The sequence below is a fragment of the Lutjanus erythropterus genome, chromosome 10 (assembly GCF_056507025.1).
Source record: "Lutjanus erythropterus isolate fLutEry1 chromosome 10, fLutEry1.hap2, whole genome shotgun sequence".
Taxonomy (NCBI): domain Eukaryota; kingdom Metazoa; phylum Chordata; class Actinopteri; order Lutjaniformes; family Lutjanidae; genus Lutjanus; species Lutjanus erythropterus.
In genome coordinates this window covers 8,124,182-8,246,077 of record NC_139326.1, presented here as the reverse complement: position 1 = coordinate 8,246,077, position 121,896 = coordinate 8,124,182, and the positions used below count along the sequence as shown (strand labels likewise).

General features: G+C 39.3%; 8 protein-coding genes across 12 annotated transcripts in view; 5 read left to right on the top strand and 3 right to left on the bottom strand.

Annotated features, from left to right (window-relative positions):
- Window positions 1–1,771: 1,771 nt before the first annotated feature.
- On the bottom strand, window positions 1,772–39,468 carry cemip2 (cell migration inducing hyaluronidase 2). Of its 2 annotated transcripts, none has more exons than XM_084728119.1 (24): window positions 39,070–39,468; window positions 33,041–33,392; window positions 32,768–32,908; window positions 31,336–31,903; window positions 26,080–26,249; window positions 25,070–25,261; window positions 23,178–23,347; window positions 21,380–21,592; window positions 20,207–20,412; window positions 19,077–19,146; window positions 18,337–18,465; window positions 16,214–16,302; window positions 13,419–13,550; window positions 12,988–13,023; window positions 11,799–11,954; window positions 9,052–9,229; window positions 7,511–7,726; window positions 7,216–7,427; window positions 6,308–6,490; window positions 5,626–5,845; window positions 5,438–5,539; window positions 5,182–5,327; window positions 4,198–4,304; window positions 1,772–4,087 (listed from the first exon to the last, which is right to left on the bottom strand). In XM_084728119.1, the coding sequence occupies exons 2-24, from the start codon at window positions 33,372–33,374 to the stop codon at window positions 3,888–3,890; spliced, it is 4,170 nt and encodes a 1,389-aa protein (XP_084584245.1). In that variant the 5' UTR covers window positions 33,375–33,392; window positions 39,070–39,468; the 3' UTR covers window positions 1,772–3,887. The 2 variants fall into 2 exon arrangements, with proteins under 2 accessions (XP_084584245.1, XP_084584244.1); XM_084728118.1 differs by having other exon boundaries at window positions 39,212–39,468.
- A 3,369-nt stretch (window positions 39,469–42,837) lies between these two features.
- On the bottom strand, window positions 42,838–65,046 carry abhd17b (abhydrolase domain containing 17B, depalmitoylase). Its single transcript, XM_084728117.1, has 4 exons — window positions 64,525–65,046; window positions 62,002–62,478; window positions 46,661–46,840; window positions 42,838–45,038 (listed from the first exon to the last, which is right to left on the bottom strand). The coding sequence occupies exons 2-4, from the start codon at window positions 62,466–62,468 to the stop codon at window positions 44,819–44,821; spliced, it is 867 nt and encodes a 288-aa protein (XP_084584243.1). The 5' UTR covers window positions 62,469–62,478; window positions 64,525–65,046; the 3' UTR covers window positions 42,838–44,818.
- A 614-nt stretch (window positions 65,047–65,660) lies between these two features.
- On the top strand, window positions 65,661–69,543 carry c10h9orf85 (chromosome 10 C9orf85 homolog). The gene is made up of 4 exons (XM_084728115.1): window positions 65,661–65,871; window positions 66,233–66,339; window positions 67,580–67,693; window positions 69,217–69,543. Exons 1-4 carry the CDS (start codon window positions 65,770–65,772, stop codon window positions 69,461–69,463), a joined length of 570 nt encoding a protein of 189 aa, XP_084584241.1. The 5' UTR covers window positions 65,661–65,769; the 3' UTR covers window positions 69,464–69,543.
- Window positions 69,544–75,172: 5,629 nt separating this feature from the next.
- gda (guanine deaminase) lies at window positions 75,173–85,527 on the top strand. Its single transcript, XM_084728114.1, has 14 exons — window positions 75,173–75,441; window positions 76,044–76,132; window positions 76,700–76,871; window positions 77,109–77,196; window positions 81,026–81,131; window positions 82,114–82,141; window positions 82,736–82,843; window positions 83,092–83,199; window positions 83,317–83,414; window positions 83,755–83,822; window positions 84,200–84,346; window positions 84,602–84,720; window positions 84,830–84,857; window positions 84,955–85,527. The coding sequence occupies exons 1-14, from the start codon at window positions 75,313–75,315 to the stop codon at window positions 85,026–85,028; spliced, it is 1,362 nt and encodes a 453-aa protein (XP_084584240.1). The 5' UTR covers window positions 75,173–75,312; the 3' UTR covers window positions 85,029–85,527.
- Window positions 85,528–88,871: 3,344 nt separating this feature from the next.
- LOC146319993 (uncharacterized) lies at window positions 88,872–94,433 on the top strand. Its single transcript, XM_084728113.1, has 5 exons — window positions 88,872–89,145; window positions 89,950–90,271; window positions 90,596–90,762; window positions 91,398–92,551; window positions 93,777–94,433. Exons 2-5 carry the CDS (start codon window positions 90,025–90,027, stop codon window positions 94,168–94,170), a joined length of 1,962 nt encoding a protein of 653 aa, XP_084584239.1. The 5' UTR covers window positions 88,872–89,145; window positions 89,950–90,024; the 3' UTR covers window positions 94,171–94,433.
- A 1,284-nt stretch (window positions 94,434–95,717) lies between these two features.
- On the bottom strand, window positions 95,718–105,450 carry ift70 (intraflagellar transport 70). Of its 3 annotated transcripts, none has more exons than XM_084728109.1 (20): window positions 105,330–105,450; window positions 103,656–103,721; window positions 102,772–102,981; window positions 102,511–102,567; window positions 102,242–102,377; window positions 101,975–102,079; window positions 101,599–101,727; window positions 101,415–101,464; window positions 100,824–100,976; window positions 100,397–100,462; window positions 100,252–100,305; window positions 99,888–99,953; window positions 99,188–99,264; window positions 98,498–98,705; window positions 98,271–98,318; window positions 97,013–97,084; window positions 96,506–96,609; window positions 96,356–96,434; window positions 96,053–96,182; window positions 95,718–95,887 (listed from the first exon to the last, which is right to left on the bottom strand). In XM_084728109.1, exons 1-20 carry the CDS (start codon window positions 105,339–105,341, stop codon window positions 95,751–95,753), a joined length of 1,959 nt encoding a protein of 652 aa, XP_084584235.1. In that variant the 5' UTR covers window positions 105,342–105,450; the 3' UTR covers window positions 95,718–95,750. The 3 variants fall into 3 exon arrangements, with proteins under 3 accessions (XP_084584235.1, XP_084584234.1, XP_084584236.1); XM_084728108.1 differs by lacking the exon at window positions 105,330–105,450 and adding an exon at window positions 104,127–104,315; XM_084728110.1 differs by lacking the exons at window positions 98,271–98,318; window positions 105,330–105,450 and adding an exon at window positions 104,127–104,313.
- On the top strand, window positions 105,372–113,701 carry entpd4 (ectonucleoside triphosphate diphosphohydrolase 4). 2 transcript variants are annotated; one of them, XM_084728112.1, is made up of 12 exons: window positions 105,372–105,499; window positions 105,960–106,157; window positions 106,241–106,446; window positions 106,549–106,699; window positions 106,803–106,906; window positions 107,735–107,794; window positions 107,945–108,075; window positions 108,755–108,921; window positions 109,257–109,581; window positions 111,305–111,390; window positions 111,493–111,654; window positions 113,144–113,701. In XM_084728112.1, exons 1-12 carry the CDS (start codon window positions 105,492–105,494, stop codon window positions 113,376–113,378), a joined length of 1,833 nt encoding a protein of 610 aa, XP_084584238.1. In that variant the 5' UTR covers window positions 105,372–105,491; the 3' UTR covers window positions 113,379–113,701. The 2 variants fall into 2 exon arrangements, with proteins under 2 accessions (XP_084584238.1, XP_084584237.1); XM_084728111.1 differs by having other exon boundaries at window positions 107,945–108,099.
- Window positions 113,702–120,743: 7,042 nt separating this feature from the next.
- The window catches only part of slc25a37 (solute carrier family 25 member 37), a 10,878-nt gene continuing 9,725 nt past the window's right edge, over window positions 120,744–121,896 (top strand). Inside the window, exon 1 of the mRNA XM_084728107.1 lies at window positions 120,744–121,737. Coding sequence (XP_084584233.1) covers window positions 121,372–121,737 — 366 coding nt within the window. The 5' untranslated portion in view covers window positions 120,744–121,371. The remainder of the gene's footprint in view (window positions 121,738–121,896) is intronic.

The following is a 121,896-nucleotide window of genomic DNA, read 5'->3' as shown; positions in this document are numbered from 1 at the left end:
CTTAGTCAGCACTCATGTGGCAGCAGCTCCCCTCACACTATGTGCCTTAGATGTCCATGGTTATGGAGACACTCTGTCTCTGTCGCCATGAATGAATAAATGAATAAAATCCTTTAGAAACATGATTTTTCGTATTATTTGTTGTTTTTATGCTTTTTTTGAAAAGAGTTTTGGTAAAAGGTGTTCTCATGTTATTCGTACTGATGCCATGTGGCTACAGTTCATGTATTTGCTAACAGCATGCTAAAAACTCAGTCAGTTACCAATCAGCACAACCTTACATTTATAAATCTTGTAAAAAATAAATAATATAACCTGAGATGGACCATTATAGATTTTGAATAGTTAAACGTGTGTGTTATTAGATACAGAGCAGAAATAAATAAAGAATAAAGTTTATTAGTAATGTTTTAGAGTTACATTTTCAGAGTTTAATTTGACAAGTTAAAACATAAAAATGTCAAATTAACTTATAATATGCATAAGCAAGAACATTACCTCTGTTCTTGCTTCATTGCAGTGGTTACCTGTGGTGTTTATAAGTGATTTTAAAATTTTATCACTTGTTTTTAAACTGAGCGGTCTTGCTGCTTCTTACTTACCCGGCCTTCTCACCCCGTGCACCCCTGCCCTCACTCTCAGATCTGCTAAGCAGCTTTTTGCTCTCGGTAGTCAGGGCAGCACTTGGGACAGAGGGGTGAAAGGGCTTTTGCTTTAAGGACTTTGGAGTAACCTTCCACTGAGAATAAGACAAGCTACGTCAGTGTCCTCTTTTAAAGACTGTTTTTCATAAAATGGCTCGTGTTTGTTTTATGCTCTTATTCATTTATCTATTCCTATATTTTATCCATTGTCTTTTTCATTTCATTGATAAATGCAATATGTTGTTTTTCTGTTTCTTTGTCTCTGAAACACTTTTCTAAACCTGTTTTTTTAAGTGCTTTATAAATAAAGTTTATTATTATTATTGCATATGTTGCTGTTTGTTTTTAGCTTTAACTGCTGCCTTTAGTCACCTCTTGTGAATGCATCATTTTCTTACTGTAACTTGTCCCTCATCCATAATTTATAGTAATAACTGCACTCCATCTCGCCGTATAGCTTCGCTGTACATGTAATAGCTTTACATTTGATAGAAGCTGTTAACTTTGGTCTCCAGGGGCTCATTAAAACTCCCTCTGGCCACTCCCCCCTGTGTTGGTGTGGTGAAACAAACATGGTGGTTGTTTGTTTTCAGGCTACAGTTTAATGGTATATTTGTTAGTGTAGGGCACAAAGGAGAATGATCTGCACACCGTTAGGCTCCATGTAAACACTTGTCTTTTAGGACATATTTTGTCCTACAAGTCCCCTTCTGAGCCCTGCAGTGATGTTTCATCTCACAACTGGCAATTTTTGCATGGATGTAAGTACACATGGTCCTTTTTGTTGGTGTAATGAAAGCTACCCTTGTTTGAAAAACAGACAAATTTAATATTATACCTGACATCACAGTACAAACATTTATAGATCTTACACATTTTTCGCCTACACTATCACTTGGAAACAATCTAGTGTTGACTTCATCTCAGCATCTCAGATATGACTGTGTGGATTTGGCTAAGATGATTTTCAAAGTAAAAGGCAGGAATTCCTCAAAAATACTAGGATGCCCCCAAGTGGTGACGTTGCATAACGGTTGCAAGACACACTGAATAAAAAGACTACTTTGCACTTGTCAGACCTGTAACTCAGAAGTGACCAGCCTCTTCTGACAAATGACAAAACATGATTTTATGACAAAGCATGAATGTTTATTTAATTGGCAATTTTATAACAAATGCTGAGATCAGCTATTTTTTTTTTCAAATACAAAAACAAAAACACAGTAAATACACACACTATTGACAACCTGTTTGACATTTCCATTACATGTACAGTTTGAGTTATAACATTTAACACCATATTTACAAAGCTCACGCCTAAATTAAACATTGTTGACACTTTATGACAACCATCATTAACAAATGTGGTAAACTGATAGTTCATTAAACCTCAGTTACTACTTATTTCTCCATTAACAAACAATGGAAACTTAAGTGTTTACTAATTATTAGTTTTTGATATGTGTGTAACAATAAAATTGTTTACTAATGTAATTGTTATGATCTCCTATCAGCTATGATACAAAATATCATTTTTATATTAAATTACACAAACTAGTGATAAAATAACAAATTGTAGCATTACTGATACCTAGTAATCATTCTTATAATGTCCTTGTTTGTTTAAAATTAAATGACAATTACCAAATAACAATTTAATCAACTATCAATTTGCTGTTTGTTAATGATGGTTATTATAAAGTATTACCAAAACATTAAGAACTCTCTGGTTGTGCATCTTCAAAGCATCAATTGAACAAAAGTCAAGGGTTGGAAACATTTTTTTCTCTCGTTCTTTTGCTCTTTTTAACAGTAGAGTGGTTAAAAGGCAACAAGGTAATCGTCCTCCAGAGACTCTCTCTGTCTATATCTCACATGGTCAGTCATATACACACAGTCACACACACACACAGTCACAGATAGGTATTTATCATTGCTCAGTGGGGGAGCCCTGCTCACATCCAAACACCCTTTTTCTCAACATAAAGCCTTATATCTTACAGCTGGTAAATGATCTGTATGCATTTTGCTGCTCACTACTTGTCAGACCAGCTCTTTAAAAAAAAAGGTGGCCTGTATTGTATCTAAACACAGTTTTGGCAATAATGCACATGAAAAGATCATGAATGAGGCAGATGCAAGGTAAAACATTCAATTCTGTTTCAGAAAACAAAATAAAAGTAATATATATGTATATTTGTGCTGCACATGTGGCCAGCACTTGAAACACCATCACTGTGAAGAGATAAATAAAATATGAGATAAAAAGATCCAGTAAGTCCATGTAGGAATCCATAAGAAGGTGCTTAAAGTCTTCAATTGTACAGCTGCACGATGATGAGAGGAGGTTTTCCAGTCAAAGATTCAGTTGTTACAGACATCAACTAAAAAGCTCAAAGATGTGAGTGAAGACTGGTGGAAAGAAAGGCCTATATAGTAGTAATTTATCTATTTACTTGCATTTCTGAACGTTGCAAAGACAAGATGGCCACATTAACTTTACTGCAATCTACTAAATGACTCTATATTCATTTAAATATCATGAATATGGCTTGTACTGACTTTGTTTTGCGTCAAATAATCTTAATAGCTAACACACCTCACCCACTGGCTCTGTTTTTGGCTTAATATTGCTGTTTAATTCTAAGATGCATGGCATTTATTTTCATTATTTCCCTTTGACCTGAGCACATCTAATCCATCGTGTTTCATCGGTTCTAATCGAACACAGTCTCATTTCAGGGACAATGCAATTTATTTTCATAATTTCCTCCCGGCCTGTGTGTATCTAATGCATTATGTGTTCTATTTTCAGACTGAATCCAATTCATTCTGTTTTCATTTACAACATAATAAATAATAGGATTGGTAGGAAGATGTTAAGGTTGCTTTGGGTTTGATTTTTTTCTGTTGTCCAAGATAAATAACTGAGTTATTGCAAAGCTCTATTTGATCACTTTGGCTGATAAGGCAAGTTGTGTCTTTAAAAGGAAAGTGCATTGACTCAATGGCCCAAAGACATACACATACTGACACACACACATATGCACACACACACAAATCACAAAAATACTCACCCCGCTCATAATAAAATACCTTCCCTCCACTTGAAATTGGTAAACATCTTTGCCACTGTTAATAAATTAAAGGTTCAGCAGTTCACATTCATCAGCTGGTTTGTGTGTGTTTGTGTATCTGTGTGCAAGAGTGTTTTGGGTAGTTCGGTTGTGTAGTTCACATTGGTCATTGTAGTCCCGTGGCTTTTTTGAGGAGCTCCAGGTCTTTGCGTGTTTGAGTTGTAGGTGGCGTACAGCCATATGCCTCCAAACCAAGGGGCAAGTAGCGCTCCTGCAGCCCCAGGAACTCATCGCCCTGTCCGGCTTGTAAGGAAACCCACGGAGGAGGTGAAGAACCACCCAGGAACCCCCAAAGTGCCAGACTCTCTGTGGCAAGAGATATCAGTAAGTGTATATGAGAAAGAGAGAATTTGACCCAACACAGAGGAACTTGACATACAAAGAGTGGAAAATCATTTTGAAACAGTGTCACTAACCTTTACTGTGCAGATTAGCAGCTTTGGCCAAACCAAAGGAGACCAGATATGGAGCTACACCAACCAGGCCTTCTGGTTGACCTCGTGTTGCCATAAGCACTATCGATCTGTTGAGGAAAAATGTCTGTAAATTAAGCAAGAATGTGCAGAATTCTGCTATACTGAGCTGCTCTACATTTACTCTAATTAGTAGGAATTACAGCCACTGTCAGCCCACAAAAAGTTGATTGCCAATATATTAACGCAGGTTTGTGTGCAGCCTCCCCGTGCCATCCTCTCACCTGTCCTCCAGTTCAGTGGGTGTGTACTGTGCAGCTGAATGAGAGTGTGTCACTGAGCAGCAGCTCTGCAGACCCTTATCTTAACAAAATAAAAGGGCACAAAATGCCCCCCCGCTCCCCTCCAAAAGACCAAACCAAAACAAAACAAACTGCTAACAGACTCAGCCAGTTGTCAACAGCCGATATAAACATCCAATCACAGAACTCTGGTTCGGATCCACCAATTTAGGCCAATACCAAATATCGGTCATCAGAAGACCAATAACCAATATTTGAAAGAGATATATATTTACAGTAAATATGAAAATTTTAGTGTCAAAATTTAGAATACTCCAACACAAAACCTAATTAATTAAAAATTAAATGCTGCAAAAGAGAAATTTTCACAATTATTATTATTTTTTATTTAACTCAAGAAATCCTGGGATCTCCCTGCACTTTTTATTTTAATTTATATAAATAAAATGGCTCCCAGAGGTTTTGTTAAGTAAAAAAATAAATAAATAAAACTAGCAAAACTTAAATTTGTGTTGAAATTTGAGGCTGTCTATCAAAGTCCCTGTCCTCAATTAGCAGTCCCAATGTAGCAACACCAGACTAAAACTTCTCATTTTTGCTGCTTGTCATCATATCTGCAATCAGATTAAAAAAAACAAACAATTCTGATAACTGTGAAATTTCTGTGTCATTTTCAGTGGCTCACCTCTTTGGTATTCCAGTCTTTAGATATTGTTCCATCTTAGCGTCCATCTTGGCAAATGAGGCTTTCTTAGTGACTTTGCCAGAGCAGGCGTCCACTGAGACCAGGTAATACCCAGGCTGAGTAAAGGCCATGGTCACCTCATTCACCTTGAAGGTGACAGGAAAGAATAGGTTAAAAAAAAAAACTGATTCACATATTCAAGTCGTACAGATAAGATCATGTGTTTGGATTAGTACTTGAGGCCTGGCATGCTCACAGTGATAAAGGAGCTGTTATCTCCTCTCTGCTGCTCTTTGCTGCACAGAGATTTGATCTGTGTCTGGAGGTAGGAGGTCCACGGCTCACTGGAAAACACAAGCTGAGACAGAAACACATTGGTCAGTAGTGCTGGCTTGTGTTTTTACACAGCTGAACTGAAGTCATCTTAAATGAAGCAACACAAACCTGTTTAGCACCGCAGCCTTTGCAGGTCTGTGTGTTTAGGGTCGGCATAGGCACCACTGCTGAGGGTGTCTTGGAATATTTGGGGTAGGCTTTGGCTGAGCAATTACAGGTCTGTTTGGAGGACGTGGTGGCCATGACTTTCACTCTTTCACAACCTTTTACTGAACAGTAGCTGTGACCGTCCCGACCGTGCCGGGCCCGGAGGTAGAACCACAGCAAGCTGGGTGTGATGGGAAAGGAGCAGAAGGAAAAGCCAGAGTTTAATTAACTTTCAGAAACCAGGCAGCCTCAGAGAGACAAAAAAGGGATGAAATGCTAAAAATAGTTGGAATGAAACTTGTATGAGAAGATTGACCTTTATGAAACTCTCAAAGCAGTCTAAATGTGTGTGTGAGAGGGGTAAGTATTCAAGGATTCAAAGGATCGAAAGGGCTTTATTGTAATATGCAGAACTAAAGAACTTATTAATGCAATGAAATTCTTCATTTGCTATCACTCTCAACCTGGTGCTGTCAATTATTCTGTTTACAAATATAAAAATATAGTAGAAACTAAAGTTTAACAAAGAAAAAGAAAGCATAAGGACAAGATGCTGAGGCTGACAGAGTATGTGCTGTATAGAACAGTTTAAAAAAAACAGAACAAAATAAGGAAACTTAGAGGATGTCATTTTTTTTCTCACCCAACAGTTCGATCAAAGAAGTACTTCCTCTCCATCGGTCTCTTCTCCAGCTCTGCAAGGGACGACACAGTGCCGTAGTCTGTGATGTCATCAAAAGTGTTGCTTTGCCTGTCGTTGATGTCGGCCATGATCTGAAATGTGGTGTCTGATGGGTAACAGAGTCCCACCAGCACCCAGTCATCTCTGAGTGGGAGGAAACAAAAAAGAGAGATTTCATCTCAAAGGGGTTCCCATGAAGCCTTTCAGAACTAGAGCAAAACGTTATGACACTCTGTCTGTTTTTTCAGCTCAGAATAGTTCTAAAGTGATCAATACAATGCACAAAAAAATGGTGTTGAAGACTCTAAAAAATGGAAAAATATTCAGACCAAGTACTACTCAATGGATAAGATGGATGTCATCAAGCCTTCCAGTAAAAAGGATAAGTTACATATTGAAGGCTGAACAGCAAATGCTTGAGACTCTATGGAGGCCTTTCGTTAATTAAGGATTTGGATTTAGCAGATGATCAATTGAACGACTCATTTCTGTGGACAATGCAGTTTCTGACTTCATACAATTTTTATTTTCATTTTATTGTTATATATTATTATATATACTATATACTATTCTACATTTTGTATAAAGTACCATTTGTTAAAACTGGAGAAGCATTCTTGTTTTGAGTTTGTTTTTTCTAGATTTTTTTGTCAATGCAGTCATTTTAAGTGGCATTTTACCTATATGAATGTAAAAGGCTGTACTTCATGGTGTTACCTTTTTTAAAATTAAAATATTGTGGAAAAAGAAATTCACCATGGCTTTCTCAGAAATAAATATATCCAAATGTTCCTGTCAAATAGGAAAATGATATTGGTAGGATAAAGATATTGAAGAAATTCCATGACTTGCTGACTTTTTTTACTCACTTGTCAAAGTTGATGAGAGAGAGGACAACCTCTCTGGGTGCAGGTCCACTCCAGTGCAGAGTGTAGCTCTTGCTCATCATCAGGATGGGCTGGTACTGCTGAGACAGCGCCCCCTGGCTATTAATCCCTCTCAGTACCAGAGGAGCAGCAGGGTATTCATCTCTACTGATGGATAAACTGAGGCTGGGGGCTCCCTGGGTCTGGATGTACACCTGAGGGAGAAGAGGATGTAGTGGGGTGAAGGGGTCAGCCAAAGTGCACATTTTACATTAGAACAACAGAAGCCATGAAGTACCTGAGAGTAACGGCCGCTGCAGATCACTCCACTCCACTGGGACACATTCACACAGCCGGGATGCTGGATCAGGTAATTGTCCGCTCTGCCGACGTAGGTGTCTCTGTAGCCTGTTACTGACCCGTCCACATCGTGAAAGATGGAGTTTTTGTCACCGTCCAGGTCGTTCTCTTCAAACCACTGCCCAGGGCGACCAAAGAACGCCCGCAGATCCACCTAAGAATATCATTGGCCAAGAGAGTAATGAATGCCACCATAAACATTTTAGCACTATGTATCCATTAAGACTATTATTGCTTTGCTAAAGTGGCACCTCTGGTAAATGTCTGTTTGGGAGTGCTCTCTCCATCACAGCTGCTATTTACTCAGCTGCATTATGTTGATGAAAGCTAATTACTATTTGCTTTGATGAATTCTGTAATGATAATCTCTGTCCTCCTGGGAGACAGAAATATGAAATCCAGCCTTTTCATTTCCATTTCTCACAAAGATTTTACAAACACCGCAGAAGAACAAGGCACTCTCTGATGGCCGGATTTTTACAGAAGATCAGAAGTGAAGTCTCATCTAGCATGGGTCATTTCATCGAGCTATTTACTACCTTTTATGAGATTGCAACTGCTAATCTACCTTTTTGGAAGTGCTGGGGTACTACACTTTTTAGGGATTGAATTTATGGGACTGAAAATGTTTACTGTATGTTTAGGAGTTGAGGAGTATAGCAATGACATGTTTATAAGCACGTCATTATCAAGAGAAAGCTTTTCAAAGTAGTTAAACAGGGCAGTACAGTTACGGACTGCAAACAAACTGTTCTATCACCATGGTAAATTAATCCAATGCTTAAGTGGCAATATCTGAGATGACCACAGCCATCCGTTATGTAGCATATCAGCTCATCACTCATCAGGGATATTGTAAACTTTACAATATATCTGATGAGCAGAACATACACAAATAACCTTCATAGTAAATATGGTAATTTAGGCAAGGGCACTATACTATACAACCACAAGAGGGCACCAGTGATTTACAATGGTTTCTAAACACGCCTGACTCTGACGGAGGACTCCCTTTCCTCGCCTTTCAGTACTGTCAAGTCTGTGTCTTTGATCTGTGTTGTGATTTAAGCAACATGAGGAGATGGTTACAAATAGGAGTAAACTGCCCAAGAGGAAACAGTCAGACCCAGTGTGCCGAGACGATGGACACATAAAGAGAAGTACAGAGAAAAGGTTAGAATCTGTCAATCCGAGTGTTTGTAACTGCTGTGTTCCTAACAGCAGTGACTCCACAGATCAGAAAAAGCAACAGAGGAATAAAGGGGAAGGAAGAGAGAAAGAAAAAAAGAGCTGACAAAATACAAACTCAAAAAACGGACCATTTGAGTCACATGGGGGCATTGGACTGCTTCCAATGGACAGCTCTACACTACAACAGATTCATGTATAGCGCTGCATGTTAATATGTCAATGCAATCTTAACAGTTACAGTAGTGTGCTTACATTATGATGTCTTATCAACCTGAGACATTTACTCACAGTTGCGTGGAAGTTGAGCTGGGATAGGTTGTTTCGTGGGGTGAGCTGCCAGGTGTTCTTCAGGTTGAATCCCACTGCGCTTGTGTAACGCTCTGGCGTGGGGATGAATCCACGAAATGTACTCTGTGTAAGCCTCACTGGACCATCATAGATCTGGAACCCTCGAATTGGGAACGTCCTGCAATAGAGAGATGATCCATGATTAGGCAAGACAAGTGACAGCACTCGATTTACCCGGACCGAGGGTTTAAGGACAGAGGGTGTGGTACGCTGTACAGATGGTAAAGCCCCCTGAGGCAAACTGTGATTTTAAGCGACACGAATATAAGCTGACTTGACTTGACAGCAATAAATAAATGGGAGAGAATACAGATGAGGTAAACGGAGTAAAGGGACCATCACTCAAATGGTCGGCCACAGGTTTTAGTCATGACCTGGCTAAAACCCAAAACTTTAAAAGAGTTTCAGAGGAACATGTTATTAAAAACTCCAACATGTTTCAGCCAGGCCATGAGCTCACAGAAAGCAAGACACCAAATGCCTCAGACATGACATGCGCCATAATTCTTGGTCATATGGGCCTTTTACAATTCCAAGGGTTCCCCCCAAAATGACTACAATACTACTACTTACTACAGTAAGTTAACATGAGTAGAGAGGACATTATGGTCTGTGTAATGTAGGATGGTAGTAAATGTGACTGTGACTTAAAAATTATGAGAAACAGACCACACAGTCTTAGTAAGGAGAATCATAGTTTCCCATGCAAACAGTGTGTAACACAACTAACAATAATTGTTATGTATATATATATATATATATACACACATATATATATATATATATATATATATATATATATATATATATATTAAAAAGGTTAAGTTGGTTAACTTCACAAGACTGATTGGATAATAATTATATCTGTGCTCCCTGTTGGAAAAGAATTTAGCTTTTTTTACTGCATTTTTTTCCTGTTGGGGTTTTATTACTTGCCCTCAGACGGCGATCTAATAATATGGGTGTGGTTAAGTGACTGCAAATTAATAAATTGACTTCCCAGTCTTATGTAATTGCTATTCATGAAACCTTACCAAACTGGTGTTTTAATTAAAGGATCAAATTATCCACCCATTTTAGTAGGACTATCTTCTCTCTGACAAGAAGAAAAAAAAGTGTCAGCAGCTCTGGCAGGCAGCACGATGACGACAGACAAACTGACAGAGCCAGATGTCACAGTGCGGTCAGCAAGCCTGTAAAATGGCTATAAAACTGTACACAGCGGTGACAGTGGTCACAAACTGACATAATACCCAGTTCTTCAAACTAAAAAAGGCAGTTATTTGCTGGTCGGGTGTTTATGTTGCTCTCCTCTTGTATAACAATCTCTGTAATGAGAGAGAGAGAGAGAGACAGGAAGAAAGACAGAAAGGACTGTAAGGAGACCCTGCGGGGACATAAAGCTCAAGACTCTCCTCTCATTAGGACTGACCACTTTGTCCGACATGGCATTACAGCCTGGTGAGACTCTATAAACTTCCTCATAATTGAAGTCCTATTTAGGGCACTGTCAGAGGCACAAGTCGTGCAAGACCAACGCACTTTTGGGCTTGTCAAAAATCTGTATAGTTTAAACATCAGAGGGAGAGCTATTTGTGATATATATTCATATATCATCATCGTCATCAAACTGTCGGGAACAATAATAACAACGAGAGGAAACAATGACATTGGGCTGAAATTAATGGCAACTGTTGAAAAAAACATAAAATTTGGTGACTGGACCAAGATTTAGGACCTTTCTGATCAATTTCTATGCAGGAACAAATTTTTCTGAGACTTTTTACATTTTTTTTTACACCTATTCACCTCCATAAATGTTCCCTAACAGCTTTGGGGACACCAAGTCTCTGGTAATAATACTTTTATTTCTGGCTAAAAAGGGCACCTGGCTGTGGGTCCACACAGTCAGCATGTGAATATCACAGATATGTATCAACTCCTCTTCCTGACTTATGATCTCAATCTTTATCAGACAAATTTTGGAGACTTTGGAGACTCCAGCATCCTTTTCTATAGAAACTCTTGGTTGCATGTTTCTGGAAGGCAATGGCTTATTGCTTCATCTGTTTGTGTTATTTATTTATTTTCTGTCATATTCCTGTATGTTTTACTTATGAATATACTCTTTTAATTTAATGTTTTCATACTGCAGCATTTGTTGATTGTGGGTGGGGTCTTTCTGTTCTCTACTTTTTTTTTTTTTTTTTTTGCCTTAGCTGTTATGACTGATGTTGAAGGGTGTGTTTGCATTTGTTATCTTTAAAAATAAATTTAAAGAAGAAAAAGAGGAAGTCTGAAATCTTGTAGAGAAAAAAAATGCCACTAGCTCTTAAGCAATCAAATGCTACAATGAGTAATCCCTTCTTATAAAACCGCTAAAGTGTTGCCACCACAGGTTTTCATAAACCGCCTAAAATATCACTGGAAGGAAATCACTCAAAACAGAACTTCCTTTCACAAGTCCACCTACTGCTTAAAGCAGCTGTAGCAGCCTGATCTGTACATCTGTCCCACTGCTTCGCTGGCTCTCTCCTCCTTGTTTGTTTTTCCCAGCATATTTTTTTAACAACTCCTCCAACACCGTCCTCTGCAACACCTGAGAGAAAAACTCAGGAATTTGGATTTTCCCTCAGTTTCCTCCTTTCATCAGATTATCATCCTTCCCTCTGTTTGCTCCCACTCACCTGTTTCTGGGCAGTGTCCTCATCTTTGCATCAGCCCCTCCTACGCCCCAGTATTTATTTTGGCCTCCATTGGTTCCTCTGTTTTGGCTTTCACCCACAAACAGAGACTGTGTCACCTCCTGGCTGGAGCCTTCATCCTTGGGGTAGCTGCCATCACTGGAGAATAAGAGGATTAAGGGCATGTTAACTTTAAAAAAAAAAAAAAAAACATATCATACACATTTACACAATTATAAGTATGTAATTTTTGACGCTAACAAAGTATGTTCTTTGATAACTTCATGAAGTAGCGTGGGATCATGGGAGTTGTTGTCTTCATTGTTAAACCACCACCATCGATGATGAAAATTTATCTGACGTGACTCAGATACATAATGAAGATAACATAAATAAAACTTTAATACATTATGTTTTAGTCATGTTTTACAACTTCCTTCCTCACTCTCTGATGTATCATCTGGTTGTTACTGTGTTTTCCAGAAGTTACAGCAACTAGAGGGGGTAAAGGGGATATGAAATGAAATGCACCAGTACCTTGACAGACAAACATGAACTGTTCTTTTGGTGACGAATATCCAGAATCAGTTTTGTGCCTATTTTGGCACTAATCTCACACCAAGAATTTCTTGCCAGACCTTTGCAGGATTTTCATGGGGGATATCACAGTTCTCCAAATCTACGATTCAATTAGGCTTTTGATTTTAAGATCACGATTCAATTTGGCTTAAACATTTTTCTTAGCACTAACGCAGGTCCCGTCTTGATTTTTAAATATCACTGACAACTGTCATTTATATTCCTAAATTCTTCTTTAAAAATAAGAATTTTGTATCAAGTGTGATATGACGGTCAGTGAGCTAAGCTGTGACTTTCACCTTGAATAAAACAATGTTTGAAATATTTAGCTCACTAAAATATATTACACAGGACATACTTTTAAACAATAATTTACAATAGTTTACAATAATTTCTGCTTTTTAGGGAGAAAAGTAGAAGAAAAAAAATGCTCTTAAGCATGACGGAGATGCTTGTGACCACATAGGAGCTTTAAAGTATCTGCTGTTTGCTCAGTATTTATCAATCATGAGGGATTCTTGGCAAGTTCATCTGGCATGGAGGGAAGAAAGGCAAATATGTCTGAATAAACTCATGAGATTGTATGAGCAGGGTGATTTAGATAAGTACACACCTGGCAAAGGATAATCCCACTCCATTGTCTGCAAAGCTATTCAAAGAAAGAACAGAGATATTTATTAGTCAGTATGTCAGTTTATGAAATAACATGAAATGAGAATATTTTGCCAATGAAAAATAAAAAAGAGAACAAGTGATCAAATAGAGTGGAACCATTTGATAATACATTTAAAATTATATCTGGTATTTCATAAAAATAATTGACTGTCAATTCATTGTTACCAACTCAAAAACTATGGGAATCAAGCCAAGGCTGGACATAATGTTGGGCAAAATGGTAGAAGTGACAAAAAGTGCAATTTGTCACATACAGTGAATTACAGGGAGTTGTGGTTGGATTACATCATATTACCAGCATAAATTGTCAACATCCCAGTCATCAGTTCTCTGGAAGACATTACATTAGTCATATCACTGCCGTCTCACCCAGAGTTCTGAATGACGATGTCACCTCCACGTATCCATGCTCCCAAGTCGTTGTTCTTGAAGGAGATCAGAGTGTCAATGACTGCTGCCACCCGAGGACGGCTGGGGTCGGCATTCTGGTGTGGACGGAATCTTAAAAAAAAAAGAAAGAGAAAAAAAAAGAGAAAAGATGTTTAGTTACAAGACCAGTGTGTAGGATGTACATTGCAACCAAATGAATACTGCTTGCCTCACACTCCCCTCACTAGAGTTCAGGAGAAAGTATGGTAGCTGCGGAAAACACCACATAGGCCATATCAAGTGCCAATATTTCGTTTGTCCGTTCTGGGCTACTGTAGAAACACAAATTGCAATGATCGCCATTTTGCACCGCTAACAAAAATACAATTCACGTTTGACTATATACTAATGAAAACATACCAAGGAATTTTATATTCCATTTCTGCCATATTCTGTCAATAGATCATCCTAAATCTTACACACTGGAACATTAAACATATGCGCATGCATGTATGCTCGGCAAAGAAACACAGAAATATTCAACAATGATGGCATCTGCTTCCACTTAGAGAGTCTCCAAAAAAACAAAATAAAGAAAATAAAAATACCTTAAAAGAAACAGATGTTAACCTTGGCCAAAGTCACAACCTACCTGTGTAAAAACATATCCTTACATGGAGTTTTGCTGTTACTTTTTCAATTAAAGGTCCATTGCATAAGATTTTATGGGGATTGCTGGCTGAATATGGCAGAAATGGAATATAATATTTATAAGTATGTTTTCATTAGTGAAAATAAGAATTGTTGACTTTTCATTACCTTACAACAGACGCTGCCATGTTGTCCCACCATGTTTCTACTGTAGCCCAGAGTGGACAAACCAAAGACTGATTCTACATACAACCTTCTGCATTTGTGTGGCTTTCGCAGACACCATAGCATGCTTACATGCTTGGAAGGGTAAAGTGAAACAAGGTGTTTGTTATCTCCAACCCCCTACATGCCACTAAATCCTACACACTGGTCCTTTAAGTACACTTTCATTAACCTGTCTTTCCACTGATGTAGGGTGGGTGGCAGTGGTTTGAACTAAGATAAAGTTAGTTTTCTTGCCACCAATAAAAGGATATAGCAAGTAAGCCTTTCTCTTTTCCATAGCTCCAATGGGAATTGCTCCTGTAAGATAATACAATGGGTCTAGTGGTAAATCAGTATTCAATACAGCAAGTACTTCTGTGTGAATCTTTTCCCAGTATGACTTCAATTTTAGAAAATCTCAAAAAATGTGTGGTGATTTCCAACCTGTTTACAATCCAGCACAAATTTGTTTTACTTCCATCATATTTTGATACATTTTTATTATTACATTGTGACTTGATTACACTCATTAACTCTCAAGCTTTCAAGCAATCTCGAAGTCAAACCTAGGTTTTTCCCCTAATTTTTCTGCACATGTGGCCCTAATGTAGTTCAATGCACAAGAAAACCCACGCACACACAAAAGAACACACAATGCATTGAATCAATTTAATTTTTGGAGGGTTCTGAGTGAGTCAAGGACCTGATAATCATAACGTCATCATACTATAAATCTGCTAAGACATAATTTATAACTGAACTAAGTCTAAATCCCCACTTTTGAACTCTAGAGACTGCAGGGTTCAACGTTCATTACCTCCCACAATGCACACGATTACAGAGGAGGACATTGTGTCATTAAATACAAAACGGTTTATCCCTTTTGGGAGCATCAATGTGTCATGAACGTTTATGGCTATCTGCCCATTCGTTTATGGCTATCTGCCCATTTGATGAGGAAATATCTTGTGTACAAAACTGTAGTCTTCAACAATGGACAAGCCTCATCCTCTTTTTTTTCAGCCTTACAATGGCACTGAATTCAGATCAGAGCTCACCTTCAACATCAGTATTTATGCTCTGGATACCACATATATCCACACATTTTATGGAAATCTGGCTGTTAGTTTTTCAAAATACCTTGTCATGAATTTAAGTGTTGGTCAAGGGTAAATATTAACACAAATATGGTGCAGAAAGGTCAGAGGATCACATAAATCAGAAGGAATTATTCCCTGAAACCATTAATATCTAATGTCCACTTATTCCTAGAGTTTCTTACAATCACACAACACAACTATCCCTCTCTCTCTCTCATGCAACATTTAGCACACATTTTAACATTTAATACCCTTCCCCTCATACTTCTGCTCACACACACACAAACACACATACACAGAGCTTTGCCAGCAGTCTCAGTGGACACGCAAGATTTTTTCCATCTAGTTGAGGGCTGTATTTGGGTAGGGAGCTGCAGAGAGGAAACTCTATCTGTGAAGCCCTGTTTTCTCTGTCAACAGAAACCTGACAGACCTTCCACTAAAATGTAGTAACAGAGTATAAGGCCATCTATCTATCCCAGTCAATAGTCATATCCTAGGAGATATATCTATAAATAACTTAATTCACAAACAGTTATTGACAGTGGCATAAGAAAATACATTTGTAAACCACAAATACCTAAATATGTATACAGTGTAACTATACACCATGATGCATACAGCATAATCACAGACTGTCTAATAGTGCACAGTTATACACTTTGTGCAGGAACATATACAGTATACTAGTCAGTTTTAAGTATTTGAACCATTTATATACTCTAAACTAACAACTCAAGATGTCCAAAATAAGAAAAACAAAACTCGAGAGTAATGAATTACTCTTTATGCAGTATAAATAAATAAATTCACACACGTTTGCACACATTTACACACCTGGCATTGTTATCTAGACACAGGTATTCCCGAGGGTCTGCAGCGCTGGCATTGGTGGTCTTCACTCCTTTATCGATGAACAGCCCTGCCTAGGAAGATGAAAGCATGATTGCCACAAACCGCCAAATTTTCACTAAAATTATGGTTAGAGATTCACGATGGGCCGCAGGTCTATTTCTGTGTGACTGACATAAACAAGACTACCAGTATATTTTACAGTGTGGGTCCAGAGGCAATAATAAATGTACTAAATTTAACTCCTGGGCTAACAGCGTTATAGAGTCAATGCTGTGCAGGGTCCTACAGAGAGCAGGAAAAATGGTGAACAGAATTCCTGGGAGTGATTTATAATATATATGAATGTGGAATGTATGTTTACAAATGGATTATTTTTGTATGTTTAAAAAATGAATTGTAAAATAAATTAAAGAAAAAATGTAGTGTGTGTGTGTGTGTGTGTGTGTGTGTGTGTGTGTGTGTGTGTGTGTGTGTGTGTGTGTGTGTGCGCGCGCACGCGCGTGTGTGTGTGTGTGTGTGTGTGTGTGTGTGTGTGTGTGTGTGTGTGTGTGTGTGTGTGTGTCGTATGTATATGGAAATCTGTGCTCTGAGTTGGTCCTGTGGTATAAGCGAGGTATAGTCTTAAACCTCGGGGCTCCTTCCTCTATAAGAGAGGCTGCTGTGGTCAGACTGAACAAAGAACGTTCAGTTCACCTGCCCGGCTTCTGTCATTACATAACAGAGCACTATTGTAGAGCCTACTCCTGTGTGTGTGTGTGTGTGTGTGTGTGTGTGTGTGTGTGTGTGTGTGTGTGTGTGTGTGTGTGTGTGCGTGTGTGTTTATGTCCAGGCTTCCAAGTGAGTAAGCAGGTCTTGCACAAACTGATATCCTGCACTGTTGCACAATGTAGTGTGACAAATATTTGTTGTATGAAGCAAACTTACTGATTACTTTACAGTACTTTTTCATTCTCAAGTAGGTTTTTGTATGTGGTGTTTTTTTTTTTAAATCATTTTGATAAATCACCTCCTTTTCTTAGATAGCTGTTAGCCAATTAGCTAGCTACTCAGTGCTGCGCCAACATTAGCTTGATTTTCACAGCTTGGCTAACATTAAATCCCTCTGGCTCTTTTTTACACTTGGCGCTTGAAAGAGCTGCTAAAAATGAAGGTGACTGATGTAGCGTGAGGTCTTGTTGCTACACGTCAATGAAGGTGTATAAATAGCCGCACAGTTTGTGGAATCTAGTCTAACATTAGTGATCATTGCTCTGACTTCTGACGCTGAATTCACTTGACAGCTTGTTTTTGTTTGAAACTGTCCAGACACAAAAAAAAAAGTGAGTGTAACGTTACATTAAAGATTCAAACTGAAAGCCACCAAAACTAACTTGTCAGTGTTCATGTGTGTGTGCATGTGCATGTGTGTCTGTGGTAGTTAATGTTAATGGAACAACGTTGGTGCATGTTTAGGTTATGTTAATGTTGGTGCTACACTGAGTGACTAGCTAATGGTTCACTAAGGTGATCAAAATGATCAAAAACACTGTATACAAAGAGGAGTGATAAATACCATTAACAACATGTACAAAACTAACTGTGGCAAGTGAAGTAACTTAAGGACGAAAAAACACTGTCATACACTGTCGAAATTTACTGGAATGTGGGATACCTTCATCAAATTTATCAAAGGCGGGGTCCACTAAGTATTATGTAAAATGTGGAGTTTTGTGTGTTGTAAGGGGAGGGGTGGGTTATTGTGCCCTGTCATGCTGTGCTGTGGGACTTGCTTTCAGTTTTTGTTTTGTTTATCTGGGTTTGTGTTCTTTGTTATCTGTAGAACATTAGGCGAATGTATATTTGGTACTGTAATGGTACAGGATTTTTGTGAGGAAAACAATAAAAAAAATTAAATGACAAAAAGGATGAAGAAACACTGTAGAGTGATCTAAGGTTGGAGCTGAAAGTAATATTACTGTAAAGCTGGCAGGAAATAAACAGATGTGCAGTTTATAAAATGGATGTGTGTCACACTACATTGTGCAAGTGACAATATGGGGGAGGAAGAACTTAACCTACACCAATAATAAAAGAAAAAGTTTAAAAATAAGCAAAACTGTTGATACCTTAAAGTTGGAGTGTACGCGGTTGTTGTAAAAAATGCCCAGGGGAGTGAGCTCTGCCTTAGTCTCTGGTACCAGCCCATGAGAGTCTCCAGTGGAAGAGCTGTGGAACACAAACCATATGCCAGCATCCTGGAACAGGAAGGAAGAGCAGAGAGATGAGGAGAGTCGAATCATGTTCACGGTACAGCTGCTCAGCAGTGGGAATTTCATTATCTTGTCTCATAGGCACATCATCCATAGGTGGAGGGTTGAAGTAACATATAAAACCAATGAGCAGAACTGGGCAGGATATCATACTACCTGTGGGTCCAGCCCCACAGAAAGAATAAACCAGGTGTACAAGTTCATATGAGCTCAAAAACTCATAAAGACAGACAACCTAAATATCACACACATACCAATATGTAGTACTTTACACAGCCCTCCCCAACAGACCTCCACACTGTTTGTGCCAAAATGAAAAAGAGACGAGATGAGGGATCCTCATCTTCTACTTTATTATATTCGAGCTCTCACTATTCTATCAGACGCTAAAGCCTATTAAATCCCATTTTATTGACGGATCACTTTGTTACAAGCATGAAAATCTTTCATTTCCATTGTGTTAAGTTACAAGGAACACTAAAGCTTCACATAATATAATACAGTTCATATATCAACAAGGGGCTCTTCTTGTTAGTCATTCATTTTTATTACTCATTTGTAAAAGCTGTTTTCTTATATAAGTCTGCTGTTATTACCTGAGAACCAGCAGCTGCATTGCTGATGAGATTGTTGTTGGGGTTGGTGATCCAGAACGTTGAAACTGCCCTGGAAAAGACAGACATACACACACAGACACACATGTACGAAAAGATATTAAAAAGGCAGTACCTTGGCATGAAAGAGACGATGACTAATAAGCAGAAGACAGAGATCAAAGAATCCTGTGATCTCTCAAAATTCCCACAATAATCCACCTCTCCAACATAAACCCTGGACAGGGACAGCTCTGCCAACACACACACACACACACACGCATGCGCGCACACACACACACACACACACACACACACACACACACAAACTCACACAGAGAAAGTCCTGGAAACAGGCCTTGCTGCTTCTCTCAAAGAGGGACTTTTCTTGTTCTTGCTACGACAGAAAAACATCCCGTGGAGAGCAGAGGTTGTTATTGCATGGATAAGACCTTCCTGCTAATATCCCTCTCATGCACTGTTGCTAACCACAGTATTTCTTTCACACAGACGTTCTCTGTCTTCTCTCCGGGTATGTCTGCACTATCTCACCAGGTTTTCTAACACATTTATGTCAGTATGGGAGATTTAAAAGTGCCATAAATCATTTGTGTTGATGTGCATCCTCTGTTCAGTGTCAAAGATAAAGGTAGTTGCTCAGTGTCTAACATATTTCTCCTCCCTAAATATCAAGCTACTTTACAGACAAGATGTTGGCTTATTCACAGTTTTCAGGGCTTGGCAAGTGCCTTTGCAGTGTCCCTACTATTATCTGCCATTACAATTATCCTCAGGATTATGCTTAACAAGGCCCTAGGGTCTCTGAATTGCAGCTGTTGCTGGTGGATGGATTAGGCATTTTATATTAAAAGGACACTAAAAAGTAGCCCTTTTCTCTTTCATGCTATAAATGAAAATGGACCACCATGTGTCCATGATGGTGGTTCAGAAAGTCTGCACTGCCTTTAGCACTACAGCAACAGGATAACTTGTGCTAAATGGCATGCTGTCTTGCACATTTCTGCTGTCTTGTGCTTGCACATTTGTTTGAGGGTAACATCAAGTCTGCACACATTTTTACACATGTAAACCTTAAGTAAATTAGGTCCAAAGTCATTACTCTAATCTCTTACTTGCACTCTGTGCTTGGCGAGGGAGTGTAGCCCTTGTAGACTTTGTCCTTGATGCTGGTGCAGACGGTCTCATTGCGGTCGGTGGGCAGAAGAGTCCCAGGTCGAGTCAGCAGGCCAAGGTTGTGGTAGAAAGTGTTTCGCTGCTCAATCCCATCCTCAAGGAAGAAACAGTGACCCAAGGTGTCATAGCCTACAGTGTTCTTCACCTGGGTCAAACCGAAAAGACCACAAAACAAAGAGCCAAATGAGGAGAGGTTTTAGACTTCTTGACAGGAGAGAGAAATAAATACAGCACTATATCCTTTATGGCAATCTTCCCCTTTTCCACAGAGGGAGGTAGGTTACACCAAATGGAAATATGCAGAAAATCCTGGTAAACAAGAGGGCTAAGACGACATTTGTTAGTCCATCTTGGAATCATCAACAACCCACAGGAAAATACAGTACGTTCCAACTGCTAGATGTGTCTCTCTCCTTAAATACTTAAGATTCCTGAAAGAATTTCCTAAAGTTTTTTTATTAAACCCATCTGAATCTATGTAGGGAATGATGGTATCGAGGGAGCTGTCGGAGAGGATACACAACATGGTCACTGCGTCAGAAAGGAAACAGGAAAATCAGCAAACAATGTTATCCAAAACTGTGTAAATTCCATTTCCTTGATGCAGCAATGAAGAATGCTTTCAATCCTATGGCCTCGAGGACAAGTTAACCCATCACCGCTTGACGTCAATAGGGAGCAAAACTCTCTCACACACATACACAGTGATTTTGTTTTTCAGAGGTATACTTGTGTGAACATGTCATATAATATCACTTATCCAGCAAATATATACAAACATATACATTTGTCCCAGGCAAGGACCTAATAATGTAGGCAAAGAGACTTCTACAAAGATCATCGTATATTAGACAAAGATATGGGACTGGAGGGTTTAGAGAGAGATTAAGGAAAAGAAGAAGAGGGAGAGGAAGGAAAACAAAGGAGGAAACCTGCCATTACACTAATCCGGAGATGGAGGCTGTAATTGATGAGTATTCAACAGCAAACATCACATGGAACTTATTAGTGAGAGCATTCTCACATACCCTCCATACACACACAAATTTTCATGCACCTACAGCTGTTGTTTTCTCATACATTACTTTAGCCATCACACACACTTTACTAACCATCAAACCATTGGTGGCGTGAATGGTGAGGCAGCGGGAGAAGGAGTGATGTATGGAGAGTCCGTCCACATAAGTGGATTCCCGGTAGCCTCCTCTCTGGTCCACATCTCCGCACATGTGGAAGTGAAGGGGATAACGGCCTGTCTCACCCTGCTGGCCCATGTTCTTCAGCTCCACATGGGACAGATGCACTGATGAAAAGTTACCAAAGATCTGCCGGTGTGGGAGAAGAGAAACAACAAAGAAAGACCAGAGAGGAGAATAAGTCACAAAAAGGTGGTGATATTTTGAGGGGAAATTCATTTGCCAAAAAGACACAAAATGCATATCGCAATAATATCATTTTCAAGACTACTTTTGGACACAATCATTGTGTAAGGAAAATCTGTTATCACAACACCAATACAGCCCAAAGTTGTTCATCTTTTGTCCTGAGGAGTGAATCTGAGGTAAATCGGTCCAAATATCCTGTAGTCTGAGCCTGGCTTAAAGTAAATTACATTGGCCTTTTGGAGGGTAACCCAAGATTCATAATATGCCACAAAAGTAGGCTAACTGTCTACCCACTCTGGTCCAATTAAAGGTTTAGGTCTACAGTAAGATTTTCTGTGTTTGTCAATGATGATCCCACTGGGATATGAACTGCAGCTCTGATGGCATCATGCTCCAGTGATACAAACTGCACCCAAACCACTGATGTTGCTCTTTATGAATAAAAAATGAGCACAAATTAAAAATTAAAACACACATAGGGATGCACACACATGCAAAACACAAAAGAACTGAGAAGCAAGTACAGTTAAACATGAACGTCCACAAATAATCCAATACAAATATGCTGTATAATGCTCCCTAGGAGGTCTTTTTGTGGGTATGGCATAATCCACACAGTCTGGTTCCTGTTAAGGAGGTATTGGCCAATCCCTCCAGCTAACTGTAACTCATCCACAAACCCACACACACACACACACACACACACACACACACACACACACCACCCCCCCCCTTCAGACACAAACACACACATACATGCACATTTAAATAATAAACTAATATTCACTGCATGATACCTCAAGACATACTTGCTGTAGTTACATCAATGCAAAGACACACATGCATCAGTTTTTACATGCATATATACAATACAAACATATTCACACAACAGACAAAAGACTGCCAAAAGTGGTTCGTCTATGTCCATATGGGAGAAGCGTGAAATATGAGAAAATGTGCGGTGGTGTGTGCTATGAATGTGATGTGATGTTGTTGAGGTCTGTTAGTTTGGGTTGGGGAGGTCCATCATTTTACGGGGCAGATTGTGTAATAAAACTGAATGTGTTTTTGTTGGAGAAAGTTAAATGTGGTAAAAAAAAAAAATAAAACTATTGGAAAGTGTTTATTTTGTTTTAACATGGGGGGGTCAGTTATGTAGTTCCAAAGGAATGTTATTGTGCATGTGCCACCAAAGTGAATGGAATCGTACAATCATTAACTGAATCACAGTGAACTCATTGCCTATATAGAGACCCATGTAGGTCAAGGAGGATATGATGCTTCACAAAACAAACTGGGGACATGAATAACCCCTCGCTTTCAGGCTGACATATTAAAATAAAATGTATGTACACTTTAGCTCTGCAGTACAGAAACTATCACACAGATTACTTCAGACACAGTGATTGTCAGTAAGAATATAAAGTCATGCTGAAACATGAAGACACAAACTTCAGCAAACAGACATAAAGCACAGTGTAAACAAGGGCCTGTGGTATAAAATTACTCATACACACACACATACCTTGATGTGGCCTCCATAGGTGTCGTGGTTGTAGAACTGGCACATGTTGTTTCCATAGCACGAGTTTTCCATTTCTCCGTAGATTACAATGTTCCTGGAGAGCAGAGCCACTTCAGCACGCATGTCGACTCCATCTGTGATCTCTCCAACATGGTTATACTGAGGCTTCCCTGGGCAGAGCAGACAAGTAAAATCTTGGTCATATGCTACAACTAGGTGAATGTTTTAAAGAAAAAAGTTTTTTGGATAACACTGTTTGCTAGCACGATTGGACAAATGTCAGAGAGATGAAACAGTTACTGGTTTAATGATAAACCACAGTTATATTCCTGAGAGTTAGTATTACTGTTTAAAATTTTAATTAAAACTGCTTGATTACCGTGCTTTGGAAAAATCACAGTAAATACTGTCCAGCAATGAAAACGTACAAAGTAAACATGGCAGAAGACAATGACAGTGCTCTGGCATTGGACTATGTCTGAAGTATGGTAATATTTTATTTATATTTTATAAGAATGCTAAGAAAATTTGTTTGAAGATTTGTGACCACCACCCACTACTTTTTAGCAAATGCAAAGTAATGTTCAGTTAATTTTTGCTCAATGCATCATGTGGGGACTTTAGAGTGAGGGAGAATGTCATGGTTTGTCTAACTTGCCAATAGCTTGTCAATAATGTCAACTGAAGCTTCCAGTGTGACCCACTCTTGTAAAAACACTTCACAGCATCTCTAGTCATTACTTTGTATGATTACAAATGTTAATCACTGCATGCCATCTCATCAACAACAATTTAGCTTCATACTGAGACTCAAACTGTTCTCTAAAATAACAGCTTAACATAACATGTTGAAGCAAACAGGTAGTGGCATTTAAACTAAATTGAGCTATTTTATTTTTGAAAATGGTGCATTTACAACTGTCTTCACCACAGGAAGTATGCCTAGCAGCACACTCAAACATAAACGACTACCCACACCCCAAAAACAACCGACCAAAATAATATGACAAGTAAAAGCGATAGTTATCAAATTCATATGAAACACAAAATAATCAGTTTTTTAACCATGCAGAAAGTACCCTTGCCCACAGAGTGCAGCTGCCAAGGATCACACACAGCAGTACTCCAGCTGCTCAGCCCTTCCTCAAGGCTACAACACAAAACTAAGCATGCATGCGTGTGCGTGCGTGCACACACTCACACACACACTAGTACACCCTTCACTCCAGGAAGGGAGTTGGCGTTTGTTGACAAGGAAGAAATGAGATCAGGAAACATGTCTGATAAGGGATGGACAGAAAGCACAGATTGTTAGAGAACTACATTAGAGGAGCAAAAGAGTTTGAGGACATGAGGGGATGTATCAAAATCTGTACCACCACTGGTATGGATTTAGATACATAGATGGTATTGGTTGATGTAGCATTACTATCAAAACCTTAGAAGAAAATCTCTTTTTAGCCTCTGCCAATAATCTTACATCACCATAACAGCTGAACAGGAAATTAGATCTCTCTGGACCTCAGGCTTAGTAGTACCACATCTGCTGATCACATTTATCGACTAACTTGAACAATTTGTGAAAGATCTTCTATGTTGATAATGTTTTGCTGTTGACATGCTCATATTCATGAGTCTTCTTATAAGCTTTCTAATGTGAAATATGTACTGTACTTCCCATAACTCTTCCTTCCCTTTTCTTTATGTCCTTCAACACATTTTACAGGAACTTCACAGCTCAAAATTGAATCTGCAGTACAAACCTGGAATCACTACATGAAAGAGTGGGCCTTCAGAGGACAAAAACTAACACAGACAAAGACAGTTTCACTTTGCAGCCAAGGTAACCAGACCTATCCTCTCAAAGCACACACAGCCGTCCTCTCACTTACCTTGTATCCTGACCTGCCTGCTGGTGCAGTGAGAGCAGGGCAACAAGATAAACTCTTCAGCCTGGTGCATGGAGTAGTCTGTGCTGGCAACCACAATCTGATCCCCAGGTTGCCAGGTCTGCTGCACTTCATCCTGCAGATTCAGCACCACCTGGTCCACAGCATCTACCTGAAAGCCTGAGATAGGGAAACCTGGGGGAGGACATCAAATGCCATTCAAAAGAAAAATAAGGGAAAAGAAAATAGAAAAGATAGGAGAATTCTGATGCTTAATATGATCTTTAATGCAGATACATTATACCTTTTTAATAATAATTAAATATAGGTATGATTATCAACATAATGCACACACTATGGTTGCAACTAATGATTACCTCCATCATCAATCAATCTGACGATTATGTTCAGAATTGAGAAAAATGTTCATCACAATTTCCCAGAGTACGAAGTGACATCTTCAAATAGGTTCTTTTGTCCAACCAACCATCCAACTTTATCATTTCACATTTTATGTTCCACAGTAAAACCAAGTCACTTTCAAAATGAATTTTGCAAGATGTGGTCATTCACACCTGCAATAAAGACAGCAGGTGTTCTAGTGACTCACCCAAACCACACACACCACCCCCACCACAAACAACTGCCTCTGCCTTAAGACCTGGTATGTGTCATGATGGCATGGTCACAAAAACACTGCCAACCGAACAGTCACAAGAATGTCTTTCATTTTCAGATGACTGATCTGTTAAACAGTTGGCATGTGATAAACCTCATGTCTCACCCTGTCAGATTCCTCTAAACCCTTGACCTCTTCTAGGCAAGAGAAAACGGTCCATTTCACTTACACAGCTTCCATGATACTAAGGCCTGTCTGTGTGAGAAACTGACAAACTGTATTAAACAACCTGCACAGACTAATCACTGAAACAAATGGCAGAATACTACATAAGTTCTAAAAGGCTAATATGCCCCCCCCCCGGTTTTGCATTCCATCATAAGCTCTTTCTCACCATTCTTCCATTCGCTGTAGGCAGTGACCGAGAAGCCCACCCCGTCCACGGTGGTGAAGTTCCGTCTTGCCAGAGCTCTCCCTCCTGTGTCATGATTTTCATGTTCCCTGACGTCCTCTGTGCATGATGCATTACCGCCGCCTACCACTGAGACCAAAGCCCACGCCTGTCTGGAGGGATCATAAGGATGGAGAGACAGACAGGTGAGGGAGTCATTTTCTAGTAAAGTACATCGTTTAGTTTCACACTTGCATGTCAAAGAACAACGAATGATCAAGTTCTGGACTTGAGTATTCTATAGACTTACTTTGGATAATGAAAATGGTCTTCAAATATAGCTCATAGCTACTGCAAACACATTACTGGTCCATTATAGTGTCACATGTTTCATCTTTTACTTGGTTCACATTTACGTGTTCACATACCAAAACACACAAATGGCTACAGGGCTGGGTAGTTTGAAGATATTGTTTGAAATAACCCTGACTTAGTATTCGAATAATGTGTAATGCAGAGGCAGAGTGACAAAAAGTTGAATGAATATGATTATAGGGAACAATAAGAAAACAAGACTATGCTGATGCTTTAATGCTGTCCTTTATTTCACTAAAAACTTGAATGCTTCATTATTACTTGCTTCTCCTCTCAGTTAATGATTGATAAAAATTGTAGGGTGTGGGTTGAATTTTTTTGGCTTCTGTCAAAAAAAGAATGACTTTTAATCCAATATTTGATTGGCCAACTACTGCAGCTAGAGCTAACAGCTGGGCCATATACAATCTGTGATGGTGAAGCAGAGTGCAGAGAACCCTAACCAACATGTTAAGCCACTGGAAGACGGTGGTAGCTGCAGTAGCTAGGAGCAGCACTAGATCTGGTGGACCAGTCTCACGGTGGGGAGTTTCTCTTGAGAAAATATCAACAAGACATTAAAATTGGCCTTACGTAATATCGTACAGATGGAACAGCTACTGAGATAAAGGGTGTGACCTGAACTGCATAATAAAGTTTCTCACTGATTGAATGTCTGTGCCGGTCAGGCATCAGGGTCAAGACATGTCGATCACATACACACACACCTCTTTCACAGACACTATAGATACCATAGATCATAAAAGACAGATATGTTAAGCAGTCTATCTGAAAAGGAGATTAAACTACTCACAAGTGTAATGCCCTAAAGGCAGAGCGATGAGCCTGAAGCAGGATAGGAGGTGAAAGAGGAGCAGGCGTATCAGAGTGAATGCAATAATAACAAGACTGCATGAGAGGTAGAAATGTTAAAGAAAGTATATCAGAGAAGTCAAGGGATTATTAAAAGGAGGACAGAGGATTAGAGGAAGGGTGTTCAGATGACTCAGAGGAATAATGGGTGTACCTGGCACATGTAACACTTCACTGAAAAATCCAGCTTTTTATTTTGCTCCATGTCCTCCCTTCTCACTCTGTTGTAGACTATCTTATAAAGCAGGAATGTCAAGGAAATTATTTTTAAATGAGATTACAGTGATTAAATAAGAAGGAGAGGCTGAAATCATTTGAGCGTGAGGAGCTCGAGGGTGTGGATGGCGAAAGGGATTGGGCGTTTTAAGGGCGTATGACCTAAAACAAGACAGTATACTGGACTTGCAATCTTGGATGTTTCAAATGTCATGCTCTTTGCTTCTAAAGAATGACTTGTGGTATTGCATTAGCTGAATGAATCCAGACCCATTTAGAGCCTTTTTGCTACTCATGGTTATGATAATATTTTAAGACCATTGTTCTACACTATGGCGTGACCTTTAAACACTTTATCAGCACAAACTGACCTTGACCTATATGACCTTCTCACACAAGGCCTCTGCTGGCCATTTGGGTGCCCTATGTGTATTTTTAGCCTAAGCAAAAATAGTGTGATCATTTTGATGGCTGCCATGCTCAATTATGTCTCAAAAGCTGTTACAATAATTTTGGGTTGATACCATTTATTACACAGATTGGGTGCAAAATGTAACCATTTCTGACCGCTCCAGATTTGATCAAATTGGTCAAAAATACCTCCAAACACCACATTAACACAACAAAACCTTGAGAACATCATAGAAAAATCCATGCGGTTATCATGCTGATATAAAAAAGTACTGACATTTGGAGATTTTTGTAAGAATTGCATTTGTGGTGATTTGAGCACTTACAGTCTGGAAATTGCTAAGACACTCAATTACTGTCAAAATACCCAGAGGAGCTTACATCTTCTGAATTCTCTGGGTCTCTAGTTTGTGTTTCTGAAGTATCATGAGGCTGTGATTATCCTAACAGTCACAATGGGTCACTTTATACAGTTAAGCCAAGTTTCAAAAAATGTTTTCACTACAATGACATAGCTACTATGGGCACTAACATCATCACACATAAATGCAATTGGGCTCATTGAATTCACAAGAATCTCAGCTGTCCAGCCATACCCAACTTATGATATGCCAATACTGTTTAGGGACCCTAGTATGTAGAAGTATTACCATATGTATCACTAGATGACATCGCAGAACTGGCTAAAACAACACCTTTATGCTGCATGATAAAAACTGTATGGGACTAGCATACCAGATTTTACTTTGCCAAAGTTTAGCCCAACTTTGAACCATTATTATGCATAAGGTCTTCTAGTTTATTCAGTCTGCCTTTATAACTGGGCCTGCTACAGCCTCTGAAGGACAGTAATGCCAGCTGAGGATGAGGGCATCCTGTGGAGTTTATTAATGAAGTACACAGAGCTGTGAGACTGTTCTGGTGACCCCACGCACTTGATGACCTACACACAGCATGTGATGCGCATGTACATAGCGGCAGTGCTCTTCTCACACCATTTAACAATTCACAAGCCTATTTTTAAACCTATGGAATCATATCTGGCAGAAAGTAATCTTAGCATAAGTCTATTTTTCCACTGAGGCATTGCTTGGCCTGTTCCACAACAGTAAACAATCACCTTTACACTTACCTCTCCAGCCCAATTCCATCAGGTACAATATATAGGTACAGTAAAACCTGCTACTCACTGCATATTTGAACCACATACAAAAGCTGCACAATGCTCAATCTATTGCTTAGCGAACCACTTTTGGAATGACTAAAATATAAACCACAACCATGCCAGTGTTTACCAACGTCAAATGTCTGCCTGAATATTTGCAACAGTTTGATGTTACATGCCTCTGTGTTATTAAATGCCTCTGTTCATAATAATTGTTCCCACTAGCATAATCACAGCCTAAACACATCTTCTTGTGGATGAAAGAGCCGCTGCACCATGTCACTGTGCACCCCACTGATACACAAACAGAACCCATCTGGGGATCCACTTTGTTCTGTCGCTACAGCCCCAGTGTGCAGCTTTGTGTGAGTTTTCCTGCTAGGGAAAATCAAGGAAGGCCCCCTTTCTATCCTGAGGCTGCTGCTGTTATGTTGTGTGAGTGAGTGTGCATTTTATAAATCAAACAGAGAGGAAAGAATAAAAGAGAGTAGCTGTTTCAGTGTTTCCTTGTGCCACATCCTTGATTTGATGTTCAGTGTTTTAACAACCTCATTGTTTGACTGGAAATAGTGAATGTGTGGAGGCCAGAGGTGAATTCACTAGAGACCGGCGTGAACGCGTGTTTGCATGTGTTGAGAGACAAAGATTAAAGACAAACGGGTCAACAGGCATGAGGCAGGAGCCAACACATTTGTGGATCTGTGGCAGTAAGATTGGCTGACACCACTGACATCAACCTATAGAAATTCTAAGTATGTGCTTGTTATTGTTTCTTTTAAATCATGCTCAAGTTGAAGATCACAGGGGGTTAAAGTCAAAAGCTTCCTGAAACATTCCCTAGGGTGCCCAGGTATGCGTGGTGTTATAGCACTGAAACAAAATAACAAAAATGTTGAAGAAACAAGCACAATTGGTTTCCAAGAATGTTCCAGCTACATTTCCTGCTGTTTATTCGCAACATGTCATTGCACATCATAAAATGATCTACCATTCATCATTACACTCAATCCTAAAGGTCAGTATGCCTCTACCACCCAACGCTTTAAGCCTAAAATCACTCAGCATAACATAGTGTGACTTTAATGAGACATTAAACTGCATGTTCTCTCATAAACGTGCGCCATGCATTTCCTCCTACCACAAGCAAATCCACAGAAAGCTAAGATAAAAATTCCTAGTCCAATAAATCGTGAAAGGATAAGAAGGGGGTGCATATCCTTAACTTATGGGTACACACACACAAGCACCTCTGAAAACACGCAAGGCCCTATTGTCTGATCCAGTTAAACCACTGTGCTGTGGATGTGAGGGGGTTTGTTTGAGGACTCTATGCTGCCTTGGCACCCACCCCCAGAGGCGAAATGTGACACTGGAGAATCTGGCGTAGCACTTGGCTTTTCAGCCAACCAAGGACCAAACCAGGCTGAGCTACAAATAACTCAAAGTGAAACGCTGTACTTAAGACTTTCCATTGAAAGAAACACATGTGTGCATACATGTGTCTGAGTGACAGGCACAAAGGATCTAATGTCATATAAAGCTAAAATCCAATTCTATCCCTTCATGAGATTACAAAAAGCATTAGCCCACATGGACAAGATTGAGCACTACACCAAACTTACAGTATCTGCCCTTTTGCAGGAATAAACATAAAATCTCCTGAATCATCACGTTTTGCACAAATCCTGGAACTCTTTGACCGTAACCCCATTATCCGGTACGTGCTTCCTTTTCTGGCACAGCACGATGTAGCGGAAACACAGGGGAGACAGGAAGAGAATAACTAGGACAATTCAAAGGAACATCCCAAATGAAAAGATATACAGATAAAAGAGCACATTTTTCCAGGGAGGATGGATGTGGAACAAACACTGACATTATCAGCTCAAGTATTGAGGCTACAAAGATGAGAGGTCTCACTTTAATGGTCAAACAAAAACACATTAACCTTCTTTATCAGCCCCAGGAGACCGAGAATAAACAAAACACTCCCATAGATTTGCAAAGCCAACAAACCATGGAGAACCAGTACAAACTCTCCCAAGAGCTGGCACATTCTGCAACACAGCTGAGACACAGAACCACTCATGCATATTTTCATTCAGATAAACAACAGACACACTCACCAGGGCAACATTAAGAAACAATCTAAATGTATTTTCATATGAATTTGTTTTGAAAAACATTTAATTTACAATTCCTTATAACATATCTGATGTTCATAAATTGACAGTATTTACCTGTATTTGAGATCATAGACGAAGCTGCTGCCAAGCTTCTCTTCAATGGTCTTCTTGGTTTCATCCAGAAGACTTTTGACAGCCGAGTCTCCTATAGCCAGTGTGACAATGCGTCCCGCTGGCAGCGACCGCAGCAGCTGAGTGAGCCGACGACTGTCATTACGAGAATCATGTGTGTCATAGCGTTCAGAGAACAGCACGGCAGCTGTGTCCTGGTCCACCACGCGCAAGTTAATGCCTCTGCTGAAGTTCCGCTGAAAAGCATAGCCCCCTGTGGCGAGACCGGAGGCCGGGACACTTCGGGTCAGCAGAGACCAGGAAACTCTCTCAGTACCATGTAGCTCCAGAGTCCCACCGCCCATGACGCCTATGAACTTGCGGCCCAGGCCAGGCACTTCAGGGACTGCCTTGTCGTCAGAGCGGCCCACAAGGGCGATGGTAGCATGAGAACGGTAGCGACATTTAGGAGCACCAATGTAAAGGGCAGCACCATCTTCTATCAGGATGTGACGTGTTCTCAAGGTTATGTTTTTGGAGCCGTCAGCACTGTCTGCAAAAACTACCCGACCTGTAAAACAGCAGAAACAAACACAAGTTCTGAGATGCTGTGTGTTCCATCTACGCATCCACAAAATGAACTTCCAGTGAAACTGTCATTTCGTCTTTTTACATTAATGCACTGGAAGGTCTTTGACATTTCTTTAGGGGCTTCCACAAGATAATGACTGTAACACACAAGATAAATGAAGTACACTGCCCCTCTAAATGTACTGATAGGGTATAAGTGAACATCTCACCACAGGCTCTAGCTGACAGTAGAAATGGCGTATTCTTTGTTAGTGGAAATTTTGATATTCATTTGGGGACAATGACATGGCTGATAGCTAGCTTGCCTTGTTGTTAAACAACTGTCAAATTATATTTACTGTTTGTTAACCATATGCAATGTTATTGACTTTGAATCTTGCTAGCCTAACGTTACCTTTCTGGTTCATAGCTGAACCAAAGGGTTCTATGAGCTGAGAGGGCCAGAAATATCTCATGTTGCCAAGTAATACCTAAGGTCATATCTAATGTTAACCTTGCATAAAAACCTTATAGAATTGTATTGTTTGTTCCAGGTTATAGTCAAACCATCAGACTTCAAAAGGGAAACAGTTATGGCTTGTGAAAAAATTTGCAAAATGTATGAAAATATAAGCTAATAGTTTTTTTTTGTTTTTTTTTTAGCAAGTGACCATGGTATAAGCAGAAAGAATTAATGGAGCCAATCATCCGACATGCACTGGCCTCTACATCATCCATTAATTCCTGATAATGGACACCTTGTCAGGCATTATCCTGTACTTGTGCTGCTGAATGATGTCACTTATCATATTTAATAAATGTGAATCCATCAATGTTACCACTCAAGCCACCTTGATGTGCTTACCTCCTGACTGGATGGTTAGTGAATGAAAGGTAGCAGAAGAATCCAATCTAAACAAATGTCCCCTCCTGACAACAAAAGCCTTCTCTGGTTGGTGGCCTGGGTTCCAGCTACTAAGGGACAGGTCGTGGTCTGGACAGTTCTCTGCAAATATAACCAGTCAGTAATAAATCAGAAATTAAACATGAATACCCCAAAATACAGAGTCAGGGGATAAATAAAGAGATATATCTCAAAAAACCATTACAATTTCAACTAATAATTCATAATACTGACCATCTAATTCATCTCCACTTGATAGACTAAAGATGAGGATGAGGGTGAGGAAGAAAGCCCCAATTGACACTCCACAACAGATGAATGTGTTCTTTCTTTGCTGGAGGTTTTGAGCGCGCTCCCTACGCTGGTTCTCTTCTGACAGGTTGAAAGTGGCTCGTCGCTCCGGTGGGGGACCGTGAGGTTTTATCGGTGGAGGCGGAGGAGCTTTGGCAGGTGGTGGCGAGCGGACTGGGGCCACCCGTCCAGGGACATAACCTGGAGACCTCTGGTGGGTGGCATGGGGCGGAGCCACAAAGACTGGGAAGCGGCTGGGGCCATCGCTCGTCGGCATGGTATATGTGTCTGCTACCTGAAAGGTGAAAAATAGGAAAGATTCACTTGGTATGTGAGGATAATTATTTCAAATGGATTTACTTCTCCACTGTCTGTCACATCCAATTTTGTATTAACTTAACAAAATAAATGTTACTTTAAAGGAGTCACAGATTACTGAGGTTGGTGAAGTTGTTGGACTTGTGCTTGTCTGTTTGTCTAGTCTGTTGTCAGCACTTACTGAAATCACACACAGCTTAAGGCATTTGTATTTTGTTGTAAAGACCACTAAATTGTAAGCACAATGTTACAGGTTGGTGAAATAGTGAAAGGAAGTGTCAAAGAGATGAGAGAAAAAGGAGTGAATGAAAAAGAGGTCAGACAGAAAAGGTCAAGACGGAGGAAGAAGACACTAAAAGAGCTCATAAAATGGGAGTAAACGCTGTAGGAGGTGAAGGAGAAAAAGGGCTGACTTTGGGAAACAGGCAATAATAAAAAGCATCTTGCTCATGGACCTCCAGGTAAAAAGCCTGGTAAATAGAGTTGTTGGCCTTATCTATAAATCTAAAATTGTCAGCTTATCCCCTGGCTAGCTTGGCTCAGACAGAGTGACATTGGCTGCTCTTGTCCACAGTAATGAAGGAGGTCGTGAATAATGGATTGCAACATTCCTGAGACTATGTTAACACAGCCAAAACAGATGGCACCAATTAGCCTACAGTAGGAAAGGAGGAGTGCTCCAGCTTGAGTCTGTGCTAACTTTTTTTCACACAAATGTAGAAGGTAGCTCAAAGTGAACTTATACCATAGACACACACACAGAGACACACAGAAAGGTCATACGAACACACACCTGAACACACAAACATGCTGGGGTGAAGGAAATGACACAGCAGAAAAAGGGCTTCAATGGCACTTTTCTTTTACACAAACACTCTGTACCACTATAATAACATCACAGCTTGCTACTATAGGTTTTCATAAACATAACATCAGCAAGTTCAAGCTTTCCAGTCTTTTTAAGAGGTTCTTATAAGTGTAAAACTGTGACAATTGTCCAAGACAGGCTCATCCAAACTACACCCTGAAAATTTTGGTTTTCAGTCTTTTTAAAGTATGGTGAGCGATTCTGGAGAAAGGGGGAAAAAAAACAGATCATGGATCATGATTGTGATTAAATCGATTGTGATATTATTTTTTTGCCAGATTGCCCAGCCCTAATTTAAAGGTGGGGTGAGCCATTATGAAGAAAGATAGTTGATTATTCAGTCTCATTCCCAGCTCATCACATACAGATGCTTGGACCAAGCCACTCAACAAAACACTGACATTCAACAATCAACCAAAGCAAATGTGTCTGTATTGTATAATCTGATCTACTGAATGATCTGGGGGAACGAATCAACATTTTTCTCCAAAATCACGCACAAAAAGAATTACAATCTATTCAATCGCAATTACGATCCTTGATCTAAACTGCAGTCTTTTTTCTCAGTTTTGAAATGCACAGTAAACCACAGCCAGACTTGAAATAGCCTATTAATTTCACCAGAATTTAATATGAAGTTGTAAACAGAAGCCAAAAGATAGCAATCATAACACAATACTTTAACTACTCAACTCAATTGCTTCATTTACAATAAGTCACCCAAGGAGGAGATGCTTAAAGTAAATCGTCCAGTCAAGGGACTCCCTAAAAACTTGGTGTTTCGCACAAGGGTGGTGCCTTATATTGTGCATCACACAGTGTTGTCTGTCTTATGCTTGTTCTTGTCAGCTCCCTTTGGGTAGTCTGGTCACTTTTTGGATAAACTAGAAAAACCATAACATAAAGAGTTGATTAAGTTAATCTTTGCCTTAACCTCAGGATTAAGCATATAGGAGACCTCACACTTAACTAATACTTCAAAGAGAGATTATTTTTTTTATATTTATGTGATCATGAATTTATCATCATCAATTTATGAAGACCAACATTAGTTTTCCTTGATTTTCAAAAAACTTTTACCTTACTGCACATATATTCTTTCATTGACCATCATTATGTTATACTGTAAAATATAACTGCATCAGGGTGGTAAATAACAGGAATACAATACTTGTTTCCCTTCATTGACTTATACAGTTGAAAATAGATGAGTAAACTCTCAGCCAAAAATATACTAAGATGTGGGGTCTGTATTCTGTTGTCAATGTAGCATCATACTCAAACTGGCTCACAAGTCTTACACAGATCAAATAAACTCATCTCATATTGTACACGTGTATTATTAAGCCTAGTATGCCTAATTTTCCAAGCTTTAGAAGTAAAACTAGCCTAATACTTTGCCACTCAGCCCAACTGTTTCGTGTTTTCAGAGCACGGGCTGAGACAGTCACGGAGATCACCCATGAACTTGCCAAAGCATGCACTGTTACACCCTGCAAAGCCACTCCTATTCGGGTGAAATACCAAGTTTTTTGGGAGTCCCATCCAATAAGCATAGCCATCTAGTTGGCTACATCACCCTAACGGTTTGTTCACGTAGAGCGGATCTGATAGTCGATGGGGTTATGTGAAGTTTGGAAACAGATGAGGATTCTGAACACCACAATCTCTATGATTCACCTGATACGTAGATTAGGGACGCCTTAGATCACACTCTTTTGAAATCGTCAGATTACCCACCCCTACTTTAGTCATCGGAGTGTGTATCAGTGCTCTACACGAACTCACTCATAGAAATGTGAACACAAAAACACTCCTGTACCAACCCACAGACACACACAACTGAACATTGTCTTGCCAAGACAATTAGCCCAGAGCACAACAAACCTCTTCAACTCATAAACAAAGCAATGTACAATCAAGGACTGCTCAACAACGACTCAGTCATCAATGTAGGCTAGCCCAACAGCAGCTGTTTCACCCACTTCACTTGAATTATCTCATTACAGTGTCTCTGAATCACTCTTTGTTAGACTTTAGCTGATAAGTCTCCATGTAAATCTAAGCTGGTGTGTCATTAAAGAAGGCATGTTGATTACACTTTCTTTTGAACCTTAATATTCTCATGGTCTACCCTCTGCATTAGAGTGACTCAGCAGGAGCCCTGTGATGGGATGATCCCCCAGGCATCAGTCAGTTTATAACCCTATTTCAGGCTATGTTTTTATTCACATTCCTCACCATAAAAGGGCCAAGTTGCTCCTGCTCCCCTGCTACTAACTGACCTGTCAGAGCATAAGGAGTTGTGGACTTCTTACTCACCTTAGGGCTGTTTGACTTCTGGAAAACACACTCATCACAAGGCTGCACTGCTTCTCATGGACATTATAAATTCCCTAATAACCTCATCCCTCCCTCAGTCACTCTCATATTTTCCTGATTTCAGCGCTACTGAATATCAAACAGATGTGTGGAGGGAAACACTGGAGTCAAAGCGGGACAGGCCATCACACATTCCTCAACTGTAAAATCATCCTTTGCTTTGGAAATCGACTTTGGCAGTGTTGCAAACAGTAAGCCACGTGTTGAGTATATTAACCCAAAACTATAAGCAGAAGCAGCGATGTCACAACTCTCACTACTAGACCACCACATTCATAGTATACAAAGTATAATGAGTGAAATCCTTCATCTGCATTCAACAGAAAAATTCAAAGCAGAGTTCGGACAACACTCAATCATCAAAATTCAAAAAAGAGCATTTAAATGTTGTAATCACCTAAAAGAGAGTGACCCTGACACACTCCATAACAATATCCCTCACCTACAGAGAGATCTTAGAAAGAAGCCCCCTAAGCCAACTGGCTCTGACTGGGACTGCTCACAAACACAAGCAGATCCAGATGGATGCCCCATTAGATTAAACCAAATGATAGGACAACAAAAAGAAAACTACTTGACAGACTGGAAAGAATCAACCTAAAAACAAAGCACACTGGAGTGCCATATGGCCCTAAAAAGAGAATATTGAGTGGCAAATTTCCAGATTACCACCATGAAGACTGTCAATCACCTGTGTTTTCTTGCAGTGACCATTTGCACTGTGCTGATCTTTGGATATATACTTAATCTACATACAAACAGAACAAATAACTATAAAAATGAGCAAGAACCAGAGATGACAATCAAGTATATTGCAATATATTGTATACTGTAAGCATGGTGATATTTTGCTATTGTTTAATCCATTTTTTGGAAAACAACCACCATATGCATAAAATCTGTTTTGCCATCAAAACAGCGAGGATAGACACCAACAGTGTAATCATGTAGGGATGTTCCAATACTGGTATCGGGTATTGGAAATTGCCTAAGATACTGACTAATACGCTGGTATTAGCGGGTACAAGAGTCTATGGACCGAACCAGTACCATGTAATTTATTAGCCCTAAACTGGACCATGCCACTTTCAGCAGCGTTCTGTATACCCCTCTAGACCTAAGCCAGGCCATACAAAAACAGCACATCTATACAGGATTAGAAGTATACAGCTGATGACAAATAATAATACACATGTATTTTTAATGCACGGGTATTAGTCGATATGCAAAGTTTAGGTATCAGTATCAGGAAGGACAGAATGGTATCTTAACACCCATACTATCAAGCTGTCAGGGGTTTAAACACAACACAAAATAAACCACTTTCACAAATCTTTGCATGTATCGTTAAAACATGTTACAGTGTTTTTAAGAATAGATGCAGTATCACAAAACATAATACTGCAATACTCAAGTGTATCAATCGGTTCTTATACCCCTATTAAACACGTTTATTTTAAAATTGTTGCAGTTTTTGTATTTTTCACTTAAAGTCTACATTTTTCTATTTTATTTTTCCCTTTTTTTTACCCATCTGTATATATTTCAAGAGGTGCAGCTCATGATTATTTTCCTGTTGATTAATCTGTCAACCATTTTAGTTTGGCCTGTAAAAAGTAAGAAAATGGTGAAAAATATCATCTGCTTTGCCTAAGATGACATCCTCAAGACCTGAAGATATCCAGTTTACTCTCATAAAGGAGTAAAGAAACCAGAAAATATTTGCATTTGAAAAGCCAGAATCTGTGTATGTTGACTTTTTTCTCAGAAAAATCCTAAAATTGATTAACCGATTATCAAAATAGTTGTGGATTAATTTACTGATACTAATACTAATTTATAATCAATCAATTGTTGCAACTCTATATATTTCTGACAGTAAAGCTGCAATTCTTCTGTTTATTTACGTTTTTGTTTTTACTCTTCACTTGATTTGGCAATGTATTCGGCAATATTTGTTTCCCATACCAATAAAGCCCCTTTGAACTGAAATGAGTTAAATTAAATTGAGTGAGTTGGCCCACACTGAGCGATATAGAGGTCAAATGGGAGGATTTCATTACTTATGATGATTTATGGGCTTGTTTTGGCCAAAGTGACTTCTTCCACACTAACAGCTGAAGCTACTAGACTATATTCTAAAAGGGGCACTATCGTGGGTAGTATACTATTTAGGCATATCACACCTGAAGTAGAAGATAGAGGGGAAAATATAGATAAAATTTTACAGTAACTTAAGTTAGTTACATTGAACAAGGATTTTCGTATCGATAACAGTGGCTTGTCTCTACTTTGACAGTTAAAGGTACGGATGGGACACGTAGCAGCACACAACACAGCGTTATAACTCTTATAAACGTTAGCTTGGACACACAAACTGACACTTTTTAAGCTACTAGCTTACTTGCTAACGGTCATGAGAAGCCTGGACACAAAGTTTCAGCCGGTGAATCGTCCTGTATCACCCCCAGCGGTTGACACACACAGACACAGAGACACAATACAAGCGGTCGGTCGGTGGACGGACAGTGAGCTGGTGCTCGTACCGTTGGTGGGACTGTCCTGCTCCTCTCCCTCGCGCTCTGTCCATTCGCTCCGTGCCGAGCCGTGCGTTAAACACGCTGCCGCTGCTGCCGTCCCGGTGCTGCTGGTGAGACCAGTGAATAAAGTTCTCACCCTGGCTAGTTTAGCTCTCCGTGTCCCTTTTTAAATACTTTTCCTTCACATGGTGTTTTTTTCTGCTAATGGGCTGTCGTCCGTCCGTCGGTCAGCCCCTCTCCTGTCCCACCGAGAGGAAACCAGGCGCGGCTTGGAAGAGAGGAAGTGGTGGTGCGTTCCAGTGCTGTCGGAAAAATGAGTGGCACACTCAGATTTACACGAACACAGGATAAAGGTTAGAAGTGATGATGATAATATAGATGTAGAGGCAGTAGAAGTACTTATTATATTATTATTATATTATGAACGCTGCATATACTGCATATAGACATGTAAACATCTATATGCTATCCATATGCTATACCACCCACTTCATGTACAGTATATAAAGCAATCAGTTACATGACCTTAATTAAATATCATGGGTAACACCTGTGTTTACTCAAATATTTCATGTCAATATGGCCGGCATGAAAAAGCCAATAGTTCTCTTTATTTTTTACTTGTCATTGTTTAGCTTTGATGTCCTAGTTTTTAGCTGTATGTTATATTAATGTCCTCCTATAAACTCTTATGGGAACTGTGTGTAAGTATATTTAGAGCAGCTTAAAAATGGATCCAAGTTCATTTTGTTTGTACACATACTTGACCCTTAAAGCTGATTATTATGACTAACACTAGCACGATCACTTGTTCAGGGCCATAGCCAGGATCTAAAGAAAAAATTAAGTTATGAGTCCTCTAAATGCCTTTCTGCACCCTCAGAAAGCTTTGACCTGACAGCAAAACTTAAGTATAGATATTTTGTTATTATTCAGTTATGTGTTGTGTAAATTTTACTTTACTTTACTCTTTATCTTTTCCATGAAGGTCTGAATGCATTTTAAATGATTCTCCAAAACAGTGTTATTGTTTTATTTTAGTTTACATTTGAATTCCTTATATCACATTATCTTGTTTAATTTATGTTATTAATTATCGCTATATCTATCATTATATTGTAACTGGCCATAAAGTAGTCAAATATAAGTATGATGAGTTTAAGCATACTGAAATCAGTCCTCTGGGTCTTCGTAGCTAAAGCCTAGGCAGTAAGAGCAGCAGTAGTAGTTAGAGTTGTAATCACTGTTGCAGAATTAGTAGTTGTTTTATGATTATAATCATTATTATCATTAACTGTAGTGGTACAACTCATTGTCATTTAACATAAATCATATATGTTGATGCATGTGTTGGCAGACCTGCATGACAAAATTTCAACTATAAGATGTGGCAACTTTGATGTAAGAGTAGGTACTAGGAGAAGTACACAGTATAGAATATGGTATTTAGTATGTCCATAGTGGCAGTTGGAATGTTGTTAACACAATATACCAGTATGGAGTGAATGTTGATATTGCTGCATCTTGATTTACAAATTGACAGACTGACAGTGACTTCCTACTACCCCAGTGAGTTGATGATAATCTGTTCACAGAAAAACTGAAATTAACAGTGAAGTGTGAAAGCAATGGTTCAGAATCTACATTTTCTTCAAAGTCCCTTTCAGTTGTAATAAGATGCCAAAGCATCGAACGAACACCTTTCTTATGATGGCTTCAAGTGAAACGAAAGGGGGGTTTCCAAGGAGTCATTGAATGTGTCACCAGGAGTACTTGAGCAGCATGAACGGAGGGGAGGGGCTTAAATCTGGGCCACACTGCCGCCTGCTGTAAAAAAGAGAAAATACTCCATTACCAGCCTCCAATGTTGAAGACAGATAGATGGACAAACCAGGGAACAGAAACCTCATCTTTATGTTCCAAATGATTAATTCTTAAGTATTAAGCAAATATAATTTCATAAATAGCTTGTGTAAGACAAAATGATAACATAACTTGTACATTTCTCAGTTTCATTGTGATCACGCTGCAGGAATCCCCCCACATTGTTTCCTGTAACCTCTAATCATCTCCTCATTCATATTTTGTTTTGTCAACGAGTCTTAGCGGGAGAGTTGACCTCTTGTTTACTTTTATTCTTTTCCTTGGAAATACCATCTCTTCAATTCAACTAGGGGAAAATAATCTTTGTGCCTCACTGATTTTCTCTACTACATTACCCAAACAAAAATGATGCAGGTATTATGAATAACATGCAGTAATCCCACAATATACACCCTCAAATATGACCTGCCTCTGACCCACAAAGCTAATATTTGATGCAGGGCTGCTGTGCTGGTTTCATTAAATTGTATCTCTCACAGTTCAGAGTTAGGAAAATGTTGAAACACTGAGACAATACAACGTCATTCTGCTCACTGGCTCTATTTATTGACCAGAGAATTTAAAGATTTCTGAAAGCATGAGATCCCAAAATGCATGGTAATCCCTGCGAAAACTGGTTGTTAAAAATGTCCTGGTGGTTGTGACAATCCTGACAGAGGGAGTGCAGAGTGTGCTGTTGACAGTAAATATGAAACCGCTTTGTTGTGGTGAAACCAAATATCACATCACTTTCCAGAACAGAAGCTCGATCTTGTCCCGAGATCATCACCAAGTCCCTGTCACTTCTCGAGGAAGATTTCATTATGTTGTACAGTCTTAATTACCACCATAAAACAGAAGAAAAATGAACAGTCAACAGTCACAAATTGGGTTGCTTCTCAAATACCATTTTATTTTCTCTATCCATGTTAGAATTACTATATTAATATTGTTATTACATATAAGTTCCTTCTGTACTGAAATATGCTATACAAAATTAATCTAATCAAATCAGAGATGACTTTAGTCAAAGTGACCAGTACAAAGGTCATCTGAACAGCCAAAATGATGGCCTAGCATGGTCTAATAGTTGTCATATCAAGAGTTAGAGAAGTTAAGAGATGATGACAAAAAGCTTGTGAAAGAAAAATAAAAATGATAACATGTCCAGTACAAATATTATTTACAAAGTGAAAAATGAAAAGAAAGCATAATCTTGTTTGTAAGACAAAAAAAAAAGAAGTAGTTTTCATAACAACAAACACACCATCGCCTGACAAACAGTCACCAATCCTGATCTGGATCTTGGTCAATCTGACAAACGTCAAACTGTCTTTGCTTCCTCTCAACCTGTAAGTAATCAGACCTGAAGGTTTACAGTAGCACCCATTGGCTTATTGGTTAATTATCACATATTATTTGACCCCTTTTGTAAACACAGGCTCAAGTGTTATACGGGTATTAAAAATACCCACATGAAAATGATTCATTGACATTTCTTATGTAATTCTGTGTTTGTTATACAGGCCAAAAACATAAGAGAAACGAGCCGTTCATGGCATGCAGTAGCACTTTGACATTTGCTTTTCCAGGCTCTGATGGTGCCTTAATGGAGTCATCAACTGGCTAATGCTTTGTTGTGCCTCACTCAGCATTAAAGGTCAAATCAACAGACAACAATGGATCCAAAAATACCATGCAGATCAAAAAAAAAAAAAAAAAAAAAACAAGAAAAAAAAAAAAGAGAGAGAAAGTTAAGACAAAAACAAAACATTCTGTCCATGATGGAGGCCTTTAATGCTGAGCCACTCATGCTGACATAACCCATTACCCCTGTTACAAAGGTTGGAGTCATTTTTCAACTTAAGAAAATGCTTTTCAATAACTTAAAATGCATCATTTTCATTATTTAACCTCCAGAACTGAAAATGAGTCAACATCGGCTGTGTTAATAGCATTCACTGTTCAGTCTGGATTGGCATTAGTGGTATTAAGTCTTGATCAGAGCACTGACTGTTAGCTGCTGTCACAGTAGTTTAAATTTTTATCATATATAAAAAAAAGATATATCTAGAAAGATGTGATTCAGGTAGAGAAATCTGTAATAATAATTCTGTATATTATTTAACTTGATATCTTCAGACCCAAAAGACAGAAAAAACACTGTCAACACTGGGCTTTATAATTATGGAAGCCAAAGTCTGGCAATGTGATGGAAAAAAGTAGGCCATTATAATGAGAGACTCTATTAAATGAGTGAGAAAACTCCTCAAAGAATGAGTTAGTATCTCACAATAATGACTTAATATCTGAAAATACTGAGTTGCTATTTCAAAAATAATGAGCTATTACCATTATTATCATGCTTAGTATCTCAAAATAATGAGAAAGTTTCTAAAAGATTATGACTTAGTATCTCCTAAGTCATTATTTTTGATTAAGTTTCTCATTATTTTCAGATACTAGCTCATTATTTTTATTTATTGTCACTGTTCTCAAATACTGAGTCATGTTTCTCACTATAATGAATTACAGGGTCTTATTTTTTTAAAATCACAATGGTGGAAACGGGCTTCCATAAATAATAGTTTCTATATCGAGGCGAATACTTGTTATTTCCAAAGAGGGGTCAGATATTTTGTCCACAAAACTGTCAAACATTTCATTTTTCTGAAAACAAAGTTCATCGACTACAGCGTAGCGATACTGATCCTACAGCAGCAATACTTCGAGGTAAACGCCAAAGTAAGAGCTGTGTTTTCAAAAGACAGAGTGTGAGGAAATAACGCACACTTTATTGGTCAACGATCTGCAGCTCCAGCCTTTTACCTGGCTACATGAGCTGCTGGCTGAGCCCGATCTTGCATCATATTCTTGCAGATTTGTAACATTAAATTGTACCATTTTAAGACTAAACAGAGAAGTAGAGACTGAATACAGCTAACAGAGCTTTGGAGATGTTTCTAGGTGTTATTTGTACAAAGTACAAAGTTCTTTGTGTTTCTAAATCTCTGCAATATATTATACTAAACATTTGGCAACACTGGCACAGCTAGATAATGTCAGTTTGTCTTGTACAGTTCTTCAGTGACAGCTGATACGTGCAAATATCATGTATAATATAAAAAAATATAATAAACAGTAATCCAAAAAAAGAAATTCATGGTGACTGCAGTGTGTGGGACCAAACCTGACTGCACAGTCAGATGGAGTTCACTTGGATTAGAGAGAGTCTGGTCCACTACTGGTCCAGTCCAGTTTGTAGCAAGGCGGTTTCTCAGAACCTCAAAAGCCTCCAGAGGCGACCAGAGGTCTATCTCCATTAGGAAGCCTGGACCATGTCAAAAGGCAGCAAAAATGTGACACACACTCACACACACACACTCTCTCATACACAGGGTATGTTGTCTGTGCACATGTCTACTTCCTCTTTCATTCACACACTTTCACAATGTGCAATTTTCAACATGATAAAAAGAAAAATCTAAACGCAAAATAAAATGATGGGTACTTGTAAGTTCACAGCTGCAGCATGTGGAGCGGACGGTACTGACAGGCCCGTGCAAACTGGAGCTCCGAAAGGGGGAGAGGCGCTCGATAATGAGAGAAGACTGTCACCAAAACTTCAGCAATAAACAGACAAACACCACTTCTACCTGCATCACTTCACAAAAAAAGCACTCCTTCCTCCATCAAAAAACTTCTCCTTTCTTCTCTTCTTCCTTCTCCGCCCTTTTTTTCCCAACTCCTCTACAAGTTGACCAGCTCATGTGCGACAAACTGTTTGAGTCTCTCGAGGTATTGTCCGTAGAGCTCCACGTCATTGTGTCCGGCCCCTTCCACCCAGAGCGGCTCCACGGGGCGCTGACAGCGCTCATACAGCGCCAGGCCGTGGGAGAAGTCGATGACCTCGTCTTCTGTACCGTGGATCACCAGCACCGGTGATGTTACCTTTGAGATCTTGTCGATGCTTTGGAGTACGAAGATAAGAAAAAGGACAGTCAGAGAGGGATGTAAGATACAAACATGAAGGGAAAAAAACCACAAAGTTTTTTAAATCAACAATTTCTTCATTGTCTGCACTCAGAAATGATTACCAGTCTAATCATAACCATGGAGAAATTTCCAATGGTTAGTATACCCTCTCAAATTCTATTTATCATTAAGCGTGTTTCATTACTGCACTATAAAAAACACAGCAAAAACTACCAGCATCCAGTCAGCCACAGTCTCCCAGGCACAGGCACCCATGCACAGTATGCAACATAGGTTTGTTTGTATTTTATTGCCATCTAAGAGGGCAAAGTCTGAAGCGTGATGATGTTTTGGTTTATATAAAAGTGCTTATGGAAAGTTGATTGAGGATGGTCACCCTGTCTGCAGAAAATGCAGAAAGAAATTGCTGCAAAAGGGGGCAAACACTTCAAATCCCATGTGTTACCTTCGTGAACACCACCCACTTTATAGCAAATGCAAAGTTGGTTAACTTGAGGTTCAGTGCATGCTGCTGGGACTTCAGAAGGAGAGGAAATTTAATGGATTGTCTGTTTAACTTACTGATAGCTTGTCAGTAAACTAAACTGAATTTTCAGTGTTTTTTAATGTTGTAAAAACAACATGTTGTTCTGCTGCTGTGACATTATCTGTCTGCAGCAGACTCTAGTTACCCACTGCACACAGTAACACTCAGTTATTTGAAATCCAGTTGTGAAATTGGTGGTAAACGTGTTCCGACCAGGTGAAACATGAAGGACACACAAGACTCCTTTGAATTATTGTGGGGCTCAGTTACTGCCACTGTCCTCTTAGGACTCATTTGTCTTTAAGGAAATTGTGCATGGGGTCAATTGCATACTCAAATATAACACAGAAGATAAACTCGGTGTGTGCTGGTCAGTGGCTATGTCATTTTAATGTTTCTGCATGCAAGTAAATAGAACATGGTGCTGCCAATTGTATCTGTGGTTTTCAATATGAGTTATTTAAATGATCTCAGCATGTGTTCACGGTTTCAGCATTCAGAACTTTTCGAACATTTTCAGCACTGGTCTTTGCCCACACGGCAGAGACAAACCATGATCTTTTCTTAAACATCAACACCAAGTAGTTTTGTTGTCTAAACCTAACCGAACTGTGACTGAAAACTGAATATAAAAAAAAGAAACAAACAAAAAATTAAAACGAATAAGCCAACTGGGCCATATGACTATTGTTACCCAGATGCAAATAGACAATCTGATAAAATAATAAATAAATATAATAAATGATGAAAATTCACTAAAGAAAAATGGAGCAGATCTGGTTTGCCAGCTGACCACCAGAGTGAGCTATTGAGAAAATTTCTAAGCTATGTGACTCATGAATTGATTTGACACGTCTAAATTTATAAGTCCGTGTTTGCGAGCTTTTGTGTGTGTGTCTGTGTTTCCCTGATGCAAACTCATTCATACTATGCTGTTTTTAAATACGTGTGTACTCCACTTGTTATTTGAATATCTGTGCAGTGAGGCTGTGTGCCTTTCAGTGGATGTCTGTGATGCATTTAGGCTGGCTTTCTTTCACACATGCCATCTGTCCATACAGTGCACTCACTTTGGGAAGGCGTCAAAGCAGTAGGTCTTCTTGGTGTCAGGGAAGGCCACTCTCATGCCAGACGTGAGCGGGGAGTGGAGGATGACAGCAGCGCTCTCATAGCGAGAAGCCAGGTCCACGGAGGGCACGGTGCCAATGCTCTGGCCGTACACGATCACGTTCTCTGGCCGGATGCCATACCTGTGAGAAGAACACAGAATATTTGAATATCACGTTTTTGCTGATCATGAACAGGATTTTTACACTGCCAGCAGCCACACATATTTGGGTACATTTTGTGTACTCTACTAGACTCTGGCAGGCGTCCAGTTAGGCCTTTTGTTAATTATGAAAAGCAGCTTGGCTGGCAGAGCAGTGGATTCCAAAACACATTTGCTTTTTCCAGTTAGTGTTTAAGTTGATTAAAGTGGTTTTCATTGTAAAAGGGTAACTTTTTTCTAATCTTGATTCCCATCACATAATAAATACACTCACAGCCAATTAGTCTCCCATCGTACTCTCATTTCCCCCACATGCTGCTCCATAAGCAAACACACACCTGTGTGCTAACTGAGACTTACTCATACTCTATTATCGGCTGAAACGTCACGCCACAGTGAGTCAGTGATTATACGGCCTCCTAAAACAAGCAACACAAAGATGGGAGACAGCCAGGGTTCAGTGGCTTTCTGTAGCCTTTTAGAGCAGCTGAACAGAGAGGACCACCGCCATAGTCTCGTGATTCAGACGGGAGGAGGGCGAATGAGAGCAAAACAAGCAGAAATAGAGCAAAAGAGACACCAATACTGGATTGAGGGGGGAAAAAAACGGAAGAGAAGACATTCCACAGCTGATTATGGAGAACGTGACCCACTGTAGCAAGCAGGCAGTCAGCTGACAACCTGAAACCTAGTCTGAGAACACTGCATCACTGTCCCTACTGCTGCACTGGTGGAGAGTGCATCGCAAACAGCCACAAACCAGCCTGACGAAAGTCTCTGCTCTACTCTGTTATGGAAACTGGGAACACTAACATTACAGGCTTATCATTACAGCCTCTGTCTCTGCACTCTTTTAATGCACAGTGATGAACAATACACGAACACCAAAGTCTGACACCACTCTGCACTGCTGTGAGGGATTATTATAATTAGGAAGTCCACAGACACTAGTCTAACACAACCTTTGCAAAGGAACAATCTGCACTAATGTAGTCCTGCTGCTCTGACAGGGACTTCACTTAAGTGCAGGCACATCTACTTCAGACAGCACATGGAAATGTACAAACACAGACACAGTCTAGTTTGCAGACAGTCATTAGCAGGAATATAGGACCTGTTTATCATTGGTGTGTCAGCTGGCCTTCAGCGAGTATAAACAGGGGTGAAAATACTGGCACGGCATGGGAAAATGTAACTGCAGACTGCTGGGTGCTATGGTGTTAACAGCACCATTAACTCAAGCTTGGCTGAACATGATATACACAATTCATGCACTGAAAGGTTATCTTGATTATACAACATAATGTGGCTGTTTAAGGGAGGTGAAGGATAGCGAGGAGGAGGAGGACGAGGCCAAAGTCTTTTAACAAACTGCAGCAATAATGACACTGACCTTTCTGAAGTGTCAGATTAGGCTTCTAAAAGATATACCCAAAACAGCTTTGTTATACAATTTGCAAGTAAATGCCACGTTCATGTGATTTGTCATCACTGCTAAAGAGCATCCACTTTGGTCTAGTTCAGTTTGTGGAAAGGCAAACAAAAGCATCATCACTGAAAGCAAAATTAACTAAATGTTTTCAGGAGGCCCAACCATTTTCTACTTGCACAATGTAGTGTGACGTATAACCGTTTTATGAGCTGCACAAGGGAGAACGACATGTTGTTATAATTTTTCCATGAGAAAGAAAATTCATATCATGATATATTGTGATAGTGGAAATATTTTGACTTGCTGACAGATTGAGTTCACACAGTAAGCGTGGCTGAAACATTAATTCATGTAGCACAAATTATTTAAACGAACAAGTCTAACAAAACAATAAGGCTCTGACATAAAGCAACTGATCTTGTCAGCTTGTCTTTATTCAACAAATGGCTCAAAATATGTCAACTGGATGTAATTACTGCCATTTCCTGACTAACAAAGCAGACTAAACCAGACCCTGAGAAAACCTGTGAGCTCCAGAGTCAGTCTAATAATTGATCAATTATTAATTATCAACATTGCTAGTGCCTATTAGCCTCGTGGAAAGCAGCAGACATGTGCAGTAAGTGCGCGGACAGAGTTGTTTGGTGCCAAATGAAATGACTGCATAGGCTTACTACAGGCCTGCAACAGCCGCAGATACAGAATTTCAACAAATGTAACAAAAAATGCTACTGAAACACATGACCTTCTCTAGCTATAAGCTCAGCTGACAAAGAGCAGCATGCAAAGTAGATAATAACATAGCTTGAGGGCAAAGGATTTCCAGTAAAAAAAAAAAAAATCAAACCCAGTCTTTTCATTTCTAGAGTTCATCGTTCTTAATGCAGTAAAGTAAAAGAAGATGTCAAGAAATCTGTGAGATCACTGCCACGCTGTTGATTTAGGAATAGATGTTCAATATTAACTGCTCCCAAAAGAAATGGAAATAAATTGCTTGGTACAAGGAGCTTGTTTGGTTGTGTACTCCCTTTGCTCATAACTGTTTACAGACAGCTTTCCAATATAATAAATTATGAATAAGTGTTTAATTACACTCATTCTTCACCCCGTAACTCCACCATATTGCTGAACAGTGCACAGCCATACCTGTATTTCTGTCATGTTGTCCCAACAGTCTGTTATTTGTTTACTACGGTTTTATCTGTAGCCCTCATGTAGACCTTTATCTGTTATTACCTTTTAGTTATGCTTATCTCCTCTTATTTATGCTTATCTAGTGAGTGTTCTCTGCCGTATCAGGCCACTGAAGCTTGGCCAATCCGAAGACACATAAACACTCACCACATGGGTGTTACAGCAATGTAAAACTTTGGCAATGTCCATACACAGAGTACAAACTGAAACCATTTGACAGCTTAGCCGTCATGTGAACAGAGGTTATGCGATAGTGAATGTGGCAAGGCGTTCCCCAAACCTAACGTGAGTGCATTAATGAGTTTATTCAATGATAAAACATTTAATCTGCACTGCAGTCAATACATGCATTATAAGCATTCAGGTTTTATTATGTTTTCATCCTTGTGATTTATTTCCATTATGGACCACTGGTATAACACTTAACACAGTACAAAATGAAGCAAAACAACAACAAGACAGCAAGTGACAATACAATCAACATGTAAATGACCAGCAGTGGTGTTTCTATATGAAGATGCTCTTGATTTCTTGGTCATTAAAAGCTAAAAGTTAAAAATTGCATATGCAACACTGCACTTATTTCTTTAAGGTCTCTATGGTGAATAGAAAGTAAACTTGTTGGGCTGTCATTCCAAGACAAAGGAGTCAGCTAGTGCAAATCTTCACCTCTTATTTCCTATCCTGATCTAGTGAACCACCTTATTTCTTGTCCAAGCCCATACACAGCTAAAGAACTGATGTTACAAAGTTTTGGAAGCCTACAAGATTGTGTGTGTGTGTGAGAGAGAGAGAGAGAGGCACAGTCTCAGCTCATTAATTATGTGACAAAGGATTAATCGATGATCAAAATAGTTGGCAATTAATTTTCTTTCAACTGGATATCATTGCAGCTCTCTGTAAAGTATGGTAGCTTGTCTCTTAAAAGTGAGAAATAATTAAGTACTTTGCTACCATATTTTAACAATTTTTGAGCTTTGCTTACATCTCCACACCAACATTGTGCAAATAGGAGAGTTTTGCTCAAGGACACGCATAGAAACACCATGAATAATGCAAGGGTTGAACCTCTGACCCTCCACTTAAAACAAGGTCACTTAAACCACTGAGCCACTCTGCTGTCTTGGCACGGTTTAGACTGACTGCTGTGGCTTTTGCTCACACATCCAGGAAAAGTCCATGCAAAGAGGAAGACAATCGCAGTGCAGATCTCGCGGCTGCACTCGTATTAAAACGGCAGTACGACGGGCTTCAACCAACCCAGACCCACACAAGATGCAACCCCCACCTCCCGGACCAGCCGACGTCAGCCTACAATTTACTCCATTGCATTTCAGCTTGAATAGACCTCACCGAGCCATAGCCAGCCATGCTCCATGGTTACACCCCTCCCCCAAACCTTCATCAATTTAGTCTCCTGACACAAATCCAATCTATTATGCATCACATCCTCCCTCGTTCCCCTTATTCCGTCTCTCGCTCCCTCTTGGTTGCCCACCTCTTGCTCCCTGAAGACCGAAAATATTCTCATCCCATAGCAGCCAGTCGCTATGACTAATAGATATTTTAGGATATCCTGAACATATGTACAGGCATTTTTAACAGATTAGAGGACCATCTGCACTACAACAGGAGGATCCTTCACTGATGCTCTCTGATGATCTATTATTACGCTTAGCACCTTTTTACTAATTTCCTTCCATTGTAGACTTGCTTATTCAGATTTGTTTAGAAAATAAAGAGATTTTGAGATTTGTTTGTGGCTCACACATTTAGTAAAAGTCAGCAAGAGTAAATTAAATATGAAGATGTGAGGATATCATCAGAAAGCACCATCACTAAGGGCTCCTCCTGCTGCTCTGTGCTAAGGAAAGTCAGGTGAGCGATCGCACTCCGCCCAACTGACTTAACAGACACAGCAACCTTTGTCTACAAGTCCCATCAGGCTACCTGCCACAGACACTCCAAGAGAAGAAAAGTAAACAGTCCATAAACATGACGCGTTGCCTTGTGAGACTTTTTTCCCCCACTATTGAACGTCTGATAAGACGGATGGCATTTTGATTTGGATCAATAAAGATGACTGACCAGGAAGTGAGTTTTTTTTCTGTTTGTTTTGATTGGCCATAGTGTAGGAAGACCTCGGGCTGAAAGCTCATTGGAAATTGGTTGCTAGGCTACCGTTCAATATTGGACTAGCGAGATTGACTGCTGGCCCGCCTCCATCTCAGAGGGAAAAGAAAATGATACAGTGGCATTCTGTAGTGGAACACACATACATACACACGTACATGCGCGCACGCACGCACGCACACACACACACACACACACACACACACACACAGTAAAAGAGAGGAAGTGGGCTGATCGTAATCTTTCGTCAGCTTGATCACTCTTTACTCAGTAAACCCCACATTTGTGTCATGCTTCATTTCTTCTTACTTGGAGCAACAAATAGTGCATCTGACACATTCCTCTGTTAGTATGTGTAATCATTAGTACGACAATGGAGGCCGTGTGAGTGTGTAAACCAGCTGACTCATGCAATTACTGAATCATCCGACCCTCTTCCTGCTCAGGTGAAGGGAGTGCCTCATCCACCGTGTCTGAACAAAAGAGTGCAGGAGCAGCTGAGCAGTTTGGTGGTTAGACTGTCAGCAGAGTGGCAGGTGGCTGCCCTCTGTCATACGACTGCGGAGTGAAGTGAACGCAGCCTACACGAGTGTGTCAACACTGAAGAGAAGTCGAATTTGCTGACTGCTGAATCAGACGCAGAAAAGGACAGGATCTAAATCTGTCAAATAATCAGAATAAAAAAAAGACTGACACGGTTTGGGCTGTACGGAGTTTGTTTAAAGCAGTGTTTCTAAAACTTTTTACTGGGGATCCACTTTTTTAAAAATGACAAACCATTGAGATCCAATTCACAACAGGCCTTATCAATAAATCTTAGAAAGTTAATTTGTGCATAAATTAACATTCCTGACCATTTTTACCATTATTTTCTGCATCACCATATATAATATTGACATGTATTATTGAAATCATTTACATGTTAAATATTTTATTAAATATTGTATTTTATTGAAAAGTTCACAACATGTTTTCATCTAACAATATATTCTGCTTCAATCCTTATTTACTGGCATTTAGCCTTTCAAAAACATTTTCTCTGCAGTCAAAAAACTGTTTGCTGCACACAAAGGGAGGCACACATCTGTATTAACAGGGAGGTCTAGCAGCAATCTAACAGCACCATAAATTACATTTATATTACCATAAGAATAAAAAATCTATTTCAGCTGTAGTAAAGACAGACTAATTAATCTAATCTGATGAATCACTTTATTCAATTGAATAACTGTTATTGATATTTCAATTTTTTCTAGGATGATGATGACATCATAAAATACAACGACAACCGTTCAAAGCCTCAGTCAAAAACCTTGATGCTTCAAATGTAAAAGAAGTAAAGCTCTAAACACAGTACAAGAAGCAGAGAAAGTGTAAGGAGATTCGAGAGCCGCTCTCTTCTTCAGGCTGTGCGTCTGATCTAACATGAGAGACATGAGCGAGGGATGTATGCAGCCGTCTAATGCGAGGCCATGCAGAGAGGCCTTTTGATGTGATAAACACAATCTAGTTGATTCATGCTCGGCAGGGTCAAAAGGCTCAGTCGTACCCTCCCTCTATGTCATTTATGAAACTGACACAACCCTCAAACTGTGCGACACAGACAGCTGAGTCAAAAAGGCGGATAATACGAAACTAGGGGCCTCATTTACTTACTTTAAGCTTTGAAGATTCTACACTAAAAGGGTATGTTCATAAAAAAGAAGAAAGTATGCAAGGCCATAAATATTCATAAAATTATGCACAAGATCTCCATCATATTTTCTGTTAATAAATCCCTCTTAACTTGTAATTTGTGCCTATGAATGAGACTTGAAGTTCCAAATTTTAATTCCAGTGATTAACAGGCAATTAACCCTGAATGGTTGTGAAGAATCCTTAAAAACTGACTTAATTTCATTCTATTTGCAGCACCGAATTGATGTGAAACTGAAGAGTCTGTTGAGCTGATATAAAACCAGGGGTTGGGAGGCCTCTGGAGCAAAGCATCACCAACCAAGAAGGTTTGATGCATGACAGCATAAGTAGTGAGTGTTGACAATCCTGACAGCGGGGTGTATTAACATAATATATAGTGTAACTGGAGAGCAGCAGACCTCTCACACACAGAAAGAGTGACACTGACATGGCAATAAAGAAAGAAGAGATTGCTGCCAGTGTTCCAGGTGTCCTAACCACAGATTTTACATCTGATGCTTGTCACTTGTTTAAGACAAAAAAAATATGCAAAATGGACTTGGGGAAGTTTCATACCGTCTCATTGTTAATGGTTTTTGTTTGCACAAAGACTGAGCAAGACATCTTTATGCACAGCCCCATCGTGCCAAGTGCCTTATGCACCATAAAAGCAGCCATATGACATTATTACATAATCTTGCTGCCCTTTGTTGAACCATGCATCAGCCTGTTAGTCCAGAACCATCCGAGTGTCTTTGTTTGTCTGTTCACGAAGTGTGTGTAATGTCAACCATTATTCTTATCTTGGCATGAAATGTGGCATCTGTATTTTTTTTTTTCATATACAAATGAGAAGATCTCCATGTGGCATTATTCAGACAGACAGGTTTTGTTTTAAATGAGCAGTTCACCCAATTTGTCCCCTGGCCTGTAGTGCTATTTATCCATCTAGATTTTTTTGCAGAGTTTTGGAGATATCAGCCTTAGAGATGTCTGCCTTCTCTCCAGTATAATGGGACTAAATGGCACTAAGCTTGTGGTGCTCAAAGCAACAAAACAATATATTTGAAAAATTCAAAACCAGTGTTCCTTTCCAAAAATCATGATTCGGATACTCAAGATAATCCACACACCTTATGGTGGAGAATGAATTTTTTTGCATTGTGATATGCTTTGAGCAAGGGCTGCATTTACATTCTCTCAGTTCTAAATTACAACTCTTCATTTGCTCCTATAGGACAAATACACCAAATCGCAAAATTCCAGCGTCAAGACCACACAAATCTCAATAATGCCAAGGTTATACAGTGCATTGCCATTATATTTTTTATGTTCTGCAGCATTTAAGTTAATCACTTTGATTAAGTATTCTGAGAACACTGTGAGAGGAAAAGAGACTTGAGGGATTTTACAGATACAGTAGATTCATACAGGATTAAGATTGTAGACGCCCTTATTATAGATTTTTAGTAGCATTACAGGTAATACTGCTCCTATTCCATTATGTCTATATGGCCTTTTGACATGAATGAGAAAGCCAACTAAAAATGAAATTCAGTGCCCTGCATCCCTTCTCTGTGCCATACAGTAGCTAACATTCGCACACTTTACCTAAACATAATGAAACTGACTTTAGGAACAAGAATCACACACTGAAACTGAACTCTACCACACTGCATTGCCTCAGTATCTCATGACCTGTTCCTAAACGGTGGTCTGTGTTGTACAGACTATATTGGTGACTGTCTGAACCTGCATTATTAAAACTGACAGCTTAATTATAACTGTGTGAGCACATAACAAAGCATTGCAGAGAAAGAACAACAAGAACTCAGTCATCTAAAAGACATCTAACTGTGCCGCAGGACTGAGAACCATGGGACTACGAGGCACGCAAGCAAAGGCTTCTAGAACATCAAGTTATGTCATTCTTCCATTAAGCCCCTCATCTGATAGAGGTTTTTCCCTATAAACCCATGTGATACAGTGTGTGAGATTGATAATACACAGTCACTACCTGCTCTGTCCTCTAACAAACAGCTGATTAGCAACATTTAAAGACAAAAACTTCCTTGTTACAGCTACAACCCTGGAGCCTCCAATAACACTAGTAGGCAAATAGCCACCTGATGTTATCGAGGTGTAAAAGTTTAGTTGGCAAATGAGCTAGTGCCAATGAGGACTTGGACTATGATCCCAGTGCTGTTATTCAAAGACAAATTCAACTTATTCAGACAACCAGCTAATATTTTGCCCGCCAGAGTCACATGCGATCACATGCAGGATGCACTGAGCATCACAAAATTCATGATCAAAATTCATCAAATGTAAAAATAGATATTAATGAAGAAATGCTTTTACAGATTCAGTATGAATTATTCAGTAGGATGTGTTGTACCACAAATGAAAAATACAATAGAAATTATTTCAAGATTATGCACGTTTACAAACAGCAAACGGAGCCCGGGTCAGTCGGTGTGCAGTAATAAATTACACCATGTAAAGTTTTATCTAAACTACATGACTGATAACGACTGATAGGGACGAACGAGAACACCATTATCAGTATCTGTGCATGCAACCTTAAACTGCACCAGAGTGGTGCTTAAACCGGAAGCTGTTCATTTAAGCCTGAAACTGATAAGCTTGATCAGGTGATATATTTATTATCAAAACTGAGCTTAAAAGCAATGCTTTTTTCACGTCAAGACTAAGAGAGATATTACACAACAAACTTGAAACTCGAGTCAATTGATTCATTAAGTGAATCGATGAATACAACATATGAAGTGGTCACTACCTAATGAAGATTTCCTTCAACACAGATACGGACAGATTTTACTCTGATGAAAATTAAATTATCTGTATCAGACACTCGTTTCAGGAGACTATGAGTAGCCAACAGTTTTTGTTGATTTTGCATCCATGTCAAGAATCTGCTTCAATCAGATTAAATTAAATTTCAAATCTAATTCCTGCCCTGGTCACGACTATGTGTGGGAGTGGGAGAATCCTTGGTGTATCAACAAAAACATGTGAGTGAGATGGAAAATAAGAATTAGATGAAAAAAAAAAACAGAGCAGCAGTAAGTACTCCTTTCTGTTTCAAGTAATCTGTTGCTGTTTATAGAAAGAAAAGTGAAGGATGGGTTTCACTGGATCTTTCTAATGCTTCTGTTCTCTTTTGCTTTCGATCACAGTCAAAAGTGTGACTGAAGCGTCGGCAAAACTGTCTGTGTGGCATTTGCGGCAATGAAGCATGCTTAAATGAAACAAGTGACAGAAAGGCAGACACTCACACACGAAGAAACAAAGACTCAGAGTGTGGCCACCAGAAAAGCAGGTTCTTCTTCCCAGCAGTGGCCTATTTCCTGCATGCAGAACCTTTGTGATCAAGAGTTTCCTGTTCAACTTGCTAGCTTCCTTATTTAAAGTCCCTTATTAACAGAAAGACACTGTATTCTGTTGGATGGTGAAAAAATGTAAAATAAGTGCTGAGAGAGATTCACAGAGAAATTCAGCAGCTGAGAAACAGTAACATTTTGGTGTCAGTGGCCCTAACTGTGTTATCCATCAGCACTTTCAAATCTCTGCAGTGCCAACACCCTCATTTACCACAGAAGAGAACATACACCCACATCAGCACTGACACAGGAGGAGCACTCCACACTGGAAGCCTAGTTTCTCTCTTTTTGGTTGATTTAAACTGCTCAGGCTCTTCTCCTCCAGCCTTTTTTTAGTTTTCCCCATCTCCTGTCTTAGTCATTTGTTTGTCTTCCAGCAGGAAGTATACAGAAGCAAGCAGACCCACTGGATGAACTTGTACTTCCCCCTCATCCACATAAACACAAAGGCATAAATATGATGGACACATTACACGCAGAGACTAGAGATGCACTCATTCACTTTTTTTCAGTTTCAATCCGATTCTGGTTCCTGAATTTGGACATTTGCGAATACCAATTGCTCTTCTGTGTTCTGATATTAAAATATCTCCAAACTAAGGACATGCTGAATTAGACGACTACAACAAGCTCGCTCAGCTGCAGACGGTCTCATGTTACATTACGGCGGGTTCATTCATGGTCCAACACCAGCTCCAACTGTACGTCTCACTCATAAAATAAAAATATGGGAGGGACTACTGGATATCTTTGTAGGACAATTTAATTACCAATTAATTCATTTTCCCGACAGTGTTTTTGGCTATTGCTTATAAACTGCATTTTTGCATATTTACAATTCATAAAAACAGACCATGGAATCTGGATCGGTGATATCAGTTTAATATCTGATGAGTGAATTCCATCATCAGCTAGTGTTGTTGACCTCAAGATTGGTCTTGGTCTCAGCATCAGTCTTAAGACAACTTCTCGAAGGTCTTGTCTTGGAGTCTACACCAATTTTTCTAATCAGATTATATTTACATAGCTCAAAATCACAAATCACAATTTGCCTCTGGGGGCTTTACAATCTGTCCAGTGTGTGACACCCTCTGTCCTGTAGACCATCTAAAGAGTAAGGGAAAACTCCCCTAACAAAGCTTTTAACAGGGTCTTGTCTTTTTCCAAGATGACGAGGACTTTTATTTTAACACCACGACTGCAGGAATATCACTAAATTGCCTGTGCATTGTCTGATTTATTTGTTAACATCATTACTGTGACTGGATGAAAAACTTCCCGCTTCAAATGCAACCAAGAACTTGATTTATTTCTCATTTTAAATTTTATTACAGCTGTCACCCCTCCCCGTCCCCTTCACATGCACTCCAAGAAAGTGGATGTGTGAGACAGGAGAAGAAGCCGTGACTGTCTGGGAGGAGACGTCTGCCAAATCTTCTGTAATAAAATTTGGCTGCCTAAACCACAAAGAGCTCATCTGCAAAACAGCACCCAAAAGAAAACACACACCAGTATTGTGAATTCTGCAATACAACACTTACTTGGAAAGTAAGGAGGAAATAAGCTAAGCAAAGTGCACGTGAAGCTAGCAAAACTAGTTGGCTAAGTTATGTTTTTGCTTGTGATAAACAATGACGAGACAGGGCGGATAAAGCTATGCAGCTTCAGTCTTGATACACCCTGGTCTTGGTCAAGACTTGGTGTCGGCTCAGGTGGTCCGGCATTTCCGAAACTAATACCGACTTTGGAGCAAACCTAAAAACAACAACTGCCAATTAATTTTCTGTTGATGGATGAGTCAGTAACTCAACTTGCACCAGCTCTACATGGGTATAAACTGAATGTTCGTGGGACCCCAATACAGAGGCGACAGATGTGGCCCCTGTCCTGGCAAACAAGCCCCAAAGACATAGAGTACAATGCCTGTGGTGTTACAAAAGGACAAAAGGAGGAGATGACGAGAGGGTTAAACAGGGATGGAAGGAAGTGAGGGACATGGGGTTAAACAGGCTGACTGATCAACACTGCTCAAGCAGAACAGCCTCATCTGTGGAAAGAGACTGAAGCTGAGAGGACAGTCCTCACCTGCAGTATACAGTTATAAGAGATTCTGGACAGATACCAGTTTTGTAGAATTTAAATAAGTGAGATCATTCTGCTTATTTATAATATCTGTCTTCTTGTTGTTATTTCATTGAGTTTTGTACATGATGAAATGAGAATAAGTAATGGAGAAAACAGGAAAAAGAAAAAAGAAAAAAACTGTTCCATTATCATTACAAAGCTACTATACATATTAATGCCGACATCATCAACAAGAGGCACTGAATGAGCAAGTTTTGTCAGCTGAAAAAACCCAGATACAGATTGCAAATCAGCAGAAGTCAAGTATCGACCAATAAATATCTGCCTATTCATAGCCTGCAGAGCAAAAAGATGCTGCACAGCACCCACTCACACCTACATATGATATGGCTGGCCAGCATAATCATAGAAAACACGCTCCTTATTATCGCCTACAAGAACATCATGTCAGCTGTACTGAACCATTCCTCATCATCTTCTCCACCCATGATCTTATCATCAGGCCCAATCTAATCATCCCCCCGCCCGGCTCCTTCTGTATACTCTTCACGTCTACAACTCTGACTCTCAGCTGCTTTTTTTTTTTCATCCTGCCACGTCTCTGTGATTTTTCCTACGAATCTACATCAGCCCGCTTTCTTCAGACTTTATTTCAGTAGTCCCCGTTCACTCTGACAAACTTCCCCCACAGCTGTAGACATTCACAGCATCCGAAAGCCAAGGAAGGTTGCCATTGTTGTTATTCACAACATTATCTCTCACTACCAAAGCAAAGCTGTCGACGACGAGAGTGACGGAGAGAGCAGAAAGCTGCTATTAATATTACTGTTCTCACTGTGTACACACAGCTGACAGCTTAATTTATGACTCGCGGTGTGTAGAGGAAAAATTACATGAACTTCTCAGACTACAACTATTGTCAATCAGAGACTGTACAGGAAGACTAAAGTATTTACAGCCCTTCCCCATATCTAGATCTTAAGGGGAAATCCCATTATCAAGTGTGCTTATAGGTTTGATTTTTTTACCGATTCCCTTATTGATTCCTGATCAATGTCTGTCAAACTGGCTGTAGCCTGAGAGGTAGCTGTAGGAAAATCATCTAATGAGGGAACATTTGTACAGCATTAATCTTCATTTAGGTTTTCTTTCTAGGTAAAACAAAAATCTACTAAGCCTGCCTGTGTAGTGCTAGTGTTATAATAACATAGTAGAGTTGTCAGCATGTTAAACATTAATATAATACTAGTACTAAAAAAGGACAATAACTGTTCCAATACTACATCAAAAAGAGAACAAAATAGGTAAACTTGGTTTTCTACTTTTCTTCTTTATCAACAAACTGCACACAGTGCTGGTACAGGAAAAGTCAATGAACACTGTCTGCTTTTGAATGAATGCAGAGCCAAATTTCAGACAGAACAATATATATTGAACTTAAGTCTTAAATACGCACTTAAATATTTTTATTATAGCTTCAACACTTTCAATGCTATGAAATGTTGTTTGTAGTGTTTTTAAACACATGGTTGTGAAAAAGTATATACACTTTAAACAACCTTATAACAGTATATTTACTCATTGTAACGGACATGCTGCTCGGTTGAGAAGCAGTGGCACTCGATAGTAGAGTGTCAAATACACGGCATTCCTGGAGGTTAAGCCCATGTAGCGTAGAAAAATGTTTAAGCATATTGCTGCTGTTTCCATCCTTGCTTGAAATGATAATTTTACAGACATTATAACTGGCACTGTTGTCATCTTTCTGACATGAAGCGAGGCTTTGAACTGTTTCTTACTCTCAGCCATGACTCTTTCTTCTTACAAGTTTCCAGCAGTGTCAGATGTCATTGTTTTGTACAAGTGTCAAGAATCTCCAAATCCACGATTTGATTTGACTTTTGATTTTAAGGTCAATTTCAATTGACATATATGCAACTGTTAGACTACAGAGTCTTGATTTATAAAGATCAACAGATCACTGTTTTTTTTACCCTGACAACTGTCATTAACATTCTTAAATTTGTCTTTAAAAATGTGTGAATATAGTATGGTATATAGTGATATAAAGGCCAGTAAGCTACGCTGTGTCATCTCTGAAGTGCTGGACACCACAAGTAGAGGAGTGGAGAGAAGAGAAATACTGGGAAAAGTGCTGATTGTGTCATTTTATTTTGATTATTGAAAATGAAAGCTCATTTTGGGCAGTTTTTGATTTAATACTGAAAATGTGACACCACCATTGTTTCGCATTCTGCAACTATCAGAAAAACATGATGGTAAAGACAAAAGGAACTGATATGCTCTGTAGCATACCGGTTCTCGGTGGTTTTCATTCTCTAACCCTGTTCAGATCTGGGTTGTGACACTTGGGTGGGAATCTCTTGGCATCTCTAGATTTGATTCGATTAAACTCAGATTAAGACAGCTATAATATGTTTACGAAACGATTATCAATGCATCTTCATGCATCAAAAGTTTTGATACTTCTATACATGATTTGTTTTGTCTCACTGCATGACCGCTTTTTAAACATACGGCATATTTGTAATGATCCATTATTAGTTTAGTTTGACTCAGTTTGCTTACAGTGTGGCTCTTGCAGGTCCCTTTTCCCTTCAACTTTATGGAAGCCAAAACACTTCCATATGCTAGCTTTTAAGGCAAGTGGTGCTGGTCAGATTCATCTGCAGTCATACTCAGCCATCCTCTCAAAAACTCAAGAAGTAGCCTACTTTAGAACTTAAACATGATGCACATGCTTACATCCGTCACATTTCACTATCCAGTTGGTTCAATCATAAGAAACCATACAGCACAATCTTATTAAATTGTTGCAGCCAATCATAATTGTATCACCGACTTTTCTGCAGTGATTCTTAACCTTGCAAGAGAGAATTGTGATGCATGTAAGAATCAGTTTTTCCTCCACCCCTATGTAACATCATTTGCTGCATGCAGGTTAAAACGATGCATTGCATTTCAGGTGTTCATTCACTTGTCGGAATTTGAGTCACACCCTAAAAGTTCATGGGGCTTAACTCACCATTCAGTGTTTGTCAAGCCTCATTTAGTCTAGATACCATTCAGTTACTTGAAAGTCAATGCATTGATCTTGACTAATCGATCATTGCATCCTTTCGCATCAGGCTGTGCCAATATCTGTTCACAGGTTCTCCCATCTTCCCTCCATTTATCATCACCATATCTTCTTACCGTGACCGGAGTGCCTGCCAGGCAGCGTCTACATCAGCGTACAGGTTCTTCTCCGATGGTTTCCCAGAACTGGCCCCGTAACCCGAGTAGTCGTAGGAGAAGACGTTGCAGTTGATGCGAGACCCCAGGCCGATGTAGAAGCTGCTCATCTGACCCAAGTCCACTGCGTTTCCATGGGAGAATAATAACGTGTACCGGGCGCTGGGCGAGCAGCGGACAAACATGCAGGCAATGCGGTTTCCTCTTGTGGTGCGCGTCATGAAACACTCGATGGCGTCCTTCTCGCGAGAAGAGTACTGCCAGTCTGCGCGCTCGGAGAGGTGCAGCGTCCATCGGCTGCCACTCTCATCACACATGAGGCTGTAGGTGGGTTCTGGGGGCAGGAAGGCCAGCTTGGAGGCAATCTTGCTTGGGCACGGAGGACAGCAGAACAGGCAACATAGCTCGCTGAGGGATAAGTGGTTCATCCTCAAAACACTGTGGCAGGGAGAGTGATGATAGTTAAAATAGAAACAAATACATTTTTACAACAGATTAAATGTAAGAATTGCCTTTAAGAACTAAGAATGAGAGAGAAAACAGACAGAACGTCATCAAAGAGCATCTGGGCTCTTTCAAACAACTAATATGCCACTGCATCCCCTGCAGATTGATCACAAGGAAACACCACAAGAGCAAATCCATGCCACAGTGCTGAATGATCTTCCCTACTACAATATAAACAGTTGTCTTTGTGAAGTGGAAGAGCAGGGGGTTTCCGGGACAGGGGGCTTAAGCCAGGCTGCTGTCCTTTTGTTTTTTATACACTATCAATTCCCCTCTCCAAAATTCATGGCTCTCTACAGCCAGGATTATAAAAGAGATATGGCCCTGAACCCAACTGGCTCCACCACCACTCAGACAGTATTGACTTAAAAGGCTTTCTTGATTCACCCTGCACCTGGACCCCCACCTAAGGCTACCTTTTAGATATTCCAGGTGCTTTTGAATTGCAGTGGCCAGCACTAGAGAAGGGAGGGCTTTGCAATTTGACTCCACATAACTACACATGCCCTCTTGAATGGGCCGAAGCAGATCGCTGTCAGGTTATGACAATGTGTTGTGGATTGTATTTCCAATGGCGGTGCTCGAAGTAAGAAATTACAACCTGCTATTGCATCTTTGCAATTAGGATCCTAGACTCAATGCAATGTAATAGCAACTCTGTAACACCACAACAGGATACACTGGCATGTTTCTAATTTCTTTTATTGCAGCCTCTACAAACTTTACAGGTTCTACTACAGAAAAGCGTCCCAGCAGCAGTAAATGTTGTGCTGTTGGGATGCGACTTTCTCATGTAAAACTATGAATGATAAAGCACACAGGCAGCAAATGTTGCTAGTAGAGATGCAAAGATTTATTGGCGAAACATCAGTATTGGCCAATATTCACCTTCTTGACTGCCATTGGCCTACTGGAAAAATAAGATAACATTCACCAATGGTAGTGATCAGTGTTTATCTGTTGCATCAATCATTATTGAGCAACTGGGTGTACAGCAGGCTGAAGGGCTTTTAAAGCAGTTATTTCTCCAGAAAGATAATATATTTCAGGTTAAAGGAGGTTTTATTAAAGGTTGTTGAGTTTGTTCTCATTAAAAGATACTGTAAAGTAGGGCTGAATTACTATAAATCAGTAAAGTTATTTTTTCATAATTAGGCCTAAGATTTCTGTTCACCCAGCACAAAGTTATATTATAATTAAGTTACATTATATTGTAATTACAATATGATTTGCGATATTAGAAGAAATTACTATTTTTCAACTTCTTGGTGGTCTTTCTGGGCAGAACTCTTCTTGTGCACTTTTCGCCACTGGTTTACATCTCTCTCTTTTTTTTGCAGTTGTCCATACTTTATTCTGAGGAATATTCAGAGCCTTAGAAATTTTCTTGTGCATCATTGCCCTGATTGGTATCTTGTTGGCTTGTTTGATATGATCCTTTGTCTTTATGAGAAGTAGTTTTTTTGTTTACAAGAAAAGTGGTTAAGTGGCTTGTTAGACATGCATCAAAACTAAAATTCACTTCTTGATAATACACAGGTGGCTTCAGTTTAATGTAATTACCTGTATGCCACTTATTTAAAGAACTGGCTGCACCACAGATGACCTACGGTGCATTCTTTTTATAGCCACTTGAATGATACTTTTGCAGGATGCTGTGGCATCCAAAAGGAGCACGCAGCAGCAAAATACATAGTGGAGGCTATTTGCTTCCCATATTCCCCAAAATAGTCCATAATCTGTCCAGCCACGGAGACAGAATGGAGCCCCGCAGCGATTTACTGTAAAATGGTGGTGGAGACATCAATGTGTTCAGCCAGATTACAATGACTCTGGGCTGGTTTGTAGAGGTTTAATATCCAGTGGCTACACATACTTTAATACCAAGTGTGATGGGGCAATTACCCAGCAAGACATGACACACAAATGCGCGTATGTTCCTTGTTAACACAGAGCAGTGAATGATCACAACATTACCTGTACGGCGGCTGGACGCTTGTTTAGTTTTTCTTTCTATTTAAAGGTGTCAGTACTGGCCAACGTCGCCGTAGTCAGGTGTTATCTTCGGACCAAGCCAACTAATTTATCTTCTTCTCGACGCCAGGAGATTGACGAGGTTATCCTTGGCCAGATTATCCCGTGTTCCGCGTCCTGTGTGTAACCGATGTCACTTTGAGTGTGTATATCCGTCTTGGCAGCACAGCTGTGAGTTACTATTAGCTAGCCGCTTCGTCCTCCGGTCCAGACACCCTCCGAAACTGTCGTTTCTTCTTCCTCCGCTCGGTTTTCTCAACATATGGTCCTGAATGATAACGAGATCAGTTCATTCAAAACGTACAAGTCATTACAGCTCCGCAGCGACATGGGTAAAAGGTCTAAAATGAACTACAATCTTCTCATACGTCCGTTGTGGCTTGCCAAACAGTTCACAGCCGTATCACTTGCCTCCCAAACATCACCGCTTTCGATGTGAATATCGCTCTGCTTGTTATCTTGGCTCCTGAGGAAGGATAGCACATACTTGACAGCTTTATCCACCAATAGGAAAGGGTTTCAAGAAAACAGCCCACCAATGGTACAAAGGAGGAGGGGACTTTAGGGGTCATGTCGAGAAGGGAACTTTTGATTTGCTAAACTGTCGCGAGATTTGTACGCATTGTTTCTTCATTTTGCAACTTGCACAAAATAATTATATTTTATAATGTAATAACACTGTGATTAAAATCTTGGTAAGTTCATTGACAGAAAACACGCAATGAGGTTCAGGTAAAGAGCACAGTTTTGGTTAATATGATCAGTCACGCGAGATCTTTCGCGGGTCTGGGGTTCCTATGAGCGGCCATCGAATGGTGACATAATATTTTGATTGACGTTGAGGAGAACCAACTGGAGATTACTATTGCGAGGCACAGTCCAATCAGCACCAAGCAAGGCGTTTCTAACTTCAATCAGATGACGTCAATGAACTATAACTATTTTATTAGGCGCATTTGTTAATTTAAAATATGTTGATATTTTTTCTACTTTTATTCCAGCAAACATTTTTGTCTTGATTTATTTTAACCACTTTTGAGAAAAAAAGCGGACGGTTCATGTTCTTACTTCAACGACGTCATGACGTTATGGTACTTCTTCCGGGTTAGGGCTCTCGACTCGCTGTCTGGCGTGGTTTTTTGGTTTATGCGTTCTTAAAACATGTGTAACTAAAAATTGGACCAAAAGATGAGTTCTCAGAAAGGTAATGCATCTCGGTCGAGAGGCCAGAAGCATCAAAACACCATCGCGTTCAAAAACGACAAGTACGGAGCGACTGTACAAGTGAAGGTGTGCGAAACTTGAATTGTTATGTGTAATGTTAGCCAGTTTGCTTAAGTACTGAGCTCAGCTTTGTTTTGATCAACGTTACATTCCGTATTGTCATAGAGTTAACAATATGCTCTTATGTAGAGGCTGTTGTAGCTAACTTTTGTTACGTAGCCACCCTGAAATCATATTGTCTTAGCATTGCTTAGAGATTGTACACAAAATAAAATCTAAAATTATGATTTATTTTAGTTAAAGCAGTCTTCAGTCTTATCACACTATCATTATTATTATTATTGTTATTGTTGTTGTTGTTGTTGTTGTTGTTGTTGTTGTTTCGACATCTCTACCATGTCTCTGCTTTATGTGATCTGAATCGTAGAAGGCAAAATCAAAGACTCATAATGGGCTCTGTCAACACTGTAAGGATGTTCTTGAGTGGAAAGTGAAGTACAACAAATACAAGTCTCTAACACAGCCCAAAAAATGGTGAGTACAGTTCACACAATTTCATAACAGAAAAGTATCTGCACTGCTATACCTTCTTATGACTGTAAACTATAAACAAGGAAGTAATTGTTGCCAAAGTGATAAGTAAGTAATTGACAAAGCAAGAGAATCAACAGAGATTATAATTTTGCTTATCAGTTAGTTATTAATTAACTCATTCATTCATTCATTTATCAACCAGAATTTGAACTTGTAATTTACAGATTCACAGCTGAGATTTTCCCCTTTTCATATCATTACAAACATTGTCACAATAGGCTGATTAATCAGTCAACCAGTTATCTTGCATTTTTAGATAAGTGGCATGGGCCGAAATCTGCATTTACAAGGCAGATAAACAAAAAAATGTCTGCAGACACATCTGCAGGCAGCCTCTCAGTGTGGCTGCAGTGAAACGATGTTAGCACTCCCCTTTGTGAGTTTTGGGAAGGTCGTCAAAAAGTTAGTTTTGAGCCATGTACTCCGGTGTGTCATTTTCTAAATGTTCATATAGTTCTTCCATCCCAAATGACAGCAAATATGTGTTTAATATCTAATTTGTTATAATGTTTAGAATAATGCAGTTAAATGATCTTAGATCATTAATAAAAAAATGCATCTAAAACAACATGTTACTGTCTAAGATAGCCATGTATATTACATTATAATGTGCATGAAATGGTAGAATTACACATTTTTTTGTTGTTGTTTTGACATCAGCATTATAAATTGGCCATCGGCTGAATATTGGCATCAGTCATTGAAAAACCCATATCGGTCGATCATTAATCATAAAATTATTACACAAACAGATTTTGGGCTTCTGGTCAGGCTATGCAAGAAATGTTAAGGTATCACTTTGAGCGCCCAGAATATCTGACACAGAGAGGCAGACTTTGATTAAAAGCAGCCAGTGGAAATTTAAACCAGACTTTGTCTGCTACATGCTTGTAGCAAACCAGGTGGCAAAATGCACGACTATCCAACACCATGGGACATTTTGTTTTGGTGTTGCTGGACTCACTGTGGGTCCACAGGTCAGCTGGCACTCAGGAAAACTCCAGATGCTCTGCATATGTCCAGTTGTCTCCTGCTAGCATGACTCAGACTCCTGTAGACACTTTTAGACACTGCGTACTAGTTGTTGTTCTTGGATGTGTTGATGCTGAGGGCTGCCTGCTATATTTGGTTCCGATGGGAAAATTAATGACATTTGTCCATGTATGTTTTCTTCTTTCAGTGTCAAGTGTTCTCAAAAGACTGTGAAGGATGCGTATCACATCATTTGTAAGCCCTGTTCTCTACAGCTAGACATCTGCTGCAAGTGTGGGAAGAAAGAGGACATTGTTATTCCGTGAGTGATCCTTTATTATACGAGAGTGTGTGTTTGTTGGTTTGTGTGTGCAGATTCATAAATACACAGGATTAAGAGGAGGAAGAAGTACTTTATTGATCCTTCTCTGCACAAATAGACACGCATTAGTTGTAGAGAGATGTCAGAGTGATGTGGCTGTCACATAGTCAGCGATCCAAGCAGTTAGGACTCTACTTTTGACTTTACATAAATTATCAACCTTTCTGCTTACTATTAAGGAAATGTCGCAGTGTTAGGTTTTCCTTGCTGACATTGCCAGTAATGAGATAAAGATGTCATTCATGTCACATGTTGTCACATTGTATAAGAAGTTAATGAATGTAAGAAATGTGGTACATGTGTTCTTCATCTGGAGGCAGGATGAAATCTTTTTATGAGGTCAAATACGGTATTTGTGTTTTTTATTACTATCAAGGTCATATGGCAAAGTCTACTGCAAGCCTGCCATCTTGTGGACAACGAGATACATTACAACTGATTCTTAGGTATCACTTAAATCATAGACAGCATTTCAGCTTCTGTCCTCACATCTCCATTTAATGGCCCTCGCACAGATTGTTTTCATTCAACATTTTGGGCATCAGTTTATCCCCATGTCTCATTTCATCTATTAGTCCAGGTATTTTACCTAAAAGTGTAGGTTAACCTCACACAAATTTGTAATGTAAACACAATTAACAGATAGGACTCGTATGAAGAGGATGTTTGTAAATTACTTAAATATGATCTTACCCAAAATGCCTTTTATAGTACAGGCATTTTATGGGGAATAAAGGATGAACCTCACACAAATTACAACAGAAGATCTGACAGATGTGTATTAGTCTTAAAAGTCTCAGCTATCACATGTAACAAGTGATGGTGGTAAATTTAAAACAAAATAATTTTTAAAAATATCACTTTAAATAGCACTTTTGTGGTACTTTTGAAATATTTTTGACTGTCAGATTGGCACTAATCAAGATATGACGTTTATATGACTAAATTTCAACTTGAATATTTTTTATCAGTTGTTTCCCAGTTATTGTTAATGATCTATAATAATTGTGGAGTAGAGGGTGGGGGATGCCAGAAAAAGTTTGGAAACTACCGATCTAAGGGTTAAGAATTCACTTTTGTGTATTCACTGTATCATTTCTGACTCCATATCTCATGTAAAACAGTTTCTGGTTGATTGTGGACAGCGCTGAAACCCTTTGTGTGGACATGAGACAGGAAGACATAAATAATTTTGTAACATGGGCACAATGTGAAATTGTGGCATCACATATTTCATATTGATTTGCCCAGCTTGAATTTCTTAAGACTTTTGACGTTATAAATTATATCTTTATAAAACTAGAACATTTGAAGGAGTTTCTGTTGCTGTGTGTGGGATGTCATGTTGTATAAATCCTGGACTATATTTATTTGGGTACACGATGACATTCAAAACAAGGCCTGTGGGATTTTCCATGGTAACATTTGACACAGCCTCATTTTGTTTTTCTCTGTCTGCATAGAATAAACTCCCAAATGGACAAGAAAGAGCAAGAAGAAGAAGAAGAAGATGGTGAACAGAGAAAGAAAGGACGTGGTCGAGGGAAGAAGGACATGGATGACTTGGAGAGTGATGATGATTTTGATGATGATGACTTAAGTGACTTCGGAGACGACGACGATGATTTCGATAATGACTCAGAACCGAAGAAGACACAGAAAAAGTCTGATGTGCTCCCAGATGTGTCTCGAGTCAAAGTTAAAGACTGAGGACATTGAGAGGGTTCTTGTTGCACCAAATGGATTTTTTTATTTTACATAAATAAAACAAACACGTTTTTCTAATTGCAGTATGAGTTTGAGATGTGAAGTTTGATACACAACCTGGAGCAGTTTATAAGACAAAAGCTACCAGATGATTCAGAAAGATTTCAGATGTCTATGTATCATTTAAAGGACCTTAAGTGCTGTAAATTAAGACGAATGGGCTGTACAGTTTACTGTGCATTCACAAACCCATTCTCAATGTGCTACTGTAACAAAAATCTACACATTTGTACTTTCATTTTCAATTCATTCATATAAGCTGCCACTTCTTTTCACAGTAACTGAACTAATGGAGTCCTTGAAGCATCAGCAGCTGACAACTAAAAGCAGAAGTTGAGGCTTTTTTTAAGGTATCAGGAAGTGACAAAAATATTGACTCATATTTTACCGTTATACTCAATTGCCACTTGATTAGTTCCCCCCAGCTAAAACAAATACAGTCTGAGAGAACGGCCATGCTATAAACCCTACCTTCATAAAGGTTATAATGTTCTTTTTTTCTTTACCCGTTTTAGAGAGGTGTTTAACTTTATGGTCGTTTTAAAGGCTGTGAAGCTGTTGAGTTGTGTCTTAATGAGTTTTTCTAATATTTTTGCACTGCATTAAATTACTATATTAGGGCAGACTAAATATTAGAAACATCTCATTATAAGAAATATATATTCTATAGTTGGACAGTTTGGTTGTACTTAATTTGAAGTGGTGTGTATAAAACTGACATTACTCACCACTTGTCATTAACATGAAGGAGGAGCTTATGACTTGATTACAGCCAGTTGAATACAGCTCCCATGTCTCTCCTCTTTGAAGCGTGTAGGAGAATCTGCGGTGGCCACATTGTTCTCGGCTACTGTAGAAACATGGCGGTTCAACATGGTGACCTCCATGGAAGAGGACCCGCTCCCCCTGTAGATATAAAGGGTTCATTCTGAGGTAACAGAAACATGACAGTTCTTATTTTCAGATCATTACACACTAATGAAAACGTTTTAGTGAATATTACGTTCACTTTCTGCAACATTCTTCCCATAAATTTGCAACACCACCACTAGATGGCACTAAATCCTACGTATCAGTCCTTTAAGCATCATTTGATCAATTATAGAATTTTTAATGCAGGGTTAGGGTTGGGGTTCCCAAACATTGTAAACATGACAGAATTGACTGAATGACACTTAACATGTAGTGTCAAAAAAAAAAAAAAATCTACATGAAAAATCTCCTACTTCATTTTACCCAGCTAATGTAGACTCATAACTTTACCTGGGAAAATGTAAACATAAGCCTTTCAAATTCCCTTCTGATTTCAAGGAGAATCCGACCCGGTGACAGTCATTAAAAATAACTGCATAGAAACAAACGATCTTCTTGCTGATCGTCTGGTTTGCTTGTGTAGCTCATGTAGAGGCATCAGAGTTAAACTGACACTGTTTCATAACCAGTTAAAATTTCCTTGCAGGCGTTTAAATAAAATATGAACATCAAATGAACTTTCCTCAAAATGAGTCATGGTTTGTAAATTTGCAGTTTGCACATTTTAAGCAGTTTATCCTCAACACCTTTCCTTTTTACTCAAAGCAGAAAGTTGAAATTGAAAGTTTAGATTCTATTGAAATGCACAAACTTTGTAAGGATACAGTAATTTTCAGTAATCACACAATATATTCAGCATATTGTATACTCCACAGGGACTTTTTTGGTGGCGGTGGAACTGAAATCCAAAACTTTCAAAAACAATTACAGTTTTTTTATTCAATGTTGTTCAATTTTTTTTTTTAGAAATCTGCAACTGACAGTTCAGCCATTCATTTTCCTGGCAGAAGATTGTCTTGTGCAAGTTCCCATTTTTACTTCATTATTCTTGGGCACCTTTCGTATTTCCCGTCACTGAATAACCTGCAGTTGCATTGAGAAGCCTGCATGCCTTTCATGCACGCTGATGTCATCTAAAGTGTGTCTCGTCATTCATCATGCGGGGTCGATAAAAATAAAAGACAGAAAACCTCACTTCCTCAGGATATGAGGCATCATGACATGGGGATGGATTCATCACTGTGCTCATGGGATTCCCTTAGTATTTAGTGCTTCATGTATTTCTCACATGGCTTTGTTCTGCTTAAACACTCATGACTTCAAATTCATCTAACCTGGAGTAACCTGGAGTCTGTCACAACTAGCAGGTTTACTGAACCATCTGGTAACTTTGCTGTTAAGATTCTGTCTGGACAAACAACACTGGTGCTGGTAGTGTTACATTAGTGCTATATTAAGTAACAGTTCTAGACTTAGTTGCAAATGAACTCCAGCTAATCCAATGTAATGTAACAGTCCTGCAATAAATTCCATCTTCATGAGGGTTGTGGAGTTCAGTTTGTGTTGTGGTGCTGCTGAGTTACATTGCAGTACACTGAGAGGTGTTTGTAGTATTTTATCTGCCCTCACTGATATACTGCACTCTTTGCCATAAGCTTCTATATGTTGTCTAGGTGTCAGAGTCAGGGTTCATCTTTTTCAGACTGTTGAGTGAGTTATGTGTTAAGTACTTGGTTGTACATACATACTGTATATGTTCTTCAGAAAGCGACCAAAGACAGTTTTCAAACTGAAAAAACAGTCGTAAAAAACACCAAAATGCCACCATGCTGCTCATCTGGTGTATTCCAAGTCTCCTCGACCCCCACTTACACACATACACCATCACACTACACACACCCAGTCAGACGACGTGCACGCGCACGCAAACATGGCTCCAGGCTAAAGAATCTACAGTGAAGATTTTGGCTAAAGAAATGGTGTAAATGATGTCTTTCAAGTCAACTTGGCATGTTGGGGCTTTAGGAGACTTGGATTATACACCAAAGGGGAAGTATGAAGACATTTTATTGTTTTTTTCCGTTGTTCTTTTCTGTTTAGAACTGGTCACTATTCACTTAAACTGTTTGTGAGATTGTCCAAATCTGTTAAACCTGTGAAGCTTCAGCAATGTTTTGTGGATTTAAAAACTAAACCTGACCTTCAATCAGCATGAGGGTGGCATTTTTGGGTGAACTATCCCTTTTATTTAATTAGGATGGCTGAAAATATGACAGGAAGAGGGTCTCTTGCTGGAACCAAACCCACGGTCGCTGCTGAGGACTCACAGCAGGAAGTCCACTCCACCAACTGAGCTATCAAGGTTCCCCTCGATAATAATTTTTAAATCTTTTAGTGAAATGTTTGAAAACCAGTTCGACGTCGACCCGGTCTGTGCTCTCTTACCAAATAAAGCCAATGTGGTCGCAGCCTCCGTCACACTCAAACTCTCTTCTAAGACGTTTGATCCTTTTAAAATGGAAGCAGCACGCTCCTCTGTCCTTCACCATTGGCTCAAAGATGTCATATATTTCTTAAAACTAGAAAATATTATTTTGTATTTTATTATTTTTGTTATTAGTGTTATTACCAACAACCACTCTATAACTAGCTTGCTCTTATAAAGATGAAAAGTAAAATGTTGTCATGTCAAAACATGTTTAAAGGGACAGTTCACCCCCCAAATTAAAAACACACATTTTTTTCCTCTTAACTGCGGTGCTATTTATCCATCTAAATTGTTTTGTTGTGAGTTGAGTAACACTACAGTTAAGCTGAAAAATATGTGTTTTTGATTTTTGGCTGAACTGTCGATTTAATAGGGGGAAATGTCTCAAACACTATGACAAAAATATGAGTAAAGTGCACAGACAAAGAGGAACCACCACAAAGGTTACCCAGCAATGTATTGTACATGTATACATGCTGACTGAGGCATGACCTTCAGTCTCTGGAGGAAATGTTCATATTATTTCGTGTACCCTCCTGTATGTTTGGTCATAGACCTGCTGCTGTCACTCTCCAAAGTCAGATGGTACAGAATGTCCTCTTACAACATATCTATATATAGCCTCTGCATTATACTACCCAAAATGCAGTTTAGAGATTTCCAGAAGGCAGTGTGAACTCCCAGGTCGTCATATATCTGTTTCTTAGGGTCTTTAACACTATTGACTCATGTCTATACATTGCTGCTGAGCCGCTGAACTGTTCACATCCTGCTCAAATTACAAATTAAAGGCTGTGTGACAGTAAAAGGGGCCCTCACTGAAGAGTACAGGCTTACTAACCTATGAGGGATTTACAAAAGGTAGTTTAGTATTTAGCAACTGTTTGTGTCTTGGACTGACAGACAAATATTCAGATTTACAGCACCATCTCTATATCAGACACAATCGTTGCTGTTGTCTTCTAAGATGACAGTAACCGATATTTATGATGAGCAGTGAAGATAACAACAACAACAAAAAACAATAGTTTAGGTAAGCCAGAAGTGGCTTAACCCTCCGAGGTTGACCACAGTGTCAGAATCAGGATGTTTGAGGGATGGAGACAAAAATAAAAAGGGTACCAGTCGTATGTGGTGGAGCGCCAGTGCACTTTAAGTCTTTTAAAGGCATTTATGGTGAAACTGTTCCAATTCCTGCTTTGGATTAAAATTGGTTTCCTTAAAGTACATCAACTACTACACTTCTGTAATAAAAGCACACAGTTTACCACTGTTTAACCATCGATGCACAGAGAGGGCAACTCATTCTCTGGTATCTCAGGTTTTCTTCAGTGAAGGGCACTTCATTGCATTTTCTTCACAGGAAGGGCACCCTTTAGGGTACCTCACTATGTTTTCTCCACTGGAAGGGTACTATAGAGGGTGCTTCATCACATTTTGTCCCCAGAAAGGATGCTCTCGAGGGCATTTAACCATGTTTTTTCCACTGGAAGACCACCCTAAAGGGCACTTCGCCATGTTTTCTCCTCTGGAAGGGCAACCTAGAGGGCACTTTATCATGTTTTATCCACCCCTGGAAGGCAATTCATTGTCCTCTCTCCACTAGATGGGCACTCTGGAAAGCATTTCATTGTGTTTAATCCACTGGAAGGGCACTCTAAAGGGTACTTCACCACGGTTTCTGCACTGAAATGGCACCCTAAAGGACACTTTATCATGTTTTATCCACTGGAGGGCACTAGAGGTCACTTTGTTGCTTTATCTCCACTGATTAGGAGCTCAAGAGGGCACTTTATCATGTTTTATCTACCACAGGGGCATCCAAGAGGGCATGTTTGCAGCATTTTTCTTTTATATAATGGGGGCACCAAAGGGGGCAATCACCGAAGTCCACCAGTGGCCCACCAGCACAGAGACTGAGCTTCATTCATTTCAGTGACACCTTGACTTTAACACTCTGGCCTCATTCTTTGAAATTTAAAAATTAACTAACGTGGAATTGTTTTTCATTTTCTCTTGTACAAAAAGTTAAAAATCAGAATTTGCACAGGAGAAATGGAGATTCGATTTTTCTGAATCTGTTCTGATGTTATTAGTTAAGTTTCTGTGATGAACCAAATGCAAACAAATACTGCGATAAAATGCACTCAAAGTGATAACTACTGGCAGTGGAGTCAGCTCTAAAACAAAAGCAAAACTAGCACCTTCTTCTGTAACCAAATCACTCAACGCCATGATGAGGATATGAACCATAACAACGTGACGATCAACACAGAGAGAGAGAGAGAGGGAGAGAGAGAGAGAGAGAGAGAGAGAGAGAGGGAGAGACACACACCCTATCTTCTCATTGGCTGCAGATTTTGCTGTCAGGTGGAGTCGCGCGTCCTGGTGCGCCTTGGTGATCAGAGGTGTCCGAGGACAAAACCCCGGTGCGCTGTCACTGCTGCAGATATCGCACTGACTGCTCGACTCAGACTCGTTTACTGAAGGGATGGAAGACTGTCAAAGAACCGCCACCGAAATTACGCACATCTACAAGGGAACGTTTGTCCACTCGACCCAGGAAGCGCCGCTGCAGGTCCTGGAAGATGCGCTCCTGGGAGTGGATACAGAGGGAAAGGTTTGGCAGATTTTAAAATATAAAAGAGCTTTTGGTCTGAGTGAGAAGTCTTTAAAACGTTGCCATTTATGGTTTTGAAACAAAACGTGACTGACTGTTACCTATAATTCGATACATATCTATAGCTAACCCCTGCGTAAAAGAAGATTAAATTTGTGCCACTTTTACATAAAATAGTCCTCCAAACGGATAATACGTAAATCTGTTATATAACACTTTCACAGTTTGGCTCACAGTGAGCTCCTCAACACACAGCAACCTTAATGACTGTCTGAAGTGGCCTCTTCAAATATAATAAGTGGGATTAAAATTCATATGACATCCTTGACACACAGGAGCTCCCACAGTCTGTTGTCAGCAATAATAGATTACAGAATGTAGACACTGGGATCATGGGAGGTTGATCAGCAGAGATACGATAGGAACTGTGCACATGTAAACAAAAAGGGTGATGATGGTGAGAAATGTATAAGGTAAATATTAAATATACACCTGTCTGTTTTTTTTTTTTCTTCCTCCTAACCGCACAGTCACGAGGACAAAACACTGCCAACACTTTTTTTTATAATCATGTTTTACTCCATTAACTTTTCTGCCATCAGATTGCTTTCATTGGGAAAGGCTCAGAGATAGACAGATTGTCCCAGACCTTTGGATTCAGTCCCTCTGAAGTCACTCAGCTGGAACAACAGTAAGCAGAAATTACTTTTTACAAATGGAAATGTTAAAACGCAAAATGTAAATAAATCACTCACCATGTTGACTTTTGCAGGAATTTTACAGGACTGGATATTAAATGACTTCAGGAAGTCAGAGACACACATGGTCCTCTTATAGAGTTGTCATGATACCAGAATTTTAATACTTTGATACAATACTACTATAAATAACAATACTAGACACCATGGCAACAAGGAAAAGTGTCCTAGGCATACAAAATATGATAATTTTCTTATTATTACAACCTGCACACAGTGCAGGTACAGAAAAAGTCACTGAACACTGTGTGGTTTTGCTGCTGCAAACTGCACTGACGTCTTTAAGGAGCACTTAGATACTTTCGATACTGTGATTTAATGATATTAAACAGTTTCAAAGTTGTTGTATTGAAAAAGTATTCTCACTTCTGAGAACATTAGTCAGAAATAATATCAGATATATGAATCCACTTGAATGCAAAACACGAGTATGCATTATAGCATGATGACTTGACAGTATTTCATGTCTGAACCATTTTTCGTTGCTTGTTGCACTGCAGTGAGTTCTTCATGCCAGGAATGGTGGACACCCACATCCATGCGTCCCAGTACAGCTACGCTGGCACAGCCCTGGACATGCCCTTACTGCAGTGGCTCAATACGTACACCTTTCCTGTGGAGTCACGCTTCAAGGACTTAGAGTTTGCCCGCAGGGTCTACACTAAAGTCGTGGTGAGTTTGCTAGCATAGTATAAATGGTTTGCTGTGCTTATGATGTTGTTGATGGCACTGAAATTGGCCCGGGGACCAGTTGCAAAAGTGGAAAGTTCAGTGAGTTCACCTCTATTGTCAGGCAACCTGTAATTTGAGATGGTTGTGAAGAATTTAGTGGCTTAAACATATAGAAAGGAAGGAAAAATGTTTTGAATGTCGTCTTAATCCTATAATATGATCCCTGTGCTTTTACAGAGAAGGACCCTGAGAAACGGAACAACAACTGCATGTTACTTTGCTACCATACATACAGATGCCTCTCTCCTGCTGGGCCAGATTGCAAGTAAGATGTCCTACACACACACACACACACACACACACACACACACACACACACACACACACACACACAGTTTGACCTAAATATTTTTATTTTTAAGCATTGACCATCTTCTGTGTTTTCTTATCTGCAATATGGACTGTAGACTGGGAAGTTAAAAACAGATGCTTGCACTAAGCGAGTCTTAATATAGGTCATAATACTGTAAAATATCATGCCCACAGTTTAAAATGATCTTGTGCAGTATGTGATCTGTGGGAGGCTGTCATCATACATATGTATGTAATTGTAAAAATAGGTGAGTGAATAGGGAAATTAGTGTGAAAAAAAAGTGACTAAAAATGTAGAAAATCCCAGTAATGTAACTCTGTGAACACAACCACGTTATATGCATAGTGATGTGGTGCATGAAGAGAGAGATGTTAGGTCAACACTCTCTTATCTGACATACTTAGGCTGTTATGAGCAGGGCAGTAGCTCAAAATGTCCAACATGTCCATACGTCCGTATGTCAAGTTTGATTGTGTTGAAGGAAATAGTGAGAGACTCCAATCAGCTGATGTTTTTTTTTTTTATAAACAGAGTGGTCCTGTTTTCCTTAGTCTGGTGAGAAACACTTATTTTGTTCACCTTTCCGCCTTCACCTTATCATCTTGGTGTCATGTTATGCAACACTGGACACAGATACACAGACACACTCACATAAACGTGTAATGATTCAACCAAACTGAACTGAGCTCTGGCTACAGCAGCTTTACACAGTCATTTTGCGTTATCAGGGTTGTCGAACTCTCACCTTTGTCCTGTTCTGACAAACTGTACCATTAACTGTTGGTGTGTGTGTCCACATGCACATATATTCATCCTTCATTCCTTTCACCTTATAGTTAATTATTTTTTTGCAAGTGTTATACGAATAAACATCTAATGTGATATATTTTCTCAGGCGAGAAACTAATAAGGTCTGGAGTTCATGATCTCACAGAAAACTGCACATTTTCCGCCTGATTTGACTGGAAATGTTTGGTCACAGTAGCACAAAGCTCTCTCACAGTCCCTGAGTGACTGATCAATGATCATCTGTGACACTGCGCTTGTGGAAGCAGAACCTTACTGCTATACAGTGGTGGAGGAAGTATTCAGATCCTCTACTTACGTAAAAGTAGCAATACCACACTGTGAAAATAAATAAAATAAAATGTCCCACATCAAAACCTTACCTGATATATTACTATTGCATTAATGTGTATGTTGCATTTCACTGTTTTAGATGTTTGGGGCATTTCAGCTTTGTGACAATGCATTTTCCAGCTAATCCAGGGAGGTTTAGAATGCAATGCAAATGCTGAAGTAAAGTAGGCTTTAAGCATCTCAAAATTATACTTAAAGGTAACATAAATAGGATTTTCTGTATCTAAACACACCAGAAAGATATTTGATTGTTGAGTCTCATTACCAGCACCTTAAATATGTTTTAGGATGGTACAGCATCCCCATTACAGCAAAATAATGAGAAAATAAGATGGAACGGGCGGAGGTGGGGTCTCCGTGGATGCAAACGCCACCACACATCTGGTGGGTTGTGGGTGAAGATTGAGGGGGATCATATACTCACATATATGAGTACATTATTTTGGGGGAAAAATCCTGCACAGTTTGCATTTAACTTAACTTATCAAGCCACGAAGGAACACTTCATCTTTCAGCTAAAAAACAATTCAAATTCAAAATGACCAAGTCTGTAGATACATGTTTTTAACTGGACAGGAAGGGTGTGAAAACATACAATCTATAAGTAAAGTAATCAGTAACTAAAGCTGTCAGACACATGTAGTGGAGTAATACTTGCCTGTGAAATGTGGTGAGGTAGAAGTATAAAGTTGCATAAAATGCAAATACTGAAATAAAGTACCTTAATTTGTTCTGAAGTACTGTAATAGAGTAAAGGTACTTAGTTACATTTTACCACTGTTACTGTACTTAACCACACACCATCTGTGCTGTAAAGTTTTAAAATCTTACATGTAGTTAATATAAATATGACCAGTCAACAGTATTAATGACCTCAATGTAATGTCCTCATGTAAATCATGAGTCACTGCTGCTTTTTCCTTATTCTAGTTGATCATTTATAGCAGTGACTCCTCACACCCACTCAGGTGATTACAGTCATTTTGGTCAATAGACATTTCTTTCAGACATTTTGATTATCAGAACCAACAATGCTTTTGTAGGTTTTTCGGGGTATTTTGTTAGTCTTCTACCCTGGCATGTTACCTCCTAAGTAATCGATTACAGTCTCATACCAAGTGAGACCAGACAGGTTTTGGGCTGCTTACAAGCTGCCTTGATGTATCATGTGCAACTCCAGCTGCTGTGTAACAAAAGTCGTATAATTGCAACTAAGAAGAATGCAGGTTAGATTTTAACATGTTGTACCGGCAGCACAAGGCAGCCTGCATGATTTGCTTTTGGTTTATTTGTACGGTAAGTCACAAGTATATTTGTGGAAGGATTACATGTAAATATTCTGATGTGATGATGCATGTTTACATGCAAGACTTATGTAAAGAAAGACACACAACAAACCAGATATAATGTGCAGTTTTGGGTTTTTTTTATTGGCTGTTTTAATTGTATTGACTACATTTAGCTAAGGATAGATGGGCATACTTAAATAGGGACAGAACCAAAAAAATAGAAGAAATTACAGACTTAAGAAAATAATTATAGACTGCACAAGCTGTGGCATGTGAATGACTGCAGCTGTATGTGATGTATACATGTAGGGTATGTGTGTTTGCGTGTGCATTCGTACAAGAAGTCTGGGATTAGAGTTTGTGAGTGACAGCAGGTTTTGACTCGGACATGTGAAGGACCTGGAGTGCTGTGGTACGTTGCAATAGTGTGTGTTGGACAAAACTGACACAAACAAGTGACATTATGAAGATTGTTGATGAGGTATGTTGAAGAAAAAGATTCTTTCAGGTCCAAGATCTTGGCTGGTTCTGGATAAGCTTTATTCACTGCGCAGTGGAGACAGCCTCACAACACGATGATATGGTACTGTCTGCTGAAGTCAGGTTGTTGTCAGGTTATATACAGTTACAGGAAATCACAGGAAGTTTAGAATGCAAATTTCACTACAAGGTTCAGAAAACAAACTTACTGAAGCCAATATATAAAGTAGTTGCTAAACTAGTGGGAGTGCGTCTGGGAAACCCAAAGTGGAAGTCTGCAATAGAAATGGGTGTTCATATTAAGAGGGACACGAATAAAAACAGAAGGGGAGAGCAATTGGGGGTAGCTAAGGTGTGATGTCAGGGGACAACTGGGCTCTCCTTACAATACAACAAAGGATTCATTTACAGAAGTATGCTAATGTCTGTAAAAGGCTGACTCTTAGCAGACACATTCAAATTTGATCAGCAGAACCATACAAAATAAGAATCAAATAGAAGGAAATAAAATATCTTCTTCCACAGGTACAAGTTTAACAATTGGACAAATACGGCTAATTCAATGTGCAATGATAATGTCTGACATTTTTTCACCCTGCCAAAATGTGCCATATAAATATATAAAATCTTACACAATAGTAGCAAGCGTCCTGCACTCCTGCAGCCTTCCTGCAGCGTTCCTGCAGCCTGCCTGGGCTTCCTTGAGTCTGGGCAGGAGGGGGCAGAGGGAAACAACTTGCTAAAACCATAGATCATATGTTAAGTAGGATTTCAACCTCTTTAATATACAGTCTATGGCTCCAACTGACTCCTTTAACGGACTGCACTATGTTCACACTCTCGTGTCTCAGCCAGCCTTATTTTTCTTGCAGATGACTTTGGACAGCGTGCTTTGGTGGGCAAGGTGTGCATGGACAGGAACAACTCTGTGAGACATTACAAAGAGACTAATCAGGAGTCTCAAGAGGAAACCTGTCGGTGGGTATCAACTGTCTCATACAATTACTGACGGATGTGTCGGAAGGTGTGCTGGCTCTAGAGCAAACAGTCAATTTAGTGAAATGAGCTCAAAATCTCTTATATTTTAACAGTGTCAAACAGGTTTTTAGGCTGTTATTTGCTCCTTCAAGACTTCATGGAACATTAGTAATAATTAATAAAACAGTGCATTGCTGGGCATTTTACTTGCAAGCGAATACAAGCAGATTACTGAAGAATTTTATAGTCAAGAAAAATTCCCCTGAGGCAACAACTTTAGCTACACTGCATTTGTGTGAAAGTGTGAAAATGTGTCAGAGAGGAAGCAGTTTTCAGCTTTAGCAATTAAAGTTACAACATCCAATGCTCACTAACAAACATGAACCCAGTGTTGGTGTTATTTTGATATTGTGGTTGGGTTACTGGATCAACGCAACCTCTCTGTTGTGTGAGTTTGCATTCATTGGTGTAAAATTAACCTAATTTTGCATTGGTGCTCTGCTGAGCCCACACTAAGTAAATTTTAGCCCAGTGTTATTTTAGTGTGTAGCAACAGATATATTTCCATGTATTTATGCAACAGTGAATCTGCAGGGAGTATCACCTTAACTCTTGTCTCGTCTTACTTTTTGTCTGGTTGGTTTGGAGAAAGTGATATTTGGCTAACATTACAGCAATTTCCTGTTGTTAGAAAAGCCTGTCTGGTAGCAAAGTAAAGTGGAGAAAATGTTTTAAATATAGCGTACACTTAAACTGATATTAATATTTTGAGGTTTTGAAATATACATGAGCACATCACAGAGAATGTGCACCTGATCCTGAAGTGACAACACCTCATTTTTTTGGATCATGTTCCATTTATAGAGACATTTACAACCATAATATCCTGCAGACATCATTTGTATTGAGGTTTTAGTTGTTTGGCAAGTTTGTGAATGTGGTTGCATCAAATTAATCCCAGCCACTGTTCTGTCCCCTCAAGGTTCATTGCAGAGCTCCTGAACAAAAAGGTAAGTGTTGCACACTTGAATAAAGAGTCAGTGTGATTTTTGATTTTCTTCCTTTACTGTCATTCCAGCTTGTTTGCTGAAAATACACAGATGAAACAGTGCATCACATTTTGACACACCTCTGTCCAACTCAGCACGAAGCGCCCTTATTTACATCTGGCTTATATACAAATTAGTCTCTAACCAATGCAACACAACAATACACAAAAGTACCTTTGTGTGCCTTTATTTACATCTGGCAGAGATGCTCACTTTAGGGGATGGTCCCTCTTGTGTCGAAAAGGGCCAACAACACCTATTCTTGTATGCACTGTTTGATATGCAGGATTTGGCAAGTAGGACATTTTACCTTTGGAACATTGTGTGTTTTATATTGCTATAATGAAATTAAATTACAATTAAATGAAATTAAATGGCAATTACATTAAATAAAATATGGGGGGTGGCTTTTTACAATAACAATTGGTATTTATGAACTTCTTGTTTCATGAACTCATCTTCACATAATATTCATGCAGTACAAGAAACATAACTATTCAAAGATGTAAGGATTTTATTTTTAGATCCTATGATCCTTGTCTTTTTTTTGGGTAGTACCATCTTGTGAAGCCAGTGGTGACCCCGCGCTTCGCTCCATCCTGCACAGGAGCCTTGCTTGGACAGCTGGGGGCAATCGCTAAGAATAACAACCTGCACATTCAGGTGAGCTCACTGTGGCATCTGAACCAGTCCACAGGGGACTGCTGCCATAGAGACTGTTTAGTGTTGCACCTGTGGGGTTTCAGCACAATGAAATAAATATATGCAGTTTTCAAAGGCAGAATGCTGACAGGGAAGAATGAAAATCAAGCGAATAGCATTTAGCATTAGTTATCCTTTAACTGCACTGCCACAACTCAGGCTCTGTCTATAAATAGGTATGTGTGACATATGTGTGTGTTTATTTCCAGAGTCACATCAGTGAAAACGTTGAGGAAGTGAAACTTGTAAAGGAACTGTTTCCTGAATGCGAGTCGTACACAGACGTCTATCACAAATACAACCTGCTTACTGACAAGGTGAGGACACAGTCTCACACACAGGCGCAGACATTTTGTTGAATAATATAAACGCTGATGATAAGGACGCTGACCGTGGTTGACATTATTTGTGATGATGATGTTGATGTTTCACAGACAGTGATGGCCCATGGCTGCCACCTCAGTGATGAAGAGTTGGCTTTGTTTCGGCAGACGGGAGCCTCTTTGTCTCACTGTCCCAATTCCAACATCTCGTAAGAATCTGCTTCTTTTTCTCAAGGCTTTTGTCACAGAGTAGCATGAACTAAGTCCCCTGGAGATCTGCATAAGAAACTTTATCAAACCATGTGTTGATATTAGATTGTTGCAGCAAAATATTACAAATAGTCCTAAATCAATCACCTGTCAGAAAAATAACATATGGATTATTTTTGTCTCATTCCACCCCTGTGGTGGAGTGGTACGTTCTGTGGTGAGATCTAACACGACGCTTAGCATGCAGCTAAATTAAGTTTTATACAATTCATTCATTTTTTAAATTTCATATAAAAAATTCCCTGTTTATTAGTCGCCTCTCTCTCTCCGTCTGCTCAGGTTGTGCAGTGGACTGCTGAACGTCCGCAACGTCCTAAAACAAAAAGTGAAACTGGGGCTGGGAACAGGTGAGAGCGACTCTGCACGTGTTGCCAGACCGCTTGTAACAAAGATTGTTAAACTATAAAGGACAATTAAAATTATGTTGATGATTTGGAAACTTAAGTAGGGCCTGCTGCAGGAGTGAGATAAGGTCTGCTTGGACATTGGTACATAGTAATGCCATAATTATAGATGTGTTATTACAGCATTATTTGTAGTGTTTTAGTGAGTGCAGCTGATCACTTTGTTTTGATTATAGTCTTCTAATTTCAGGCCTTGCAGTAGCAGTAACAAAACATTTGACGTGCTGCATTTTCACATCCACCATACACGTTTGTGAGTGCTTCTGTCTGCGTGCTTGTATTTACTCGACCCCTTTGCTGTGTTTGTGGTGCTGCGACAGATGTGGCAGGCGGCTACTCGGCCTCTATGCTGGATGCTGTGAGGAGAGCTCTGGACTCGTCCAAAGTCTTGACCATCCAAGACCCAGACCTTGAGACGCTCACCTTTGAGGAGGTGTTCAGACTCGCCACACTGGGCGGCAGCCAAGGTAATCCTCACAAATCTACTGACACTCTGAACAAAGCAGAGGCAGCATTGTGTAGAAGTTACACGGAAAACATAAGTCTCATTTCCCAGCCACAGTCATTTGTCTCGCTCTGAGTCACTCTGCATTAGAGCATGCAACAGAAATGCTTGATTCATTCCACAAGTCACTGTGGGGACATATTTTTCATCATGACTAATTGCAATTCCACGGGAGAGTGGAGAATACAACATTTTTTCTGATGTGTTTTGTTTGTAGCTTTGTCCCTGGATGACCAGACAGGCAACTTTGAAGTGGGCAAAGACTTCGATGCTCTGAGGGTGAATGTCGCTGCCCCTGGTGGACCCATTGACCTCATTCAGTGTGATGAACCAAAGGTTGGTAGTGTGGCTCTGTCTTAATCTATTCGACATGTTCACACGCAAGTTTAAAAAGCAGAACATTTAATTTCACTGAAATGCTCATTTATCATTGCTTCAATTTCAGATTCTTTTGGAAAAGTTCTTGAATTTGGGTGGGTGTCAATTTCAGTTTATTTGTCCAAACTTCATACTCTAATGTGCCGCTCATTATTTAATTCATGGCTGTCTCTGTTACTTCCTCTTTGACAGGTGATGATCGCAACATAGTCGAGGTGTTTGTGGCTGGGAGGAAGGTGGTACCATTCACAGAGCCAACACCATAGTAAATGCTTCAGTCCTACACACACCTTCATTTGTCTCATGACCTAAAACCCACGGGAAAGTCAGCTTCAATAAGATTTTAACTACTAAAATACATGAGAGATAGAATATGTGCCGCACAAGAATGGTCAACGTGACAAATCTCGTTCTGTGCTAAGACAAATAAGTTGGAAATGAATGATCACCATAAATATTTTACTGTGAAATCCGGAGGACAGAATAGGCGATGTGCTATTTCTAAAGTTCATTGACGGTCATGCGAGACTGTGGTCAGCTGAGCTCAAATCCAGTCTGTTCTTTAATGCTGATTACCAGGCTTCAAAACAGGAACTAAGGAACACATTAAGTGCTGTCAACACTGCAGATTTGCGTATTAAAACATATTCATGCACCAGCACTTCATGATTATGCCACTTTTTATGTTCTCTTTGTTTTTGTACACATTATTGAGGGTTTTTTTTATTATTCACTACTTACTTAAACATGTGATGTCAATATTCATGTTAAGAAATTTAAACTGGACAAATGTCCATGAAGTTAAAGCAACATTATGTGAGATTTGGTATTTTTGGGGATTTTTGAAAACACTTTATGTTACTTATAATCAAAAACTACAACGGCTTTGCTAACAACCAAAAATCAAACAAATGCAACAACCATGGATGTATAAGAAAACCTAGATGGGGTGTCAGCTCTCAGCCTTGCTTCCAATTATGCCTGTAGTTGCCACTTGTCATAATGCAGCATACAAATTCTCCTGTGACCTAAAAAGCATTTTCTCATAAGCCACCATCATAAAAGAGACGCCTCGGAGTAGAAACAAGGTCACTTATGACTCTTTCTATTATGAACTTGTGACCCACGGAGGGTTTCAATTTGTAAAGGTTTCCCCAGAGCGGAGAAAAATGATTTAGAAATCTGTAACGTCATCACGATGTAAGGAGGAACTCCCAGTGAACAATTCTTACTGGAATGAGTAGCCGTCATCTTTGCATCCGGTATTGCTATTCTTAATATATCCATTGCAACGACACTAAACAAAGAAAGCAGGTTAATATCACTGACTAATAGAACATCAAGACGCTCAGCTTGGTGTTTGTCTTGCAGCCTTGTATTTCATGAACTCTGTAAATCACAGGGATGAGGCAGAGCAGCCAGAGGACATCAGAGACCATTTCTAAGTCGTCAAATACCAACATTTTGTCACACATTTAGGTGACCGTGTTAGTAAAAGTTTTAAGGTACATAAAGTTATGTGTGTCATGTGACTTGCACCGTGTGACTTTTGTCTTGTGACTTTTTTCACTCAGGTCATGTGACGTATATGTAATGTAATGTACTTTTTTTAAAAAACCCAAACTGTGATCTTTTCATAAAACTAACTGGGTAGTTCTGGTATCTTAACCTACACAAACTGTTTCACAATGCCAACCACATGTTAAAAAGGCTCTCTTGCAGTGCGTCACACAGCCCCCAAAGGATATCTTGTGCATCAGTATGAGACGCTGAGGGCCGAGACCGAGCAGTGTTGGTATTCAACGAACTGGCATGAAAACAAGTTAAAATTTTTCATCCAGCGTCGCCAAAATCAGTCACATAGTTGCATTACGCTCTTGTTACATTGTGCGAGGACAGATGTACAGGGCGCAGACTGAAAATGACAGAGGCACCGCCCCCTTATTACAATTCAGTGTAGCATCAACATGATTCTGAAGCTGTTATTTTAAGGTAAAATAGTTACATATTGTTGCTTTATGTCACATATTAACAAATGGACTTTGTGCTGGTTGTATAAATGTGCTCGAGGCTCAGCGTGTCTGACCTCAGTATGGCTTGACAATCACATTTTCATGCTTGTGTTGCTATAAAATGCTTTATTCTTATCAGAAGACTGGAATTAACCTGAGTTATAATCATAAGTCACTCACTTTACACTCCACTGTGTTTTACATCACAAAGCAACATGCTTATATTATAGTATTTTATAGTTTTCTCTTGACTTGGTTTCAGTTTGACATATTCGGTTTTTCAAACTGGGGATTCATGATGCAAACTTAAAGTCACCATTCCAGTTACAGGACTGTTCTCTGTATAAACTGAAAAGTGATTTTAAATTGTATTTAAATGTTTCACAGTTCTAACACCCGCCTTAATATCTATATCCTGATTTGACTCAGTGGAAAATGAAATTATCCTTTGTACCTGGTGCATTATTTTATCAAAATGAGTAACTTTTCATCAATTTAAATGGTTTTACTACTGAGACTGTTGATTTTAATATTGCTCCAAATGAAATATACTTATGTATTTATATTAACATTATAAATTGTCTTATGAATGTGAGGGAATGAAGGGAAAATAAACTGATTGCTGTATTGATAAATCAAAGTGTATTGTAAAGACAAGTTTACTTTTTTTTTACTGAAACATGGCCAATTTTTATCACAACATATCACTCTATGGCACCAAATTTTATATGTTTTTGACGTGTTCTATCATGGGAGCTTGAAATAAAGAATGCCACCAAGTCTGTTTTGATTTATTTTTTAAATGCCTTTTGTTTCTCATGTGCAGTTATTCAAGAAGCAGTTACAGATTAAGGATCATAAACCAGGATGTAAAGACTTCCAAAATGTGTCTTGACCTTTTCAGCCCACTAACACCCCACTGTGCACTCTGCAGCGTCTTTAATAGACAGTCCTCACCGGTCCTGGGCCAGACAGCCGAGAAGTTGAGATGACTATTGTCAAGTCCTGCTGACACAGACATCTGCTGCACTTCAAACTGACCATCACAGGAGGAAGAGAAGTCATTCTACCAGTCACAGCCACTAGAGGGAGACACTTTATTTCAAATACATTAGATATCTCGTATACCTTCACTCCTATATGATTGGTTTTTCAAATATTAAAGAAAAAAAAAAATATCTAGCCATGCAGATATTGTAGGTGGTGCCACTCATGGTATCTTATGGAAGTAGAATGGGATAATCGATTGGGCAATCACTTTCAGATCACTTTTTGTAATTGTCTATAATCCAACAACCAACCATCTTCAGGTTAAAGAGACCCCAACAAATTTGTTCCTTTTTCTTTCTTGCCCACCCACCTTTTTTTTTTTTTAGGACGAGCTTTCTCATCAAGACCAGGGTGGAGGATTTACTGACATTTAGCAGCAAGGTTCCCAAAGGCCCAGTGTTTGGTTGGTCCCTTCTGGGCTACTGTAGAAACATGGTGCTTCCACATGTTGGACATGATAAAGTACTTGCTCCCTCTGTTTAAACGTCTCATTCTATGGTGACAAAAACACAATGTTTCTTATTTCTCAGGTGATTATACAATTATCCAATCATAATTATGATTACTATATTCATTCTGCCACATTCTGCCAATAAATCCCTGTAAATCTTACATACCTGACCTTAAAAAAAATAACCTTTAAGTAACTGTAATAGATTTGAGTCACTGTCTCTGTATAGACTCAGATATTTATTATTTATATTAATGTGCAAAAAATGTCATTAAGCTGTTTTGTCCATTGTGAATGAAACTGTGTATTTCCCCTGGTAACAGAGTCTGATGCATTTTTTTTTTTTATTTAAAACATAACACCACAGCATGGCTTGATACCAGCAGAGGTAAGTGAGAAAAAATAAAATTCTAGTGTGCAAAAACAAACCATTTAGACTGCAAGATGCTTACTAGTAATTCAAAAACTGTTAAATGTTTGTGAAAGGTGTGGGGATCGCATGTTGGCCTTGAACACACCTCCGATTAAAATTGTGGGCAGTTTTTGCCCTAAATTAAATCTTTAAGGAAGACATTACTCCTCAGACTGTTCACCCCCGCTTCAACCTTCAAACTTTTAATACGTATAGACTTGTTTTGTGTGTGTGACTTATTATTTAGACCACTGGTGGGATTCAAGGTGGTTCCTTGTTTTACTGGCAACACACCCTGAGAGGAAGTTCTGCCTGAGAGACAAAACTCAGGTCACTCGCACACGTGGGTCAAGTCAGGAAGTGTTGCTCATAGACCGAAGGTTGATACATATTTCTTACTTTGCATCCCTTTCTTCTTTCTTACTGGACATGAAAACATCGTCTGATTGATTTGTCAGGTAGGTCTCAGTTCAACAGAGATTATTCTTCATTATTGGCGCCGTACACATTATTTTATACAGTTTGTCCCTCTTTTTCGGTTTATCTCTCTTCAGTTGAGTTGCCTTGATGTGGTCAGCAATTTATTTAGTTTTTTTATTTAGTAATTTATACTGATACCTGACGTCTGTGTATTGATACAACATTGCAACGCAAAATATCGACATATATCCTCAACTCCTGTGCTGCACAAGTAAAATTTGTGCACAACACGTTATCTCTGATCACTTACTTTTTCTGACATTGTTGATGATGATCATTATCATACACACACGTATACTATAAAGGTTGTAAATGAATAAATAAATAAATAATAATGAATAAGTAAATTTGGCTTGTGTCCCTTTCAGACAAAGCAGTGTCTACTTTTGACCCTCCATCACTGACCAGTGAATAGTTCAACCAAAAAAATGATTTTTGTCCCTTTCCTTTGTCTTTAGTGAGACTTATTCTGTAATATGCAAGGGGGAGAAAAGCATATTGTAGAGGAAAATCTAAAAAGTGAACATAAAAAGAGGTGGGAATCACCAGAGACCCAACAATACCATATCATCAGGATACTTAAGTCACAATATTATTGTGATTTTGCTGCACAAAATATCACAGTACTATGTTGTATTGATTTTTTTTCTCTCATCCCTAATAATCTGTGGAAATATGTTTTCTAATAATTCATCTAATTGAATATATGTGTTTATATATAATAAATATAAGTGTAAAATATTAAATTAACTTGTTTTTTTCTTTCCTTTCTGTCCCATCAGTCATCTCAGTGCTGCCCTTCAGCAGCAGGATAAGCCTCCTGATCACACAGATCCAGCATCCACCTCAATCCAGCAATGCCTTTATTTCGGGCTTCAGGTGAACGTGGTGGTGGTGGTAGAAAGGCTCAGCCCAGGTGGAAGAGGAGCACGAGGAAGACAGAGTGCAGGAAGACAGATGAAGACGGCTCTGTCCTTTCGTTGACCAGGCTATGTCTGCTGAGCCTCGCTGATAACATGAAGGACGTGTGGGTGAAGGACTACGCTGACAACTACCTGGATAACTACTCCTTCAGATACATCATGGGGCCTTTCAACTTACTGCGTGAGTGTGTGCTTATTTAACAGACAAAGATCATATTTTTTGCCCCTGTCTTTCAGGTGACATATCCATTAACCATGTGGACTTCAGGAGAATGCCTGAAATATGCATAAAAAAATGTACATAAGCAGAATTGATGTATGTACTTCCGTGCATACTGAGTCAGAAATTGAATATGGAGCTGCAAAAGTTTTAGCTACTTCCTCGTGTACTTCTACAACTTCTCTTTTTCTGTTGGTCAAAAGTTCACAGAGTGATCCATTGCCTCTAATCCCGCTACAACATCTCCCTGTCTGACTCTCTTTATTTCTTTTACTCTCCCTGTAGCGGGAGACCTGGTCGAGGAGCTGACGTGGCTGCTATGCAGCAGAAAGCAGTTGTCCCGGGCGGCCCTGCACCTCCTGCTGGTCCCCCAACTCCGTGGCCTCTCTCTGGAAAAGTGTCCCGGTCTGGTCACCTCGGCCCTCTGTTCCCACATTGCTGCACGTTGTCAGGTCAGATGGAAACCAGTCTCCGTGTCTCATTAGGGTGTTTGTACATTTTCTCTCTCACCAATAAAACTGGAAGTGCGGTTAATAGTTGAGAGTCAGCTTCACAGATGCAGAACCAGTTATTATATATATTAAATATGTCTGACTTTTATGTTGTTCACCCTCTGGTTTGAGTCTTGTCAGTGTTTGCCACAGTTAAGCGGATTACTGCAGCTGAGGAAACCTTAAATGTGAGACTTGAAAAGCTGTTTTTAAGAGGTGCATGTGTGAGCAATGACAAATATTAAAGCTGTGGTAGGCAGTTTATTTTGGCATCATTGGGTAAAAGCTCCATAAAAACCTTTAAGTATGATATAATTCCAGTGGTCTGGGAGAAAACGAAAAACTTCTGCTCTGAAATCTATCCCCTGATAGGGAGACTTTGGCCAATCATGAGTCGGTAAGATAGTTTATTGTTGAGTCTCATTCCCAAAATGTCTATTTGACAACCTAAGAATGAGACTCAACAATCAACCGTCTTCGAGCCACCAATCCAAAGGGCTGAATATTTGACGACCCGGGAATGAGACTCAAAGATCAGCTACCTTTCTCCAGAATCAGTTACTGGAACTTTTATTTTCTCCCTTTTGTCTCTTTAGGGTCTGTGGAGTCTGGATCTATCTGGAGCCCAGCAGCTGCCTTCAAAGGTCCTGTCTGAAACCCTCTGCAGTCTCCCTGCCCTGCGCTCGCTCTCCCTGGCTGGTACACTTTGTGACAGATGTGTAATCAGGACAATTGCTCACCACTGTCGTTTCCTGCGCCATCTGGACGTCTCCCGCTGTCATTTCCTTTCCCCTGCTGCACTACTTCCTCTCGCAGGTGGGGCTTCCTCTTTACCCTCTGGCTGTCCTTCTGGGTCATCTTTTAAGTCTGCAACCCTGCCTCCTCTCCCCCTCAGCAGTCTGCTGGCTCTGGATATTGGGTTTGGGGAACAGGAGGGAGACCCTGTGGTGGCAGCAGCCTACCTCCTCCTCTCCCTGCCTTGCCTGGAGAGAGTGGCGATGGACAGCCTCGCTCAGGCCTGCTGTCTCATCCAGCTCAGAGAGTTCGACCGCACGGTCGAGTTCACTGACAGGGAAGGAGTTCCCAGGCTGGAGGAAGCGTGGGAGGAATGGAAGAACAGGCAGGGCACGGGCAAGAGAGAACGAGCAGCAGCAGATGAGGAAGACGAGGATGAGGAGAGGATATTGTGGGAGGGGGAATATGGAAGTGAGAGTGAGGAAGATACAGGTAGAGCTGAAGGGCCGAGTTGCTCTCAGGAGAAAAGGAGAGGAAGAGTTTCATCTCAGTCAGGTGATGAACGGCTGATCTTGCGCCTGAAGGACGTCAAGGGCTTATCATGTGACTCTCTGGAGAGTTTAAGTCGTTTATGTCCAGACATCCACGCCATATCTGTGAACGCTGACGATTATGAAGATGCCAGAGGAAGAAGCCAGGGGTCTCTGTTAGCAGCAGGCCTCAAGATGTGGTCAGGCCAGCTGCGGAGCCTGTCACTGCACTACTCTGGCCCTCTGGTGGACCTCCTTCCTGCCTTCCAAGTTGCAGGCTCGTCCTTGCTGTCTCTCACCCTGGAGGGGGTGAAAACCAGCCCTCACTCTCCTCTACTGGAGGTCATCACGGCCTGTCCCAAACTCCGAGACCTGCTCATCTCTGCTGAGCCTCCCACCACACCACAGGAAGGCCGAGATGAAGAGGATCAGTGGGACGATCGGGATCTTCCACGACTGCCTCACCTCTGCTCTCTTACACTCAAGTAAGGCTGTGTTTGAGGGAAACTAGGCAGTGCTCTAGGAACTATTTAGCCATGTTTGGAAGTTCACATCAAAAATTAGCCAACCGAGTGGATTTACTTGGATATGCTCGTAAATAAACATGGTAAATTTATGAGAAAAAAGAAACCAATTTATGAAAAAAAACTGAATATTATCTGAGATTATAAAGTCATATATTTGTGAGAAAAAACTCAAAAATTGAGGACTGAAGTGATGTTTCCAAAATAAAAAAACACCTTTTTCTTGCATATTTATGACTGTAATTGCAGGTAATTTTTTTCTTGTCAATTTGAGGTTTTTCTCAGAAATTTACCACTTTAATCTCAGAGATAAAGGCCCAAATATGCAGATGTAAAATCTTATCTTAAAGTTTGCCACTTTTTTTTACCCCCAAGATGTGTTAAAAGGGGGGCATGTATTGGTGTGTTTCTTTGACAATATGGGAAGCTGCTTTATACCCCTTGTCAAAGACACCATTTACAGAAACATCATGAAGCACACTTCATTCAAACTCAAGAGAAACAAAATAAAACTCACAAAAGCTGTCTTGGCTCATCTTTCCACTGTTCCAATAGTCACGAACTCTGGTGTGGTCGAAATAAGCCCTTAATTCACTGATTCAGATGTGAACATATACTGGTTCTACGACAACCGTCCCTCTTGCTCCTATCCTGACATTTTTACATCTAACACTTTAACTTTTTATGTCAACCAAACCAGAGTTGACGATTGCTGGAAAAGTGGAAAGATGAACAGAGGGTTTCGGTGATTTTTATTTATTTCTGCTGAGTTTGAATGAAATGTTTGTTATGACGATAAAATTAATTTTTCTGTGAATCGTGTCTAGTGGCTTTGGTGAGAGCAATATAACAGCTGTTTCTGGTTAAACAAAAAGGATCCAACTCTAACAAAAGCGTCCATCTCTGTAGGGATCCTTCCCATAATGCTGTCAAACACGGCACGAAAACGAAACCTTTCAGGGGATGTACTTCGACAGATGCAGTTGCCCACAGGGACTGCAGCCTTTATTCGCTGCTGACAGCTGCTGTAGTCTTGCTCAATGCTTGACTAATTTCAAAAGTTGTTGTCCCGACTCAAAAAATAAAATGGTGCAGGTTGAAAAAAAAAATAAATACAACTTTAGGTCAAAACTATTTTGGCTTCCTGTTAAAGTAATCTTCTTGCTATTCATCTTTGTGTCTGAAGATTCTCCTACGAGCACAGCCAAATGAAGCCTGTCATGTCCTGGATGTCCCTGAAGACAGTGCTTAAGTGTGTCCTGGCTGGTTCTCCTTTACTGGAGAAGCTCTCCCTGGTCTCCCTGCCATGCCCTCTGAACTGCGTCTTACAGGATGTCCTGCGCATAGCAGCCTTGGGCACGCATCTCTGTGCAGGTTCCACAAACTCTCCTCCCATGCCACTTGAACAGTTGCGATACATTAACATCCCGCGGACGGACGTGGAGAAGATAACACTGGAAAGTATAATGCAACGGAGCAAGAGACTCAAGCGTGTAGATGTGAGCTACTGCTGGAAAATCAGTCAGCCTGCGTGGCTGGCAAGGAAGAGGTTCAGTCATGTCCAAATTGTCTGGTCATAGTGAAGAGATGGACAGGAACAACACACTTCCAATACAGAATCAATTATGCTTTAAATGATTCAAATAAAAATACTGTGCACACTTTTTACAGTCCCAGTTGAACTAGTATTACAACTTGCATAACCAAAACTTTGTAACTAAAATCCTACAGACGGATTGATTTTATACACTATTATTTGTTTTGCACTGACAAATTGCAATATGTCCTTAATACATGTCTCATGACAAAACATGTAGGACTCACTCCTATATAGTGCCTTGAATGAATTGTAAACTCTAGCTTCTGTATTGTGTTTTAAATCATTTCTTTTAAATCATTTGTCTATGACTTTTTTAAGGTGTGGAAGCGCATTTCTGCCAGTGTGTTGAAAAACACGAATCCTGTAAGTCACTTTGAGAAATTTCTCAAAATGAGTTAGTATTTTGATATAATGGCGTAGTATCTGAATAGAAAGTGAATTTTTCTCAAAATAATGACTTAGAAATGGGCTTCCATACTGAGGTGATGGTGAAATCAACAGGAAACATGTTGCGCTTATGAGGATGTGGTGTGTTATTATGACCTTTCAGGATATCATCAACATAAAATCACAAAAGAACTTATAAATACATCTGTACAATCATATCCTCATCTGGTACCTTCTGCTCGAAGGTACCAGATTGTTACACTTTCAAAGGCTATTTTAGTACTTTGCAATAAAGAAGGGGGTAAAATTGATTTTATTTTTTCTGTGTTCAAAAGGGACTCAGAAGGGGTATTGCAATTAAATGTATTTTGAAATACATCTTTAATTAGTTGTAAGTGTTTGGTAATTTGTACTTTGCTGAGCATAAAATAATAAAATCTAAATATATAACAGTATTTTCAAAGCTTGCATTTGTGCACTTGAAATAAGTTGTGTGAAAATAAAAAAGGAGATGTTGGAGGAGTATAATCACTGTATACAACAGACATGGTTTTTGAATTGTTGGGTACAGACAGCCAGGAAGATGTGAGGGTTTCAGATGCTGTTGAATGATTTATGTGGTAATTCTTACAGGGTCTTTTCTGCATGATCCCTTTGTGAAAATAATCAAGAACAATAAATAAATCAATAAAATCAAGAACTGATCACTTATTGATATTGACCACTGAAAGCCTAATTGGAGCATCCCTATTTGAAAAGCAAAGATATATGAGAGAGTAGCTTTAGAGAAAAATATCCCAATAGTTTTTATTTTTTCTCAAAAATAACAATCTTTATTTTCTTTAAATTATGTTTTTGGTTTTCACAAACATTTTATCTACTCATAGAAAACAGGGTCAGAAGGCAGCTGCACAACCAGCACTTTACATACAAAATGTTATTATGTATTTTATGTTTGTCGAGTAAACAGTCAACAAGACAAATTCAGCTGTATTTTAACCTTAAGTGGTGCTGATAATAAATGAAAGTCTGCTTACATTACTGACTTTAAGAGTCTGTGAAGTGAAGCTTGCACAACATGTCTTCAATGATGTGATGTTACCAATCTGGTGAAGGAGGATCAGCAAGTCTCACGTTACAGTGACATTTGTGCGATGATCACACACAATGATGTCACTTGTTCCAGCCAATGACCTCGTAGAACAGCGCCTTGAGCACTCGAGCTTCGTAGGTGACGGTGTTCTTGCCGATGTGCATGTGGGTCTCCTCCAGCGGCTGCTCAATGATGGCTGGAACCTCCTTACCGTATGCTGTAGGGGAGACAAAGAAAATAACTCCAGTTAATGGAGGGGTTAAAATTAAAATGTTGGTACTGTAGACCAGTGGTTCAGCATTTTTACAGGTGTGTGTGTGTGTGTGTGTGTGTGTGTGTGTGTGTGTGTGTGTGTGTGTGTGTGTGTGTGACTGCTGCTCACCCTCGCAGTGCTCCAGGAACTGAATACACTCCTGTACCACAGCGTCCCTCAGCATGACCATGTGTTTGGACATGTTCTCAAGCAGAGAGAGGAAACAACGCTTGGCATAGAACCACGGGTCGGTCCCCAACTACACACACACACACAGAATGTTTAAGTAGTCATTGTTGTATAACAACTTTTTAAGATAAGTGGGACACAGAAAGTAAAAATGAAATAATAATAAGTATAAAACTAGAGGAGGCAGAAGCCTTGCAGTTGCGTGTCTCTCTAGAAATCCCAGATAACAATGAAACAGCTGACCTTTTTGTTGTAAGGCTCCAGGCTCTTGATGACACGAGAAATGCCAAAGTCGTAGTTGCCCTTGGCACAGTACAACGTCCTGAACGACAAACACAACTGAGTCAGGTTTTCCAACAGGATTAGTGATCGGCAGCAGCAGCTGAAACTCACCCAATGACCAGGTTGACAATGCAGAGGTGGAAGACCTTTTTGTCAGGGTCATCGTAGGAGATCTGCTCCTCCTCTTTCTCGATCTTCCTCATCAGCTCTTCAGCCTGTTAGATCAGGGTGACAAGAAATGGTAATTAACCCAACACAAGTTATTTCCATGCAAACACACAAAGAGACATTTACAGACAAAGCTAGAGTCATTCTCTGTATACTGCTAGTTTAATAGACACTTAATGACCAATTTCTCCATAAAACAGCTGTGTAAGCCCCATGAAAAAATATAAATAGACTAATGTAACAGTTATTAGAACACCTGTAGACTGGAGATATATATTTGTATATATATAGTTAAAATCCCAGTGCTGTTACACACTGTATTAGCACTCATGAAATGCTTCTTGTCCAATCAATTCACTTGGTCGGAACAAACTGATCTGTAATGTCATATGCAGCAGTGACAGAATTACTGCTATTGAACAGCACTGTGTAAACCTCTTCGTACAGTACCTCTTCATTCTGGCTGGTCATGATGTAGGACACACACAGGTTGGCCAGGACCACAGCACTCACATTCAGGATCTACAGCAGAACACACAGATTGAAGGGCTGGTCAGGTTTATTTTCAGCTGATTTTACCGAACATTTTCAGCCAGCACTCGGACCTTTAAGGCCGGAGATATACTTGCCTTTTTAACTATGCGTTCATATACACACCCCTAAGCATCATGGCTGCTTCAAATCTGACCATTCTATTAAGGTCACCGAATATGGAAATGATGTGCAACGAGTTATTAATTCAGTCTGATATCAGGCAAAGCATGCGTGCAACTCCCCTTAATCAATTTTAAACTTGTTAAAGGGATAGGTCAGGTTATGAGGTACTTATCAATAATGTATTAGTTACAGTGGATGGCAGTCAGTATAGGCCCACTGTGGAGAAGCAGTAGGAATACCTGCACAAGAGCTAAGCAACTTCAGTGAATTCAAAGTAACCCTATAAACACCAAAGTCACAAAACAACACAGGCAGCGACAGACTCCCACCTTCTGAGAGGTAAAATTACTGCTTTTGCTCAAGGGGTCTGGATGCTTTGATGAGAGCTATATAAGTGTCCCGTCAGAAAAGGCTGTCTAACAGCAAGATAAAGCTGTGAAAATATTCTATATATGGCATACATTTAAATTTATATAATTTTTTAGGTATCTAAAATACATTTTGCTCCTGACTCTGTGCATAGTGGTACATTTCTTACCCTCCTACACCAGTACTCCTGCTGCCTCTCCAAACTGGGGGCGTGCCGACCTCCATCTACTGTAGGTAATACACTGAGTATAGATAAGTACCTCATACAACCCTTAAGGCCTTTAAAATGTATTTTGTTGTTTAAATTAAATTTAAGACATTAAAGTTATATATTAGATAAGACTATTCTATTTTTATCTATTTATTTAAATCCACAGAAAACACATTGAAGGCAAATCTGCATTTAAAGGGACAGTTATAAAAATATAAATTTTTGATTTTGGGATGAACTGTCTCTTTAATGGATGTTATCCTCAGCCAAATTTATCATGATGTAATTTTCTGAAACTGGAAAAAGTCAGTTTCCAGATGCCAGAAATGACACAAGCACCACTGCAAACAAAATCACATAAAATCCCAAACAAAAACAACAACAGCAGAAAATCATTGAAAGAGATGTCATGCACAGATGTGAGGACACTGCACAGGAATCGATACAGAGCTGTTTGGTCTCTGTTTTTACCGAAGGTTTGCACTTGCAGGGACACTCCTGAATGTTACACTGCTCCACCTGGACAGAAAAGCAAACTATCAAAGTTTAGTTCCGACCTCACACAGTCAGTGGGGCTGATTAACAGCACTGTATTTGAGTGTTTACTGCAAAACACAATACAGCAGTCAAGTGTCTGATAGGCATTTTTCTCCCTCCACACATTTATTTTACATTTCCAGCCAGGCTGAAGCACTCACATTATCATAGTGCTTCTTGACGATTGGCTCGTAGAAGCCGATGGCCTCCTTGTACTTGTTCTGCATGAAGAGCACGTGGGCTACGTTCAGCTTCCAGGTATCGTCTTCGTTACAGACCTCCACTGATTTGCGGAAAATCTTCTCCACCATCTGGAAGTTGTCCCGGTTCCAGTAGATCTTGGCCTGGGCCATCAGGACCACGATGTACCTGGGGTAAGGCCGGACCAATCACACAAGAAGGACGGAGATATTAATAATCACTGCAGAGGAAAGAACTGATCGTGTTTTCATGTGAAGTGAAAAGGGAGTGTGAGAGGAAATACTGAAAAACATATGTGTAATAGCGCCGAGGAGTTGTCAACATTTTTCTGTTTGTTAGCTGGATATCTTAGAGCTACTGCAGAGAATGTTCATATATTGTTGATTTTGGAGGCCCCTGTAGACATGGTAGTTTTTCCAATGTAATAACCACAAAATATAACATCAAGAATAAAAATATCCCAATAAAAATCCCCCTCTGCTTCTTTTTAACTGGATTTTTAACTGTACATTTGGCTTATTTCATCTGAAACACATATCTTATCTATGTCGTGCCTTTAAAATGCTTCACTTCTCACATCTCATGACTGTGTGTGTGTGTGTGTGTGTGTGTGTGTGTGTGTGTGTGTGTGTGTGTGTGCATGTCCTCACTTCTGCTGCATCACATCGTAGTCCTGCAGAGCTTTTTTCTGCAGCTCATCATCTCGAGCCAGCCTGGCATCCTGCAACTTAGAAAAGATGAGCAAAAACAACATTCACACCAAAATCTACTATTTATTTTGACATAAGAATTACAACATAATAAGAAAAAAATCCTAATATGTCCACTTTTAAATGTGACACATGGCTTTCTCACAATTTTCCTCAAAACCCAGTGCCCGCCAGGCATGAAAGCAAAACTACTATGGCTGTGAAACTCACTAAAGGCCCTATCTAGAGGCAGTGTTTAGTTTGTCCACTCTGGGATACTGTAAACAAAAATACAACCATTCATATTTTCAGGTGATGGTACACTAATTAAAACAATTATATGAATATTTTATTCCATGTCTGCAATTAGATCACCCTAAATATTACACACTTAACCTTAAGCTACTGTAACTCAGGATGCAGGTCAGTGTTTGAATTGTCTGGAACAGATCAACTGACAGATTAAGCTATACTAGCAGGAATTTGCAGCAAATTATAAGATGGTATATGTCGAATGAAATATAGACCTATATAGATATAGATATATAGAAGAAAATATATATAGGAAAATAAATATATGTTTAGTACAAAGCACAATAAAAGAAAGCAAAGTAAGCTCTATAAATGTGCAGAGTAGAAGAGAAGGAAGGTGGTAAACTACCTGTTTGGCCAGCTTACGTAACTGCTCCGTCAGTTTGCCATTCATCTCATCAAATTTCCTGAAGGCCTGTGAAAAGACATTGAAATAAAATATAATTAGGGAACTTTACAAAGAAAATTAAAACACGTGTGATTATCTGATCAGCTATGTCAGGGCCTGTTTTACATGGGAACTTCAAATGCCAGCGTGCCACATGCAACTGGCTAAAATGTCCAGTCTATACTGTCCAAAACTCAATTTGTTAGTTTAAAATGATCAAGAAAAAGATGTAAACACAACAGTGACATATTACCACCTTATAAACATTATGATGAATGTAATCTGGGCATTTAAATGGTTCTGTATTTTATTACGTTTACAGTACCTCCTCTGGTGCTGTCTGGCAGGTCAACAAGGCATCAAGAAACTCATACATATACTGAAAAGAACAAAAACATGTCAACTTGAATATGGATCCTGCCATAGGAAATTGCAGGAAAGCAGACAAAATTTGCATGTGTGTAACTTACTGGGGAGAGGAATTTGTAGGTGAGATGAGCATTCTCTGCCAGGACGTCAGCTGCCAGGTCAAAGTACTGAGGGAGAGAAACAGATTGAATCCAACAGTGACGTTAACAAGTAAGACTGATGGGGGAAACCTTTCATTTCTTCAGGGAAAATAAATCACTGACAAAAGTAACAAGCACATTAAAATTTCAGTCATTGTAACTGAGTTATTTCATTTGAAAAAATAATTAGTAGCACACCACACTCCCAACACTGGTTACTACACAGATTTACAATTAAGATGTCACTGCAGTGATACCTATAACCACGATTAGGTCTACAGCAGATCCTGGAGCAGGTTAGGATTCCTTGCTCAAGGATATTTAGAGCCACACTTGATCCAGTGAAGTTCGGGCCAGCCTGTAACCAGCGGGGTGGCCTGTTGCGTACCTCATGTTTGCAGTACAGCAACAGCAGGTTCCCAAAGGTGACAGGGGGGAAGGAGGGCTGCTGCAGCAGGAAGGCCAGCTTCTCAAAACCCTCTGACGGCTTTGTGTCCATGTTCAGCAGAGCCTGGTTGTGGAGAGTCACTGGGTCCAGCTCCTGCCAAAACACCGACACACCAGATTTTTTGGTTCATGAATCTAAAAAGAGTTAAATAATTACATTTTCATGGCATCTATATAGCCTTGTTTATTTAGTGTCAATAGGTCAATAAACACAGCCAAAAAGGACTGGTTTTGGTTTTCATCATAGATGTTTAGAAAAGATTAATACATAGTTATTTGTGATGCTATAAGCTATTCAAAGATATGACCACATTTTCTTTTAAACTAATTTGAATTTTTAAATTCAAACTGAATTACTAAATTCAAATTCCATACTTTTCCATATTCCATAGGAAACCTGTACCTCCATATATGCCTTCACACCTATGTCTAATTTTCTATTAATCTCTGTTATCTCCAGGCTGTCAGCAGGGCAGGTCCAGGCAGCCTTAATTCAGTAGGTGTGAGTGTGTGACTGTATGATGATAATTACCTCCTCTGATCTGGGGGGCATGTCTGTCAAAGCCTCCTGTGCTCCTTTGACTGAGGGAAAATATGAAAACAGAACAGAAAAAACAACAATTAGTTTGAGTCTCTGTAAGTTTTAATATTTTCTTTTTTACATTCAAAGCTTAGATTGAGTTTTTTGAATAAAGCTTCAAAAATGAGGTTCTTACAGTTTTTCAGCTGGTATTCAATGGCAGCTTTGAGGTTAAAGGCTTCAATGAGCGCTGACTGATGCAGTACCAGCGTGTTGCCCACACTGTGGACATCGATTCCCTCAGTCCTCATCCCGACACTCAGCTCTGGCATGCAGAAAAAGGTCAAAAAGATCAAACACTGTGATAGAAACAAACAGCTTGCTACAGTGTGAGTGGCTGAAACTGGACTGGTTAATATCTAAATTTAAAAAATGGTTTAACAATAGCCCACTATCAACATGTCCCTCTACAGTAAAATGAACAAAGCAGAGTAAGTCTGTTGTTAGTTGAATTAACTACAGTAAAGTCAACACAGACATGATGATGGTAGTGCACAAAGATGTGGTTTTACCTGGATGTTCCCTGATGCCTCTTTCTATGATCTCTGCAATGTATTTGAGGGCCTGAGGGTAGTTCTTCAGGCTGTAGTAACACAAGGCGATGTTGTAGGACAACGCTGACAGAGAGAAGGGGCAAAAAGACAAAGAAACCAAGATGAACTTTCATGGTATCAGTCAGTTTTTGACCAATACATAAATATAGATACTAGTGAATCAGTATGTAAGAAAAGCACATAAACTGAAGGTGTATTCATGTGTACAGGGCTCTGGATGATTACCTGGCACATATCCCAGCACTTGCATGGCAGACATGAACTTCTTGCAGGCCTCCTCATATTTGCCATCCTGGTAAAGCAAACAGCCCATATTGTAGACATAGTCTGGATCGTCCTGGGGCAGCTGCTCCAGCAGTGACTGTACACACACACACACACACACACACACACACACACACATACAGGTACAGTCAAACTCAGTAGAAAATGAATGAATGAATGAATGTCTGTGTGTTTCTTTCATTAAAAGATAACGTGAGAGAGCTTGTCACCTTGGCAGCTGAGTAGTCTTCCTCACAATATTTGATACAGGCCTGCAGTTTGACCATCTGCGCAGCAGAAAGTAGAGATAAACCGAAGGTAAATGAAGTACATGAAAAAATCCAGTTGCAAGTGTACATCCGAGCATTTATCAAATACACAAAAATCACATGCTATGCAGCTGGAACACACTAAATATTAAATCTGAGATGGATAGTACACAGTATGAGATACCGAATTGCCTGTGTATGTGTGTGAGTGTGCTGCTCTACCTTGGAGTGACTGCTGGGGTTGTCAAGAGCAAAGGAGGCCTTGGTGGCCTCAGGATAAGCACCAGCTTTGTACAGGGACTGGGCATAATACACCTTATACTCCTCCACCTCCGGGTGCAGCTGGGTGAGCTGTTCATAGCACTCTGCAGAGCTGGTGAAATCCTGGATGTGATAGTAGCAGTAGCCCAGCAGAGATAGTGCTGCTCTGGACTGAGATGCAATTGAAAACAAGAGAGCAAGAAAAAAAAAAGCGTTTTTGGGTTTTTTTTTTAATAGACCAAATGATTAATTAAAAATATAATTGATAGATTAATTGAAAACAATAAATTGAAATTTAAGACAGGTCAATTACTTTTTAGACCAAATATGTGCAAAAAACACAAGAGCTATAAAAGACATAGACACACACATATATATAACTCAATCCTTTACAATTTAATAGTGTCAAAATGTAAGTAAATAGGCTACACTGATTAAAGTACCGTACTTCAGTGCAATTTTTAAATTTAAATTTATGCAAAGTATAAATCAACTAATTAATGATGGTACATTATTATAGATTAAGCTACCCAGCACTATATCGGCCTAATGTTTAATCAATAAATGAGCCCCATTGTTACCAACTGCAACATTAAAGTTATCAATACATTAATAAATCAATAATGATAATCTTATAATATAATATAATATTTATAATTCTAAAATGGACCATTATGCATGAGCAATTTAAGTACTTTACTTTATGTCCATACTTTTGTACTTCTACTCAAGATTTTAACTGGAGGACTTTTCTTGAGTAGTTTTACACTGTAATATTGATATTTTTACTAGGATCATAATACTTTGTCCACCACTGCAAATGAACAACAGTATTCCACACTCACCTTTGTGTGTTTTTGAAGTTGGCCATTTAGGATCTGAATTGCTTCCACATACTGCCCGTCTTTGATCTGAAAGATGAGAATTAACTTTGATGGTTTTAAACACTGTTTCTATTGCACACTATTAGCACTATCTAGCAACCTAACAGAGAAAAGTACTACACGCTCCAACTGTTATCTAACAAGCAAGCAAGGTAAAAGGGTAAAAGTGAATCCGTTACACCAAACCGCAGTATTGATATAACGTTATTTTTGAGATGTGGCCGCAGTACAGTAAATGGCCACATCACAAAAGTTGATGTTTGATCAAATTACTTAGTGGTTATAAATGTACTGACAGCTGAATTTATCGCCAGTTCCTCACAATTCTGGAGAGGTTTTCTTAGTGGTGTGTCATTAAGCAGAAAAAAGGGAGTTTATCGACATTAGCTCTTGCAGCTAACCTCTAGCTAACTAAAACAACGATATTCTCACCAGTTTGTAGATTGTGGCCGTGTACTCCCCGTCTTTTATAGCTGTCATGGCTTCAAACGAGCAGTCTTAACGAAGATAATTTACCGAAAAACTCTTAAAAATAGCATCGAGCTAGCCGCTGTTTAGTGGATAAGCGCAGTTACTTAGCAACCGAAACATCTTCTTCTCTGTTAAATTACCGGCAGATCGCTGACAACTTTACGGTGCATACTGCCACCTACTGTACTCAAGTGTGTGTAACATCACTACCTTATAGTTTCGTGTTACTCAAGGCAGGAAAGAGAACTGGAGAACAAGCCATTAAATTATTTTATCTTTCTTTTTTTTCACAGACCCCCTGCTGTAGACCACTGCCTTTAACGATGTGCATCAGTGTAAACACTGTGTACATTATTTGTGAAGTAAAAATGTGACCGCAATATCAGAGCAAAAATATTAAAACATATATCTTGAATTTAAAGAGTAACTTAGGTATTTTAACTAAATAAATAAAATAAGGATAATATACATTACAATTATATGTAATGTATTACAATACATTATAAATTAAAATATTTGTTAATATAATGCATCATAATATACAGCGCTGGCTTTGCCTACATTCGACTCCGCCCCATCCCGCGTGCAAGAAAATGGTGGGCGGTGTGGGTTTAATTGTTATGTGGTTTTCTGTCCGGCCAACGCGGAGATGAAAATCGAACATACCGTGTTCGGGACACCCACGTCACTCACCGGAGACCTGCCACATACCATACTCGCCTAACATTAGCCAGCGGTTAGCATCTGGCCGCTCAGAAATGTGATTTTTTCCAGAAAAGGGAGGACTTTCTCTTCTTTGTTCGTAAGTGTGATATCATTTAAAGGCCACGAACTTTTTACTTCGCTGTGTTGTTACTGACGGTTAGTAGAAATATGTCAAATTGAGGTCTTTTAGCTCGCTGCTACAACCAAACACATACGATAGCTAGTCAGCCACCACAGACTACTGAAAACACTCAGGTTAGCTAACGTTGCCTGCTTTATTTTTAATAATAGTGTTTCTCCGGCGTCCGTCCTGTTTGAGTAATTTTTGTTTACAGTTTAAATATGTTGAAACTGCCGATTATGGCGTCGATATATCCCAACATACCGTCATGTTCACCAGTTAGAGCTCTTCGTCTAACGTGAGGCCCTTCTCACAGAGTAGCTCTGAAGTTTCCTTACCAATATTAGCATGTTAATATTTCCGACGTTTTCTCCTAAAAGGTCATGGTGACACGTGAAGAAAACGGGATGGAGCCGCGGAACAATCCCAATCTGCCTCCTTCAGCAGACTGATTCTTCATTTTGATTAAGTAGACCACCAAGTACAAGACAATCTGCACCATGGGAAGGTTGGTTTGTTGTTGTTTTTGTGGGACTTGAGATTTTTTTTTTTTCTTTATCTTTCATATTTGTGAATTTTTTAGAAGGACACTTCAACCCAAATACAGAAATACTTGTGTTTTCTTATTACCTAAGGCTGGGCAGTACATCAGTATAATTGATATTGATATTATTGATATCATTAATATAAAGCTAGATATCACCTTTGATTTAGGATATTATTATATAGTGAAATGGCATAAGTGTTGTCCTATCCTGGATTTAAAGGCTGGATTGCAGTAGAGTGTGGAGCTGCAATGATTAATTGAGAATGTTGAAAATCGGTCAACTGTTCAGTTGTAATTATCAAGTAAAAATGTCCAAACTGTTTTTAGTTTCTGTTTTTCTGTTAGTTTCTGTTTTTAGTTTTCCAATCTGACTATTTTCTGTCTGTCTGACTGTCCTCTCTATTTTTTAATCTGTTGACAGGATCAGCTTTTCGTGCCTTTTCCCAGCCTCATGGCATTTCAGCCTGTCATCCCAGGTTCTCCCTCGGCTCCTGATCCCTTCCCTCAGACAGCTGCTCTTCATCGGTCTAGTGCTCTGCCTCATAGGACTTCTCTATCTGCTGCTCGTCACTGGGAAGGGGCCCGCCAGCTGGATCAGAAAGGAAAATCACTTCCACAGGTAAACTAACAACTGCTCGTCAAGTGCTTATGATATAATGAACACAGGGAATAGTATCTGAACAATTATTTGTTGACCAAAAGGCACTTGGCAAGGGTGACTGATGTGGATGCTACAGATACCAGCAACCCCAACCTGAACTATGGCCTGGTGGTGGACTGTGGCAGCAGTGGCTCTAGGGTATTTGTGTACTGCTGGCCCCGGCACAATGGTAATCCCCATGAACTGCTGGACATTCAGCAAATGAGAGATCAGCATCGCAAGCCAGTGGTCATGAAGATCAAACCAGGTAAGAAGAAGTAGAAGAATTAGCACTGTTTGTGTAAAGACTGATTTTTTTTTTTTTTACCAAGTATAAAACAACCATTTTGGTCTTAATATTTCCTTGTAGGTATCTCAGAATTGGCTAAAACACCTGAGAAAGCCAGTGATTACATCTATCCACTGCTGAGCTTTGCAGCTCAACACATCCCCAAAAATAAGCACCAAGAAACACCCTTGTACATCCTGTGCACCGCTGGAATGAGAATTCTTCCTGAAGGGTTGGTTGGTTTTAATGAGCATACTCCTATGATATGCCAGACATTTTATGATGTTGATGTAGTTTCTGTGATTTTTTTTTTTTTGTTTGTTTTAAAATGTCAGTCAACAAGAAGCACTTCTGGAGGATCTGCGAACAGACATCCCAGTCCACTTCAACTTCCTCTTCTCTGATTCCCATGTGGAAGTGATTTCTGGAAAACAGGAAGGTAAATAAAAGGAATAAGCTAGGGATGAAAATCTGAAAATGTACTGAAGTTTCAGCTTTATTGAGATTTGTGATTTTATGAAACCTTTTGATCATGTTATAGCATACTTAATACAATAGTTTTAATTCATCACTTCACAGGCAATGATGGGAAACAAATTTGCATTTTCTGAATATGGGGAGTTAAAGGGATAGTTTGTATTTTTTTTATTTGGGGTTATATAAGGTACTTATCCATCGTCAGTTTGTTACCTACAGTAGATGGTTGGCACACTCCCAGTTGAAACACATTTTAGCCACTTAAAAAAGACACACCTACCAGACAGCCTTTTCCATTAGGTAACCACAGTTATATAAGTTGAATATCACTCCCTCTAAAGCAGCCTGACTCCTTTAGACAAAATCATCAATTTTACATGTGAGTTCTTGGTCTACCACTGCCTCAATCCCTTAGTTTGCATTATTGTTTGACTTTGGTGAAATGGCATACACTTAAATTGAAATTGTTTTTTTTTTTTTTTTTTTTTTTATTGTGTCTTTCTTTTGGTGGATAAAATACATTTCGCTTCTGACCTTGTCCACAGCAGTACATTGCTTAGCGTCCTCTTCCCATACTCCTGCTGCTTCTTCAAAGTGGGTGCATGCCGACCACCATCTACTTCAGTAAATACACAGGCTGGATAAGAACCTCATACAACCTCACTTGAAAATATCTGAATTGTCCCTTTAGGATTCCCCACTATATTGTAGAATCTATGTGTGGTGCAATGCAGACGATGCTTGTAAAAGTTTATATATTAATTTTACAATTCTTCATCATTTGCCTCAGGTGTCTATGCATGGATTGGAATAAACTTTGTCCTTGGAAGGTTTAACCATGTGCACAATGGTAAGTACCCAAACAAATAGTATTGCAATTGTTTTTACATTACAAAACATTTTTGTTTTGTTTTTGCCATCAAATTTATAGTAACACAGTAATGAAATGACATTTGCTCCCTGCCTGACTGTGTCACCTTTCTCCGGTCAATCTTTGAAGATGGGGAAGCTGTAGTAGAGGTCCAGGTCCCAGGCAACGATCAGCAGGAGGCTCTGGTGAGGAAAAGGACTGCCGGCGTCCTGGACATGGGCGGGGTCTCCACACAGATCGCATACGAAGTGCCCAAAACTGTAAGCTTTGCTTCTCCACAGCAGGTTATTATCCACAACCAATTCTGTTTTTGTGCTGTCTTTGGGTTTTTGTCACTCACCCTTTGTTCTTCTCCCTCCTTCCAACTTCTGTCATTCCCTGGTTAAACCTGTATGCTCCATTTTTGTCCCGTGGAGACGATCTGCTCTCCATTCATCACTATTGAAGGCACACTGTAAGCCTGCTGCATGACTCAATAGCAGGACTGAGAACATCAAGTCATTTATGAAGAGACTGCCAAATAAAATAGAAGTTGTCCATGTTAGGAGTTTTTGTTTGCGCTTAGTGATTCATGTACAGTAGCAGGTTTGGCATACGCCGCTTGTCCTTTCTGTTCTCATTTTTTTTCCTTTAAGCCACCTTAAATTTTCACTGTCATCTTCTTAGATAGTTTCAGTTTCTGCTCTTTGATGCTTTGCGATACATTAAACCAGACATAACAATATTGAGTTTATATGGCCTCAAACACAGGTGACCTGCTGTAATAATCTATATTAATGTGTTGTTTGTCACCTCTGCTGTCATCTTTAAATATTAAATACATAAGGATATGTACTGTATGGATATGAAAGTATATAAAATATAATCATAATAATATTATTATAATATTAAATTTTGGTATCATCATTCCCAGGCTGATTTTTTTTGTTTGTTCCCTAGGAGGAAGTTGCCAAGAACTTACTGGCTGAATTCAACCTGGGATGTGACGCACATCGCACAGAGCATGTTTATCGTGTTTATGTGTCCACCTTCCTGGGTTTTGGAGGAAATGCAGCACGCCAAAGATACGAAGATAGCCTCATCAGAAATACTGCCACTAGAAACAAGTGAGAGCCACAGCCAGATCGAGTCGTTTGATTAAATATTTTATTTCTGTCAAGTGATTATTCTGTATTGGCTCAGTCGTGTTATATAGGATGCCAAATCTACTGACAGACACATTTTAAAATATGAACTTGTTTTGATTTCCTTTAATTTGTCACCCTGATTTAATGTGACAAAGAAATAAAATGGGGCCTAATCATTTGGACATAGATTTGTAATTACCCACAGCTGTTAGGTGGTGGAAAAGCTTGAAAATGCAGTTTGAAAAGTGCTTGAATTTGACTTTGGAAAAGGTGTAGGAGCCCTGTTATTTACGCTGCATTACCTATTTTTCCAGGCTCTTAGATCAGCATATCGGTGAGACGGCCGAGTCTCCCCTCCTGGACCCTTGCCTACCATCAGACCTGCAGGATGAGATCGGTCCCTCTACACAGAAGCTCCATCTGCGCGGCACAGGAGACTTTGACCAGTGTAGACAGATTCTGCAGCCGTTCCTCAACCGCACCAATGAGACCCATACCTCCCTCAGTGGTATCTACCAGCCAGCCATCGACTACAGCAACAGTCAGTTCTATGGTTTCTCTGAGTTCTACTACTGCACCGAGGATGTGCTGCGCATGGGCGGGGATTATAATGCTTCCAAATATGCCCGAGCTGCTAAGGTAAATGCTACAAAGAAAAATCACATTCACTCTCATGAAGCACAACAAATACATCCTCGCTAAGTAACTTCTTTTATTATTCCCAACATTTATCAGCACCATTCTGTTTAAGTGCATTTAGCATGTTTCTGTCAAATAGCTCACACCACCGCTGGTATTTTTATTTTACTTTGGTCAAGACTTGCAGTGTTTTCTTTCCAAAACTGTTTCACTTACCATTTGAAATAATGATTTTTAAAACCACCACTGGGCTTGGACCTTGTCAGGCTTTTATATATATAGTAGGGTATATACAAAGCCTAATGGTAAGACTTTTAATGCTGTTAACAACAGGAGTTGCTCTTCCTGTTTAATTATTTATTTATTTGTGCCCAACATGAAGATATGTGATACAGAATACATTGACTGCTCAGCTGACAACTCTGCTTACTTCATTACTTAACTCTGTTCTGCTGCATTCACCTTTGCTCTCTCCTGCTTACTTTCTCTCGCTTAACCACACACTCACTACATACACAAAAGCGAGCTACTTGATGGCAGCTGCGAGTGGTGGGGATAACATCATTAGAACTAGTAAAAAGAATGCCTCTGCCCCTTTATTTTTTTTAGAGTATTTTGGGTGGAGTCCAGATGGTGAAGGTGAGCCAGCGAACACGGACAAAGGTGTCTGCTGTATCTGCTGTGGCAACTAGGGCTGGCTTGATTCTGCTTTGTCATGTCTGAGACCAATACCGCAACCATTGTATTTGCTGATATAATACCAATGAAATACTGTCTTTTTCCCTCTCTTAAACAACTAAGCTGTTAATGTTTGTGTGCATCCATTTTGCTTAACCTAGACATCTAAAAAACCTTGTGCTCAAACTATGAACTAAATATTCTACTCCCCTGAACGAAGAAATACACAGCCGACAACATGACACAGTTATGTAATACTGCTGCTTCTTGCCATTTAAACTTTTTCACACACAGTATTTTTTGCAGGAGTTTTTGTGTATTATGGTGTGTATTATTCAAAAGGAAATTTAAATATACTGCATAAATGCATGCAAATAAGCTTAAAATAGCTCCACACAGCTGACAGGATGACAAGTCACATGCGTGATGTGCCAGTGATTCTGGCCAGTATTATTATCATCCCAGCTGGCAAAAAGTGCCATCAGGTCCTTCGACAATAATCTAGAAGGACACTTTTTTCTATTTATTATTCTATTGTCCACAAGTATTTAAACCCAGCAAGACTTTCCAAGGAAGGCTAATTGCATCTTAGACACAGAGCATTGTAGTTTGGACAAAGTCATACATGCTCACTGACTTCTATCAGCAGCTCAGCTCGTGTGTTTGGATTTTTTTTAACACAAATACCAACATGTACCATATATCCAGATGAAATGCCAGGAAGGTATGAAGGAATGAAGAAAACAGATGGCGGCCAAGCCAAACCACCACGCTTTTTATGTTATGCAAGGTTGTTAGTTTACTTATATAGAAGTCAAAGATATGTCTAGTATTTGATTTAGGATCATCGTGTTCTTTGTACAAAGCCTTTTTTTAAACAGTCAATTCATACAGTTTTCTATTACCACATTAATTTGGTGAAATTGAAGAATAACTGGTCTTTAAATGTGTTTTAGTATAATAACTTGGGAGCAACAGAGGTTAATCTACTATTTTCTGATGTCTTATCACTGGAAATATTCCTGATGTTGTTTAACATTTACAGAGTTACTGTGCCACCCAGTGGAAGACTCTGAGGGAGCGCTTTGACTCTGGCTTGTATGCCTCCCATGCTGATCTTCACAGACTGAAGTAAGTCACACAGGATTATCAAACCGCTTCTAAAACTCAACTAACCAGTTGCCTGATAAGTTTGAATGTTACACCTCAATGTCTTTATGTTTGTGTCTGCAGGTACCAGTGTTTTAAATCAGCATGGATGTATGAAGTATTGCACTCAGGCTTCTCTTTCCCAGCCAATTATAAAAACCTGAAGACTGCCCTGTTGGTCTACGATAAGGAGGTCCAGTGGACTCTCGGAGCTATTCTTTACAGGACACGGTTTCTGCCGTTGAGGTAAGATAGGTTTTGTCACGTGTGATTTGTTCTTAGTCACTCTACTAATCAAGCCTTAAGTAATGTTAGGCAGCCAAAAATATCATCTTAAACCTGTGTTTTCAACACAAGTGGAGGATTGATTTTCTAAACCTCACATCTTTGATACCAGCACACACATTTTGAACATACTTAAGATCGGCTGGTAATGGGTGGAGCACCGAGGCTTACAAAGACATTTAGCAGCGGGAGGGAAATTAAAGCTGAGGAATGTGACTGATCTCAAACCGATCCTGACTGTGAAATGAAATTCTGTCAAAGCCTCAGACAAATGACAAACTCAACAAAAAACAATTTAAGTCATTATTCAACAGGACTGGTATCGTTCAATCTCATATCCTTGGTGTTTTATTAATGGATTACAGTTTTAAAAAAAATGTCTCTATCTGAAAATATGTTCACAAGTGGTATAAACCTCCAAGAAAAGAGTTGGCCCAGATCAGCTTACATTGTATAGCATTACAGTTTGGCAGGTTTGAACCTTAAGACATGTTTGCCCAGACAAGAACTTCTGCTTTTCTGCTCCATAGAAATTTCTGCTTCTGAGAACTGAAGAATCCAGTCCTTAGGTTTTAACATACAGTCAACAGGGCCCTGAACTGAATTTTTGTAGAGATGTAAAAGGGAGTACACATTCAAATCATTTCACTAAGTAGGGCTGGGCAATATATTGATATTATATCGATATCAAGATATTAGACTAGGTGTTGTTAGATTTTGGATATCATATTGTGATATGGCACAATTGTTGTCTTTTTCCTGGTTTTAAAGGCTGCATTAAAATTAAGTCAGTGTGCCTTTTATAAAAGAATTTCCTAAATAAAATTTTAATTGGAAAAGTAGGCATATTGTGACGTTGCATTCATACAAGTATTCACTCTGATAGCTAGTGAATGTCAGTTCTAAGCTAGTTATTGTTGATAGTAACAGTTGACTTGACAATGGCGGTGACAAACTTTGGAACTGGATTTATTGCGTCATTCCAAGTGTGATGTGCAGCCATCACGGCCACTGTAACACATGAGAGTTAGACCCACTTGTGTCTGTGTCGACACAGATGTATCCATAACGTGTTTTTAAAATGGGTAGTATGGCTTATTAACTTGCACCATCTGCTGGCAGGCATAGGAAATGCATTTAATGTATACAGTCTTACCAGAAGCAGGAATAACATGTATCCACACTGGGGACAGAAAATGAATGACTGCTAAGTTTTATATTGAACACCTGTCAATCATTTGAAATTGCATCAATTAATTTGTAATGCTGAGGTTTCATTGATGCTGCAGTGAGTTTTTGTATAGTATAGTAATCAAATATGGTTTTACAGTAATACCAAGTGTCTGGAACTTTATTGTGAAACCAGTCCTTGTTTAATCCCTTTGTATAAACATGTTCTTTGTTCAAAAGCAGTCTAATGTGTGGGTTTGGGGTTTTTTGTCTCCTCCAGGGACATCCAGCAGGAAAGTCTGAAAGGAGTGCACTCTCACTGGCGGCACAGCTTCTCCTTTGTCAACAACCACTACTTATTCCTGGCTTGTTTCTTCATTGTGTTGTTGTCTATTATGCTGTACTTACTGCGACTCCGCCGCATCCACCGGCGCGCAGCCCAGCGCTGCACCCCCTCCTCTGTACCGTGGTTGGAAGAGGGCCTCGGCTCGCCCACGATCCCTATCAACCTCTAAATTTTGTAGAGCGTAAAGTCTGGACAGCAAGTCTGACTTTTCAAAGCCAATCTTCACTCCTTTTCTCTCTGATGCTCATGTGCCTGTTCAGAGAGCTTTTGAAGGCAGCTACCCTGATAACAGGGCAGCTCTCTAAGATGACCTGAAACAGAGATTTTAGTGCAAATTGGAATAAATGAGGAAGCGCTTACGTGAGTCATCAGGCATACCTGAGCCCATGGAAATGATTTTCTTTAATACTGAAATGTCTTTTTTAGAATTTATGTTTTTGCCTGCCATGTACTCTATTATCAAAATCAAATGGCTTAAGGTGTCTCCTGTTTTATTTATTGAAAAAATAACAAACACAACGGTACTTTGCTTGCTTATCTTCCTAGCCTGGGACCCAGACGAATCTGCAAGCTCATGTTTCATTTGCGCAAACGTCTGGCAACTCTCCCGTTCAGACCGATTTCCACCCGTCCTGGATCTCGTTGTGCCAATCACAATGTTTATTTAATATTGGGCTGGTTTGATCTGATGATCGACAGAGAAGCGTCACTGGTCTGGATTTGAAAGGTCACACCAATGACATCAAACGTTTTGAATGCACAAGACTCGGATAAAACTGTCAAACTTGGCAAATCCAATATGAATCAATATTCGCCTCAAACGTTTCCTGAAACACATTGTAGTGTACGCTTAAAATGTAATTTGAGAATGTTTGTGACCAGGCCGCCTTTTTTTTTTTTCTGCTTGAAAACAGACCAAGCACCGCCCCAACTGGCATGAATGAGAGCAGCCCATCTGGGTACTTCTGTCCCATGATGCCATCCCTTTTTGGGTAAAAACAACTACTCTGGTTTGACTGAGGTCAATACAAATTTCGAGACCAATTCAAGGCATAAAATATGAAGTCTGTATCATTGTTTAACTATTACTAGCCCAAATCCTACGGCTTTTATTTAGCTGTTTTGGTACTGTTGAACCAAACTGGATTCTAAAAGTGTCTTTTTAAGGTAGGGCCATATTTTTTTTACATTTAAAAACTTAAGTTACACCACTTAGACCCTTTTCTGATTCACTCTGATCTACAGACACAGTCAGCCCACATTTACCCAGTAACATCATTAACTAACCTGTGATGAAGTGTTTGACAGACACACACTGTCGAGCCACTTTTACACTGCTTGTTTTCACCCAAGGGGCGGCCTGGTTGTACTGAAGCCAGGGACGTGATGCATGCTGCTGCTCTGCTGCTGTGTCGTGGCAGTCAGCACCAGGTCACATGTTACGTCGCTCTGATTGGTACTAGGTCACGTTTAGTTGCTCTGATTGGTTCTAGGTTCAACTGGCAGATGCATTTTGTTCTGCACCCATTTATAATGCCCCGTGGAAATGGAAAATTAACTCAGAGTTTCAGACTAATTTGAAGTCAGTTGTAAATTAGTCTGAATCTCTAATAATAATCTCTAATAAATATGTAGTACTTTGAATTACACAAGTTGGATGACTGTACGACTGGAAATTCATTGGACGTTTGCCTTTATTTATGCCTTTTATATTTGTACGGTCACATCTTTTCTTTTTTGTTTTTATAGTTGTTACATGGTACAAGCACTCGACATTTCTACGGAAACCTCAAATGCAATACGATCTAATTAGTGGAAGGAGCACTTTGTAAAGCAGTTGAGAAGCTTTTCCCAGCTGGAATGGTCTTTATTTGTGTGTGTTTTTCTTTCTCTTTTTTTCTGCCTCAGCAAGACAAGTAGCCTTTAAAGGCTATACTAGTGCAATACATGTCTTGTCACTGTTGGGGAAAAAAAAATAATCTCTCCAGTACACATTTTATTGAGAGCATCAGTCTCTCTTTAAGCCCTGCTGAAATTTTTGTGTTGGGTCATCTGACTTGTATGTTGGATTCCGTTGCATATATTTACTTTGGGCTTCATTTTCAGAAGCCGTCATATCACTGCTGTGAGGGGACTGTGTATGAGAGCACATGCCCCGTTATTTATATGAAAATGGTCTAGTGAAATGTTTGCACAGATGAATGCGAAGTAAGTGTTGTCACATTGCAATTAAGTAATAAAGGTTTTATGGTGTACTTGTCTGCCTGTTTATTTCCTGAACAGACTAAACAAATGAGGGCTTTTTTCCTTAAAGTGAATCTGAAACACCAACATATTTGTCACTGAAAAAGCTAGTTTCGAGATATTTTATTTATTTTGATTTTCAAAAAGAAAATAAATCAGTGCCATAAACAAGAGTATTTGCATAATAGATCTTGGAAACCACCCACAGCATTCCTCTTGTCACCAGAGCACAGAAGTATTATAATGGAGTTGTACCTGAACAAAACAATCCCTCAGCTCAGGAAATTATCTTCACGCAGACCTACACTTAATTCCAAGAAGATTCAGTGGTTTCCTCCATTTTCTTACAAAAACTGAGTTCTCCCACGAATATAATATCTCAATATCTCAAAAGTGACACCTGCTATCAAGAGTTTTTCACAATTGAACTGATGGATACTCATATCCAACCCACTTCCTCATCATAGCTCTTCTATACAACGTAAAGACAAATTGAACTGTTGCTTTGTGTACCAGAAAAAATTACTCTGGTGTTCTTGAAAGTGGGCAGAAAAGTGGGCTGTGGAGCATTTCTTGCCATATTACCACGCTCCTTCTTTGCATAATGCCTTTCAGAATATATTGAGTTTTTGCACTAATGTAGTCTGGTTCCAATAATTATTATTATTCTCACCAGGAATAATCGCTTCCTTTAATAAGTGTGTGCATGATCACTGGACCTACAGCTTGTCTGGAGCTAATCTCACATACTATTGGACCGATCAGTCTAATCTTTTTTTTGTGCACATTCATGACTTTATGCTGAAGGACCTCTGTGATTCAGAATTCTTCAAAAAAAAACTTTTATTTATTCTTTTGCGGTTTCATGGCCGGAGGCATGAGGTTTTCAAGTCATGCCATTCTTCTGAACACAATATCTCAGGAACAGCTTGAGGGAATCTTTTCAAACTTGATGCAAATGTTCACTTGGAGTCAAGAATGAACTGATTGGAATTTGGTGGTCAAAGGCAAAGCTCATAACATGAAATATGACAAAATTACACACAAATGTATAGTAGGATAAAATGATGAGGTGATGGTGTTTTATATCTAAAGGGTCAAAGGTCAGCTTCACTGTGACACCATAATGTTCAGCTCTCTCAGTCCTCTGTACTCTGTAAATATAGTCTCTAAGTGAAGACAGCATGTTTCTCATTGGAAATTATTCAGCGGAATCAGACTGGTATAGTGATAACTTACGTTTTATGTCTACATGACTCTAGACAGACATGGATGCAAACTGTAACTTGACTGGTTGGTGGAGACATACAACTGCGAGACAGTAACAGTATTTGACTGCTCTGTTTTATGCAATCATTTACAGCTGACGTCTCGTCTCAACCGGCCACTAGGGCCTGAAAGTGATCAACAACTGCTTCGATGTTAATGTCGGTGTAACTCTGCAGATCTCTGCTGTTTGCATCTGGCAGTTGTGGTGGCATTGCAGTGGGTGCTTCACTCTACTGAGTGACCTATTCTATTTTTGCATTTGGAGAAGCTCCTTTTGTATAGTTACTGTAAATATATGAAGATATGTAGACATTATGTAAAATATTATAGTGCATCTTCCTATATCTATTGCATATTGTTATTTGTCAAGGTAACAGCAGGATTTCTTCCCATGTTTCTTTATCTATTGCCATCTTGAGCAGTGCTCACCAGGATATTTTAATGGTGCAAGTCTAAGTTCAAAAAACCCCAGAATAAAGTTGTCATACAAAATGTTCATGCTTTTGACAGTTCAGAACAATTCTTTCTAACGAGTGAGAATATATTCTGAGAAATGTATAGTTTGTAGTTTTTTGTACTTCTTTTCTTTTACGTACAGTGCCTGACTTGTTACAACAAAAGGCAAGAGTTTATCTCAGTTGAATCTAGGTTTATCCCACTCGAATCTAAGTTTATCCCACTCAAATCTAAGTTTATCCCACTCAAGTCTAAGTTTATCCCACTCAAGTCTAAAGATTTCTGTTGGGGGGATTTGAGTTTAAGTGCTGCATGAGAGCATCAGTCAATTGTGGTAATTGTGCATGCAGTCACTAATAACTACCTAAACTCAGCACATGCAGCTGCTGCAGACAGTTTGATGTTTTTGGTGTGTTGTAGCTGTGCAGAGGCATCCTGAGATAAGTGTTGTTAGACCACAGCCTGTCCTTGTTTTCACTTGCAGATGTGACCCTGGACAAGGCTGCTGGTGAGAGAAACGGCACAAATGAGATGGTAATAATTCAAACTGCCCAACATGAGAGGGTCATCAGCTGTGGAATAAAACTGAGTAGTGCTGCTGAGTATAGATGAATGAATGTCTTCCTCTTGGCTTCTAACAGTATTCAGCGTTTACAAAACTGAGAAAATTGCCCGCTTGTGTATTTATGACAAATAGGTAATAAATAATGATCAAGGGATCCTTTCCACTTCAGTCAGTCAGCATTTAATGTGCTCTGTGTGAGAGAAGTGTTAATACTTCATGCCCTCTGCATGTGGGACACACTAGACACTCCTGTGCGGTCTGCACTAGTGTCCTTCATTCAGTATATTATTACACTTATAGAGTGCAGGGAGGATATTTTTACTGTAAACATGTACACAGTTCTTATAATACAATTGCCTAAATGAAAAAAAAAACAACCCGAGGGGAATTATAATGGAAGTATACAGGCTATGCCAGCGATATCTCTATTACATTCCACCTCATCTCAAGTATTATGCAAAACAGCAACATGTTTCCCTCAGGGCAGTTTGTAATAGACATTAAAAGGTATTCAAAGATGGGAGTGCTTCTAAGCTAATATTTTGCAACTTGTTTCATGCCCAGGGTGCATAAAAAGAAAAGGTAGTTTTAACAGGCTCTGAGTGCACCCTGAGGACATTTACAAGGATCCAGGAAGATTTGGTGCTATAGTTGCTGGTATGATAGGAACAAAGGTTGGAGATATTATATGGCAATAAACAGCTTCATGTGTATTTTTCCGCTCTGGCACAGAGAAGACCATCCTAAAGATTCATGGAAAATGCAATGCAATGAAAGGCCATATTGCAGATATTGAGTCTTGTAGTTAACAGTAAATAACAGTTTTAACAATTAACTCTTTAAGATTGGTTTACACCAACAAAGATTAATTTAATCAAAGATTACTTGTAATCTAAGTTTAGCAAAACTAGGTTTAAAATGAGTAAATTCACATTTAAAATTAACCAAAGCTCTGTTGCACAATTAAAAACATTGTATTATTTGCTAGCTAGTTAAAAAGTTAACAAAGGTTAAACTGTTTTCTCGCTAACTAAAAGGTTAACAAAATACTCAATAGTTAAATAGTGTAAAGTTAATAATTGCTCACATTTTAAGTTGGAGTTTAAAGATTTGATAAAACAGAAATTAATTTAATCAAGGTTTCGAGTAAAAGTTTAAGGAGAGATTAATTTTAAGCTAGTTTGGTGCACATAATTTAAAGTATTTAATCAGGTTTAATAATGATTCCTTGTTGGTGAAACCCAGCCTACACTGTAAGTGTATCAAATCGTGTAAGATAAAGTGGTGGTCACTATACTTCTGTGCTTCTCCGTCATTAGAAGGTGGGGTCAGACAGTCTTACAGCTCTGACTGTATTCCCCTACTGAACATGGGGCATGCAGCAACGCTGTTTGAACAAGTGGCTCTTTAAGATGGCTCCTGTAGTGCTGAGTCATTGATAGGTCACACTGCTGTGCCGACACACCCACAGCGACACTGCAGTGTACTTTGTGTGTCGAGCTTATGTTTCAGCCAATGGTGAGTGACACAGAATAGCTAATTGATCAAGTCCAACTCACTGGCTGTAAAGGTAATTAATACGGTCTTTCTTTCTTTCTTTCTTTCATAGGATAATAAAATTTCCTAAATCAAATATTTGACCAATAGTTCACATAACTGGAAGGAACAGATGTTTAAGTTTCTCTCTGTAGTTAAAAAGGACAGTGTGTTGACAGAGAACACCTGAATCTTTAGTATGTTTAGTTCAACACAAACATCCAGTTGGAGGTGAAACTTAAACTTCTGGCCTGCAACAAGAGACAGGAAGACAAAGCCAAAAAAAAAACAAATGATAAATTATTAAGAATAAGAGATTAAGATGATTGGTCTCTAACTGGAACCTTGAATTAATTTAATTGAATAAGTAATTAATTTGAACCTGTAGGGTAGCATCATCTCATGTACACGTCTGGAACTTCTCATTCAGGAGCTGAAACTAAAACAGGGATGTGGTGGACCCCTTTGCTTTGCTTGTAGGTGCACTGTGGGCTATTTACACTGTTCATATAACAGTATGGATGATGTGTGCTGAACAAATATATGTTCAAATTTAAAAAGGTTAGAAGTGAGCTCATAAAAACTTCTTGAATCTACTTTTTGTCTTCTGATTTGTCATATAAACAATAAGGACTTTCATTGCAGCACCAAGTGGTTTCAGAGAGCCCTTTTGTTGGATGTATTCCGTTGGATCTTTTTAAAATAATTGCCTCTAATGAAGTTTCCTGCAAATTATTTGATAGTTCTTCACTTAAAAAGCCCAAAAGATGTGCCACCAAAGGCTTGAGTCAGCATCCGTCACTGGCCTCAACAAAAGATTATGAGCAAAAACAAAAAGTACTATATCTGCAAATTAGACGCAACAACACCTTGTCTTGTGTCCAGACAAAGAAATAAGCAACAAAATAATGATTTAAAAGTAAATATTCTGTTCTGTCTGTTCATGTAAAATACAGGCATTTTTAGCTATTGTACTTCACATTTATCTGTTTTTGCTCCCTGACATGTATTTCACAGCTGAGGACAGGTGTGCCTTGAGGTTTTGGCTTGTTCTTTGGGCAAAGTTTGAAAACCACTGGTCTACGGGATCATGATTTTGTTATTTGATCAAATAGACACTCAGGCTGCAAATGCCATTTATCTTCTAGATTAATCGATTAATAGTTGCTTCTTTAAAATGTCAGAAAATTGTGATAAATGTCAATCGGTGTTTCCCAAAGCCTAAGATGATGTCTACAAATGTCTTGTTTTACTCACAACCCACAGATATTCAGTTTACTGTCATAAAGGAGTAAAGAAACCAAATATTTTTTGGTTTCTTTACTCCACTATTAAAAATGTCTGTAAAATATTGACATTTAAGAGGCTGGAATAGGAGAATTTTGACTTTTTTTCTTTTAAAAAATACTCAAACTGATTAATTTATTATCATTATCGTTTGCAATTTATTTAGTAATCGATTAATAATTGATTAATCATTGCAGCTCTAATAGGCTCTCAGCCAAGATACTGTTGCAGATTGACTCCACCAAATATATAAAAAGGATCCGTCCAAATGTATTTATTAGTTTCTGACTCTGGAAAAGTGGGAAAATCAGTAAAACTCCTCATTATGATATCTCTTAACTATCTCTTTAAACATATCACACACATTTAATACATTCAATTGGATCTCTTATTGATAACTGATTTTACTTTTTCCAAGCTTTGTCTGAGGGGAGACCCACAGCCTGTTTGAAAACTTATTGCTTTTTGTACTTTGATTACTTGAGTATTTTTCTACCGTAGTTTTACCACATCTGCTCAAATACACTTGTAAAACAATATTCACTGCAAGAAAACCACAAGTTGGAGATAATATGCCCTGTTGAGAAGTTGTACAGTTTTTCCAACAGTATTATTGAACAGATGCTGCCCGATTAGGAGACCAAACCTATTTATCTACTCCAGCAGACTTGTGCGATTACACTTCGGTTAAACCCAGTCAAAAACTCTCAAAGAAACGCAGACAGTTAAAGATGCACTGAGTCAGAGGAATCTGAAACAGAGACTTCTCATTGGCTGAGCCAAATGAGGACCCGGCCCATGAGTGATGATTGGTCCACATCCAGTCGGGCCACGCCCCCAGCTGCCAACGTCACACGGGCGCTGCAACTCCACTGTAAGTAGAGATGGTGTTGTGGTTGTCCATGCCGCCGCCGTCACCTCTCTTGAGTGTTATCTGGTGCAGAAGACCGACGGGGAGAGCTCACCACGCATGGAGTTGAGCTCGGACCGTGTGTTGGCAACACTGGAGATGTCGCAGGTCAAAAGCAAAGACGACAGCGAGCCTTTCGATGGGGACGGTGGTGACTACGAGAGCTTGCCACCTCATGTCTCAGTGGTGACCCACATGACAGCAGGAGCCGTGGCTGGCATACTGGAGCACACGGTGATGTACCCCGTGGACTCTGTCAAGGTAACGCACACTGCCGAAACACTTAAAGCAGCAAATCACACTTGTTTGTACGCTACAGCTCAGTCACTAACTAGCTACAAAGTGCTAACTGCACAGACTATCAGCTTGCTATCGGCTGCTAACGAACGTTAGCCATGAAATGTTGAAGCTTCGCATCCT

Bases quoted from the DNA above. Each gene is read 5' to 3' on its own strand.
- cemip2 (XM_084728119.1), bottom strand. From the start codon at position 33,374: ATGCCGACGAGCGATGGCCCCAGCCGCTTCCCAGTCTTTGTGGCTCCG. The intron at 26,250-31,335 runs GTAAATACTGTC...TGATCCCTCCAG, and splicing joins GTCTATGATCTCAAATACAG to ACAGGCGTGGGCTTTGGTCT. The intron at 21,593-23,177 runs GTATGTGTGTGT...CCACACCGGCAG, and splicing joins CCTATGGAGGCCACATCAAG to ATCTTTGGTAACTTTTCATC.
- abhd17b (XM_084728117.1), bottom strand. From the start codon at position 62,468: ATGAACCACTTATCCCTCAGCGAGCTATGTTGCCTGTTCTGCTGTCCT. The intron at 46,841-62,001 runs GTAAGAAGATAT...TTCTTCTCACAG, and splicing joins TGGCAGGCACTCCGGTCACG to GTATGGCATCCGGCCAGAGA. The intron at 45,039-46,660 runs GTGAGTGCACTG...CGTACTCCAAAG, and splicing joins TGCTTTGACGCCTTCCCAAA to CATCGACAAGATCTCAAAGG.
- c10h9orf85 (XM_084728115.1), top strand. From the start codon at position 65,770: ATGAGTTCTCAGAAAGGTAATGCATCTCGGTCGAGAGGCCAGAAGCAT. The intron at 65,872-66,232 runs GTGTGCGAAACT...TCTGAATCGTAG, and splicing joins GAGCGACTGTACAAGTGAAG to AAGGCAAAATCAAAGACTCA. The intron at 66,340-67,579 runs GTGAGTACAGTT...TTCTTCTTTCAG, and splicing joins CTAACACAGCCCAAAAAATG to TGTCAAGTGTTCTCAAAAGA.
- gda (XM_084728114.1), top strand. From the start codon at position 75,313: ATGGAAGACTGTCAAAGAACCGCCACCGAAATTACGCACATCTACAAG. The intron at 81,132-82,113 runs GTGGGTATCAAC...TGTCCCCTCAAG, and splicing joins TCTCAAGAGGAAACCTGTCG to GTTCATTGCAGAGCTCCTGA. The intron at 83,415-83,754 runs GTAAGAATCTGC...CCGTCTGCTCAG, and splicing joins TGTCCCAATTCCAACATCTC to GTTGTGCAGTGGACTGCTGA.
- LOC146319993 (XM_084728113.1), top strand. From the start codon at position 90,025: ATGCCTTTATTTCGGGCTTCAGGTGAACGTGGTGGTGGTGGTAGAAAG. The intron at 90,272-90,595 runs GTGAGTGTGTGC...CTCTCCCTGTAG, and splicing joins GGGGCCTTTCAACTTACTGC to CGGGAGACCTGGTCGAGGAG. The intron at 90,763-91,397 runs GTCAGATGGAAA...TTGTCTCTTTAG, and splicing joins ACATTGCTGCACGTTGTCAG to GGTCTGTGGAGTCTGGATCT.
- ift70 (XM_084728108.1), bottom strand. From the start codon at position 104,174: ATGACAGCTATAAAAGACGGGGAGTACACGGCCACAATCTACAAACTG. The intron at 101,728-101,974 runs GTAAAACCACAT...TCTGCATGCCAG, and splicing joins AGGCATCAGGGAACATCCAG to AGCTGAGTGTCGGGATGAGG. The intron at 96,435-96,505 runs GTGAGTTTCAGC...TTTGTCGTTCAG, and splicing joins ATTGTCAACCTGGTCATTGG to GACGTTGTACTGTGCCAAGG.
- entpd4 (XM_084728111.1), top strand. The intron at 109,582-111,304 runs GTAAATGCTACA...TAACATTTACAG, and splicing joins AATATGCCCGAGCTGCTAAG to AGTTACTGTGCCACCCAGTG. The intron at 111,391-111,492 runs GTAAGTCACACA...TTGTGTCTGCAG, and splicing joins GCTGATCTTCACAGACTGAA to GTACCAGTGTTTTAAATCAG.